This window comes from Nansenia antarctica (assembly GCF_963989245.1).
Source record: "Nansenia antarctica genome assembly, chromosome: 17".
Lineage (NCBI taxonomy): Eukaryota > Metazoa > Chordata > Actinopteri > Argentiniformes > Microstomatidae > Nansenia > Nansenia antarctica.
This window is the reverse complement of record NC_137687.1, coordinates 4,179,046-4,323,224: the sequence shown is the minus strand read 5'-3', so window position 1 is coordinate 4,323,224 and position 144,179 is coordinate 4,179,046. Positions and strand designations below refer to the sequence as shown.

Here is a 144,179-nt window from a genome sequence, read left to right as displayed (position 1 = left end):
TGACATCAGTTCATCTTGGAGCTCATAGACACGGGATAACACCTTGCCCCGCGACAGCCAGCGGACCTCTGTGTGTAATAAGAGCCCCTCATGCTCGGACCCCATCTCATTGCACAATGTGCTGAACAGCCGTGACTTCAGCGGGCGTGATTTTACATAATTAACAATTTTCACCGCTTGGTTCAAGACTTCAGTGAGGAGTAGTTAGTTAGTAACTAGTAGGCCTAGTTAGTAAATTAATATCTTTCAAATCTGAGAAATATATATTTTATTTGCTTATGAACTCCATTGCACATGTAATAAACAAACGTTTATTCATGTATTATTATTATAATTTTATATTATACTTTTTTTTTTTTTTTTTTTTTTACGAGCAGATTTGGCGGCACCCCCGGTGCGGTGGGCGGCACCCACTTTGGGAACCTCTGGACTAGACCACTATCATACAACAGAATGTCCGGTTCATCTTTGTTTTTTTAATAAAACGAATAAATTCACCAACTTTTACTAAAAGTTTTTAGGACTCAAACTCTTTGGACAGAGTCTAATTCAGAAAAATACCTACAAATTTCAAGACCTCATAAAATCGTGATAATACTTTTTAATACTTATTAAGGGTCTTGATTTTCCCAAAATTGATTTATCAACTTTTAATACTTTTCAAGACACCGCGGATACCCTGCTGTCACACAGAGACACAAACCACCAGGTGAGCTGCCACATACAGCACACAGTGTGGTGTGGTGGAGCGAAGTGTGGTGTTGTAGTATGGTGTATACTGTAGTTTAGTGTGGTGTTGTGCCGTGTACTGTCGAGTATAGCAGAGTAGAGAAGAGTAGTGTAATGTTGTGTATCAGCTTGGTGGTCATACACCAGGGTTCCTACAAGTTTCAACAAGTCACATTTAAGACCTTTTTGGACCTTTTTTTAGACCCCTTTGGATAGACTTTTAGCCCTATTCGCGACACCATATGATAGCTATTTGTCATCCTCAAGGTGATGAAATTAGGGATTTCACTGCCATACAGACAAAAAAGTCTGAAGGATAATTAATATAAAATAAATATTTGTTCCAGTTTGATTAATTTCCGCGTAAATAGATGTGGTCGGACTGATTTCCTTGCAGGGCAAGCTAATCAAATTTTTAAGATCTAGCACCTCATTTTTTAGACCTAATAACTGGAATGTAAGACCTTTTTCGGTCTTGTGAATCGGATTGCTGGACTTTTTAAGACCAGCGCGGGGAACCCTGATACACAAATCGAGACATAGTTAGGACCCAAATTGATCTAGCGGTCTCTCGTACCAGGTAGTAGTTTTTCATAATGAGTATAAGACGATGAAGATGAAGAAGTTGTAAATCAAGACTGACCAGTGGGTTGGGGTCAAGCAGCTGGCTGAAGACGTATCTCATGAACACAGTCATGTGGGCCGGTCGAGATTTAAGCAGCTCAATGTCCTGAAATGGACCGTCCATCTGAGGGAGGGAGGGGGGGAGGGAGAGAGGGAGAGAGAGGAGAGAAGGGAGAGGGGAGAGAAGGAGAGGGAGGAAGGGGAGATGGGAGAGAGGAGAGAAGGAGAAGGAGGGAGGGGAGAGAAGGAGAAGGAGGGAGGGGAGAGAGGAGAGAGGGAGGAGGAGAGAGGGGAGAGAGGAGAGGAGAGAAGGAGGAGGAGAGAGGGGAGAGAGGAGAGAAGGAGGAGGAGGGAGGGGAGAGGGGAGAGAGGAGAGAAGGAGGGAGGGGAGAGGGGAGAGAGGAGAGAAGGAGGAGGAGAGAGGGGAGAGAGGAGAGAGGAGAGAAGGAGGAGGAGAGAGGGGAGAGAGGAGAGAAGGAGGAGGAGGGAGGGGAGAGGGGAGAGAGGAGAGAAGGAGAAGGGGGGAGGGGAGAGAGGAGAAAAGGAGAAGGGGGGAGGGGAGAGAGGAGAGAGGAGAGAAGGAGGGCGGGGAGAGGGGAGAGAGGAGAAAAGGAGAAGGGGGGAGGGGAGAGGGGAGAGAGGAGAGAAGGAGGAGGAGGGAGGGAAGAGGGGAGAGAGGAGAGAAGGAGGGAGGGGAGAGGGGAGAGGGGAGAGAGGAGAAAATGAGAAGGGGGGAGGGGAGAGGGGAGAGAGGAGAGAAGGAGGAGGGAGGGGAGAGGGGAGAAGGAGGAGGAGAGAGTGGTGGTGTTAGTAGACGTATTTGTTTAAAGCTTTTATCTTTACCAGTATTGATACAGAATATACTAGAATATGCATGTGACGTAGGATGCGAGCTGATGAAAGCGATGTTCCCGTTTTACTGACGGAGGCTGTCGGTCTCTCACCTCGTTGAGCGTGTAGCTGTCCGCCTCTTCCTCCTCTTCCTCGGGGCCGATGATCTGAGCCTTCCCGCCCTTCCCAGAATAGACACAAAAATGATGTCATGAACAAGCTTGGGATGTGTCAAGGATTTGTAGGGAAAAATAGAACATAGGGATGTTCGTGGCCCTGTTTTAAAGGGTTGTGTTTTTGTAATGTATATGTTACGGTACATGTGGGAAAACGGTACATGTGGGAAAACTAGGGTTAGGGTTAGGTGCTAGGTGCTAGGGTGCTACGGTTAAGGTTAGGGTTAGGGTTAGGGTTAGGGTTAGGGTTAGACATGCCAGCATGTCGACGTAGCACCTAACCCTAGTTTTCCCACATGTACCGTATTCCCACATGTACCGTAACATAAATCATTCTAAGTAAATATTTGTGTGTGTGTGGTTGCCTCACCGAGTCGGGGAAAGTGTGTGTATCTGAGCCCTGTCTTCTGTGGTGGGGTATCCTGAAGGAGGAGGAGGAGGAGGAGGGGGAGGAGGAGTGGGGGCTCTCACAGGCCTAGGGAGGAGGAGGGGGGGGGGGGGGGTGGGGTGGGGTGGGGTGAGAAGGAGCATCTCTCACTCATTCTTTCATCAGTCTATTAAAAGATGAATGCCAGCATTCCTTACCTCAAAATCTCCTTCACTTGAGTCCACAGACAGTCGACCTGTCACGACATGAAGAGTAATTACAGCAATGTAATTGCAGTGTGCATGTACCACATCCAAGAAGTGGAACAAGCGTATTCACACGCAACTTGTAGAAAGACTACAGATGGACATTATCCAATACCAACCTTCTCCTGCTGTAAGATAGTTGGTCACAGCTTCAGATCGAGTTCCATCCTTGAGAGAGAGAGAGAAACAACCAAAGAAAATGTCACAGTGATAATGACAGATCTAGTTCAATGATATTAGGGGTTTGTTGTCATGGCGACAGGCATCTCACCAGGTCTTGCTGAATCTTAACCCTGACTTGGTGGGCCCGCCTCTTGGCACTTTCGATTCGCTCCTCCAGGGACGAGGACGGGTTCCGTGACAGCTCCTCCTGCAAGTCCTGCAGGTTGGATAGGTTAAAGTTACTGTCAGAGATGCTGATTGGTCAGTGACAGAAAACAACTCTAACACTATTTGGTAAAGCTAATTGGTCAATTAGGTTATGTAAAAAAAGAAGCACATAAATGTAAGCAGGGTTCCCACACCTTCTGAAGCATCAAATTCAAGCACTTTTCAAGGACTTTCAAGACTCAATACCCTCAAATTCAAGGACCCCAACACGGCATAGTTTGAGACAGATCTAGATGAGAATTTATATAATACGAACTATCCGCTCACAGACGACAATTAAAAATAGAGGCTTTTGAATGTAGAGGCTTGAACACTAGACGGTCTCTTGCCTTCTCTACCACAGCACAGCAACACAATATATTGTGAAATATGTGTAAAGTTACTGAGTTAAGTTAAGCAATGTGACTTATCTACTATAATTACGTTTAAAAAAAAAAATTGAGAGAGAAAGGGGGGAATTCAAGCACTTTCAATGACCCTCTAACACTATTTGGTAAAGCTAATTGGTAAATTAGGTTATGTTAAAAAAAGAAGCACATAAATGTAAGGTGTCTCATCAGTGTCTCGTTTTTGGGACACAGTCAGTGTCCAGAGTATCGCAGATAGAAATGTGACGTCTAGAACATTCTGGTACCTGGAGTTCAGCCTCTCCCTGTTGCAACATCTTCCTGAGGATCTGAGTGGCGTGTTTCTGTACCTCTGGGTCCTGACACACACACACACACACACACACACACACACACACACAGTTTTAGTCAACGGATTGTAAGTTAATAATATAACTTGTATTAATTACATTACAGTAACCAGGTCACCGGTGTAAAATATGATGTTGTTCTCAAGGACTTGACTGACCTGGCTAGATAAAGGTTAAAGGTTAAAGGTTAAATACAGGGCTCTGTGTAAGTAATAGGACAGTGAAGCATCTTCTTTTGGCTCTACACACTAAAACATTACTATTAGGTTAATGTAGAGATTCTCAGATTTTGTTTGACAGTATATGTACATATTGGTTTCACCATTCCGAAATTACGACAAAATGCTTCACTGTCCATTACTTCGCAGGGCACTGTAAATACATTGGTCATCATAGATTACCAGTTAGTGTTTATAATGTTACGGTATGGTATTGTATGGTATTCAGTGTTTCCTCCAGGAATTTTTACAACGGTGGCGGGTAGCGATTTTTTCGCGTGCACGCGCATGAAACGCGCACGCGCGCTCAAAACAACGACGTAATTTCAGCCAAAACTCGAGGATGGCCCAAAAAAATAAAATGTTTTCCTGTACTTCTCCCGTGTGTCTCTTATTGTCTGTGTCTGCATGTTTTTCCAGCATGTAATTCCGTTGTCAATAAAAAAATCGTCTCCCACGACTCTTTCCGGACACGTTGGAATTTTTACGTAACCCCCGGAGAACCAAAGTTATTAAGCCGCAAAGGGTGCCTCATTTACCGCTGCTGGAGGAAAGTACCGCTTACCGCTGACAGCGGGGAGAGGAAATATTTCTACCCGGGAATTCGCTCCTTGCTGTGTCCACGGTGATAGGAGTGGAGGATCGACTCCATTCAAAAACGTTTCGATTCCATGGCTTGTCCTCTTTCCGGACACATTGGAATTTTTACCGTAACCCCCGGAGAACCAAAGTTATTAAGCCGCAAAGGGTGCCTCATTTACCGCTGCTGGAGGAAAGTACCGCTTACCGCTGACAGCGGGGAGAGGAAATATTTCTACCCGGGAATTCGCTCCTTGCTGTGTCCACGGTGATAGGAGTGGAGGATCGTAGTTTGTAGACTAGACGCAGCCTAGATGTATTCGACCAATCACAAAACAGTTTTGCAAGCGCGTCGCTTCGCGCTTGTGGGTGTGTCTAGCGCTGTGAAGGTCTGAAAAGCGGCCTAAATCTTAAATTTTTTTTTGGGTTGAGAAATCTGAATGGTGGCGGAGGAAATTCCATCGTGGCGGCCCGCCACGATGAAATGCATGTAGAGGAAACACTGGTATTGTATGGTATTGTATGGTATTGTATGGCCCCGGTGTGTGGTGTGTAAGTGTGCTAGTTCACCTGTAGTGGTTTGGGCCCAGTGATTCTTTGGGAGGGGGTGCTGCTCAGACCAGGGGGCAGGGGTGGCGGTGGAGGAGGCGGGGCTTCACCACCCAGCGACGTCCTCTGATTGGGCAGGAGGTCCGTGGGGAGTGGCTGTAGGGGGAGGGCGACTGCTGAGGGAGGTGGTCCTTGAAGGGTCAGGGCGACATACGTCCCAGCTAGAGGGAGGAGGAGATAGACAGAGAGAGAGAGAGAGAGGAGGAAGAGATAGACAGAGAGAGAGAGGAAGAAGAGATAGATAGTTAGAGAGAGAGGAGGAAGAGATAGATAGAGAGAGAGAGGAAGAAGAGATAGATAGAGAGAGAGAGGAGGAAGAGATAGTTAGAGAGAGAGAGGAGGAAGAGATAGATAGATAGAGAGAGAGGAGGAAGAGATAGATAGAGAGAGAGAGGAGGAAGAGATAGAGAGAGAGAGAGGAGGAAGAGATAGATAGAGAGAGAGAGGAGGAAGAGATAGAGAGAGAGAGAGGAGGAAGAGATAGATAGATAGAGAGAGAGGAGGAAGAGATAGATAGAGAGAGAGAGGAGGAAGAGATAGAGAGAGAGAGAGGAGGAAGAGATAGATAGAGAGAGAGAGGAGGAAGAGATAGAGAGAGAGAGAGGAGGAAGAGATAGAGAGAGAGAGAGAGGAGGAAGAGATAGATGATTCGACAAATGGAAACAAAGGAATGGAAACGACTGTCAAGTAGAGTACCTCCATAAACAGAAGCAGTAGCAACACATCGAAGGATGGTAATCATCATCGTCATCATCATCATCATCATCATATGAATTAATACAATTATATAAAACAAAAGAAAAAGAAAAACATCATCATATCAGTCAACGTAACTCACACTTGATGAGCTTCACCACCTCCTGATGGGACATAGACGACACCAGTGAGCCGTTGACCTGAGAGAGAGAGACGGGGAGAGAAGGATTAGACAAAAGAAAGAAGCAACAGAGAGAGAAGCGGTACACATTCCGCAAACTCTGTCGTCTTATCTCAAGGGGGGGGGGGTTTAAAGTAAGAGCAAACAGGTAATAATAATAACCTTTATGATTCGATCCCCCTCGTGGACTCCTGCCTTAACCGCTGCTCCACCTGCATGAAGCATAGGACAGACAGATATCATGGAGTGTCCAACACACGGACAGACAGATATCATGGAGTGTCCAACACACGGACAGACAGATATCATGGAGTGTCCAACACACGGACAGACAGATATCATGGAGTGTCCAACACACGGACAGACAGATATCATGGAGTGTCCAACACACGGACAGACAGATATCATGGAGTGTCCACACACGGACAGACAGATATCATGGAGTGTCCAACACACGGACAGACAGATATACATGGAGTGTCCAAGCATAGGACAGACAGATATCATGGAGTGTCCAAGCATAGGACAGACAGATATCATGGAGTGTCCACACACGGACAGACAGATATCATGGAGTGTCCAACACACGGACAGACAGATATCATGGAGTGTCCAACACACGGACAGACAGATATCATGGAGTGTCCAAGCATAGGACAGACAGATATCATGGAGTGTCCAACACACGGACAGACAGATATCATGGAGTGTCCAACACACGGACAGACAGATATCATGGAGTGTCCACACACGGACAGACAGATATCATGGAGTGTCCAACACACGGACAGACAGATATCATGGAGTGTCCAAGCATAGGACAGACAGATATCATGGAGTGTCCAACACACGGACAGACAGATATCATGGAGTGTCCAAGCATAGGACAGACAGATATCATGGAGTGTGTCCACACACGGACAGACAGATATCATGGAGTGTCCACACACGGACAGACAGATATCATGGAGTGTGTCCACACACAACCATCGCAGAGGGTCATGTGTAGAAGGGTGTGTATGTATGTGTCTGACCTGGTCGAACGTTCTGCACAAGCTTGATCCTCTCTCCACACACAGTGAAGCCGAAGCCCAGTTGGTCCTTCTGCACGACCACACATCTCTGAACCAGCCCTGTATGGAGAGAGGAGGATAGAGAGAAAGAGAGGATGTGGGAGGGGGGGTGAGGGGGAGAGAGATAAGGGGAGAGGGGGGGGAGAGAGCAGAGAGAGAGAGAGAGAGAGTGAACAGAGCAATGGAGGTGAAGACAGAGGAAGTCAGAGACCCTGCTAACAGTACATTTTTGAATATATATATATATATATATATATATATATATATATATATATATATATATTATTAAAGAAATTGAGAGAGAGGGGGGAATTCAAGCACTTTCAATGACCCATGTATATTTTCTAAAACTTTTAAGACCTTGATTTTTTTTCTGTTGCTCAAATTCACAAACTTTCAAGGATTTCAAGGAACCCGTGGGAACCCTGTTTACCTGTACTCTCAGTGGGGACTTCAGCCACAGACTCCCTCTGCTGGCCGGCTGAGGCCTTCCGCTCAGAGTCTCCTATCGTCAGGCTGCTTAACCTGCGGGAGAAGGCCAACACTAGCGTGAGACACCGAAATAGCACTGTGGAGGAGGATTAAGGAGAATGACTGTGGAGCAGCTGGTTATAATGGGAGGGATACCCGCAGGGGTCAGGACAGGGAGTGAGGAGGAGGAGCGGAGGGATAGAGAGAGTGAGGAGGAGAAGAAGAAGATAGAGAGAAGGGGACAACAAGAGACAATGGAGCAGGAAAGGGAGGGTAGGAGGAGTGGAGGAGAGGTATGGGACAGAGCTGTCGGGATAGAGAGGAAGAAAGGAGACAGGTGGAAGAGATAGAGAGTGCTGGAGGTTGGAGGAGAGAGAGAGAGAGAGAGAGAGAGAGAGAGAGAGAGAGAGAGAGAGAGAGAGAGTGGGAAGTGAAGGGCAATAATCTCGTCATCATTGGGTGCAGCTCATCAATCAACTCAAGGAGCAGAAGTGTGAAAACTCACCAAGCAGCGAAAGGGCTGAAAGGGAGGCATGAGAGAGAGAGAGAAGTATAACAGAGGGGGAAACACGGACAGAGAAAGACAGAAAGAAGACATTAAGAGCAACAAATTAAAAAAGGGGAGAAAAGTAGAAGTAGAAAAGCACTGAAAGAGTAAGACAAGATAGTGGTTTCAAGAAGATCACAACAGCAAGGCTTCTTCAAATGATCCCGAAACTTGCTCTGTTAGCATCAAGGGCCTACAGTCATATTTATCTGTGCAAACTTCCGTAGGTGACACAAACATGTCTACAGTTAACAGATGTGGTAACCACTGACAACGGCTCTGACTCACTGGACAGCCATCCTACCTGGACAGGTGGGAGGGTTTCTTACTGGGTGGCCCACTGTCACATGACAAAGACATAGGAAGTAGACGCACAAGACAAGAAAAGTGAAAGGAGGAAAGAGGGGGAGACAGAGGAGAGGAATATGATCAAGACAAACAGACAAACATAGGCTACATATAGACAAACACACAAACACACTGAACAGGCACAGTTGACAACGAGCCACAGGGATGTATAGATAGTACTGTGCGACAAAAAATATTGATCTACATAAAGCAAAAACAAAACTAAATCTATGAATCAATGGTGATAACGAGGCCGACAATATAAATGAACCTCAATGTGTTTTCGAAAACCCTGAAGAAGGCAGCTTGCTGCTGAAACGTTGGTTAAATAAATAATTAGCATCACAACAACTTATCGCTCTCTGTGTTTATCTTTCAAATTCACCCACCGGCCTGCAGCTGAGCTTACCAAACTATGGTGTGTGTGTTTTCTTGCCTTTTTGAGAGATAATAAGCACAACACTCAACAGAGATGCACATCAAACAAGTAATGACAGATAGAAGCAACAGGTAACATAATAAACATTCTCAGAAAAAGGTTCCAACTGGATCCCAAAACGTAAGTGTTCTTCTTCAGCTCCCCTAGGTAGGAGCTCTTCTTTTTTGTTGCCATGTAAAACACTCTCCATCCCTACCTGTCCAGTGTAGATGTGGGCTGGCGGAGACTCATGGCTGCAGACTGTTGGAGGGTGGTGTCCCTAGTCTGGGGAGATCTTGTGGGGTCGAATTCTGTCACAGGGTAGAGACCATATTCTTTTTGCTCCTCAAGTTTCTCTGCAGTTCCACAGTGTTTCTACTCACTGTAGGTCCAAAAAAACGTTAAGAGGTCCTCTGCGTCAGCTGGTTGGGCGCTGCTTACTCAGTTCAGAGAGGTCTCTGATGATGGTCCTGCTCATGTTGTCATTTGCAATGTTAGGTAAAGTGTAGGCAGTTCAAACAAGGGACTCTGTGACTGTGATATGATGTGATACAGTGTTAAAACTACAAGGTAAACGGTGAGATGCATGAAATCCACCTTCCTCTGCTCTGACTTCCTTCAAAGCTGTAAGACACAGCTGTTAAATTAAAGACGCATACATAACAAAAGTAAAGATGATTAAAAATAAATATTAAAGGCGTAATGCTGTGGTTTAGTTCCAGTTAGAACAGGAGCAGTATTCGCATGCACAGTTGTCACAGATTACAGACTGATGCTTACTACACTGTATGTCAACAACCCTCTATGTTATTGTTTTTACAGTAAAACACCCCATACATAGTACACATTAAACATAACAAATGAACATGCATTTCATCATTAACCACCTAAGTATCAACACAGAGTCCGATCTAGTTTAGAAGGTATCTAGACCCCTGAAGCCAGGAGGACAACTTAGTGCCAACAACACTAATGACTTATCCTCAGTCAATTGCTTTGCATCCATCCCATGTGAGTCCCTCAATGTAAGTTACTGGATCACTGGGGACAGCTGGTTTGGATGGGAAGCCCTTTGCTCTGTCTAAAAGCAGCAATACATGATCCTAAAACCTAGTGTAATGGTACTCCATATGACTTCCCTTTGTTGGGGAACAGCTATAGCTACTGTCCCTGTCCCCTGGGATGTCCCAAGCTACTGTAAGTTAGACATTGTTGCACAATTCAAACTTGTACAATTCAATATACACAGAATGTCTGCTGACCTGAGACTGTGGACGTCCACTTGCACAACTTGCAACAACTTTGCACATTAGCCACCTTAGCTTGCTAGCTGGCAGCTACAAGCCTGTTTACTTGCTAGGTGATGCTAATGCTGCATAGCTTGCATGCTAACTAGCTAGCTAGCTCAGGACAAGTCATGCAACATTACTCAGGTTTGCTCAACTAACTTCAACAAAGGCATGAAAGACTGAGCTACAAATCTACAAGAAGTGATAGCTTAGCTACACTATTCAAAGGCAGTTAGTTAGTGTATTAGCCAAGCTAAGCTGTTAGCTGCCCTTAGTTCTTCTCTGCTGCTTCAAGGCCAGAGGCTCATCCGCGGCGTCACGTGAACACGGTGACCGGGGCTCGAGCGCTGTCCGGTGGGCTGTGACATCCACGCTACTGACAGACAGACAGGGTCAACCCCGGGGGTGCTGGTGGCTACTGCAAGCTACCTAAGCTAAATGCATTAGCATTTTTTTTACTAGGCCAGTTGTCTCTCCTCTGAATGCAATGTGATGATATGTCCACAGTGTTTGTTTGTTTGTTATTCGTGCAATATCGTGATCTTCCAATCCAATGCATGCATTAATTAGATACAGCAATTTTGCTAATTCATCAGACAGTCCATGTTGATTCTGAGTGTCTTGTTGTTGATAGAAGACCCCAGAAGCGACGTCTCTCTCCTCCCAAACAACTCCTCGCCTCATATGACCGAACTGGAGCTGGTACATTCCATGGGTTTAGATTCCATTGTGTCCAGTCCCCCCGAATTATTCCTTCTTGATTTAATGCAATTGCATTGCTTATTGCATTGATTTGTTGTCGTTTTTCAGCTTGCAAGCTTGCAAAGCCAATGTATGATCACAATTGTGTTGTTAGCAATTCACCCGAGCTAGTCAGCTAATGCAAGCAGCAACCCCAGTCGTTCTCACTGATGCCTTGGTTGTACAGTATCAATCACACACACCGATGTCCCGAACGAGACTGAATTTTAGACGCGCACTCACGCCCCCTGCTGGTGGGATTCCAGTACTACATACATACATCCACGCCCCCTGCTGGTTGGATTTCAGTACTACATACACACATTCAGTACCGATTTAATAGTTCATTTGAACACTATCGAAGGGATCACAATAATAATAATAATAATAATAATAATAATAATAATAATAATAACTTTATTTGTAGCCTATAGCGCTTTTCCTGCAAACGTTGCAGCTCAAAAGTGCTTTAATCATTATATAATCCTAATTTAATTATTTTGTAATTTAAATGCAATATTAAAAGGATGGGGTTTTATCATAATTTAATTATGTTTGTTGTCATTTAAAGAGGATCATCATGCAGCTTGTATTAACGATTTATTACAACTTATCAACTTTGCACTTCTAGTTCTAGGCGACTTCGTATGCCTACATTTAAAAAATCAAGTATTTTTCGGAATTTATATAGTAGATTCCAGTCCAATGTGCTCCTAATTATGTTATTGAATAGTATAGCAAAAATAAAATCCTCTTTCATATCTCTTTTCATCTTTAGGTCCTGAAGCTGTTGCTTATTCCCTTGTGTTCCAGTCTCCCAGATGAATACTGTACCTAAGGGGGCGCAAATCAGTCACCGACGACGAGTAGGCCTACGTACGTCAAGGGAAGACACGAATTCAACACTATAATACCAAATTTGGTTATGGGCGTGCAGATGTGAGAATGTTCTCCTCGGTGGACGCGTTGGCCACGCTGCGTAAAAGTTTGCGCACCGGCTCTTTAAACAAACCAGAAAGCAGGAAAACCATGAAAGATAAGGATAGGTAAGAAGAAACTTGTTATTTATTTTTCGGTGTAGTATTAGACACGAAGCTGAAGAAGACCGTTATCTTTCTCACGGTCTATTTATAGTGCGATGATGAGAATGGTCTGGTATTATAAGGGCGTAACCCGTTGTTGGTTCTGTACAAAAGTGATCTAAATTTGTTTAGAACATCATAGGCAAACAAGTTAACACGCTCTTAAATTGACTTTGAACATCAAAGCACATCATATCGTACACATAATGGCTCGAGACATAAGTCTAGACATAAGACATAAGTACGTTCTAGGATGAATTAGGCTATATATTCTAAATCAAATATAAAAGTAGTCACTAATGGAGTTTCTCTGTGAAGATATTCATACAACCATCAGTAGCCTATGTCTCACTGCAAACTATCATGTTCAAGAGTGCAACATTCTGAACACTGCACTATGGGTAACCACATCCTCCTCCACCCTCTGCTCTGTTTGTTTTCTCATTGCTCTAACTTAGTGACATCATGCATGTAGCCTAGTAGTTGTATCTTGTAGAGGAACCGTCATTAGTGCAACATCCTGTGTGTGTTTCCTCCCCCCTCTCAGAGAGGAAGCGTGGCTCTTAAAGGTTCTCCTCTGGCCAGATAAACTCGATAATAATGAAGCACTTAACGAAGAAAGCCTTGTAGATGTAGGCACTGTAGGCCTGGAGCTAGGAGCAGGTGGAGGAAGTAACTAAAGTGGTGTTGAACAGTATGTTGTTAACCCAACCCAATGTTAACCACAATTCATGAATAGTTCTGTCCAGGCACTGATTGAGCTAAGGCCCAATTAGGCCGAGGTAGCCTATGTTGAGCCACTGATTAATAACGGGACAGTACACATTGCAGGCACTAGAGGGCATCACTGGTAAAGTGCCTTTTCTATTAAAACCAGGGACTGTCCATTTCCTCTTTTGCTGTTTGTGCACAGTGTGCACAGCATGGCCTGGTACAAGTCACAGCTAGAATAGCTTAATCTGCCCTACATGTTCTAATGTGAGCGTCCGCATACTGGTGAAGAGCATGTGGGTGCGTTGCTCATTGGGGAGGGAGGGGGATGTGTGAATACGTGTCTGAACCACAGAGAGCTTTGCTCTGTGAGCCACAGTTAATGGTTTCACATCCACTATTAATTCTCTGTAATTCCCCTTGTAAGTCCTGAATCCTGATTTATTGTTTTCTTCTTTGACCTTCTCTACAGAAACCTGGTTGAGGACAGGACAAGCACTGAATCGCACCTTAAATAAACACCTAACACCGTAAAGATTTGAGAAAGTGCAACATTATTTTAATATCTCACATATCTCTGTATTGTCTGGAGGACTATAACTATCCCAGCATGCCGTTGGTTTGGCTGCCCACCTCCCAGCTGCTGTGGATGCGTGTGGCCAGCCTGGTGTTCACATGTGTGGCCTTCAGCGTGGCGGCCCACGGAGCTTACCTCACACACGGCATGGGCGACTGGTGTGTGTTCTGCTGGGCGTTCAGTTTCGCCGGGACCCTGCTGGTTCTGTTGGTGGAGCAGTTCGGCCTGCAGGCGCGTGCCCCCGTCTCCTGGACCAACTTCCCCATCACCCTGGCCTGCTACGGCGCCTTGCTCTGCCTCTCCGCCTCCATCATCTTCCCCCTCTACTTCCTCAAAGGCCTGCAGGGCCAAAGCGAGGTACGGGACTGCCGCATCGCCTCTACCGTCTTCTCCTGCCTGGCCACGGTGGCCTACCTGGGGGAGGTGAGCCTGTCTCGCGCCCGGCCGGGTGAGGTGGCGGGCTACATGGCCACGGCTCCGGGCCTACTCAAGGTGTGCCAGACTTTCGTGGCCTGCGTCATCTTCATGTTGGTCAGCGACCCCGTCTCGTACGACCAGCACGCGGCGCTCAAGTGGTGCATGGCCGTGTACTGCATCTGTTTCATCCTCTCGGCGGCCGTGGTGGTGATGTGCGTCGGCGAGTGTACCGGCTGCCTCCCGTTCCCCTTCGCACGGTTCCTGTCGGCCTACGGCATGCTGGCTGCCATCATGTACCTGACGGCGACCATCATCTGGCCGGTGTTTCAGTTTGACAAGCGTTACCACAACAGGGGGCAGCCGCCCCCCAGATTGGTAGCTGTGGCCGTGCTCACCGCCGTCAACTTCCTGCTGTATCTGGCTGACCTGGCCTACTCAGCCCGACTGGTGTTTGTCAGTGTGTGAGGGAAATCGAGGGAGACCTATGTTCCAGTGTTCTAAGTTCTAAGTTCTAAGTTCTATGTTCTATATGTCCTATGTTCTAAGTTCCAGTGCTTGACTGACATTTAGCATCGGGGGGTGAGATAAAGAAGCACATCATATTCAGGATTGCAGTGGAAAGGTTCAGGACAGAAAAACAGAAACTCATACAGTAAGTCTGTCCCAGGATTCCTAAGTATCCACAAGATCCTGAGAAAAATCCATCCTGGCAATTTGCAGCATCCACTCTCAAATAGCCTGTTGGGATTCAGGATCCTATTGAAATAATCGATTACTGTATTGCATTACTAAATGCCAAATTGCTGCACAAAGTTCATGCTGTTTTGTAAAAGCTTACACAAATGTCACACCAGGGGGGTATTCCATCAATGTTGCTAAAGGAAAAGCCAGGCTTATTTTTGATACCTCTTGCGAGAATTCTTTTTTTTTATCAGAATAAGCCTGGATTTTCCTTTAGCGAAATTGATGGAATACCCCCCAGTACCTGTTTTTTTTGGGTTTGTTTGTTTTTTAAACCAAGGAGATATAAAAAAGACACTGATGATTTCTTCTGAGTGATGGTGAAATATCTGAGTGTATACTTTTAATCTGTGAAAATAAACCTTTTGGATTGTGTGATTACCAAATTTTTAATGAGAACTTTCATTGTGATTAACGGCCTCTTCCCCATTTTGTTCAACTAATCGCAACTCTTTCTTTCAATTACATTTTATTTCACTTCAACATACTGTAGGTTACATACAGGCATCAACATTTATATAACTTAATAGGGTGGCGGGGCGGCTGTGGCGCAAGAGGTAGAGCCGCCGTCTAATGATCGCAAGGTTGGCAGATCGGCGGTTCAAGTCCCGGCTGGCCACATGTCGAAGGGTCCTTGGGCAAGACACTGAACCCCAAATTGCTCCCAGTGAGCGGGCTAGCGCCTTGCATGGTAGCTTGCCTCCAATGGTGTGTGAATGGGTGTGTGAATGGGTGAATGAGAGGTCGTTGTAAAGCGCTTTGGATAAAGGCGCTATATAAGTGCAGAACATTTATAGGGAAATGCAGCACACAGGCTGCTAAATGAAGTCTAGTAAAGCTGCTCAGCTCACCAGCCCCCTCTGGTGGCCTGGGACAGTACTACTCTTCTTGTTCCTTTCCTCGTTACGGACTTAATGAGTATCACCTGTGTATGTTTGGTATGGAGGGTGTATCATGCCGTATTTAAATACAATACAAACATCGGAATGCAATACACACATCGGAATGGAATACACGTGTAACACCAAATACAATGCAAAAATACGGAATGTTTGTGCCAAAATAAAAGCAATGTGTATTACATTTGAGCGCAGCGTATTCCATTCTAGCATGTGTATTGTATTTGGTCACGAGTGTATTCCATTCTGCATGTGTATTACATTTGAGCGCAGCGTATTCCATTCGGTCATGAGTGTATTCCATTCTAGTGTCGGATACTAATTTGCATTGTATTTGCAAGTGCCATAATACCTACATCGGAATGGAATACAATGCAAATTACACCGGATATCGAAAAGCAATGCAAATGAGTATCCGCCCATATGCAAATTAGTATCCGCCCATAGGTTCTGCCCTTTCCGGCCATAGGATTCGCGATGCCAACGATGACGACAGTTTCTGTAATAGTGTAGTATATTTCTGTAGTATGTATGATCTATGTATGAATATGTGGTATGTTTTAGACACACACACATGCCAGGGCATGCAGGGACACAGATGACCAGCAGGGACCTTTGGGGGTTGGGAAGGGACATACATGCACGCTGGCCCCTCCCCTCTGAAAGGGAAGGGGGAGAGACAGAGGCAAAGCGCGCTCTTCTCACCCAGGATCCACGGGGAACAGATGTAATGTATAAACCTGCCTGTAACTAATTAAATTATCTTAAACTAACTGTTCTTTGATTCATAATCAATAAGAATACACTACAGTAAATGGCGAGCAAGCGACGGAGTTTAATGTAACTTAATTTGCAGTGTTTTGCGAACTTCAATCTAACAAAGAGGGCAGATTTTCTGCAGAAATCTCTCTCTAGTCGATTGGTGTGTTTAAAATAAACTGTGAATCTCAGATAAGTTATAGTCAAAAGAATCTGTGTAACGGTAATCTTGTTGGAACAGAAGCAAACTTTTCATAAATCTTTGATGGGTGGTGAGAGCCGGACTTGGTAGCCCGTTTTTTGTAAAATATAGTGTTTAATGGTAAGGTTTGTTTGTACGGTATTGGAATATCGTGTGTGTGTTTGTGTAAAATTCGGTGAGGTTGTGTTTATGTGTTGGAGGACTGGGTAGTCTGTTTTATATTGTAGAAGTGAAAAACATATGAGCAGAACTGTAGACGCCATTTCTCTTTGTCTGTGTGAGAGGACGCTATTGTGTGGGCGGCCATTTTTATGAGGGTGTTGCAGTGTACTGTCGGCGGAGTTTAGACGCCATCTTTGTGAGGGAAGCGTGAACGTAGAATATTTGAATGAGATAAATAGTGGGTTAACTGGATTGAAAGATATTGCGGTGTCGTGAAAAGTAATCGTTTATGAAAACAAATTGTGTTAAAGAGATAGAGATATAGTGAATTGATCTCGGGGTGTTTTAAATAGTTTAGAGTTACGGTTAAAACATTCATAGCCTTGGCTAAGAGTTGGCGCATGCGCAATCGATGCGCGTTAGCCGGAGCACAGCTCCATCTGCTGGTCGAAATACGACAATACATTTTAAAAACACTAAATCCTCAGGGAGATACAGCTGAGGTCGATGAAACAGTCCGATACATTAATAAATAGATGGTTAAATGATTGTTCTATATTAAATTACTATAATTAATTTAATTAATTACTTATCAGTTGAATTAATTATTCAGATCATTCATTTTCTGTTTCCCAAAACAATTGATTGATTCCATAAGTTTTAAATCAATGTATATGATGATATAGTGAATAATTCTAACTAATCATTTATTCCTTTCAAATAACAAGTCGATTTCCTTACAGATTGTAATGAATAATTAATCATTTTATTCCTTCCAAATGACAAGTCGATTTCTTTAAGTGTGTAATTAATAATTAATCATTCATTCTTTTCCAAATAACAAGTCGATTTCTCTACAGGTTATAATTAATATTTGTAATTTACATCTTTTATTTTAGTTAGGTCATTTCCACAGTGTTTGATTAAGGAATAGCAGAATAGTACATATTTGATAATTAAGCAGTAAAAGGGTTTTTGTAAATCAGTGAATACTTAGGTGTTGACCAATCTTTGTGATTTAATAATTGTGTTGACCAGAACTGTAATTAGTATTGAATGAGTAATTAAGTGACACATTCATAAACAATTAGGAAACACATTTAAGTATAAAGTACTTACACAGCTATTAGATTTAAGTTAATACTGCACTGACATACACAAGAGGCAAGTCTGTTATTCTGAAGTTGCAGGGTTTTTGTGGGGATGGTCAATACAGTTATATTGGACTAGCATTTGTTTAGCAAACAAGACAACATAAGGTGGGTTGTAAGAAGCGTACACCTTATCTAATATAGAATATTGTCAGCATATTGAGCCAAGTAGAATGGGGTCGAATTCCACGAAGCTGTTAAAAGATATTAGTGAACATCGTGGAATGTTGGCTACGTTATCCCCTATGGCTATAGTGGAAAAAATGAATCCTCTTGTTAGGGAAATTAGCAAAATGTCAACGAAATGGAATAGCCGTTGGGCATACATTGAACAGCCGTGGCCGAAAGAGGGCAGCATTAATTTACAATTAATTGCAACATTGGAAATACTTATCAATGGGCACAAAGCACATCAAAGAGGAAAGATTAGATCAGAGAAACGCAAGTTAGAGTTAGCTATTTTAGATCTATTTAAGGTAGAGGGACAGAAAATAGCTCAGTGTCCTGCCCCCAGTCCCCCTCCCTATGCTAAGGCACTGGAGGATCATTCCCAGAAGAAGAAGAAGGAGCCAAGGGGAAAAGGGGACGACAGGAGTGACGAGGAAGATGACAGCGAAGATGGCAGTGCAGACTCAAGTGATGACGACAATGCAGATGGAGGCTACAACGCGCAGGGCAGGAAGATGATAGCCACAGCCGAAAGGAAAGGTGGGAGAAGACGCCCGGAGAAAGAGGGAGATTGTCACCGAATGTCATCAAATACATTAAAGAACTGTCCAGTGCTGATTCGGGGTAACAAGATGGAATATCATCCGTGGCATCATACAGATTTGTCTGAAGTGATCGAGAAACTCCCAGTTCTTCAAGAGGGAGGACATTCTTGGACGGCGCAAGTCGACGTGATACTGATAGGAACGCAGGCCGCGATGGGAGACCTGAAAAGACTCTTAGCTTTTATTGCAGGATTGGATACAATGCAGGAAATATTGATGAAGGCAGGACTTCATAGATATATCAATACATCAGTTTATGATCCAGAGCTCTTCGCAGCAAACAGAGGCAGGCTGTGGAAAGCAATCAGAGAGACCTACCCTACTCACATTCACCCAGACAATATCATTGTGAAGCCACTGGGGGGGGATGAGAATCCCAGGGGTTATATTGCCCGTATGCACTCTCAATGGAGAAGTGTGACAGGGAAAGACGCTGAAGATAACCCCTTAGAAAAATCCATAATCAGGGAAAAAATACAAGAAGGGCTTCCTACCCCAGTTAAGGATAAGCTAGCAGAAGTGGTGGGGCTACGACACATGAACAAAGCTGTTTATATAGACCACGTAGCTCATCACGTGGAGTTATATCGAAAGAACATTCAGATACAGAAGGCACGAGACGAAGAATCCCTCAGAATATTGACTCATTTGCAATTGACTGAAAGCGAGAGGAACATAGAGGGAGTGCAGGCTTTAGCCCCACAGCAACAGCCACCTGGAGTGCAGACTGCTACTTACCAGTCCTACTCACAGGGGTCACAAGGGGGGTATCCTGCTACTTACCAGTCCTACCCACCGGGGCCACAAGGGGGGTATCCATACCCACAAGGGCCACCAGGGGTGCAAGCGGTTCCATACCAGAGGTACACACAGCCTGGCCAAGGACCACCACCAGGGGGATGGACAGCAGCAGGGAAGGAGATGCTAGAACCATGCCAATGTGACCAGAATGGACATCTAGCCTGTGCCTGCTGCAACAGGCCCCAGGGGGGCGCAGGGGGGAGCCAAGGAGGAGGATATTGGCCCCCTACTACACCTGCTCCAGGAGTGATGAACCCTTACGGAGGCCCAGCAGCTGGCCTATAGGGGTGCCCGGAAGATCCGAGTGGGAGGTGCCAGCTGGTGGTGACACAGAAGCCTGAAGGCGCCACGCACCTCCCTATGTCTAGAGAATATGTGAAGACAATCGGATTTGAGGGAATTAAACAGCTGATTCCTACAACTGAGCTTGTAGACTTAGAGTACAAGGGACAGAGAGCAACTCTGTCAACACTTGTGTCAGAACACACGCCAACAGGGCTGCTAGGGAGAGATGCTCTATGCCAATTGAACTGTACAGTAAAATGCACACCTGACGACTGTCAGGTGACGATGCCATCCGGTGTTCAGATTCCATCGACAGCCAGAGTGATTAAGCATAGAACAGACCTACAAGCTTTGCCTTTAAAGGGAGCTGATATAGAATATTGGGTTGATGGGTCTTGTTACGGGGTAGGAGAAACGTTGTGCGCTGGGTATTCCTTAGTTAAAGCACAGAATTCAAAGTTTATTGTAGAACAGGCTGAGGCAGTTCCTCAGCCTTGCTCGGCTCAGTTGGCTGAATTGATTGCCCTCACAGAAGCATGCAACTTGGGAACCGGACGGAGAGTGACAGTGTACACCGACTCTGCCTATGCACATAATGTTTGTCATTTTAATGGAGCTGTATGGAGGGGGCGGGGTTTTAAGAGAACTGATGGTACGCCTATACAGCATCACGCACAGATCATGAAGCTGTTACAAGCCATGATGAAGCCAAAGGAATTAGCTATAGTGAAGTGTGCCACACACAGGTCTGACTCATCACATGTCACACAAGGTAACAGGGCTGCAGAGGATGCAGCCAAAGCCATTACAGGAGCAGACAAGGCAGGTAAAGGTCTTCTGGTCACACATGAAAAGCAATTACAGGGCATGGTCACACTTGAGGATTTATTGATGTTACAGAGTAGAGTAACTACGTTAGACAAGAGCGTTTGGCTAGCAAGGGGGGCAAGTCAGGATGACACAGGTCTATGGAGGAATCATGAGGGGTTGGTTGTAGCACCCTCAGATTTATTAGGCATGTTAATACAGGAAGCTCATGGATTAGCACATGTGGCTAGGGGGGAGGTAAGACGCAAGATCACCAAGAAATATGGGTTTTGGAGTCCATATTTGATGGAACAGATTGACCATGCTTTAGGTCAATGTGGGGTCTGTTGGAGAAACAACATCAGAGTGGGTACACCAGTGGTGTTTGGGCATATCCCTACCCCAATAGGGCCACGGGTGGTGGACAGGGGGGTGGATGTACAGAGTAGGCAGGATGTTGTGCCAACAGGTGCCGAGGTCCCCAGAGAACCTGAGAAGGAGGAGCTACGAGGAGATGCTGTGGTGTTGCCAGAGCCAGTGGCAATGCCAGTGTTGCAGCCAGTGACATTACCGGCAGTGCCTGAAACCGAGGGGACAGCGGAAAGCTGTCCAGATGCCAATGAACCAGAAACCAACGAAGCAGAGAGTGCTGACAGTCTGGAGGTCCAGCCTGGGAGTGTCCAAAGCCTGGACACCTGTGCTACTGGGGATGCTGGCGAGTGCCTGCACCATGCTTCAGATGATGCTGAGGGCGACTCCCCAGACCTTGATCAGCGTGGGAGGGGACCAGGCGGTAGCCTGAACCTCAATGACACTGACGGACGACGACCAGTTAGGAAAAGATTAAAGACTATGAATAGGGTAGTGAAGCAGAAGATCAAAGGGAACGACGGGAATGGACAGCAGATGATAGCATGGCTGGAAACGGTCTTAGGGGCATGGGAAACTTATTTTGCCAAGATAGGAGCACCTATTATAGCAGACATGATTTTTGACTTTCTTAGAAGGCAGGGCCTCATTGACTGTTTTTGGAAAATCAGTCACTCAGTCCACGTTAATGAACTTTTCAGAAGACTAGTCCTCACCTGAGGTGAAGATCTATGCATTAATGCATTCCCTTTGTCCTATGCTTACTGTTGGAGAATTATGTGTTATGATAACTGAATGTCATTATTTGTGTATTGTTTGTTTGTTTCTATATCGTGTGATTGAGGTCAGTTGAGAAGTGATGTGGTGGTTATACAAAGCTAGGAGAGAGGTTCTGTTCCTAGCGCAACGAAAATGGAAAGCTCCTGACTATGGAAGTGTTATCAATCTGAGACAGCGGTAAAGGCTGTTCTCCAACTGGGTACAAGTGCTAGTAACCTCTGACCCCGACGCTTCAAGGACAAAGAAAACATCGGTCGTTGGAAGTTTCTGTATTGATTTGTGCATGATAAACTGTGTTTAGTTTAATTGTGATTGTTATTTTCAAAATTCTTTTTATTATTGGTTGTTTTCTATTTTTTGTTTATGATATCTTTGGTTCCTGATACTGGTCCTGGGTTGGTCTGTGTTATTGTGCTTCTTGTGTTGTGTGTTGGTGTAGTTTTTCTGTCTGTTGTTGTTTATTTTTTAATTTTTAATTTTATTTGAAATTTTTTTTTTTTTTTTTTGGGAATGTTTTGTGGGGTTTTGTGTTTTTGTTTTTGTTTTATGGTAGTTTAGTTTCGGAACACCCTCTGGGTGGTCCGAGGGGGGATGTGTAGTATATTTCTGTAGTATGTATGATCTATGTATGAATATGTGGTATGTTTTAGACACACACACATGCCAGGGCATGCAGGGACACAGATGACCAGCAGGGACCTTTGGGGGTTGGGAAGGGACATACATGCACGCTGGCCCCTCCCCTCTGAAAGGGAAGGGGGAGAGACAGAGGCAAAGCGCGCTCTTCTCACCCAGGATCCACGGGGAACAGATGTAATGTATAAACCTGCCTGTAACTAATTAAATTATCTTAAACTAACTGTTCTTTGATTCATAATCAATAAGAATACACTACATGCTATAGTGCTTATTATTATTTATAGTGCTTGCAATCAACTCAGAATCATGAAAAATGCCTAGTTTGACCCCTCAAAAGTTACTCAAGTCCAATTTAAGCATTTTCGAATTTTCGAAAATCGGTTATCGGTACCCCAACTTTGAGCAGTTTTTTATGAGGTTTCCCACAGGAGTTGAATTTCAACCTTTTAGGACATGTTATTACACACCTTTAGAAACACATTGGTGAAGACATTTATTGGTAACGATTTACTTCGCAGATTGGTCAAATATCTGGTAAAATGCCCTTACTATTAAAACATGTAACGTTAGATATATATCGTTATACAGGGAGCGATGTATTTCTACGGAAAGGCTGATAGATTGTAGAATCTTCTTGTCGGTAAAACGATGGAATCAATTTATTGAGGATTGTGATCTTAAATGCGTTGTCATCTCATGGTGCACAGCAATGACAGCATACACGATTTGACAAGGAAATAGAATGTTCAACACGGGTTGGAATCTCTGTACTTGATTTATTAAGACAGTCAGCGAATGGTTCATTCAGCACAGTACCACAGCATCGGCATTCAAGATAGATACGAGTGCAGCGCTGTCTGGGGCTCCAATCTCCGCGTTTATAGATCGATATAAATAGATCAACATAATGCAGCACTATCATGCACAGATCAGCCTTAAAACATGTAACGTTAGATATATAACGGAGCGATGTATTTCTACGGAAAAGGCTGACTGACGCGGGCATTTGAATGGAATTCCGGGGTAGAATTATTCTCTTCCCCTGCTGTCAACTGGACAACTCCCGGTTCATCGAGTTTACGGTTAAAAGCATAACTTCTCGGGGTGTCAGCGCGGTGGTTAAGGGCTCAAAATGACCGTAGACAGATGGTGAAGTTAGCAAAGTGTGTACCACCTCCACAGCCGGTGTTATTCGCGGACAAAGACGGTGCATAATAGCGATTTTTGTGTTGTGCTTGTTGTAAATAAAAGTTATATGATTCATTGAAATGACATTAAACTAAGATAATACGATGGTCAGCATAATTTTTCGAATCTTTATTAATAAGCTATTACAGAAACTGTCGTCATCGTTGGCATCGCGAATCCTATGGCCGGAAAGGGCAGAACCTATGGGCGGATACTAATTTGCATATGGGCGGATACTCATTTGCATTGCTTTTCGATATCCGGTGTAATTTGCATTGTATTCCATTCCGATGTAGGTATTATGGCACTTGCAAATACAATGCAAATTAGTATCCGACACTAGAATGGAATACACTCATGACCGAATGGAATACGCTGCGCTCAAATGTAATACACATGCAGAATGGAATACACTCGTGACCAAATACAATACACATGCTAGAATGGAATACGCTGCGCTCAAATGTAATACACATTGCTTTTATTTTGGCACAAACATTCCGTATTTTTGCATTGTATTTGGTGTTACACGTGTATTCCATTCCGATGTGTGTATTGCATTCCGATGTTTGTATTGTATTTAAATACGGCATGATACACCCTCCATAGTTTGGCACCTGTGTATCTCTGTCCTCACTTCCCAGCACTCCCTGCCGGTTGATCTCTCTGGCTGTGTTCGGAATGGCATACTAGCATACTGCATACTAGCATACTCAATGAGTATATACTGCATACTGCATACTAGCATACTCAATGAGTATATACTGCATACGGCCTACTAAATTCATAATAAGTATGCCAAACCCAGCCGACCGTTTACTTTACACAGTATGCATACTGCCTCCCTGAATGCATTTCGCACTGGCCGGCAGCAGGGAATTTAAATCCTCAATTTTAAACCTCCATTGGCTAAAAGCTGTAATTTTGGCTCTACAAGTGTTAACATGTCATTTGTTTTCACAAGGCATAAGTAAGTTATATTCCTTAGGAATCAATGGATATTTAATCTAAAAGTAAAAAAACGGATGTACCATCCACTTTAAACGTAATTACAATTAACATGCATTTCAGTCAGACATATTAGTTTCCTGAAATGTGTACTGTACGTGTATGTACATGTATCAGACCTGGTTATTTCAAATACATACAGTAGGCTGTGTTGGATTGAGTTTACCTACATTAACATTTTACATGTTGGGCATTTAGCAGACGCCTTATTCCAAAGCGACTTACAATCAATACATTTGAATACTAAGCATGTGAATCATCAATCCACCAGTCGTAGCAGGAAGAGTAATCCAGCTCAGGCCCGGGGCCCTTGATAGAAGGAAAAACCTTCTTCTATGACCTTCTTCTAAACCATTTTTTTTTACACTGGAGAAACAGAGAAACAGTACAAGGGGGGCAATAGACGTTTTTAGGGACACAGTAGAGGGGAAGAGCGGGTGTCTTCAGGAGACGTAGTGCTGAGGGGCAGAAGATGTCTCAGGAGGAGCAGTTAAGGTGTAACCTGAAGAGATGGGTAGTGACTCTGCAGTTCTGACAGTCGTGGGAAGCTCATTCCACCAGCGGGGAGCCAGTGTTGTGAAGAGACGTGATCGGGCAGCACAACTACCTGGTGCAATCGAACCAATGGAATAGTCCCAAAAGTGCAGACCACAGCCACCTAGCCCTGTTGGCAAACTCCAACGCTGTATTTTGAAAATGTTAAAATGTTATTTGACCCAGGGCTGATACGTAGACATATAATTTAAATAAAATAATTTATTTAAAAATAATTTCTACCGTCTGATATCTGTCAACTATCAACATAAACCTGTCCAGCAGATAGTACTAGTGGACCACAAAAAAAAAAAGCATTTCTGACTTGGCCTTTTTATAACTCAGTAAATCAGTTAGTGAAACAAAACATTTTCTTTTAATTAAATCTTTGGATTTGTGTGGTGTTTTACATCCACTACACACTATCCACTCCACTCCACTATGGTGAATGATTTAACACTAGAACAGCCATGGGTGTGGTCATTTGACCAAGTGAGTAAAAAAATAAAAAGTACCCTCCTTTCATGACTTTTCCTAGATACTATGTGCGTTCTACCACACAGTATCATTTTCAAAATCACATCAGGATAAGCTAGTATGAAGCTATTTATACCGTTTTTAATTAAAGCTTTCCAGGACGCACCAATTAGTGGTCTTTGTGTGTAAGTAGGAACTTCCCATTTTGAAGACAATCAGTCAAATCTGTCATTTGACCCCTGAGGCTAAGAGTAGGTTACATAGACACGGCTGTTCTAATGTTAAATGTCTTTTAGCTTGCTTTTATAGTTGTTTTTATTTTCTTAAGATTGTTGTCTTTATTTGCACTTGACACCACAGACCTCATTGTCTCTTAGCTTGTTTTATAGCATTTTCGCTTTTTAATTTGTCTAGTGTGTAATATTTGTGATATGTTATATGTGTATATGTTTGTGAATATGTGAATATGTTTTTCTGTTTTTGCACCTTCAGAAGAACCACTACAATGTCATTGTATAGGCAACTGTACAAGGAGAATAAAGTCTATTCTATTCTATTCTATTCTATTCTAAATGATTTATCTGTCTCTCTCTCTGTATCTCTCTCTGAAAAGCTTGATCTGATGATATATTCTGAAACAGCAGGAGGGCTGGACAAGACGTATTCATATGTGTGTGGGAGTGTGTGTGTGGGAGTGTGTTTGCATGCGCGTGCATGCATGCGCCAGCTCGTGTGTGCCACACTTCTCTTCAAGAGAGGGAAGGGTCATTAACCTGTAATGGCTTAGGTATGTTAAGGTGTGGTGGAGACGTTAGAAAGACAGCAGAGGACCGCCTGGCAGAGCAGACACACCCCCTTCTCTTTACACGCCACTGCATGCCACAGCAAGCATGTCAGCTCAGTGGGAGAGAGAGAGAGGGAGAGAGAGGGGGAATACAAACACGTGGAGAGAAGGAAGAGGAGGAAGATATACATCATATATCAAATATAATATCAAATATATTATCTTGGGTCTATTGTTGTCCTGTCTCTTCCCCTTGCTCTTTCTCCTTCCCCCAGGATCTGGATAATTGGTGAGTAAATATCCCTCTCTTTTTCCCTCCTAAAAGCATCCTCCTCTTCATGTATCTCTGGGAATGGTAGAAGCTGGTAGTACCGTCTCCAACATACAGTACATTCGATAACAAAATATGTAAATTGACCTTAGTAGAAATATTTGTATTTGATTGTTAGTTAGTTTCTGTTCTAAACTTAGATCAAATAATGCTGATTGCTGGCTGATAGTCTTGAATTAGCTAGTTCTTCTTTGACAGTATGGGAACAGGTGAGTTTGTTGGGAAGATACTTGAGTCAAACAGACAGACCAACTTCTAGTTGGGGGGTGACGACAATGATGACATTAAGTGTGGGTTTTACTCTTTCGTCTTAGAGAAGAGTCCTAACTTGTTCCCCCTACTGTGAGTGTTGTTCTTTGTTTATCAGAGATAAAAGCTCAAAGAGCTCAAGAGAAGATGCAGTGTTCTACTAACTACACTATCCATTTGACACTGTCATAGCTGTCAACTCTCTTTGCTCAACAGAACCATACACAGGTGTCCAGCTGAGCTCTGTTTGTGCTCTATACTTTCTGAACATGTTCTCTGATGTCCTAGCCTTCACCCTGCTACTGAACCACGCCAACTATACAAACTGGCCATTGTGACAATCAATCAGCATTGAAATTAATTGACTCCCACACACCTGTTTATGCACTCACGACTTATAGCACCGGTACAAGTTTCTCTGTGGAAGGTTAAACAGGTTTGGTTAGCGTGTGTGTTTGTGTGTGTGTGTGTGTGTGTGTGTGTGTGTGTGTGAGAGTGAGAATACTAGATTATAAGGTGCGTTCTTTAACAGAGTAAGTTCAAATATGTTCGACATGTATTGACATGCTGTGTTCCATTTCTTTGTATCAAGTATAATTATTGACAAGAACATTTGAACTAGTATTTACATACAGAACATGTGCAATATTGGGATATGTGGATACAGAATGCATGACTGCTTTCACAATATTTTGATGTGTGTGTGTGTGTGCATGCGTGTGTGTGTGTACATGCATGCCTGTGTGTGCATGAACGTACGCACGTACATGTGTGTTTCTTCGCAAGTGCTAATCCGCTATTACAAGAAAAAACCAAGGCACATCACCTTTTTAATTTGTAATGTTACACTGCTGCACACACTATGTAAGAATACTTCATAATAATAATAATTGTTTAGACAAAGAGATAGGCCTACAGAGAGAGCTTTAACAGCTCTCAGAGTGAGATAGAATGATTTCTCCATAAAGCTCGCCGACTGTTTTCTTAACCACTCAAGTCTGGTCACGCAAGTCACAGTTAAAACCTGTTACTCCCACACACTTATGGGCAATCCTCCTATTGTTACAGAATAGCCTCTGCCGAATAAGAGGACATACCGTAGGATTAGGAAACAGCATGTTCAGCATGATCCCTTCAAGACCAAGTTGAAAGGTTTGGGGTATAAATGTAGGCCTACAGATAAACAATGGACAGGGTCATTGACGCAAATGTACTGTAACAGGGATTATGATGCTGGGGCCTAAATAGGGTACTTAGTTTAGTTTAGTTTTAGTTTAGGGTAGCTTAGTTTAGCTTAGTTTATTAGAAAGGCGTAAGTTGGTAAACAGTAAAGAAACCACCACACATCTATGATCTATCACCTCAAGGCTGTGATTTATCGCCAATATTATTGTCACAGGTAGGGCGCGCTGTTGGCCATGACGTACAGTGCCGTGCCGAGAAACCCTACTGGTACAAACTTGGCTACTTGGTACAAACCCCTACCAAGCACTGGCGGACTCAGAGGGGCGCCACAATTAGAGAAAAATACTTTGAGGGACTGAATAATCAATTATGACTTTTCTGTCTTCCAGGTTCCCTAACAATGGCCCAGAACACCAGCAACTCCATATTCTCCCTCCTTCCCAAAACCCCTCCATCCCTCTCAAACCACTCCTCGCTCTCTCCATTCCCCTCCCCACCCCCCTCCTTCTCCCTCTCTAACAGTCACTTACTCAACACCACCCAGGTGTTTGTCCCTGACGAGAGCATCGTAGGAAACAGCGTCTCCACCATGGTCGGGGCGCTCATCCTGGGCATGGTCTTCCTCGTCGGGGTCCCCGGCAACCTCTTCATCATCTGGAGCATCCTGGCGCGCGCCCGCAAGCGGTCCGTCACCACCCTACTCATCCTCAACCTGGCGATCGCCGACGGCTCCTTGATGGCGCTCACCCCCTTCTTTGTGGTTTACCTGGTGCAGAAGACCTGGGTGTTTGGGAACGTCATGTGCAAGGTGCTCTTCTACCTGTGCCTGGCTAATATGTACGCCTCCATCCACCTGATCATGCTCATGAGCCTGCACAGGCTGGTGGCGGTGGTGTGGCCCCAGCGCGTGGGGGCCCTCGCTAGCCGGAAGACTGTGCTGCGTGTGCTGCTGGGACTCTGGGTCCTAGTGCTCGCCTCCTCCGTCCCGGCCTTGCTGTTCAGGCAACAGAAGGCCACGCATACGAGTAGAACTACAGGGAAGAGTCGCCTGGTGTGTGAGTCGTTTCACTCCCGACAGAGTCATGTGAGTAACACTGAGAAAGGGAGGGGGGGGGGGGACGGACGGACATGTGACATGTTCAAATGTCACAACAGTGTTCAAACACATGTGAGGATCAGTGCTTGTATGTATACGATGTTGTTGTGTCAAGATAGTGTCAAGTACATTGTGTCTGTCAAGGTGATACTTCGTGAGCTTAGAATGATAAGGTTCTATCTCCGTTTAGGGCAGTTCAGAGATATTGAGCGTCAAAGCTTTTACATTCCATTATGTTTTCTGAGATGGAACCTTTGTATTTCATGAATTACTAACTCAAAAATGTCAACATTTGAAAAACAACACCACACAGGCATTAATAAACACCTAATGGATCAGATTATGTAAAAAACTCAATTTTGACCAAAAATGGAGATAGAACCTTATAATTCTGACGTCACGACTTGTCCTGATACACATCCTTTTTACCTTTGCACAGGTCGTTCTCCAGTACACGTTGGAGCTGGTGCTGGGGTTCGTAATTCCCTACGGGTTGATCGTAGGCAGCTACATCTGCATTCTGCGGAGGATCCGACAGACAAAGTTCAGGCGTCGTATTCGCAGTGAGAAACTGATCCTGGCCATAGTCGTGACCTTCTGTGTCTTCTGGCTTCCCTACCACGCCGTCAATATGGTTCAGGTACTGTGTGTTTGTGTGTTTGTGTGTGTGTGTGTAGAAGCGTGTGAGTTTGTGTTTGTTTTAAGCTATTTAGGTGTGTCTGACCTGTATGGTCAGGATACCTTCTTTGGTCGTTTTTTTTCTTGGTCAGGTCACATGGTCAGAAAGTGATAATACTAATAAAGCTCTAGTAATAAGCAGTCTTGGGGAGGACTCTGTGTCTCTCCTGCTTATGTCTTTGCACTTGTTTCATTACAATGATGTATTTGCCCAAGGACAGATGAGATGTTTGTTTGAATACATTGATTCTGTCTTTGCAGGTCGCTGCAGCACTGTCTCCAAAGGATTCAGCCCTAAAAGCAAGGTACTGTAAGAGTGATGTTACTTGATGAAAAATGGTGCCTTAAAGCAATTTCATCCTCTAAACTGCAACCACCATTTGTATGTATGGTTCATTATCAGCACAGTATCATCATAACGCCTCCTCAAATCTAGAATAAAAAACATTACAGCCCCTTTCTGTATTTTATAACCATTTGATTGAACCTCTTCATCCTTCCTCCATCCCTCTTTCCACAAGCTGGATAGTATCTGGCAGTCATGATAGCTACAGTAACATCATAACACCCTTGTTATCAATGGATTACAATCATACGTTCCGTCCCGTCTTTTGATGAGAAAACGACCATCCTTCTCTGGTTTTCATATTAACATCCCTCCGTCTCTCCTCTACATCCTTCCCTCTGTCTCTTTTCTACATCCTTCCCTCTCTCTCTCCGTAGGCTGTCTCATACTGACATCCCTCCCTCTCTCTCTCCTCTCCATCCTTCCCCCCGTCTCTCCGTAGGCTAGACCATATCTGGCAGACCTGTCGTGCCATCACCTCCGCCCTGGCCTTCATCAGCAGCTGTGCCAACCCCGTCCTCTACACCTTCGCCGGGAAGTCCTACATCAAGCGGGACGGCTTGGCCTTCATGGCCCGCCTGTTCGAGGGAACAGCCCTGGACTCCACTAGCAGGAAGAGCCGTCAGAACAGCCAGAACAGCCGCGATAAAGACCGGGACGCCGACGGGGTCATGCTGAAGGAGAAAGACCCAGAGTCCACGACCAGCGCCAACAATGCAAACGCCAATGTGAAAACGGTAAAGAATGGCAAATAAGGACAAGGCACAAAGTCGGAAGCCATTTTTTCAAGCTGTTTTGGAGGGAGAAGTGTCCATGACCATGTGCTGGAATTAACTCCCATGCTAATCTCTTGGTGCCCAATAGAGGGCGGTATAGACCATGTGCTACTGTTCACTGCCTAAACCGGCAGGGGTTGAGACAGTTTTCCGTTATTTCCGTTATTTTCTTTCTTTCTTTCTTTTTTTTACAGTGAACTGCATGTTTTATTCAGCATATGAATGACAATTTATCAAGTGGTTATAATATCATATAAGCACTGTTGATGGAGCACTGTTGATAGCCTGTCCCACTGACTACTCTAGAATGCCTCCAAAATATTGTCATTGTATGTTTTAGGAGTATAGTATATATATATATTTCAGCAAAACTGTAAGCCTATAATATGAATCTATATTGATGTCATTGTAGGCCTACCTAATCCACGTGTCCCAGGGGCAGCCTATGGTTTAACTTACAGAGACAAATGCATATTTAAAAAAAAAAACATAAGGTGTGCTTGATTCACTTGTCAGGCACAGTAGAAGTACTGGAATAGTCTGAGAAATGCAATCGCTGCTGGCAAGGCAAACTACATCTAAAGTTTCTCAAATATTGTTGCCTAGGTCTGGTATAGAAATGTGCAGGTTTTGTTGGGGGGGGGGGGGGGGTTCAACAAGAGCACTTGACTTACAGTATGTATGTACAGTATATAGTATATTTACAATGGGTATGTTTTGTCTGTCTTTGTCTGAACCTCTCTCTCTCTCTCTCTCTCTCTGTCTCTCTCTCTCTCTCTCTCTCTCTCTTCCTCTCTCTCTCTCTCTTCCTCTCTCTCTCTCTCTCTCTCTCTCTCTCTCTCTCTCTCTCTCTCTCTCTATCTCAACAAGTGTGAGTGTGTCTGATACAGTATTTGTATGTTTGTACTTTATGTGAAGCAGAGATGGAAAGAAATATGTTTAATTGCAATTGTACAAATGGTGGATTTCAAAAACACAGTATTTTTCAAAACCTAAAGAATCACAATGTTGTGCAAGTGAATGTTTTTTTGTTTTTTTTTACAATATGGAAATGTCAAACACAAGTGATGTACAACTTCCGCTGATCTGGGTGAGTGATTTCTTTTTCTTTTTGCTGATGCAATCTGCCATCTAGAAACACTGTTTCCTTCAGAAGGAGGGGACTGACTCTCCATGTGTCAACAAGTTTTTCACCATCACTGTGCAGAAAGACATTGGCTAGCCATTGGAAACTCAAGACAGCTTGCCAAACAATTATGACTGGCCAGTCATGTAACGACTTGCAGGTCCTTCAGTTCCGTAATTCATGTCTCTCACTCATTCACCCTCGAGCCACTCTCCCTATCATCCCCCTCTCCCTCTCTCCTCCCTGGAACTCGTGTCATCTCCACCCCTGCGGCAGAACGTCTGCTGCCTCCACCAGCGTCCTGCTCTCCTCCAATCCCATCATGCTCAGCTCTCCTGCTGGACCTCCTGTCCACGTTAGAGGCGGTGCCCTCCAGGAGGCGAGTCAGACAGCCCCACCCAGGGGTGGAGCCAGTGAAGGTGGAGCCTGCTAGGAAATAGAGCAGTGGGTTCGTAGCATTACTAAGGTAGGCTAAGGTTATCCCCACATACCGGGCTTTCAGACAGAACCTCAGCAACCCCGGGGATGACCCGGATGAAATAGCCGCTACGTGCAGGATGTTGACCAGCTGGTATGGTGTCCACAGGAGGGCAAAGGTCACGACGATCAGGGAGATGAGGTAATTGGTCTTCTTGTATGGGCGGTGGCGCCAACGGGCCCGGCCTGATGCCAGCTTGCAGGCGATTCGTATGTAGCTGACCGCCATGATGCAAAAGGGAACCAAGAACCCAGCCACTGCCTCCAGAGAGTACTGGAACATCTGGTGGAGAGGTTCCAAGCATTGGACAAACAGGACAAACGTTACAATAAGAGCATTTTACTTTACATGAATGTGGTTACACATATGATGTCTATTAAGTACTGTACTCCATACTAATCTGTTTCAATCATTTGTATGAAAAACTTGATTTGATTACACAGTCTACTAGATTACACAGCATTAGGTATCCATATTTACTCAGAATCAATATTGATAATGTTATACTTTACAATGTTATCCTACTAGAATCGCAAGACGTTTGAACACAAAACTAATCGTTATGGTTACCTGGTGGGCGGAGCTGGGGTGGTACAGGATACACACCCTTTTTTTGACCTGCCGGTAGTAGGGCTGCGGGATGCCGAACACCAACGCAAGTACCCACACGGCGGCCATGGTGGGGCGGAGCCTGGACTTGGTACGGACACGTTGAGACAACAAGGGGCACGCCACGCCCATGTGGCGGTCGAGGCTCATCAGGGTGACCAGGTAGATGCTGGCGAACATGTTGACCACAGAGATGTAGTGTAGCAGTTTACACGCCACCTGCCCAAACTCCCAGACTCCGCCCAAGAAAAGCTGTCGCAGGTAGAAGGGTGCACTCAGAAGGACTAGAATGTCGGCGCCCGCCAATTGGAGGATGAGGAGGGCTGTGACGGAGCGATGACGGAGCCGGAATAGGATGGTCCAGACTACTAAGATGTTTCCAGGCAAACCCATGAACATAGCCCCCCACAGCATGGAGCTACTGAACGAGGAGGAAAGGCGGGTGAAGTTAGGAGAGGATGCGTTGAAGAAGAAGGTTGTAATGTTCCATGCTGAGACTTCCATCTAATCGAGTGTTAGAGAGACAGAGAGATATATCAGTTCATTAAAGGGATAATCTGGGATTCCAACAATAACAACGTGGTCAAACCACCAATTTTGTTTGGTCAACAGCTGATGGATGGATCTGGAGAAATGTAAATACTCTCAAATTCATAGATGGGGGTGATTGCATGCAAGGACTGACTATCTATGATAACTATATAGAATTACAGTTTTCATCATATGTTTTTGGCAAAAAAAAAGTGTTTGTTTACAATTTCATTGTTTACAAAGAAACAATTAAAACAAGCTTATATTTTGTGTTTGATGGTATAAGACATTAAACTAAGCTCGTGAGGCATTTCGAGTTATTTTTCAGTCAAAGCCCCTTTGAAAGTATTATGAATCAAACATACATTTTGTGATGCAAATGGTAACTCGACTAGGGTACCAATCCATACAAGGGAGACTGGTGAGGGTGCAAGGTTCGGAGAACAGGCTCATTCAGAGCTCTCAGGTCTTCTGGCGCTGGTTTTCTCTGCGTACCACCATGTACAAAAGAAGAAGAGATTTGGTGAGGCTGCATTCTCATGTTATGCATCCAAATTGTGGAATGCACTGCCAGTTTACATTAGGGATGCAACCTCAGCAAATATGTTCAAGTCAAGACTAAAAACCCATCTTTTTAATATTGCCTTTAAATGACAAAATAATTTAATTAAGATTATAAAAACCCATCCTTTTAATATTGCATTTAAATGACAAAATAATTAAATTAAGATTATATAATGATTAAAGCACTTTGAGCTGCAACGTTTGCAGGAAAAGCGCTATACAAATGAAGTTATTATTATTATTATTATTATTATTATTGTAATGCATGGAATGGAATAAGTAAGTAACGGTATCAAATATATTTGTTTGATACTGTTTGATACCATTTCTTATTCCATTCTATTCATTACATTGAGCCTGTCCTCCGATTTCTACCTCCACCAGCCTTCCCTGGTATACTCATTCATCCTGTTAAATACTTTGAAACCCACAACTTTAATGTGTCAATCTATAATAATGATAATCCAAATACACACGCAGGCACGAAGACACACACACACACACACACACACACACGCCCTCTGTATTATAGTACTCACAGCTGGCTGGTCACAGGATGGTGGTGATCACTGACAGTAGGACCCTCCTCTGGACAGACTGGCCTCATGTCACCTCCCTGCAGGACCCCATGGTGGCCAGAGCTACAGGGAGAGAGGTGGGACAATATTGACGTCAGAGTCCTCTTCAGTTTGTCTGCAGATATACTTATATAATATCAACATCCGTTATTGGGTTGAATAAACAATCTCACGCTGTGGAATTTCCACATTAGCTTTACAGAATAGACAACATATAATGTCATACTTAGATTTTTACATTTTACATTTACATTTTGGGCATTTAGCAGACGCCTTATTCCAAAGCGACTTCAATACATTTGACACTAAGCAAGTGAATCATCAATCCACCAGTCGTAGCAGGAAGAGTAATCTAGCTCAGGCCCGGGGCCATTGGCAGTCTCAGTGATAGAAGGAAAAGGTTATTATTATTATTATTAATATTATTAATATTATTATTATTTTATATATATATATATATATATATATATAGACACTGGAGAACAGAGAAACAGTACAAGGGGGGCAGTAGAAGTCTTGGGGGACACAGTAAAGGGGAAAAGCGGGTGTCTCAGGAGACGCAGTGCTGGGGGGGTAGTAGATGTCTCAGGAGGAGCAGTTAAGGTGTAACCTGAAGAGATGGAGGTCTTCAGTCTCCGACGGAAGATGGGTAGTGACTCTGCAGTTCTGACAATTAGTGGGTGAACAATCCAACGCTTGGTGAATTCATGACTACACATATCCTAGGCAGTAATACATGGTTTATTACAGTAGTTATTCATGTTAATAAAGGGGTGAAATCTCAAGTCCTCATTAATGACCATTGTGCCATTGGGTAGCCTATGTGGAAATTCTGCAATTAATTAATAATTCAATACACACAGAAGATTCTCAGTATTGCACATTTTTTTATTTTTTTTTACTCACGATTTGGTGGTTAGATTTGACAGTAAAGTTACACTTGAGGTATTCAAGATTGACGTTAGATTACTTGTTTATGAGGGGAGTAAGTAACTGTTACCATTAAGACATAAGACTTAAGAGTTAAGATCATTTAAGATCTTATGTAACCTGATCACACACCACTATCCCATTATTGTTCTGAAGACAGTTTTGTTGTATAGTGAAGAACGGACATACACGCGTGGTCAGTTGCAAAAACCCACTGAGCTTTAATTAACTTCCCACCCTCCAAAACCAAACCTCAAACCGCTTGAGTCACGTAATGAATATAGCGCCCCCTACTGGCGATGTGTAATAAACTAAGCATAGCATAACCTATGTTATCAAACATAACATCTCCCCCCCCCATCCGAGAAAGAAAGAACCTGGCAAGATAAGCCCTAATACCCCACTTGAACAAACCCATTATAACCAAGTCTATGAACTGCCACGCCTGAGACTAGGTGACCACTGAACATGTTGATGAACTGCTGCTTGTTTGTGTTGTTTGAAAGGAACAGGTCTTTTATTCATTTATTCAATGCCTAATGAGCTCAGTACATTATCTAGACCCAACATATGAGGTTGTTTCACTGTATTGTTTGTAAGCATGTTTGTCAAACACTGTATAGCTATGACATGTTTAAAAATATAATTTTAATATCATGGATTGTTAGTCCTTGTATTTAAAACTCTGACAATGGTCACGACTAGTCACAATTCCCGAACCTCACTTTATAAAACGTACCAAAACAAGTGAGGGACCAAATCTAGGGCTGGGTTAAAAAACGATCTTAATTTGAATGAGCAATTATCGATTCATAAATCCAGAGATTTATCTTTTATGCCTTTTCCTGCTTGCAGCTTCAACGTGCAACGATGCACGATCTCATGGCAAGATCTTGCGCAATGACCTTTACTGGTTTCAACTGCCCTAGTCTGTAGAACATGAGACAAGAGACTCCAGTCGTCGTTGATATAGTCAGAACTCAAGTTGTAAAAACAAAACAAAAAAACAATGTCACTGGAAGTGCTTTGCCATAATGCAGGGTCAGTGACCTCTTAGCACCAGGAATGGCTTGGTTCCTGATTTGATTCTTGTGAACTGCCCAACTGCTCATGAGGTGGAAATGATGGTTCTTGTATACCATTTAGCTGTTGAGGGTTCGCCATTAAGTTTGGAGTCTGTGTATGGAATATGTACATAGAGGGCATCTACATGGATGGTACATTGTGGAATAACTGTCACAACATTGTTCTATTAATGTCACGTCTCGTTCTGTTCCTTAGTTTTTGTTTGTCTTTGTTTTATGTTTCCTGTTTATTTTTGTGTTACTCACCTTGTCTCCCGTTTCAGTTTCAACACACGTGTGTGTTTCCCGCCTGTTGTGATTCTACCCCACCCTGATTGGCTTCACCTGTTCCTCATCATCCTTCCCTGTGTATTTCAGTGTGTCTGTGTTTACCCGTGTGTCTGTGTTTACCCCTGTCTGTGCCAGTTCATCTTCATCCCTGCTGGTGCCAAATTTACCAGCAATATTTACTAGTGTTTTTTTAATTCCCTGTTTTTGATCTTCGCTTGTTGTCCTGACGTTCCCTGTTGCCTTCTCCCTGACGGTTTATGACTGCATCCTTATTGCATTCTGTGTACACATTCCAATAATACATATTTTGGATTTAAGTTTGTGTGCTATTGAGTCCTCTGCCTAAGTAGTACACGCATTCCCATAGAAACACCGCGTCAGCTGCTGCAGGAAACATTGAGTAATCATTTACCACCATTACACCATTTCCTCATCATGCAAAGGGGCCATTCTGAAACTGCAGCAACATCATTTGTGACACAATCTAATGCTTTGGTCTTCATGTCAGGATCCGATTTAATGATCAGACTTCTTTAGAAAAGTGTGAATACATTTCCGTGTTGTTGAAAATCAATGACACATCGCTAATCAACAAACACAGCTTGTTTTGTGAGCCTGTTAACATTGTAAAGTAGTGTCATAGTTAACTAGGTAGCAGTGGGGATTACTCACCGAATCCATTGCATTACAGTATTTTGGCTTGACTAGCGAGTTTGTGTTGTGATTCACAACAACGTTGAAACGTCGTTCCGTGTTTCATGAGAAGTCCGAACATTTTGATTGGTTGCCGACATGCGGACCAAGTGATCAGACTGTGTCACATTTGCTCTCATGTGTGAGGTGAACAGTCCTTTCCTCCTCCGATCCTTCCTTCCTTCCTTGACATAATTATTGATCTAACATACTTTATAGGGGAGGACAAAGTTACATGAGATCAGTGATTGTGCCAATGAAGGTGCATTGTGAAATATCCATGCAGGGCCTGTGTTTATGTTGTGACTGTTGTTGTCTTAGTATTCTCTAACTATTCTCTAACTCTCTCTAACTCTAAAAATCTGTAAAGCACATAGACCAATGGCATAATGCATTTAAACATCATTTATTCAGTCAAATTAAAACTTCTAGATAAAACATAATACATATTGTAAAATAACTGTGAAAAGACAACATCACAATTGTAATGTCTATTACTTTAAAGCAAGAATTACAACACATAGTATACGTATTTCCTCTTAAATAATGCACATTTATCAAAAAGCTAATCATGTCAAGGAGATATCATGTCAAGCTAATCAATCAAGGAGATACATTAAATAAAATAAATCTATTGCAATTTTTTATTCTTTATTCAAATATCCATTAGCTGCTGCCTTAGCGACCGCTAATCCTCCTGGGTTCCACATTACGTAGTAAGTAAGTAAGTAAGTAAGTAAAGCTTTATTTAAATAGCGCCTTTCGTACATGAAATGCAACTCAAAGCGCTTTACAATAGAACATATACAACCAAAGATTACAAGGAAAGGAAGAAAAGGGGGGGGGGGGAAACAATACACAACAGCAGGGGAGGGGTGGGGGAAGGGAGGGGAGGGAAGGGTTACATCACCCTCTGTAGAACATCTTCTATCTGATCGGCGCACTGTGCCAACACTGTGGGGGGGGGGCGGCGAAGGCGGGGGGATGGGGTGTGTGGGGGGGTGCATGTCCATGTATGTGTGAGTCCTTGAAGGAAGTCCGTGTTTGATGCTGTGGCTCCCTCCTGGCTGGTCCACAATCTCGGTGACTCTGCAGAGTGTCATCGCGATAACACCTCGATCGGGCCAGTCAAAAGTCAACAACAGGTGTCCATGAGGGATGGGAGAGGGGGGGGGTGTAGAAGGCATCTTTGCATGTGAATCTTCTGGGGGACTTTTCTGCAGACGGCCTTTCGGGCCGAGCAGGGGGGGGGGCCGGAATGGAGATTAGTTGTTTGGGTTAGCAATGTTCGCGATAGCTCACTGCTCTGCCCATCTCGTTTAACATGACGGCCAGCTTAAGGGATGCAGCTGCCGTCTCCAATTTTCCGATAGACCAGGACAATGCTCACCAGGACAATGCTCAGGCCAAATAGCAGATGTTCTGCTATCGTTAATCCAAATAGGTAGACGTCTTCGACGTCCTCTAGGGAGAGAATCGCCAGGCACACAACCCTCCACTTCTCTCACGAGTCCATGATGTAGCCCGCGGAGAAAAGTGCCATTCCGGAGGCAAAAAGCAGACAAGACAAAGGTGGTGGGAGGGTAGAGAGGAAGCGAAAATGCGACCGCCTACCTCGTGAGATAGAGAGACATTAACAAACATTAATTACTAACCTTAAGAGGCCAATGTCTTAAGCTCCGGCCTGTCCTTGACCTCCATCTCAACTTCCTGATTTACCACTCCAGGACCCCCTCCATTTTTCCCTCCCTTCAATCGTCCCATTTTGACTGACAGCTTGCGCAGGGTGGCGCTCTCGTCGTGGACAGAGCAGCTGCGGCTGAACCGTGTGCTGCGGGAGAAGGAGGCGGAGCCTCCGTCAGAATGGGTGCCCTCCAAGAGCCTGGCCATGAAGCTGAGGCCGGCCTTGCGGATGTGGGAGGAGCCAGCGAAGACGTAGAGAATGGGATTCACGCTGCTGCTCAGGAAGGCGAAGGCTGTCACGTTGGGGCGAGCTGTGTCGGCTGCTTTGGTCACCGGACCGTTCCCCAGCAGCATGCCAAACACCTGGAAGGGGGTGAAGAGAAGAGGAGGAGGAAGAGGGGGGAGGAGGCAGAGAAAGGAACAGAGGGTGATGAAAAGGTTAAAATACAGGGGCAAATCATCTGTATGGGACAATGTAATCATAGAGAGTGAATGAATAACCATTGGGTAAATGATAATGGGGAATTGCACCTGTACAAAATACAGTAGATGAACTAGTAAACAAATACTACACCTGTAAGACATTGATGATATTGTAGGGCAGCCAGAAGAGAGCAAAGGCACTGATGATGAGGAGAATCAGGCGACTCCCTTGTCCTTTCTTTTGGAACATGGCGCTGCGTAAGCGGCATATGACGGAGGTGTAGCAGACGGTGATGAAGGTGAAGGGTATCAGGAAACCCAGTAGCGTCTCAGATATGTACTGGAACACCTCGTGACCCACACTCTGCCAGTGGTACGGCACACAGATGCTCACAGAGTTGCTAATTGGTATGTTACTGGAGACGGATGGGCAGAGAGAGAGATAAAGAGAGGGAGAGAGAGAAAGAGAGAGAGAGAGAGAGAGAGAGCACACACAGAGAGGGAAATAATAATTGGTAAAGTGCACTCACTATAAAAGACAGAGAAGATTAGCTTCAAAGCATACATTGACTTTGATGTGTAAATATTGATGTGAATAGATTTCTGTCCTGTGTAACAAAATGCCAAATTCAGTATTCAGTAAAGATTGGTCTGTAATCAAAAAAGCTGTCAATTCAGGTCCATCTTTTAGAAAGTATTAATTGTTTCATATTCTTTCACTCCCTCAAACTCATATGACATATGAACACAAATATCCATGTAGACTCAACCCTACACAATCCATCTCCCGTACCTGCGGTAGAAGGGCATAGGCAGGGCCAAGAGGAACGCCATCACCCAGATCCCCAGCAGGACGGCTGTGAGAAACTTCTTGGTACGCATGCTCTGAGACAGGAAGGGTCGTGCCACCGCCAGCCAGCGGTCCGCACTCATCAGGCAGATCAGATAGATGGACACATACATATTCACACCGCACAAGTAGTGCACTATCTTACAGGCCGGTGCCCCAAACTCCCAGCCCCGTCCCCCAGCCAAGAAACGTATGAAGAGCGGAGCACTGAGCAGCACCAAGGCGTCCGCCACGGCCAGGTTCAACACCAGGAGACAGGTTACCGAGCGCTTCTTCACCCTGCACACCACCGACCACACCACAAACAGGTTACCAGGGAAACCGAGCAGAAACGCTAGGGCCAGGATGGAGATGCCTATCTGGTGTGATAGGGGGAGGGTAGATGGGGAGGAGGGAGGGAGGGGTGGGGAGGAGGAGTTAGAGGTGTTGGGGAGCTGGGGGAAGGTCATAGACAAGGTGGATGATGCCATTTAGAGAGAACTGAGGAGTCTGGAGTGTCTGGAACGTTGAAGAGTCTCAGTGTTCTGGAACTTTGCAAGAGTCTCAGGGTTCTGGAATGCTGTAATTAGATGTCCTCACACCTGTTGGAAGGAGGATATAGAGAGAAGACAGAGAAGTTAGGAGGAGGATGTCAAAGGGAAAATAGAGAATAGCCGTGGTATGTGACGGCAGCTGGCGAAACCAGGAGCAAGTCGGAAACCAATCAAATTGTTCAGACTTTTATTCCGAAAAATGTAAATAAATGTCAACGTTATTGAACATCAATGACACACTCGCTAGTCAAGCCAAAATATTGCAATGCAATGGATTCTCATGTCACCCCCCTCTTTCGCACCCTGCACTGGCTCCCTCCCGATAGCAGCTCGCATCAGATTCAAGACCGTGGTGCTTGCCTACCAGGCGGCAAAAGGGACAGCCCCTGCTACAGGCAATGGTCACCTCCCAAACTTCAGCCCGTTCACTCCCAATCTTCCGTCAGAGACTGAAGACCCATTTCTTTAAGCCCGGTACACACATAAAGATAATCTGGCCGATTTTCCCCCGATTTTCCCCCTTCCGACCAAGGACAGCAAACGCCCGATTATCGGATGGCTCTAAAGACGATCCTACAGTGTGAGGTGTCTTAATGCCTGGTACACATATAAGGATTATAAGATATAAGAGACCCCAGACATGAAGATAAAAAATCATGGATTGAACAGCTTTGATCATATTGTGTGTGGTCAGCCAATCACCATTCATCTTATTGATCTATTGCAACTCATGACATCACAGATTTGACACCTCAAGACATTCCCCTCCGGGGGGGATGGTGAATTTGACTTCAGGGAATTTACCCCCCTAAAAACGTCTCAGCTAACAGCTAATATCACCTTACCTCACAAACTGAACGTGTAGAGCTTCTCTTGTAGAATAAAATGTAATTTACCGTTGATTTTGAGACTTAAAATCCACAGGAACAAATTGCACTTGTTTGCTGTCAACGCCTCTGGCTCCAATCTCTAGCAGCATTGGCTTTCTGGCTTTCGTCATCGTTTAAGGATGTAAGAGAGGAAACATAAAGAACACCCAATGACCACAAAATGGAAACACGTCTGTGCCAATCTGAACATGTTGTTGTAACCATGTACAACATGTTCTCACCCTCCACCGCCAGAGCATCACACCACACAGACCAAACTGTCCTCAGGACAAAAATGGGATGGTGGCGTGTGATCAGGCCACATAAGATCTCATAACTAATCTTATCCTGTAGACCTCCGGGAGTTGACGTCACGCAACCCGGAAATCTGAGTTCAAGATTCAAGATTCAAGATTCAAGATTGCTTTATTGTCTGTCACAGAGTGACAGAAATTCTCCTTTGACAGGCTTTGTGCAGTTCATGAATACATTATCCACATTAAAAACACACATAGGTCACATACAGTACATACAATAAAAACAGACAGATATAACAGTGTTTATAAAGTGTAGTGCCTATTAAAAAAGTCTAGTCATTTAAAAATAATAGTAAGAAAAACAGTGTGCTTCCTATTTTAAAATGTTCAGGGCGGTGGTTGCAGTGGGAATGAATGATTTTTTATATGTGTTTTTCCGGGCCAGTGGAGTTCTATAACGACGGCCTGATGGAAGTGGCTGAAATGATTGGTGGAGGGGGTGAGAGGGGTCCTGTGTGATTTGTGTGGCTTTTCTGATTAGTGACCGGTTGTAGATTTCAGACAGGGGAGTTTGAGGTGAGCCGATGATTTTACTTGCCTGATTGACTATACGGGACAGTTTGGTTTTGTGTTTGACAGTGAGGGAGTTGTACCAGGATGTGTTATTGAAGGTGAGAATGGATTCAATGAGTGATTAGTAAACTAGGGTTAAAATGTCCTTGCTGACGTTAAAAGCCCTGAGCTTCCTCAGCAGGTGGAGGCGCTGCTGGGCCTCAATGGTACCATTTCGTTGGGTTAGGGTTAGGCTAATGTTGTCCAGCCTGTATACAGTATGCTGTACTCTTACAAATGCTTGTGAGTCTGTTGTACCCTTCCAGTGAATTCCTTGTTTTTGATCTTCGCTTCGTTCTCCTGACGTTCCCTGTTGCCTTCTCCCTGACGGTTTATGACTGCATTCTGATTGATTACCTGTCTATCGAACCCTGATTTACCAACGCCTTACTGGATTAGTTTGGATTTAACTTTGTGTGCTATTGAGTCTTCTGCCTAAGTAGTACACGCATTCCAATGAAAACACTGCGTCAACTGCTGCAGGAAACATTGAGTAATCATTTACCGCCATTATACCATTTCCTCATCATGCAAAGGGGCGATTCTGAAACTGGAGCAGCATCATTTGCTCTCATGTGTGAGGTGAACAGTCCTTTCCTCCTCCGATTCCTTCCTTCCTTCCTTGACATAATTATTGATCTAACATACTTTATAGGGGAGGACAAAGTTACATGAGATCAGTGATTGTGCCAATGAAGGTGCATTGTGAAATATCCATGCAGGGCCTGTGTTTATGTTGTGACTGTTGTTGTCTTAGTATTCTCTAACTCTCTCTAACTCTAGAAATCTGTAAAGCACATAGACCAATGGCATAATGCATTTAAACATAATTTATTCAGTCAAATTAAAACTTCTAGATAAAACATAATACATATTGTAAAATAACTGTGAAAAAACAACATCACAATTGTAATGTCTATTACGGTACTTTAAAGCAAGAATTACAACACATAGTATACGTATTTCCTCTTAAATAATGCACATTTATCAAAAAGCTAATCATGTCAAGGAGATGCATTAAATAAAATAAATCTATTGCAATTCTTTATTCTTTATTCAAATATCCATTAGCTGCTGCCTTAGCGACCGCTAATCCTCCGGGGTTCCACATATAAAGACATTAACAAACATTAATTACTAACCTCATTACTAACATTCAAAAGGACGTAACAAATAACATTATTCTGACTGATCAAAAGAGGCCAATGTCTTAAGCTCCGGCCGGTCCTTGACCTCCATCTCAACTTCCTGATTTACCGCTCCACGACCCCCTCCATTTTTCCCTCCCTTCAACTGCCCTTCAACCATTTTGACTGACAGCTTGCGCAGGGTGGCGCTCTCGTCGTGGACAGAGCAGCTGCGGCTGGACCGTGTGCTGCGGGAGAAAGAGGCGGAGCCTCCGTCAGAATGGGTGCCCTCCAAGAGCCTGGCCATGAAGCTGAGGCCGGCCTTGCGGATGTGGGAGGAGCCGGCGAAGACGTAGAGAATGGGATTCACGCTGCTGCTCAGGAAGGCGAAGGCTGTCACGTTGGGGCGAGCTGTGCTGGCTGCTTTGGTCACTGGACCGTTGCCCAGCAGCATGCCAAACACCTGGAAGGGGGTGAAGAAGAGACATAGAGAAGAGGAGGGGGAAGAGGGGGAAGAGGGGCAGAGAAAGGAACAGAGGGTGATGAAAAGGTTAAAATACAGGGGGAATGAGCCCCGCGGTGGCGCAGCGGTCTAAGCATCAGTCTCTGGTGCAAGCTGCCCACCGGGGACTGGGATCGAATCCCGGTCTCGCCAGACCCGGATATGGCCGGGGCCCACAGGGAGCGGCATATTGAGCGGCCGCTCCCAAGGGGGGTATAGGACTATTTCCGGACGTGGAAATTTCCGTCGCGCAACAACGCCCCCGGGGTGCCGGAATAACGGTGTCGGGCTCGAGGAGCCAGACAGCTAGTCTGCCTGGCTATCTCCTCTGGGGCTGCCGGCCACGGGGTCGTGCGGCGGATCCTACGCAATGTGATGCATTATGACCTTATAGAGTGAATGATTAACCATTGGGGAAATAATAATGGGGAATTGCACCTGTACAAAATACAGTAGATGAACTAATAAACAAATACTACACCTGTAAGACATTGATGATATGGTAGGGCAGCCAGAAGAGAGCAAAGGCACTGATGATGAGCAGAATCAGGCGACTCCCTTGTCCTTTCTTTTGGAACATGGCGCTGCGTAAGCGGCATATGACGGAGGTGTAGCAGACAGTGATGAAGGTGAAGGGTATCAGGAAACCCAGTAGCGTCTCAGATATGTACTGGAACACCTGGTGACGAACACTCTGCCAGTGGTACGGCACACAGATGCTCACAGATTTGCTAATTGGTATGTTACTGGAGACGGATGGGCAGAGAGAGAGATAAAGAGAGGGAGAGAGAGATTAAAGATATCGGTTCTCTAATCAATCAGTCAATTCAGGTCCATCTTTTAGAAAGCATTACATTTTTCACATTCTTTCAATCCCTCAAGCTCATGAACACAAATATCCATGTAGACTCAAACCCTACACAATCCATCTCCCAACTGTACCTGCGGTAGAAGGGCATAGGCAGGGCCAGGAGGAACGCCATCACCCAGATCCCCAGCAGGACACCCGTGAGAAACTTCTTGGTACGCATCCTCTGAGACAGGAAGGGTCGCGCCACCGCCAGCCAGCGGTCCGCACTCATCAGGCAGATCAGATAGATGGACACATACATATTCACACTGCACAAGTAGTGCACTATCTTACAGGCTGGTGCCCCAAACTCCCAGCCCCGTCCGCCAGCCAAGAAACGCATGAAGAGCGGAGCACTGAGCAGCACCAAGGCGTCCGCCACGGCCAGGTTCAACACCAGGAGACAGGTTACCGAGCGCTTCTTCACCCTGCACACCACCGACCACACCACAAACAGGTTACCAGGGAAACCGAGCAGAAACGCTAGGGCCAGGATGGAGATGCCTATCTGGTGTGATAGGGGGAGGGTAGATGGGGAGGAGGGAGGGAGGGGTGGGGAGGAGGAGTTAGAGGTGTTGGGTAGCTGGGGGAAGGTCATAGACAAGGTGGATGATGCCATTTAGAGAGAACTGAGGAGTCTGGAGTGTCTGGAACTGGAAGTCTCGGGGTTCTGGAATGCTGGAATTAGATGTCCTCAGACCTGTTGGAAGGAGGATATAGAGAGATGAGACAGAAACAAGACGAGGAGAACATGTCAAAGGCAGAATAGAGGATAGCCGTGGTATGTGTGTCACGGCTTGGTGAAAAGGTCTGCATGTCGGGGGATTGTGAAACCTCGCAATCGAGCCAATTGTTTTCCGTTTTTTGACAAAGGACGAAAATGTAAGCAGTGAAAAACCCACGCAATATCATAACCACCAGTTTTACATTCACTGAATACCTATAGTTTGTCAGCAAAGCATTCGTATTTGTCTGGTGGGCGTTTCCCCTTCCATACTCACAGCCCACATCCTCATAAATAGCCATGTGTGCATGTTTGTTGACAAGACGGAAGCTGCCATCAAGGACTTTATCCACAGAGAAAGTTTTGTCGATCAACCTACTTTTCACGAGACTGTGGTCTGTCGATACATCTTTTGCTTTCTTTTTGGGTAACTTACCCAAAAACAAGATGGTTTTGTTTGTTGTGTACGAATGTCCATTGTTATTGTGTGTGTGTGTGTGTGTGTGTGTTTTATTTGTTTCTTTTTTATTTAACCTTTATTTAAATAAAGGTAAGACAATTAAGAACATATTCTTATTTACAATTCCGACCTGGCAAAAGGCATAGCCTTTTCAAACTATCTATCAAATTATCTATCTATCTCGTAAAAAGGTGGGACCTAATATTTCCAAAAAGACACTTGACGGAACTGTCGTTCGGGATTTTGTTTCCGCCTGTGAGACATTTTTTGTCACGCATCTAACTTAAACCAGACCGTAAACCTTATAACTACCAGGTTTGTTCTGGAGGATTGGTTGCATAGCAACGTAACAGCGAATTGTTTCAGCCACCTTCAGGGAATGGAACTTATCGCGAATTATGAAAACAAGCCTGAATTACCTGTAATCGAGTTTCATGGAATACCCCCTAGGAATGTGTCATTGATTTTCAACAACATCAAAATGTATTAACATTTTTCAGAATAAAAGTCAGAACATTTGATCGGCTGCGGACTTGTTCCCGGTTTCACCAGCGGCTGTCACATATGTAGTTCTGTATCACTGCTCATATTGACCATGAATAACCGGTGTCACAACTTCTATCATGATGAAACAGCAACGGATAAACCCTGTCGCGTCCCCTTTCCCTTACCTACATTACCTCCATGTTAGCATTTTTAGACTATACTATACTATTATTCTACCAATTATCTCATTTCAATTATGTAACTAATTCTGATGTACATGCTTTTAGATAATGACAGAGGGTTCCAAACAAGGAGGGTTCAAAGGGAGACAGTCTTGTTTACACTTGAGTTCCTCTGTGTGTCTATTAAACACTGCACGAACAAAACATTAAAGGAACTTATCTAGAACAAACATGGTCACAACCAGATAAACAAACAAACTACATGTGTTGACAGATGAAAAATTAAACTCTCCTCAGAGTTTCCATTACAGCACCATATTAACTGGAACGGATACCTCAAATAGAGCCTTACCTTATAAACTTCACTTGTAGAATAAAATGTAATTTATCATTGATTTTGAGAGATCAAATCCACAGGAACAGATTGCAATTGTTTGCCGTCAACGCCTCTGGTTCGGATCTCGACAGTTCACATTCTAGCAGATGTCTGTCTTTCTTCATCTTTTAAGGATGTAAGAAAGGAAACACAAAGATGACACCCAATGACCACAAAATGGAAACAAGTCTGTGCTAATCTACCGGTAATCATGTTGTTGTAACCATGTAGAACATGTGCTCACCCTCCACTATTATTACTATTTCAAAGGCTGTTCCACTTAATCTTGTGGATGTGATGTCATATTGCACATTGTCTACCTCTTACTCCCGATGACCCTTTTCATCACAGTCATAAAGTAATTGTGAAAGTCCCCACGGTCATTTTTATTTTATTTCCAGATTATGAAAGGGAAGGTTAAGCTTTCAAATGATGAGTCATTGCATTGAAATATACCACATACATCAAAACGCGCAGGGCAAGGGCACCATCCATCCCAGTGATTCCCCTAGGTTTGCTGCCTTGGGGGGGTGGCATGGACCCCCCCCCACTGACCCTGGCAAGGGCACCATCCATCCCAGTGTTTCCCCTAGGTTTGCTGCCTTGGGGGGGTGGCATGGACCGTGGCATGGACCCCCCCCCCCACTGACCCTGGCTGGCCCACCTCCTCATCCAGTACCGGATGCGGCACCAGCATCAAGAGCCTATGGGGTTGGAGCCCAGGCCAGTGCGGCTTCGAACCCGACCTGTTCCCTTGCAGGACTATGCCACATACCTACCATACTTAGTTAGAGAAGAACTGTCCGAACTGTCAGACGTACCATGCTTCAGAATAAAAGTCCGAAAAAGAATATTTCAGAATGAAAGTCCGAAAAAATAAAATTTCAGAATAAAAGTCCGAAAAATAAAATTTCTGAATAAAAGTCCGAAAAATAAAATTTCTGAATAAAAGTCCGAAAAATAAATTTTTTGAATAAAAGTCCGAAAAAAAATATTTCCGAATAAAAGTCCGCAAAAACATATTTCAGAATAAAAGTTCGAAAATTTTAATTTCAGAATAAAAGTCTGCCAAAAAATATTTCTGAAGAAAAGTCAGAAGAAAAAAAATCTGATTTTTAAAAAAAATCACAATGTTCAAGGATCAATGGGTATGTATCATGAATATAGATGACTATTAAACAGGAGAACAAATGACAGATTGTGGTTTTAAAGGTCCAATATAAAGATTCGAGATTTGAAATAGTGTGTAGTGCCTATTTGAAGATGTGTCATAGCACATTGTTAGTGTGGTCAGTCACAGAGGGCAGCACCATGCACAAGTATGTGCTTCGCCTTTACGAAACAATTCACATTCCACATCCACTAGGTATCACTAAAATGCCTTTTAAACGTATTTCAACAGATTCAAATGAAAGGGGAACAAATGTTCAATTACAAAGAGACAGTCAGAACTAATTTCTCTTCTTGATCTTCATTGTTGTCTTTCTATTTCTTGTGGAAGATCTTCCCGTCTGCTTGACGTCTCCATGTCAAGTTGATGTTCTCTAACACCCCCTGCTCCTTCAGCTGCTCAGTAATCTATAACACAAAACAATTACATTACTTTATACTGTTAAATATGCTATATAATGCAATGTTACATTACTCTATACTGTTAAATATGCTAATAAAAGAGAGTCTGTGGGGGTTTGCACATGAACCTAATCTGATTTTATTTTTGTCTTTCAACTTTTGCACTTCTGCATTGACCGTTTGAATGTTTTGAGTTATATTTTGTGTCTTGTACGGCCTGTAACTTCTGGTCATACTGCTGTGTGAGACCCTGAACAGGTCTCTCTTGTAAATGAGACCCTGGGTCTCAATTAGATTGTTTTACCTGTATAAATAAAGGTTAATGAAAAAAATCAAGAAATCGGTACTTCATACTGAAATGAATCACACCTTTTCGATAATGTTCGATTCATCAAGGTCATTGAGATCCAGTTGTGCTTCCAGCTTCAGTTCCACTCTCACAACCTGTCTCTTCAAGGCCACAGGTGGGGGAGATGTGGGCTTGACTATGGAACAGAGACTATTATGAGGTCTTCATCAGGGATGTAGTGAGAGGTACACACACTTCGGGTCCTATTTTCCTTGTGCAAAACAGTCCCAAGCATTGAGCAAAGTTGCCTATAAATCACCATACTATTTTAAATAGACGGGATGGGTTTTGCATACTGAAGCTAAGCTAATGGATCATGGTAGTGTTGACAGCAGTGTGTGGTCGCTCTTGTTTATTGACCACTCTGTTGCACAGGCACAGTGCCAAGAGGAAAACGTATCTCAAGCTATTGATAGTATAATACAGCTCGTGAGCTTAGAATTCTAAGGTTCTATCTCCGTTTAGTGGCGGGCGGTGCATTTCACACCTAGGCCTTCAGTGATGTCCGACACATTCCTACCTGAATTATTCTACCTCTTAATACCATCGTTATGACGCCATGGCTCTAGAAACTAGACAGAAACACAGTATAACCGGGTGTTGCATCACCTTAACCTAGTCAGACAAGTACAACAGAGTTATATTAATATTTCCGAAGCATTTTTAATCAATAAATCCGCATTTACAATGAAGAGTGTTAAACTAACATATTTAAGATTGCTACATTACCCACGTCTGTCGTCTCGTCCACCATAATAGCGACAAAGGGTGCCTTTTTAATCTCCATTTTGATCTCTTCTCCCATCACTTCAGCAATAGCAAAAATCAGGTCGTTTTGTATTTTGCCTGACGTCCCAGTAAACACTTTGTTTGTGGACAGGTGGTAATGTAAATCTGGGTTGTTTTCAGCAAGAAAAGCTCAACGTAGTTTCCTCTGTTTGTGGACTCTGCGCTTTCATCCTGTCCCCTAAATGAAAGTTATTGTTTACCCAAAAACAGGACACAATCGATCAGTATTATCGATCAGTCAACGAAAGGGTGACACTTGTTCGTTGAGCTGTAAATCCACTCGCGTGTCCCCAAAGGTGTTCAAAAATCCCACATCTACCGGCATAGTTACGCATCTCAATAGTGAATATCAATAGTGCGTATCCAATCAAAAGACGTGCTGGGTGCTGACATCATTGAGCCTTACAGCAGGCGCCGTTGTTGCTATTGCTCACCAACTCGAAATCTACGTAGGTTTCCACTAGGAACGCCACAGGTGTTCTCGTTCAACGTTAAGTTACAGGTCGTATCCGCGGCACGGTTTAATGTGCAGGCGGGCAGATTTTGGAGCCCCCTGGCAACACATTTTGATTGGATAAAAGCTCTAACATAAAGGCCAGCCCTCCAAATCTCAATCGGAGACTGGAAGCAGCGCAACCAAGAGGAAAGCTATGAAATGAAGAGAATAGACTATGGGGAATCATTAATACATATTTGTGGAAAAAATATATTAAAATAAAATGTATATTCTGATTATGTTTAGGCCAGCAGAGAAGGCCTTGCTGGCCCTGACGGCACACCACTGCAGGGTAGTTCAGAGATATTGAGCGTCAACGTTTTTACATTCCATTATGTTTTGTGAGATGGAACCTTTGTATTTTATGAATTACTAACTCAAAAATGTCAATATTTTAAAAACAACACCACACAGGCATTAATAAACACCTAATGGTGCCCCACGGTGGTGTAGCGGTCTAAGCACTAGCCACTAGTGCAAGCTGCCCACCGGGGACTGGGTTCGAATCCCAGCTCGCCAGATCCGGATATGGCTGGGGCACACACAGAGAGCGGCATATTGGGCGGCCGCTCTCGAGGGCGGTATAGGAATAGTTCCGGACAAGGATCCGTCGCGCAACAGTGCCCCCGGGGTGCCGGAATAACGGTGCTGGGCTCGAGGAGCCAGTCAGCTAGTCTGCCTGGCGATCTCCTCTGGGGCTGCCGGCCACGGGGGTCGTGCGGGGGATCCTACGCAATAGGCAGGGGATAATTGGATGCTAGGTTGGGTTCAATTGGCTACCAAATTGGGTGAAAAAGGGGATAAAATTATTTTTATTTTTATTTTTTATAAAAAAATAAAATAAACACCTAATGGATCAGATTATGTAAAAAACTCAATTTTGACAAAAATGGAGATAGTTATAATTATAATTCTAACGTTACGAAAAGTGACACAGAGAAGGATCTCAAGTCTTAATATGGAGCTCGCACAGCAAAATGCAAAATAGAGATCATCCTATAATCACACAATAATCTTACCTGTCTGGTTGGGTTGAGAACATAACTCCAAAACTTCCTGTGAATATGTCAAACTGGTCATCTTCATTCATCAGGTGTATGACACTATTGTACAATGGCAGTACAGAGGCATGTTAATGGCAGGAATTTCAGGAACAATAAATCCACTATCAGCCAGATTTTACTATTTTTTTAACTGGTCTGTTTGCACTGTTTTATTATATAAAGGGGCAATATGTGGCTTTATCTTTGTCCCCTTGAAAATATAACAAAATAACCATGCTGAAACATTAGTTATGACACATAGCTGTAAGGTTTGGGAGGTCGCTCTAATTGTTGAGGGACCCTTTGGCGTCCTCTGGTGTTTATGTATTTTTGTCTGTCCTAATTACTGTGATTATTACCTGGTGTGTTTGTTTTGGCTTAGGCTATTTATATCCCTCTGCGTCTTCCCTCTTTGTCGGTTGTTCACTATACGTTGCGTTAGTTGTGTGTGTGTGTGTGTGTGTGTGTGTGTGTGTGTGTGTGTGTGTGTGTGTGTGTGTGTGTGTGTGTGTGTGTGTGCGTGTGTGTGTCTTTCGTAGCCTTATCGTTCCTCGCCTGCTTAGGAAATAAGTATCGAATGACTATTGTAAGTACCTTGCCTTGCCCTGTTCTATTGACGGCGTTTTTGGGAGACTAAAGCCATCTCCCCTGTTGTTTTGTTGTTTATGGTTTTCTTTTATTATTTAAGCATTCATCGGATACTTGCTTTCTCCTCTTTTGTTTCATTACTGTGCGGTTATTATTATTCCCGTTTGCTCAAATAAAGAGTGCCTTTATTTTTGAATAATACTCCTGCATCTGTCTACTCTGTTCTGCTCTGCACCTGACCTGGGTCCAAATACATTAGCTCCGCGTAACACATAGCAGTCTGTGACTGACATGCTCTACAAACAAGAAATGGGTAAATATCATGAATTAAGAGGATTCTTTAACAGCCAAATATATCCCAGATTGTGCCTAGCATACTACTACTATCTTCTTGAGAACACAACATAAAAAAAAAAAACTAAAAAAAACATTACAATGAACTGCAATGAAATGATAAATTACAAGGAGACAGTCAAAACTCATCTCTCTTCTTCCTCGTCTTCGTAGTTCTCCATGTCAGTCTGATGTCCTCTGGTGCCCCCTGCTTCACTTCTTCAGCTGCTCACAAATCTATTATAAAACAAGTCTAAAAATAAAAATAAACTCTAAATAATGAAAATGTCAGATAAAAATGACATGCATTGAAAATTAAAATACATGTTCTTTCTAGGACATGAGACTAGTTGCCTGTGTGCACTATTCAAATCAGACCTTTTTGTAGCCTCTCTCACCTGGCAAGGAACATTCCTTGCCGGTGATGACAGTATGCAGACATGTATGCTGCCAGCGTGTTTGTTTGTTAGTTAGTTTGTTTGTTTGTCTTGTGTATAAAACTGAAAAACTGGAGAAATGTAATTAACCATGTAATATCACTGTACAAATGGCATAATTTTGCATTTCACTGTGACTCGTTTTGTTGTCTGATTGCAATACATATTTAAATGTTATGACGGAATTCTGAATTCTATGTTAAGAAAGTACCTTTCTACTTTGTCCTTATATAATTACCTTTCTATTGGCCTTATCTCTTCAATCATCTTTGACCAAGACATTGTGTCGAAAGGCAATTATTAACCTTCTTTTGAATAGGTATCGATCAGCATAGCATACTTAGTTGTGAAGAGGACATGGAGATTGAGGGTATAAATGACAGGACAGGACCGTCTATGACACAGAAATAATCAGAGACTGAAGCTGAATGCATCCAAGTCGCACTTACTGAAGACCAGAGTATCGCTGTAAGATGACATTTCGTTTGAATAACTTGTTGTGTTGGATGCTTAGAGAGATGATGAAATAAATAAGCAATTATCATAGTCATAATGTTTAATTTGTATTTATTTATTTAGACTTATTTCTGTTTACGTACAAATTATGTTAAGCCTAATATAGCCTACGATATATCATCAAATCGCTGTATCATTTTGGTTTGATTGAAAATATTTATTCACACGACAACGTTATTGTTTTCGTATGATCAAAATGGTTGCATAATAACAATAGACATATTAGCAGTTAATTTGATCCATTAACTGTTTATATTAAGTTCAATGACATTCGTAGGCTATAATTGTAGGATGTCGATCTCAATGCTGACACTGCTGTTAACCATTTAATTGTTCATAATGTCAATAGGGTCGTAATTAACAGACGAAAACATGACTAATGAACTCTAGAGAGGGACTCCATGAACGACACGTACACTACTCGTGACGTTAGAATTATAAGGTTCTATCTCCATTTTTGGTCAAAATTGAGTTTTTTACATAATCTGACCCATTAGGTGTTTATTAATGCCTGTGTGGTGTTCTTTTTAAAATGTTGACATTTTTTTGTTAGTAATTAATAAAATACAAAGGTTCCATCTCACAAAACATAATGGAATGTAAAAACGTTGACGCTCAATATCTCTGAACTACCCTAAACTGAGATAGAACCATCTCATTCTAAACTCACGAGCTATCGAGTCTCTGTGAGCCTAACGCATTTATTGAAGTCTGTGCAGAACTGTCGGAGAGTAGAAACGTCTCTTTAATCTTCCTGTCGAGGGAAGCTTCCTCGTGCAAGTAGGCCAGTACAGTCCATCATAGAGCACATATAGAACACTCTTTCGTATTCCCCACGACAATAAACTTCGGCAAGGTGGGCTCATTTAAAAAAAATAAAAAATAAAAAAATAAAAATATCCATATCTTTATAAATGCTGATTTACAAATGAATCTTGCATATAAAAGAAGGACAATTAACAGTTGCAGTGTGACATTTCCTCAGTGACTGCCTCTCTCTCTTCCCTATTTCATGTGCACAGACAGATGCATACCCGGCAGCCATCACCTTGTCTTGAGATGTCTTAAGATGTCTTAATTAACCAAAATAAATGTTGTCTGTCAAGATGTCTTAAGTCGTCTTAAGACCTAACCTGAAGACATGCACTCATTCACTCACTTAAGACATGGAGCATAAGAGCCATATTATTTTCTGTGTCTTGAAGTAGTACTGTGTGGATATGGGCCAAGGCACGTCTAGGCGCAGCTCAGCGGACCCGGAGGCACCGCACAACTCCTCACAGCAGCAGTCTAAAAACGTGGGTCCCCCTGAACCCCCTGAGCCCAATGGTCGACATAGGCCTACTCCTACCACGGACAGGGTGAGGCCAACAGCAAACAGGGACGAGAGACGCCCCTCCATCTACAGCACCATAGACGCCGTGCCCCGTCTGGACTTTTACGCAAACGCCTCGCTGACCGGCCGCCAAGTGCGCAGCAGACCCTCCCTGGAGATTCTCCGTAAAACGTTTGAGGTAAGAGATTTGACGAGAGCTTTTTTATCAGCCCTGTGTAGCTGCTATAGGCCTCAGTGGCGTACCGCAAAATCCCGAGGCCCACCAGCAAGGTGGCGGCGGGGGCCCTTTCGCAACGGAGGTTAACTCAAACGGATGTAGCGGTACATTTATTTTAAGGCTGCATAAAGCCTACAGCATAGACCCTATGGTTGGCCTGGACAGCTATCAGCTACAGCGCGCTGGCCGTTTGCTCAGAATCATTCTGACACCGTATGTGTGACTGTGTGTGTGACATGTCCATACACAAACGGCAACAAGAACAGACCGACAGGCTACCCACCACCCGAGTTAATTTGATTCATAGATTAATATATATATCTATCTAATAATATCAAATAATAATAGACCATTCTTACCTTTAACAATGACCAACACGTCCTCTCCTCCTGGCATTCGTCTGTGCGAAGTCCTTCACTATGTAACATAGTATGTTTGTTAAATCCATTTGACGTGTGCACTGGCTTTCAATGCTGAGAATCGCTAGTCTGGAGAGTCTGTCCTGGGACATGGTGCTTCTCAGATAGCTTTTGATAATTTTGAGTTTTGAAAACGATCTCTCGGCCGGGTCAGCCTGCCAGCTGCAGTAACACTGTCCTCCACAGCGGTGCCACAGGTGCATCCACGACGTTCGTCCCTGACCCAGTGCTAATTGCATCCCTACCCACGTCAGTTGCAGAAGCTGCTTTGGGTCGGTTTGTGAGAAAATATGACATTTTGGGAAGTTTCGCTGCATTTTGTTACATTTTATATTGCTCTTGCCGTTTTTGCGCACCACTGAGGTACTTTCGCTTGCTCATTTTTCTGCAGGGTCTTGTGTCTCGCTGCCTAAACATTTTTTAAATAAAAAAGTTTGTATCTAGTGCCGAGAGACGGGAGTCGTAGGCGGCGTATCAAATGACAAAGCTAAACGTTTAATGAAGGACATGAACGATTGTCAACAACACACTCAAGCAGTAACTGAATAAACAACTCGGGTACCACGCACTTAACTGTCCGTGCGGAACAATACTCCCAACCCACCGTGGGTGAATTATGTCAACCCACCACAGTATCCAATGTTAGGGGGCCCCCTAGAGGCTGGGGGCCCCCCCCCGCGGTGCGTCGCTTGCGGGCCCGTCCCCTACGCCACTGATAGGCCTGTTTATAGTATCGTGACGTTAGAATTATAAGGTTTTGTCAAAATTTAGTTTTTTACATAATCTGATTCATTAGGTGTTTATTAATGCCTGTGTGGTGTTATTTTTAAAATGTTGACATTTTTTAGTTAGTAATTAATAAAATACAAAGGTTCATCTCACAAAACATAATGGAATGTAAAAACTTTGACGCTCAATATCTCTGAACTGCCCTAAACGGAGATAGAACCGTATACTTCTAAGATCACGTGTACTGTACTATCTCTGCTCCATGCCACTATGTCAGGATGGAGAGTCGGACCCTCACACAGAAGATTCTAGAGTTGCTAGTGTGCCAGTGAACTTTGGCCACGAGGAGACAGGCCCGGACGAGAAACCTCCAACCGCCAAATCTCCTGTGCGCTTCGGATGGGTGACTGGAGTTATGGTGAGACACACACACACACACACACACACACACAGAGACACACACACACACACACACACACACACACACACAATGACTGTAATTCGATGACGTGTTTCAGATTCGATGTATGCTGAATATCTGGGGCGTCATTCTTTTCCTTCGTTTGTCCTGGATCACTGCTCAGGCCGGTCTCAGTGAGTTATCACCTCCTTCCTCTCTCCTTTCCTGACAGCATTTGCCACATCATTTTCACTACCTCTCTCAAACTTGACTTATGGTGTACTGTGTATTTCTGTCACACTGAAGCATTCAATGAATGAATGGATGAATGAATGAATGAAAATATTAATTCATTCATCCATCCATTCATTCATTCAAACCTTTCAACCCTGTTGTTAACCTCACATTAGTCGAATAGGTACTGTGACTACTACTGTTACTCACACAAGCACAAAATCTTCATTTTATTTATGTTTTTTGTTGTTCATTAGTATTTGTTAGTGTTAGACTGAAAACAAATGTGAGGTTATGATGATTAATTTAACTATATTTGTTTATTTTGTTTTCTTTTTTAATTGTTTTATTGCCATGCTATCAACTTGTCAGTCAATTGTTGGAATTTGGTATTTTATGCTCTAGGCAAGGAGTCTGCCCTAGATGGTGACCCTGGAGCAATTAGGGGCTCAGTGCCTTGCTCAAGGACACCTCGACACGTGGTCAGCCACGGTTCAAACCACCGAGCTGCAGACCTTCGTGAGCTTAGAATGATAAGGTTCTATCTCCGTTTAGGGTAGTTCAGAGATATTGAGCGTCAAAGTTTTTACATTCCATTATGTTTTGTGAGATGGAACCTTTGTATTTTATGAATTACTAACTCAAAAATGTCAACATTAAAAAAATGTTTTGGACAAAAATGGAGATAGAACCTTCTAATTCTAACGTCACGTCTTGAGCCACAGCCCATGATGATCTCATAATGACTTTCCCTCTGCCCAGTTCTCACCTGGGTGATCATCTTCATATCCGTCATTGTCACCTCCGTAACAGCGCTCTCTGTCTCTGCAATCTCCACCAATGGGAGAGTTGTGTCAGGTCGGTGACATCATTACAGTATCTCTGCACTATAACTTGGGCCAAGGTTTTTTCCTGACCATTAGACCAGGAAAAAGTAACTGTTTGATTTTTGGTAGGTATTTGATTAACCGTTTAAAAAAAATATGATTTAACACATTCACATTCCTTTTTACAAAATACAAGAGTGTAAATTTTAACATTTCCTTTAGAAGTTGGAAAACTCGAATAGAACTGGTAATTCTAAAGGGCATGAATGGAAGCATACTAGACCTGCCTGTAAATTGTCAACCCTAAATACTACATGCCTCTTCATAGAGTATGCCATCCTAACAATATCTCTAATATATTATTAAAGAAAACAGACCTCTCGCTCACTTAAAATGGTCTCTGTCTCTCTCTCTCTCTGTCTCTCTCTCTCCCTCTCTCTCCCTCTCTCTCTCTCTCTCTGTCTCTGCTTGTTTTCCTCCACCAGGGGGCGCCTACTTCATAATCTCTCGCACCCTGGGGCCGGAGATGGGAGGGCCCATTGGTGTGGTCTTCTTCTGTGCCAACGCCCTGGCCTGTGCCCTCAACACGGTGGGCTTTGCAGAGGCTGTCCGCGACCTCCTCATTGTAAGATATTATTCACAGGGTATCCGCGATATCTTGAAAAGTATTTAAAGTAGATAAATACATTTTGGGAAAATCAAGACCCTTACTAAGTATTAAAAAGTCTTATCACGATTTTATGAGGTCTTGAATTTTGTAGGTATTTTTCTGAATTAGACTCTGTCCAAAGAGTTTGAATCCTAAAAACTTTTAGTAAAAGTTGATGAACCGGTAGATGAAAGGTATTGAAATTAACCTCAAGATTCCTGTATATACCCTGATTCATGTGTTTGTTATTATTCATAATTATTACAATATTATTCATTATTCATAAATATACAATATGATTCATTATTCATAAATATACCGTATTATTCATTATTCATAAATATACAATATTATTCATGCGTATCATCGTTTGTATCGACCACTTACACTTGTGATAATGATGGATTGATTGTTCACTATTTTGTTTGATGTATGTAGGACTTTGATGCGCTCATGGTGGACCCGGTCAATGACGTCCGTATATTGGGTGTGATCACAATCACTCTTCTTCTGCTCATCTCATTGGCTGGAATGGAGTGGGAGGCAAAGGTTAGGCCCAGCTCGATCCTTCTGACATATGTATTACTCTTCAATATAATTACAGCTCCCATCTCCTCAGTAAAACCTCTCTCTCTCTCCTGTATCCCCCTCTCTCTTCCTCACCCCTCTCTCATTGTTACTCTCTCTCCCTCTCTCTCGCTTTCACTCTTTTTTTTTCTCTCTCTCTCTCTCTCTCTCTCTCTCCCTCTCTCTCTCTCCCTCCCTCTCTCTCTTTCTTCCTCCTGTATAAACAGGGGTAGGACAGTATAAACAGGGGTAGGACAGGATAAGTCTAGGCTTCTTCCTACTCCTTTTCGAACAATTGATAGGACTGTACTCTATTTTGTACTATAACAAATAGTTATTTGTTATTTATTATTTTAAATCATGTTCCAAATAAAGATTAATTAATTCATTCATTCATTCATTCCCTCCCCTCCTCTCAGGCCCAGATTCTGTTCTTCATAGTGTTGATGGTGTCCTTTGCCAACTATGTTGTGGGCACGGCGATCCCTGCCACCCCAGAGAAGAAAGCCATGGGTTTCTTCAGCTACCGCAGTGAGTATCAGAGTGTTTACAAATGTGTATGTTTGGCATTATTAAACATAGAGGCACTACTGCACTACTGAAAGTGATTGATGGTTACCTGTTTACCAGGTGAGATCTTCATGGCCAACCTGCTGCCAGACTGGAGAGGTCCTGACGGAAGCTTCTTCCAGATGTTCGCCATCTTCTTCCCCTCTGCCATCGGGATCCTGTCAGGAGTCAACATCTCTGGAGACCTGAAGGTAAAGAGACGTAAGGAGAGGAAGTAGACACTAAGGGTCAGTGGTGTAGTCTACGTGATCCGCAGGACTACGCCGTATACCCACTAGGAAAGGCCAAGGATTTCCATATACCCACTTAAAAATGTGTGAGGATACGTAACAGCGTTTTGTGACAGAACTTTCACTTTCATTCATACAATTCACCCCCGTCTGTGTTACGAAGCACTTGACTTTTGGACCATTGGGACTGACTATAGCGTCATATACCATCAACGGGGGGAGATGCGACATGAAATATGTCAAAATGCAGCACTATCATGCACAGATCAGCCTTATATCATGTAATGTTAGATATACAGTAACGTTAGACAGGGAGCGCAGACTTATTTTTATGGCGTTCCGAAATGAACAATATGAGGCTGGGAGGGAAAAATCACAGTATACCCACTAGAAAAAACTAGACTACACCACTGCTTAGGGTGGAATCCTAACTCGCACACGTAAGTCGAATCATTGTGGACATTTCCCATTGACAGGAATGCAATGGCAATATTAGCGCTTTATTTATTTATGCTACATTTTAATAGCGAAAAATATGTGCATCTCTTTGTAAACACACCACAAAGCTGGACATTTTACCTCTGGGTTGACTTCTGTGTTATGCTGTTGTGGTTCTGTGTGTGTGTTTTGGTGTGATATAGGATCCAGGGACTGCTATCCCCAAAGGAACTCTGATGGCTATTTTCTGGACTACTCTCAGCTATTTAGGTGTCTCTGGAACTCTTGGTAATTATACCTGCCCTCAGGGTTCGAGTTATAAGCTGATCTCTGTGGGGGTCTCCAAAATAACAGTGCGAAATGTTCTCATGCACGCGCGAATCATGCCCACACAGCGATGGGACTTACAAGTTTTAATTAGCTATAGGCAGTAGCGGATTAAGGTGGTCAGTGGCCCTAGGCTACTCCTTTGTGTGAGGACCCCCCGCCCCCATACACAAGCCTCCCCCCTCCCCAAAATATACAACTCACGAGCACCCTGCACACACACCACTCATAATGCTTTACCATAAAACACTTAAACACTTTAATAACACAATAACACAACAGTGTTAATAATGCAAAGAATAAAAAAAAAAGTTCAGTGCATTCAGTTCTGTCTCTATTGCTCTCCTCTCCCGTTGTCTCTCTGTTACTGTCCTGTTGTCCGTCTCTCTGTTGCTCCCCTCAGCTCTAAATGACAGAAATGAATTAGCTAATTAGTTGGCATGTAAACATATAGTTAGGGTTGGGTACAGTTTGGGTTTTATTCGATACCGGTGACAAGTCGATACTTTAAAAACGGTACTGGTACCGAAACATCATCCTCATCCTCATCCTCCTCCTCAAATACCAACATATCCTGACGCTACAGCTGCAGGCTACTCATTTCACCACATCAACAGCCCCACATGAAACAACAGCTATAAAAGCGATAGTCACACATGTATCTCGGCCAATAATTGTGTTATTTTTGCTATACAGAAGGAGCGAAAAATACATGTACACTAGGTTAGTAAAAAGTAAAAGCCACCTTACCTTTACGGAGACAAGATAGACCTGTTTGGTCTGTTTTCAGTAGGCTGCGGTCGCGGTCCTGGAACCCATGATGCTGACGTCCGATGTCTTTTCTTTATCCAAGATTGGATGAACGGGAGAGGGTCAAAAAATGGCCTTTTTTTGGGCGGCATGGTAGCTACTGTATGTATATACTCCTGTATAGCTAATGAATGAATGTTTGCTTCTCAATAATAGGCTAGGTGCACGATCTCACTACTTCCTGAAAGGCAACTGGTATATGAACATATCCTGTCTCACTCTATTGGTTTAATTGATTAATCAGCTGTGCACTGTGTGTTCCAACGGTTTACCGCACAGCTGATTAATCAACCTTTTGCTGTTGCACAATATTCTACTGCGCCCCATGGTGTCTTGGTGGTGAAGTGCAGGCAGTCAAAGGCCTACTGTCATTCACAGGAGATTAATGGTGCGCGTAGCTCTTTTGGAAAACGTGTTTATTTTACAATATTTATAATATAAATTAAATAATATTCATTACATTGACATTTTGATCAAATAATAGTTGTGGTAATGTATTATTAGCGACCCCCACAGATTTTTGATTTTACTGCCTTCATGGGAGCTCAGAGAGTCTCAGACCATCTCTATGGGAGCTCAGCTCCCATTGGCTCCCACATAACTCGAACCCTGCCTGCCCTTGTTTTCACAATCTTCTCTCTCTCTCTCTCTCTCTCTCTCTCTCTCTCTCTCTCTCTCTCTCTCTCTCTCTCTCTCTCTCTCTCTCTCTCTCTCTCTCTTTCTCTCTTTACTATCATTTATCATTCATTCATCAGTGATTTGGCTTTACCACGGTTTATCTCTGTCTATCCTACCATCCTCCTCACTTTTAAATCCCACCTCAAAACCTACCTGTTCTCCCATGCTTACTGCCTCCCCTACCCCTAGCCATCTCCCCCAACCCTGCCACTCCCCCCCCCCCCCCTGGACACGCATACAACCTCCCCTACCCCTACCCATCTCCCCTAACCCTGCCACCCCCCCTCCCCCCCTGGACATGCATACAACCTCCCCTACCCCTAACCACCTCCCCTAACCCTGCCGCCCCCCTCCCCCCCTGGACATGCATACAACCTCCCCTACCCCTAACCATCTCCCCTAACCCTGCCACCCCCCCTCCCCCCTGGACATGCATACAACCCCCCCTACCCCTACCCATCTCCCCTAACCCTGCCACCCCCCCTCCCCCCTGACATACATACAGCCTCCCCTACCCCTAACCATCTCCCCCAACCCTGCCACCCCCCCTCCCCCCCTGGACACGCATACAACCTCCCCTACCCCTACCCATCTCCCCTAACCCTGCCACCCCCCCTCCCCCCCTGACATACTGTACATCAGGGTTTCCGTTAGAAAAATTTGCCGTCGGACATCGTGTCCGGGAAGAATTCGATTTACCGGACAAACGTGATATATTCCGGTCATCATATTAAAATATAATATTTTTTTTTTTTTCCAAAATCATATTTTTTTTTCCTCCAAATCTAATGTTTGTCGCGGTGATTACTGTTGTGTAGCGGCCTATATATGCCATTTAATGTCTATTTCTCATCCGATACGATTAGATGCGAGCTATATAATATATAATAATATAACATGATTTGACGCATGCGCGCTATGCCATGCGTCAAATCCAGCGCTGAACGGGTCCAGCGCTGAACGGGCGCCTCACTGGGAACTGAACAGACAGCATCGATCAATGAACGGACTCCACATTACGTTAACTGAAGTTTGTTAAATTGTTTGGGATTAATGTGAGTTTTCTATTTTCTCTTTACAGTTTTACCCTTTTTTTATTTAAAATCAATAAAACAACGTCATTTCTATAAGTCTCGCTGGTTGGGAAGGCATTTCGTTTAGCTCGGGAGTATGACAATGGGAAGAACATAACTGTTTATTGAGAAACAATTGATAGGCAGTCTGGGATACGTATATAAAGAAATACCACAATGTCTAGATGTATAACATTTTATTGAACAGTAACAGTGCAAGCATGTAGGCTACGGGGAACAGGGATTTTGGTCAGTAGGTCCTTTGTACAGAGGGCGTTTCTCTCCGACAACGCGTTCCCAGGTACCATGGAAGTCATAGGTAGTCCAGCACACAGACAGACAGACAGACAGACAGACAGACAGACAGGCAGACAGATAGACAGACAGACAGACAGACAGACAGTCAGCTTACTTCTACCCTTTTGAGTGGAATTACTCCTTTAATTAGCTGTTAGCCATCTCAAAGCCCCCTGAGTTGCTCGTCAACACTGAGAATAGACCACATTATAGAAACCAAAACACCGTTTTTTTAAATCCACAGGGAATAACCGAGAGTGTACGGAAAGGCACACCCAGCGCTGTCAGTGGTGGGGAGACTTGAAGTGGCTTTGCTTGATTTCCATCACAGATTCAAGGATTGAAACACTGATGAAAATAGGGAGTAATAGTGATGGGATTATTTTAGATTATTTTAGATTAGATTAGATTAGATTAGGTGAGATTCAACTTTATTGTCATTGCAGAGTACAAGTACCAGACAACAAAATGCAGTTTAGCATCTAACCAGAAGTGCAAATAGTGATATAAAAACAAACACTTAACTTTCGGGGAAACTGCTAAAATAAAATAAATTAAATAAATTAAAAAAGAAAGCGACTATTAGCACCGCCGAATGACAACAAACGTATGAGTAATGAGTAAAACAATGTCACTTTTATAGTATGTTGTTTAACTTGCCGTTCGGTCGCCATGGCTCTGGTGTGTGTAGCAGCTTCAGCTAGCTGGCTGGAAACTTCTAGGGGTGCGTTCGTAAACACGCTCTGAGAGCGCCGGAGCGCACGCTGGCTTCGATGTCACAGAGCGACCGAGTCGTTCGATTGGACGAGAGGCGTTCCGCGAGTGCTGATCGGATTTCCAGAGCGTGTTTACGAACGCACCCAGCCAGCTTTAGCGAATTGTATTCAAAGGGAATTATTTTCACCGGACAATATGTCCGACGACTTTTCAATTTGTCGGACTTCACCAAATTTTACCGGACAAAGACCGGCAATTGCCGGTTAACGGAAACCCAGCTGTACATACAGCCTCCCCTACCCCTAACCATCTCCCCCCCCCCTCCCCGTTCACTAACTCTGTGTTCCATGTGCCCATGTTATCTGTTATCTGCTTGTTGTTTCTGTGTTTTCCGTTTCTCCATTATTGTCAGCGTCTTTGAGTCTCGGAAAAGCGCTATATAAATGTAATGAATTATTAGTATTATTATCTCTCTGTTCTCTGGCCTCTCCAGCGGTATGTGTGGTGCGGGACGCCTCTGGGAACCTGAATGACAGTCTGGTGGTGTCTAACTCCTCTGAGGTGTGTGAGGGCCTGGGGTGCAGACTGGGCTGGAACTTCACACAGTGTGAGGAGAGCCACTCCTGCACCTTCGGATCAGCCAACAATTTCAAGGTGGGACTTCTTCTTCCATCACTGGAATGTTATTAGCGGCCAGAGTTTTTCCTGGTCAGATCAGGAAAAACTCTGGGCCCCCACCCAGATCAGGAAAAACTCTGGGTTTTTATTGGGATAGCCAACAATTTCAAGGTGGGACTTCTTCTTCTTCTTCTTCCATCACTGTTATTAGCGGCTGGGTTTTTATTGGGATACCTATTCCTAGAGACCGGTTTAGCCCATAGATGGTTTATAAAGGTTAACTACTACATGGTATAACACGTTTATATTCTATATGTTATATCCTATGCATACAGACTACCTACCCTAAAGCCCAATGCACACAGCGTGCGATTTTGTCGCACGACAACATTCGATTCTCAATTCTTTGAATTCTTTCAATTGGTGAATTGATTCTCAAAGACAAATTGAGCACAAATTGAGCGCAATGTCTTTGTGCTGACATTGCAGCACACAGACAAATAAGGCAATAAGGCCAGATAAATAATTCATTCTCAATTCACACCAATTGAAAGAATTCAAAGAATTAAGAATCGAATGTCAATATCGCATCGCACGCCATGTGCATTGTCTCAATCAAAACAATGGAATCGAATTCGACAAAATCGCACGCTGTGTGCAATGGCCTTTACACCCACTGCCACCGAGTGCAATACTCATGACATTTTGACTCTGTGCTATTTTATTTTTTTACTATTTGTACTACTAAATTGTGTCCTGTCCTATTTGTCTTATTTGTCTCCCACGACTTGTCACTTGACCGATTGTCTCACTTATGTCTTCTAACTATTGTGACTTTATTTATCTTATTGCCTCATTTGTCTTTGTGCTGCAATGTCAAGGAAAGGAAGTGTAAGAATGTTACTCTCTTAAGCCCAATGCACACGGCCCCGATTCTGTCGCACCACCGAATTCGATTCCATTGTTTTGAATGAGACAATGCACACTGCGTGCGATGCGATATTATCGCACGACAACATTCGATTCTCCATTCTCACCAATTGAAATAATTCAAAGAATTGAGAATCGAATGTTGTCGTGCAACAAAATCGCACGCCGTGTGCATTGGCCTTTATACTTGTGTAATGTGACGTAACAATACAACTTGAAACTTATAATATGTGACAGCAGCTGGTGAAAGCAGGAACAAGTCGCCAACTGACCGAATGTTCAGACTTTTATTCGAAATGTTTTAAAGAAATGTCAAAGTTGTTGAAAATCAATGACACACTCGCTAGTCAAAGCAATGCAAAGTATTCGGTGAGTAATCCCCACTACTACCTAGTTATTGTAGAGTAGTGGGGCTTACTATACTCACCGAATCCATTGCATTGCAGTGTTTTGGCTTGACTAGTGAGTGTGTCATTGATTTTCAACAAAGTTGACATTTATTTAAACATTTCAGAATAAAGGTCAGAACATTTTGATTGGTTGCTGACGTTCCCGCTTTCACCAGCTGCTGTCACATATCCTGCCCCACAGATACTTAATATGGTGTCAGGCTACGGTTACCTCATCACCGCTGGTTTATTTGCAGCCAGCCTATCCTCTGCCCTCGCCTTTCTAGTCTCCGCCCCTAAGATCTTCCAGGTGAGACCCCACACTCATTCATCGATTCACCTGTGTACCTGAGTTGTACAAGTCATCCTTAGAACCTATTGGCAACAAAACTTTGACAATGATTCCATGAAAATCCATACTAGGTTGAAGGCAATGTGAAATGTGAAATGCTTGACATTTTTGTCACATGAGATCATCAGATTGTTCTCCCCTCCTCTCTCTCTCTCTCTCTCTCTCTCTCTCTCTCTCTCTCTCTCTCTCTCTCTCTCTCTCTCTCTCTCTCTCTCTCTCTCTCTCTCCTTCAGTGTTTGTGCAGAGACAACATTTACCCATACATCGGATTCTTTGCAAAGGGTTACGGGAAAAATGACGAGCCATATCGGGCCTATATACTCACCTACCTCATCGCTGTGGCCTTCATTCTTGTTGGTGCGTCTGTACATCCTAGCAGATCTAATAGAACATACTAGAACTAGTACTATTTTTCAAATATTTTACTATTATACTGCTTTTATTGTAAAGTGAATTATATTGCAGTCAATTGTATGAAATATGTATGTTACGGTACATGTGGGAATACGGTACATGTGGGAAAACTAGGGTTAGGGTTAGGTGCTAGGGTGCTAGGGTTAAGGTTAGGGTTAGGGTTACGGTTAGGGTTAGGGTTAGGATTAGGGTTAGGGTCAGACATGCCAGCATGTACCAAGTCACCCTAGCACCTAACCCTAACCCTAGTTTTCCCACATGTACCGTATTCCCACATGTACCGTAACATGTATACAAATAAAGTTGATTGATCAATTGATGGATGGATGTTATGTTATTGATTGATACTGTATACAGGCTGGAGTTCCTCTCATTCCTCTGTCTCTCCTTGTGGTTCTTTCAGCTGAGTTGAACATCATCGCTGCCCTGATCTCCAACTTCTTCCTCTGCTCCTACGCCCTCATCAACGTCAGCTGCTTCCACGCCTCCATCACCAATGCCCCGGGTGAGTGACACACACACACACACTTTCACACACACTTTCACACACACACACACACACACACACACACACACACACAGAAACTCTCTCTCTCTCTCTCTCTCTCTCTCTCTCTCTCTCTCTCTCTCTCTCTCTTTTCTCTCTCACGTACGCACACACGCATACACTCTTCTATCACTTACTCCCCAAATGATTAGGAAAGGGTAGTACTATGACACAAAATCTGTCGTCTTCTACTCTACCTCAATCTGACATCTGACCTCTGCTGCCCCCCTCAGGCTGGAGGCCGTCGTTTCGGTACTACAGTAAGTGGACGGCTCTGTTCGGAGCGGTGGTCTCCGTGGTGCTCATGTTCCTGCTGACCTGGTGGGCGGCGCTCTTCACCTCCTGTATCATCTTCTTCCTGCTGGGATACGTCACCTACAATAAACCAAGTGAGGCGTTGTCCTGGCTCTGTAGTTGTGATGGAGAGAGAGAGGGAGAGGAAGAGGGAGAGGGAGGGAGAGGGAGAGGGAGAGGGAGAGGAAGAGGGAGAGGGAGAGGGAGAGAGAGAGAGAGGGAGAGAGAGGGAGAGGGAGAGAGAGAGAGGGAGAGGGAGAGAGAGAGAGGAGGGAGAGGGAGAGGGAGAGAGAGGGAGAGGGAGAGAGAGAGAGAGGGAGAGGGAGAGGGAGAGAGAGGAGGGAGAGGGAGAGGGAGAGGGAGAGGGAGAGGGAGAGGGAGAGGGAGGGAGAGGGAGAGAGAGAGAGGGAGGGAGAGGGAGAGGGAGAGAGAGGGAGAGGGAGAGGGGGAGAGAGGGAGAGGGGGAGAGGGAGATGGGGTTTTACGCAACAATCTTGATTTGATTATGATTTGCTTACATTACATGAAGAGGTTTAGTGATTGATGTGATATCCCTCTTTCTTCTACATGTCTGTCTGTCTGTCTGTCTGTCTGTCTAACTCTCTCTCCTTCTCTCTCTCTGCTACTATTACTCTATAGAGGTAAATTGGGGTTCCTCAGTCCAGGCTGGTACCTACAACATGGCTCTGTCCTACTCCGTCTCTCTAGCAGGCGTAGAGGATCACGTCAAGAACTTCAGGTCAGGATGAACATCTGCCTGTCACATGACCCCTGTCTCACTCCCAGAGGGAATCTACTACCGTATTTACTAGAGTATATGTGCACATTATAATGCATGGAATGGAATGGTCTGCTGTGCTGTCTCTTACCTTTCTATCTTTCGTCTCTTTCAGGCCTCAGTGTTTGGTCCTAACAGGTCCTCCCAACCTTCGACCAGCCCTGGTGGACTTTGTGGGTTCCTTCACGAAGAACATCAGCCTCATGATCTGTGGAGACATCCTCATGGTTAGTAAGAACCAACACTGTATCCTAGCAAAAACATGCATGCACTAACAATAGACAATAGTTATAGTTATATAGTTATCTGCATGTTTCCACAAAGCACAATTAGTCTATGATGTCTTAGGACTGTCTATGATGGATTGCTTATGTTGATTATATTGATTGACCCCTGTGTTGTGATGGCGTCTCTCCTCTCTATACATGTATGTAATATGTATGTATGTACATTGTCTTCGGATCCAATCACTCAAAGAACATGTTTCAACCCCACTGCTTGGTCTTTTCTGTCTTTCTCTATTTGTGAGCCTCTGATCTACAGGGTGATTTCTTCTGTTATGTTGCCTCTCCTCTCCATGTGCAAATATACACAAACATTTGTAAATAATGTCTTCCTCCTCCACTCTCTCTCTCACTCTCTCTCTCTCTCTCTCTCTCTCTCTCTCTCTCTCTCTCTCTCTCTCTCTCTCTCTCTCTCTCTCTCTCTCTCTCTCTCTCAGGAGGATGACAAAGTGCCTATGTTGCAGCGTGGAACAGATAGTTTGGTGAAGTGGTTGAACCGCAGGAAGGTGCGTTCCTTCTACATCCCCTTCAGCGGAGACTGCCTTAGAGCAGGAGCTCGACATCTGATGCAGGTAAGCCTCCTCATCAATCTGACCTCCCTCTATCTAGCCATTCATACTAACATCATGTACTACTCCCTTACTACATACTGCACAGTGGCCTGTAAATAGACAGTGAATCTTTTTTTGTGAACAGTGAAACCAATATACACAAATACCATCAAATAAAAGATGATCTCTCTACTTTCCCTCATAGTAATTGTTTGATTTCAAATCCAGTTACTTTTGGAGTGTAGAGCCGAAAGAAGAAAAAATACTTCACTGTCCCAATATCTAACGTTACATGTTTTAAGGCTGATCTGTGCATGATGGTGCTGCATTTTGACATGATTCTTATCGCATTTCCCCCTGTTGAGCTGTATAGCGGCACTTATTACAGTGAAGTGCTCTTATGACACGTTACTCCTCCTACAGTCTCCGTATAATGGAGAAGCGTTTCTGAAAGTACGGCATGGCTCGGATACAAATGCGGCCTGGTTCGGGTCGCGTCAGCTCGGTAGTGGAAAAGCGCCAATACAGTATTACCCTTATATTTCAGGGTGATATCTTGAAATACAGGATGTCTCTTTTTCTGTCCATCCTCCTCCCTTGCTTTTTTTCTTCATTCTTTTTTTGTGATAACTAATTGACTAATTTACCTTTTGTACCTCATGTTTCCATTTGATTTCACTAAATAACTGTTTTCAGATTACATTGATGTTCTTGCTCTCTTCTATAAGGCCTCAGGTCTGGGTAAACTGAAGCCCAACACTCTCATCATGGGGTTTAAAGCCAACTGGAAGGAGTGCGCCCCCTACAGCTTGGAGGACTACGTCAACACCATATAGTGAGTGCATTGGTCTAAAAGCAAATAAGAAAACTATTTAAAATTAATTTAATTTAATTGAAAGATGGAGGCTTGGGAACAGGCTTGGGTCTAAGACACTAATGCAGAATATTCAACAACAATAAGGATAAACTGCTTATAGCATGATATTTCCCATATTTTATCATTTCTGAAACCAGTTCCCTATTATATATGTATATGTATCACACATCTTTTATACGTTGCACTCTTGTCCGTCCCCTCCTTCTCTTCTCTCCAGCGACACGTTTGACTCCAACTATGGACTGTGTCTGCTCAGGATGATGGACGGCCTGGACATATCAGAGGAGATGGATTGTGAAGGTCAGATATCTAGGCTCCAGTGAACAGTTTGTATGGATATAATGCAAAACAAAACCTGGGGAAATACTGTGTATGGGACATGCGACTGAAGAAAATCGTGAGCTTAGAATAATAAGGTTCTATCTCCGTTTAGGGTAGTTCAGAGATATTGAGCGTCAACGTTTTTACATCCCATTATGTTTTGTGAGATGGAACCTTTGTATTTTATTAATTACTAACTCAAAAATGTCAACATTTTAAAAATAACACCACACAGGCATTAATAAACACCTAATGGATCAGATTATGTAGAAAACTCAATTTTGTCAAAAATGGAGATAGAACCTTATAATTCTAACGTCACGAAATGTCACTTTTATCGTCCAGTAAACCACGGATTTGAAGATGATGAGGCAATGGAGCCGGAGGAGAGTCACAATGCTGATAAAGACTCAGGTGAGAGAACACACACACACGCACACGCACACGCACACACACACACGCACACGCACACACGCACACGCACACACACACACACACGCACCCTGGGTTTTATGGCTGAGTTTGCTGGCTAACAGTGGTATGACACTAATTATATAATGTGTTACACAGTAGATATTTACCGTAGTTTCATCATCCTGTCTGCCAGCAGATGCAAAGTCTCCCAAGGGTCAGAAGGAGCAGAGCCGCACAGTCTTCCAGAACAAACAGGGGAAGAAGACCATAGATGTCTATTGGATATCAGATGATGGAGGTGAGGGGTGGGTGGCTAAGGTAAATGCTCAGTGGGATGGTTAGGACGGCCCATGAAATTTAAAATGGTACGTTTTAAAGGAAAGGGTTACGGTTACGGTAAGGGTTTGATATGATTGATACCATTCCTCCTCATTCCAGTCCATGTACTACAATGAGCCTGTCCTCTGATTACTCTCATCACTGGCCTCCCTTGTATCAAAACACCATCAAAGATCTGCTACATCCCATTGTCTCACAATGTATATCTATTGGGTGCATCTGTGTATGAAACATGCTTTATAATTACACATGTGATGGTAACCCCCCCCCCCCCCCCCTAGGTCTGACACTCCTGGTGCCCTACCTGTTGTCCAGGAGGAGGCGCTGGCGACAGAGCAAAGTTCGTGTCTTCATCTCGGGAGATCAGCGCAGCATGGAGGAGGATCGCAAGGAGTATGTTTCCATGATATAGTATATATAATATATAGGTTTAGAGAGAGAGAGTGAGAGAGTCAGTATGATTGTGGGAGGTTTAGAGAGAGAGAGAGAGAGAGAGAGTCAGTATGATTGTGGGAGGTTTAGAGAGAGAGAGAGAGAGAGAGAGAGAGTCAGTATGATTGTGGGAGGTTTAGAGAGAGAGAGAGAGAGAGAGAGAGAGAGAGAGAGAGTCAGTATGATTGTGGGAGGTTTAGAGAGAGAGAGAGAGAGAGAGAGAGAGAGAGAGAGAGAGAGTCAGTATGATTGTGGGAGGTTTAGAGAGAGAGAGAGAGAGAGAGAGACTCAGTATGATTGTGGGAGGTTTAGAGAGAGAGAGAGAGAGAGAGAGAGAGAGAGAGAGTTAGTATGATGCATAATGAGTGCTTGCAAAGGAGTCATCTATTACTAGAGAGTTGTAACAATATCAGGGAAATCGTGGCAGCTATGTTGCTTTTGTATTGCTGTTCTGTCTGGCATTCTATCCCTGACAGTATGTAAGTATTTACTAATGTGCTAATTTAGCAAAAACATACAGTGATGCTTGAAAGTATGTGAACCCCTTGTGTAATCATAGATTTGTTTTGTTGCTGATAAATAAACAATAATTGTTTTTGATCAGGATGATCTTACTACTTCAGAGGTTTCGACTTAACGTCCATGATGTTATCGTTATGACGGACAGTGAGAAACTCCCTCATTCTAAAAGGTGGGTTTCTGAAATGCAGTCTCTCTTTTACACACTATCATACATTCATAAAACACACACACACACACACGAGTACATCAGGGCCCTTTGACAACACACATCACACATTCCTCTGTGGTATATTGTTGTCCATAATTGTAAAATTAGAGGATGGAAACATCATTAATTGTGTGATGTGTTTTCCACGCTCAGCCTCACAAGGTTTGAAGATGCCATCGCCCCTTTCAGGCTGAGAGGTGCAGAGCAGGAGCTGAAAAGAGACTGCCCCTGGAAAATATCAAACAAAGAACTTGAAGCCCACAAACTGAAAGTGTGTGTGCGTGTGTGTGAATGTGTGTGTGTGTGTGTGTGTGTGTCTGTTGTCTGTGCTTTACTCTAATAGTTTTTATTCGTTTATTTAAAAGGGACAATGGACAGTCATTGACTCTCCCTGAATAAGCTGGGTAGCTAAGTTACATCAGCAGTCCCTGGCTATTTTGTCTACATTTTACATTAACATTTTTGGCATTTAGCAGACGCCTTATTCCAAAGCGATTTACAATCAATACATTTGGATACTAAGCAAGTGAATCATCAATCCACCAGTCGTAGCAGGAAGAGTAATCCAGCTCAGGCCCGGGGCCATTGATATCACCATCTTCTAAACCTAAACTTTTTTTTTTTACACTGGAGAAACAGAGAAACAGTACAAGGGGGGCAATAGAAGTTTTTAGGGACACAGTAGAGGGGAAAGTGGGTGTCTTTAGGAGGCGCAGTGCTGAGGGGCAGAAGATGTCTTCTGTCTATCATCCTTGTATTAACTTTTCTCCTCCCCTCCGCTCCTCTCCTCTCTTTCCTTCCCCAGTCAGAGAGGAAGGTGAGACTGAATGAAATCATTTGCAAGAATTCACAACACGCTGCCTTGGTTCTAGTGTGAGTATACATACATTAAAACTACTTTCATGTACATGCTTTTTCATTCACAATACTATGTAAATTATGTGTAAATAATGCAGTACCGCTGTGTAAATATAATAGGCCTACTGTATCTCATAGGGGTAGGCTTAGGGTCATGGTTTGGGTTAACCCTAACCCTAACCCTGGTCATATTATGGCAAGGTGCTGTATTGTAGCAGTAACGCATCGTGAGCTTAGAATTCTAAGGTTCTATCTCCGTCTAGGGTAGTTCAGAGATATTGAGCGTCAAAGTTTTTACATTCCATTATGTTTTGTGAGATGGAACCTTTGTATTTTATGAATTACTAACTAAAAAATGTCAACATTTAAAAAAATAACACCACACAGGCATTAATAAACACCTAATGGATCAGATTATGTAAAAAACTCAATTTTGACCAAAAATGGAGATAGAACCTTATAATTCTAACGACACGGCATTGTGATTACAGGAGCTTGCCTGTGCCCCAGAGAGGCTGTCCCAGTGCTCTCTACATGGCATGGCTCGACACCCTGACCTGTGACCTACCCTGTCCTACTGTACTAATACGAGGGAACCAGCAGAATGTCCTCACCTTCTACTGCCAGTAACCAATGATAGTCAAACCTTCTTCCAAGTCCAGCCCAAATTGCTCTTAATTAAGGAGCGGGCCAGCGCCTTGCATGGTAGCTTTTACGGCCATTGGTGTGTGAATGTGTGTGTGAATGGGTGAAGTAAAATGTGTCATTAATAACCCCAACTCCAACCTTAGGGTTGCTGCCGGTTGCTATTGCTTGATGCGTGTATATGTTACGGTACATGTGGGAAGACGGTACATGTGGGAAAACTAGGGTTAGGGTTAGGTGCTAGGGTGCTAGGGTTAAGGTTAGGTTTGGGGTTAGGGGTAGGGTTAGGGTTAGGGTTAAGGTTAGGGTTAGGGTTAGACATGCCAGCATGTACCAAGTCACCCTAGCACCTAACCCTAACCCTAGTTTTCCCACATGTACCGTATTCCCACATGTACCGTATTCCCACATGTACCGTAACATATACACACACTTAGCTGACAACTACGATGGTGTGAAGCCACAGTATCCTGGCCTGGTTACTGTATAAAGCCCAGTGCTGTCATGTTGATCCACATTATCAATGGCATCAACCAAGCCAGTCTCACTGTAACTTAGGGTAATACCTGAATTATTGCATCTTTATGATTTAAGAACAAAGAGGATGATGATGATGATGATGATGATGATGATGATGATGTGCATATTCCACCTTGCCATGCAGTGAATGTCCTCTGTGGTGACACTTCTATTGTTACTTGAGTCCCCAAAAAATATTTATCTTTTTATTTTGACTATTACGTACAGTACATGTAGGCCTATATGTTGTATTTTAATCAATGTACAATCATTATATTGTTTAGTTATGACAATATATTAAACATGATGACAATTAAAATAATATTTTATTATATTTACATTTCAAAATGAATAAAAGTGCCTTATTTCAAAAGAAATATAATTTCTTTCCCTTCCCTACACAATGAGATCATAAGCAGGGGTGCACATAACTTTTTGGGGCCAGTGCTCAGAGGAGCACCTAGGGATGCTGCTTGGTGCTCCCCGAGCTCGCGAGTCACGACCCGTCCCACAGGATGGATAACAAAGGGATACATGGATAACTTATATTAGCAAAACGACATTTATTCATAAATAAAGATGAACGAACAAATGATTGTGTGCAAAACAAAAGAAACAAATGCAAAATCAAATGACTGCTCTTTAAGCATGAAAGTCTGTCAGACTCCTTTAAACACAATGAAATCAACTGACATCTCTTTAAGCACTAACTGAATGTCTGTTCTTTAAACACACTGAAATAAACGGACATCTCTTTAAGCACTGCTCTGTTCTGTAAACACTGAAATCAACTTTTCAACAAAAAGTTACAGCCTAAGCATTTATTTATGCTACAAGCTTAATCATCATCATCATCACTGCTCTATTGACTGCTGTTAATACTGTCCTCAATTTCAACCATGGTAGAGGATGTTGTAGGCTATCGCTTTAAATAGCTCATTATTTTGATTGTGCAACAAAGTCTTTTTTTTCTTTTTTCTAATAGAATTCCCAACCATATTCCCTGGGTCAGGGGTCTAGGTGCGATAATGAAGCTGTAAAACAAACGTTTGAACGTTTGAAAGCTTCAGAGAAAAGAAACGTGAAGTCGCTTGGTGTTGTTTTTCCTTTTAGCGACGAGTCGTTCGGGACTGAATTTCCACGTGGCGGCGTGATAACCGTGCAATACGCGATACGCGGAATGAAAGTACGAGTTACGATACTTTCCGAATGTTTTCGTGAGGGGAGTCGCCGTGGTCGTCGTCGGTCGACTGTTGTGATGGATTACTCGTCGGGCCTTCGGCTGAGGGGACGGCAAATAGTTACTTAGTGGGGCTTGCTTCGTCGGGTGCCTCAGTGATGCAGCAGTCAGCAGTCAGCAGTTGGATTTTGAGGAAGTAAATTCCTCTCCCAGCGGTTCCAGCTGTTGGTGCGCAAGAGCGCCTTCATGCGTCTGACCTGCCGCGCAGCATGCATTTTGGCGACGCATGCGCACTGGCGCACCAGTTGTGTGCACCCCTGATCATAAGGCTTAAAGCCATGGAAGATTTATATGATGGATAATGATGGAATGATGGATAATGATGTTGATATAAAATAACATGGAACCGCTATTGTCTTGTCACTGCCTTGGAATCTTGCTAAGAGACGGCGTGCGAGTTTTGTCGCACTGTCAAATTTGTGCTTTTTCCCATTCAAAATGAATGGAATCGAATTTTCGCCGTGCGATTAAAATCGGGGCCGTGTGTGTTGAAATGCGATGTTCTCATAGACTTCCATTCAAACTTCAAAATGGAATGTTGACGCGCAACAGAAATCGCACGCTGTGTGCAGAGCCCTTAAGAGACAACATTCTTTGTCAACCGGCATCTCGACAGCCCTGTTACGCTTGAGGCGAATGTGGGCAAAGCCTTGATTATCGGCCACGAGAAGCGGGTAAACATCGGTTATCGGTAGGAAAAAATGCATATGGTGCATCCCTACTTGTAACCTCAGGTTTAATCCATGATGTCAGTTTCCCCAACGGTGAGAGAGGAGAACAGAAGGGAGGGAAACACAACAAGGACACAACAAGGACCAACTCTGTGTTAGTGGAGTAAAAGTGTTCTACATAAGTGGGTGTCCAGTTCAATGAGACAGGTTTTCATTATGGAACATGCTTTAGGTCCTTTCCTCAGAACCATGTCAATGATGGCACGAGCCTTCTCTGCGTTGACTGGCTTCACCTTCACCGACCCGACTTCAAGGTCATTAAGAACTCTCCGGTGCTGAAGTGTATCCAGTAGACTTTCCAGAACCGGTCCTGACACTCGGTTCACAATCTCTGTCCGGACAGAGCGGAGTTGCTCCTCAGCGGAACCACTCGGCCTCTCAGCCAGAGGCCCGCCCTCCGCACCACCCTCCGCACCAGCCTCCAACACAGCACCTGGGAGTCAGGGGACACCAAGAGAGAATGTTTAGCTTACAGTGCCCTCCATAAGTATTGGAAAGAGGAGGCATTTTGTCAACTCTTAGCTCTATACTCAAGCAGTTTGGATTTGAAATCAAACAATTACAATGGGGTTAAAGTAGAGATTGTCACTTCAATGCAATGTTTTATTTGGTTTGGTTTCACCATTTAGAAATTACAACCCTTGTTATACATTATCCTCCTATTTCAGGGGACCAACAGTATTGGAAAATTGGCTTGACAGATGTTCCTGGTTAGTCAGGTGTGTTCTGTCACATAATTTGTGCAGGCATAAGAAAGCTGTCAATATCTAGTATTGATTCTAGGTTTTGCATTTTGCCATTGGTGTCAGTCAACATGAGGACCAAAGAGACATCATTAAAGTCAAAGATGCCGTTATGAGGCTGAAATATCATAATTAATAGGCATGCTTCCTCTTTCCAATACTTATGGAGGGCAACGTGTGTACAGTAGAGTTGTGTTGGCTGACTGTGAGGGTTTACCTGGTACTAGGGGGATGAACCCCACCCACACCTGGTCCCCATCAACCTCTCCCTCCAAAAGCCTCAGCTCCACACGCTCTGTGTCCGCTTGCAGGAACACCTGGAAGGTGGGGTGGTAGTTTGGCCCGTAGTCCCAGTACACCTTCCCGTGCTGAAACACAAAGGGAGAGAAGACAGCTGAATCTTACCTCTCAAACAGGGAACAGTTTGTCATCATCGACGGTTCAATTTCCCCCCCAGGCAGCCCCAGTCAATCAAGGCATGCCTCAAGGCTCTGTGCTCGGACCCCTCCTCTTCACCATCTACATGCTTCCTCTCGGCCCGATCCTCCGTCATCACAGCCTCAACTTCCACTGCTACGCTGATGATACCCAAATCTATCTCAGCTCTACTCCGTCCTCTCCACTCCCCCCTCAGTCCCTTGTCAACGGCCTGCACGAAATAAAAACCTGATGACCTGATGACATTAAACCATCTCAAACTCAAAGGTAAGAACACAGAGCTCATGGCTGTGGCACCCAAGGCGCTGCTCTGGAAGATTGGTGACTTCATCCTTGAGGTTGACGGCTGCTCCATCGCAAGTTCGCAACCTGGGCGTCATCCTTGCCTCCACCCTCTCCTTCCAGTCACACATCAAATCTGTCACAAAATCTGCCTTCTTCCACCTCAAAAACATCGCCAGACTCCGATCATCCCTCTCTGACTCTGTGGCGTAACCCTCGTCCACGCCTTCGTCACCTCCCGCCTGGACTACTGCAATGGAGTCCTGTTTCGGGGGTTCCCAGCAAAGCCCTGGACAGGCTCCGGAATGTGCAGAACTCAGCTGCCAGGGTTCTCACCCACACCAAGCCCTGGCAGCACATCACCCCCACCCTCATTCACCTACACTGGCTTCCAGTGAAGTTCCATCTAGGTGTACTCTAAGCTCACGTTTAGCCTCCCTGTTGTTAAGGTGGAAGGCAGCCGACACCGTCTTTGCCTCGCTAAGCTTCAATCTCCATTTCCGGAAGTATGCCACTAGTGTCTGCATGTCCTGGCTCAGAATCCCCTCCACAGACTGCCAATTTCCAGCAGAGTACACCACTGCGAGGTCGTCTGCGTAGGCGTACTTCCGCGAGTGTGTTGGGCAGGTCATAGGTGTAGATATTATAAATTACTTAAGCAAATGGTTTATGATTACAGCAGCTGGCATCATGACATTGTCAGACTCATTACACACAGGTAGCTACTAGCCAACTCTTGTGCATGTGACCACTTATTACTACTGTTGTCATCACGTGAGTGACACGCCAGATCGCGAGCCACAGATCGCTGCCTTTTTTTTTTCTGGTGCAATCTGCGACCAGCATTCAGGACCAATATCGCAGCGATATCCGATATCAATATCGGAAGATCCCTAATTAAAAGGTGGTCTGCACCTATTTGCAGCCTATTATGATGTTTTATTGATAACTACCTCTCATTTAGCCAAACCTTCACAAGATGATTCGCCTCCGCCTCAACAATCTCTATAGTAAGACACATCATTCAAACCCAACGCAACAACCCACATCTGTCAAAATGATCCCAGTGGTGTCAGAGATCAAGTATGTGACATAGGAACAGACAGAAGCGTGTGACATAGGAACAGACAAGAGTCCGATCCATAACAACAACAATGGAGTTGTTTAACAATGCTACCATCATCAGTATGTGACATCATCATCAGTATGTGACATCAGACAGTCTACCTTAGGCTGTATCGTTGGCTTCTCCTTCAAATTGCAGTGGAGACTGTACGTTCCCCCCTGGGCCAGAGTGCAGTCAGGACAGACGTGTATGTAAGTCATATCTGTGTTTTGCTTCTTCACCTACGACAGAATAAGAGCCGGTTATCTACAGCAGCAAATGACATCGCTAACAGAATCATCTCTGTGCCTGAGCACACGTGCCTTTCACGTGATTTAGACTGTACCTCATTGAGTGGCACGTTGGACGGCTGTATAACCAGGTTCAGAACAGACCAGCGGCCCCGCGATTCGAGAAACGGCAGCACCTGCCCCCTGATGTTGAAGCAGCCGGGTGTGAACCATCTTAAAATGCCCCAAAAGGAGAGGTCTGTGATGTTTACCACAACGTGTGTGTCAGTCACCCTCAGCGGTTGCACAACCTCCATACTGTCACCAGTAACATGGGCCACAGACAGGGACCCAGGACCGTCTCCTGCAAAACACCAAGATATCACTCGCACACTCTGTGTTGTCTCTCTGTCCATCTCATCTGTGGTATTCTTATCAAAATGAACAATTTCCCAGAATATTAAAAACTCTTATAGGAAGGAAATGGCATGATCATGCTGATGTCAGTTGTGACTGATAGGGCTTTCACACCGCCAAGGAACCATTCCCGTTCCCATTCCGGAACCTCTGAACCTCGGTGCTGTCTGGCGAACCAGCCTGCGTTCATGCCAGTGTAACCAGGACCATCAGCGTCATCAACGCTGGGTGACGTAGGGGCGGGATAAACAAAAATGTCACAACAAGACACTTCACTGGAAATCAGGATAATATCTTCCACTACAGTATCTGAAATAAGCACTATTTTCAATGGAAAAAAAACAAACACTTTCGAAACACATTCTCTTACTAACCAGCTGCTCCGTTACTGGAGTAGAAACGTTTGATATTTTTTGAAATCACTAATGATTAGATTTAGATTACATTACATTTTGTCACCTTCCTTCTTGCTAGTCTTCACAGCCTAGAATATGACACACCCACTGACAACGTCACGTTTCTAGTTTTTGGTTCCCGCTGAGAACCAACTTTTCAGGCTCCGAACCAATCGGTCTGAATGCGCCGGCCGGTTCCAGACTACGTTCGAGAATGTGAACCGTAACGGTTCCTTGGTGGTGTGAAAGCCCTATGAGTGACGTGTAACTTACCAGAGAGAACCTCACAGTGTGGGAGGTGTAGCTGACGGACACGCCCCTGAGGGCAGTCGATGCTGAACAGGGGTCCTGCCGGAGACCGGCCTGTGGAGTGCAGGAGACCCTCATCCCATTGGACTGTGCTGTAGAGCACCTCCCCCTCCCCCTCCATCAGAAACACCAGACCTGTCAAACTGCACTGGAACAGACCTGCATGGGAGCACTGGAGCCTGGGGGCCACAGGACGACAATCACATTTACAATGGTAACAATAAGGTGAAAGAACTGTCAAACTAACAATTGTTATCAGCAATAAATGGTCACCTGTATTGGCCAAAGTCAGCGCATTCAGTGGAAGTTTCAGGTGTCACAATAGTTGTGGTCTGGAATGCAGAGAGAAACCAAAAAAAGTTCAAGGTTTGTCAGATAGCCTACGTAGTGATCTGCTATACAATGCTCAAACTTATTGAAACATGGTAACTGAGCTTTGCAAAGAATGCCACCGATGGTCCCGATCTGGCATCAGAAGTGGTAGTGGTGGTGGTGGCCTGGTGGTCAGAAGGTCATGAGTTCAAATCCCACATGGGAACACCACCACCACTAGTGTGGCCTTGAGCCACCGTTATTTCCTACATGGTCCATCAAGTAGGATACAACCATGGCAGCAGGCACATCACACACCTGTCACAAATGTTGACAGACAGCTCAATTAATTAATTAATAAGGGTAAGAGGATGGACATTAAAGCCGGGTACACACATAAAGATAATCTGGCCGATTTTGGGCCGATTGTCCCCCTTCCGACCAAAGACAGAAAACGCCCGATTATCGGATGGCTCTAAAGAGTATCCTCCAAGATTATCCTGTGGTGTGAGGTGTGTTAACAGTCCATTGCTTACCCTCTGCTCCTGGTCAAACACCGCCTTCATCTTTTCCTCCATCTGCCTCATCCTCTCTTCCTGACTCCGGCGGTCTTCCTCCATGGTGCGCTCCATCTCCGCCTTCTTCTCCTCCAACGCCTTCTTCTCCTGTTCCAGCACGGCCTCTCGCTTCATCCCCTCTGGTTGATCCCAAAGGGAGAGAATCACAACATTTGTGATCTGACAGAGTTTCTCTGGGCTTAAAACCTTGGAAGCCGCGCGGGTTCGGTCCCAGGCTGGCAATACTGATGACAACGGCAACGGCGGCACCGCGCTGTCGCTCTGGTCCACTGCCTGTCGTTTTGCCCTGGACTCCCGGCCATCTCACCTGCCCCCCACCTCCCCCTGCCCTTCTCTCGTCTCACCTATGCTGCCACTGACCTACACGCACTGAACCACAACCATCGCCTCACTGCTGCTGCTGCCACCGCCGCCACCAAGGCAGGCATTCTCCGCTGCCGCCGCTACATCCATCGAGGCTCCCAGCAACATCAACACCGGACTCTACACCACCCCTCCCCGTTCGCTGACTCTGTGTTCCATGTTACTTGTTGTTGTTACTTGTTGTTTTTGTGTTTCCCCATGTGTATCCTATATTGTCAGCGTCTTTGAGCCTCGGAAAAGCGCTATATAAATTGAATAAATTATTATTATTATTATTATTGGAATGAAACAGCCTAACCATAGTCTCAATAATCTATTTTTCCATTCTCGGTTTGGATATTTACGTAACATGGGTGGTCCAAGGAGAAGTTAGACTTGTTAAAGTAGTTAATGCATGGGTTTTAGTTCAGTGGGGTAAAACAGTCTCGCAACACACAAAACGCCGGGTTAGAACCCGGTCTGTCAAGTATCTATTCATAGCTTTCATGTGACGTCACAGCATAGTGGAAACGCCCACCTGACGGGCAAAAGGCACTTTTTGCGGGCAAAACCCACGGGCAAAACCCACTTTTTGCGGGTTAATAACTTTGATTTCCCGTGGGTTAGGAAAATAATTCCAACGTGTCCGGATAGAGTAGAAGACAGGGAATCCAACACTATTTGAATGGAGTCGATCCTCCACTCCTATCACCGTGGACACAGCAAGGAGCGAATTCCCGGATATAAATATTCCCTCGCCTCGCTGACAGCGGGAGTTGGGAGTTTCGTCCAGCAGCCGGTGAACGCCCGGTTGATCGAGTTTCATATTAAAAGTATATCTTCTCGGGGTGTCAGCGCGGTGGTTAAGTACTCAAAATTACCGTATACTGGTGGTGAATTTAGCAATAATAGTCTTATGTTTGTACCACCTCCATAACCGGTGTTATTCACGGGAAAAGCCGGTCAAGGAGGCACCCTTTGCAGGTCAATAACTTTGATTCTCCGGGGGTTAGGAAAATAATTCCAACGTGTCCGGATAGAGTAGAAGACGTGGAATCCAACACTATTTGAATGGAGTCGATCCTCCACTCCTATCACCGTGGACACAGCAAGGAGCGAATTCCCGTGTAGAAATATTCTCTCGCCTCGCTGACAGCGGGAGTTGGGAGTTTCGTCCAGCAGCCGGTGAACGCCCGGTTGATCGAGTTTCATATTAAAAGTATATCTTCTCGGGGTGTCAGCGCGGTGGTTAAGGGCTCAAAATGACCGTATACTGATGGTGAATTTAGCAATAATAGTCTTATGTTTGTACCACCTCCATAACCGGTGTTATTCACGGGAAAAGCCGGTCAAGGAGGCACCCTTTGCAGGTCAATAACTTTGATTCTCCGGGGGTTAGGAAAATAATTCCAACGTGTCCGGATAGAGTAGAAGACAGGGAATCCAACACTATTTGAATGGTGTCAATCCTCCACTCCTATCACCGTTGTGTATCTTGATAGTTCTTCATGAGTGAGGTGGTCTAAATAGTAGGCAGCCATGTTGAGCGATGTTGCTATGATACTTTTTGCCCGTCAGTTTGGTGGTTGCTAGGGAAGAAACCACGTGACTGAAAGCTATGAATACTGTACACAAATCTGGAGCAATTATATCATTTGATATGATCATATGAATGAAAGGGAAATAGCTTACCCTGTATCTTCTTCTCATATTCAGTCAGTTTCTTGTCAGCCTGTGGGATGAAGCTGGACCCTTTGAAGAACACATTCAGGGCCTACAGAACACAACACATATTAATCTTTATTGGTATCATTTCATATTACAAAAATAATAATATATTGGTAATGACATGGTATGTTAAACTAGGAGTGTGCTACTCTGTTAGGACTTCATATTTGTAACCGGAGTAGAATGCCATTAGAAGGCAAAGAGCCGCATGTGGCTACATCATCTAACCATTAGACACCAAACTACATTTCTAAGTACTTGTACTCAATGACAATAAAGTTTAATCTAAATCTCCCTTCTTTTGGTTCCTACCTGGAGTTTGGCCTGAAGCACTCTATCGCGTTCTGCCATGGCGTTTCTGAAGTCTTTCTCCGTCTTCTCTCTCAGTTGGTTTATGTTCTCCTCATTTTTCTTTTGCTGGTCAACCAACAGTCTCTGCAGGGCCGAGACCTTCTCCTCCAGAGCACGGACCTCACTCTCAGCCACCACGCGTCTGGCCTTCTCCTCTGCAGACAGAGAGATTTAAAAATTAGTCAATCTTTTAGCAGTTGATTGAGAACATGTTTTCTCTTGCAGCAACAACCTGGGGAAGAGTTACAGGGGTAAGGAGAAATTAGCTAATTGAAAGCCGGGGTTGATGATGAGGTGGCCATAGTATTATGAGGGCCGGATTGGGAGGTTAGTCAGGACGACAGCATTAACACACCTACTCTTAGGGTAAGTGCCATGGGGTCTTTAACAATTAGAGTTAGGAACTCGGTTTAACATCTCCAAAGGATGGCATTCCTCTGCTAGGCAGAGCCCCATTCGCTGCCCTGGGGCATTGAGGTCTCTTAGACCAGAAGAAAGAGCGCCACCTACTGGTCCTCCAACACCACTTCCAGCAGCCTATTTTGGTCCCCCCCCCATCCAAGGTTTGACATTGACCAAGTTATGCCTGCTTAGCTTCCCAGACAAGCAATGAATGAATGAATGGTCTTTATTGTCATTAATATAGTACAGGTACCAAACAACGACATTTGGGAGGGGGGGGCTCCCCTGGTGCTAGGAAAAAAAAAACTAAAAACAAGAAGGGAAAAGAGCTGGTTTACATAAATAAAGGCTATGTACACTATCCACTATACTATACTATACAAATAAAACACTGTGCTGTACTCTATGCTATGCTATACCTATTCTAACATTTCCTATCTCTGAACCTTATGTACCCGAGGGTTGTCATATTGCACATAGTGTTATTGCACATTCATTGCAACAGAGGGATGGATGCAGGGATGGTAGCCTTTGTCAACTCAAAATGTCGCCGTCAGACCGTGAGACTGTCCTCTTGGTCTGATGGTATATGTTTGGGTTCTGGGACACCTGGGTTCAATACCCCACTGGTTCTATCTGTCTGTACCTTCAGCCCGCCGCTCAGCTTCAGTGAGGGATTCATCTGCTGCCAGTATGGCCTGTCCAATACTGGCCTTCCCCTGCAGATACACCTTCAGTACCTCCTCAGCCTGTAACACACACACACACACACACACACACACACACACGCGCACACACACACACACACCTTATTTACTAAGCTTGAACCTGGAACGACCTAGCTTCACTGTTTCAATATACAGATTATAACTGCATTGAGCTCACAATTGCATTCATTCATCTGTACAATATTATATACCTCATTGAAACAAGTGAAACACCATCCACTCCCTTCTATTGCTGTAATACTTGTATATACAGTATAATGTATATTATGTTACATTGTTTTAATCATGTGTTTTTATATCACCCTCTATTTGTGTGCATTTTTCCTGTAAAGCACATTTTATTGCATTTGTGTATTCAATGTTTTTTTATTGATTGATTGATTGATTGATTGATCATACAGCACCTTGACCCCCATGCCTCCCTCAGATCTGTATTCACTGGTCATCGTCGTCAGGTCCCTGCAGTACTCGCGGTATCCACCAGGGGTCATGTAAGAGCCGGATCTCAGTTGTTCCTCCAGGTCGGCAAAGATGCGTCTGATCTTGTCCTCACACACCTTCTGGGACTCCTGGTAGTTCTTCTCACGGATCTTCTTGTATTCCTCCAGGAGCAGTGTCTAAAGAAGCGCCGTAGAGCGAGGGTTAAAAACAAGAGGTAAGACAACTCTTCTTTCCTCAGTCTCCTCTCGTCCTCTACTCTGATCTGCACCATGTTAAGAAGGTAACCAGTAACCCTAACCTCATGTAGATAGCAAGACCTATAGAGTAGCACTAGAACAGCCGTGCCTTTTTACCTACTAAAAGAGCCGCCTCTTTAGAATGTAAATCACCACTAGTTGGCCGCTTGTAAATGAGCCTGCTTCCTACACAGAAAAACTGCAAAATAACTTCATACTAGCTTATCCTGATGTGATTTTGAAAATGTAAGGATACTGGGTGGTAGAACACCACATATATAGGAAAAGTCATGAAAGAAGGGTCCTGAAATTTGATTGAGTGCAAAGATATAACATGTTTTTTTACTCACAAATGACCCTTCATGGCTGATTAAGTGCACTAGCTGTGTACACTCTGGGTTTCTGGTCTGTTTACGTAGCTACAGACAACGCATGGGAATTTGATATGGCTTACACATCTCACTGTAGGGGTAAGGGGTTGATTTGAGACAGGGCCAGGTGACAAATTGGCGCTTTTCCATTGACCAGACCGGTTCGGCTCGGCACGGCTCGGCACGGCTCGCCTCGGCACGCTTTTGAAAAGTTCCATATAGGAATCGTTCTCCACTATACAGGAACGACCCGGGACTGTAGGAGGAGTTACGTGTCATAAGATTCCCCCCGCTATACAGCTCAGAATTATGTCAAAATGCAGCACTATCGTGCACAGATCAGCATTACAACATGTAACGTTAAGTGCCTGTTACTTGCCGCTTTCAGTTCTAGTAGACTAGTTTAGATCTCGCAACCAGGGAAATGTGTTAAAGCCCCGATTCTATTTTTATTTCTCCTGACACGTTGAGCATTGTGCTTTTTTTGGTGAACTACCGTAATAAGCCTAAAAAAGTTCAACTGTTCAAAAAGTGCAACTTCTCTGCTTTCAGAAACTGTTTGAATTTTTTAGATTGGGCATATAGTTCATGAATTACGATAGTTTGAAGGAACTCTGTAAAATCCTGTCGGCGCCGACAGCTCCGGTTTCGGAGCAAGACGCGAATCTATCGGCATTAGTCAAATACATGCTCACATCCAGTCATCCGCTCACTGCTCTCCATCAAAAACGGCACATCCATCAATAACAACTGCTCTGATTAGATTGCTTAGATTGGTTGAACGGGGGGAAAAGCGAGATGAACTCGCGAGTATCATGCTTCCTCCATTGAACGGAAAGTCCTATCTATTCCATTCAAAGTGTTTTAGCCTTCCCCCTTTCCACTGGTAATAAGGAATTGGCAAGAATAGATAGATATAAATAGATCAACATAATGCAGCACTATCATGCACAGATCAGCCTTAAAACATGTAACGTTAGATATATAACGGAGCGATGTATTTCTACGGAAAGGCTGACTGACGCGGGGCTCATACAATCTCCGCGTTTGTTATAGATACGAGTGCTCCGGTGTCTAGTCAAATATATTTATTTATATATACAGCATATGGATGTTACGTGCCTGTTACCTGCCGCTTTCAGTTCTAGTAGTTTAGATCTCGCAACCAGGAAAACGCCGACATGTGTTAAAGGGAGCAAGACGCAAATCTACCGGCATTTGACTCATGATTGAACGGCGAAAATGGCTGGACGGCACAGCTTGGGATTCCATTGAAGTTACAGGGAACTATGTGTGAAAGTTGAAATAACAGTAATACAATGTTCATTGATAAAATGACATAAGGGATGGAAAGGGGAGATGGCAGTTTTAGAAGGGGGATGATGAAGCGCGCTGGACTGAGGAACAGCATAGGCACAGGGCATCGCCATAATAGCGATTTTTTGGTTATGCTTGTTGTAAATAAAAGTTCGATGATGCATTGAAATGACATTAAACTAAGATAATACGATGGTTATCATAATTTTTCTAATCTTTATTAATAAGTTATTACAGAAACAGTAAGTGACATTTTCCGAGAGTGAAATCAGTTGTGGTATTTAAAAATGGCGGTTAGCAAAGAAATCTATGAACATGGGATGACGATTTCCATTGACCAATCAACGGTGTGCAGCGTCACACGTCACACGCAGCCTGGCAAAAAATTACCTTTCCCCAACTTTCGCTACCCATCCCGAACAGGAACTAAAAATGGTACGGGTACGGTTGGCAGTGGAGAAAGGCTAAAGAACAGGGCCAGCCCAGGCGGCCCTGTAGTGGAAAAGCGCCAAAACGGTACCTCCGAATACTAACCGTAAGCCTGGCGTGGTACTCCTGATCATCGTCCTTGAAGGCACTCTGCATGAACACAGCCAGAGCCTCTTTCTCCACTGAGCCATGGATCTCAGACAGCTCTTCCTGGGTGTCAGTGGGGTAGGCCACAAACTCTGCCATCTTCTTCTCGTAGTGGACCCTGGCACGCTCCACAGCAGCAGAGTTCTCAATGCGGGACAGAGCCACCACAGCGTTTTCCAGACAGGGGATCTGTCCGCTGCGGATCGCTGCCACGTACGTCTCTGCCAGGTTCCCCAGCACTGCAGGACCGAGAAAGGGAGGGAGGGAGGGGGGAGAGGGATGGAAGGGGGAGATGTAGAGAGAGGGTGGGTGGGAGAGGGGGGAGAGAGAGTGGTGGTGGGAGAGATGGAGGGAGGGCAAAAGAGAGATTCTCATCATAACAGTATACAGAAGAGGAGAGAGAGAGAGAAATAAAGGAGATGAAGAAGTTGTTTCACTAGTAAAGATCAGACCCAGAAGACTGTCCTGAGGAGCTGATATCAGTGTTCTACTACTCATGTCTGATATATCAGTGTTCTACTACTCATGTCTGATATATCAATGTTCTAATACTCATGTCTGATATATCAGTGTTATAATACTCATGTCTGATATATCAGTGTTCTACTACTCATGTCTGATCTATCAGTGTTCTACTACTCATGTCTGATCTATCAGTGTTCTACTACTCATGTCTGATATATCAGTGTTCTACTACTCACGTCTGCCTGTGACTCGCACGCCCCCCATCAGGGCCTTGGTCTCGGCCTTGGTGAAGATGTGCTCACAGAAGCGTCTAGTCTGCTGAACGAAGCAGGGATTCAGGTCTGCATCAGTCAGATCTTGCAAATGCCTCATCATCCTTGAATTGGCTGGCCGCTCAAACACAAAGCAGGACCGAGAAGTGAAGTAGTTCCTCAGGCATGAACGTGGAAGGTTGTAGTCCTGGATTTTCCTACTGTGACCTTGGAAAAAAGCACACACGGTTGATGATCCGCACCAGAACCCAGCACCCCTAGCCCCAACCTCCTAGCCCCAACCTCTTACCCCCTAGCCCCAAACTCCTAGCCCCTAGCCCCAACCTCTTACCTCCTAGCCCCAACCTCTTACCCCCTAGCCCCAACCTCCTAGCCCCAACCTCCTAGCCCCAACCTCTTACCCCCTAGCCCCACCCTCTTACCGCCTAGCCCCACCCTCTTACCCCCGTTGATGACCCGCACCAGAACCCAGCACCCCTAGCCCCAACCTCCTAGCCCCTAGCCCCAACCTCTTACCCCCTAGCCCCAAACTCCTAGCCCCAACCTCTTACCTCCTAGCCCCAACCTCTTACCCCCTATCCCCAACCTCCTAGCCCCAACCTCCTAGCCCCAACCTCCTAGCCCCTAGCCCCAACCTCTTACCCCCTAGCCCCAACCCCTTACCGCCTAGCCCCCTTACCCGCTAGCCCCAACCCCCATTTATCCGTTGGTGTTCCTCTCACCAGATTTCAGTTGCAGGGCGTTCTCCAGGTACTGGTCAGAGGTGATTGGTTGCCCGTCAATCTCCAGTAACAGGTTGAAATCTCTGACTGCCCACACGAAGGAGGGAAAGAAAGTCTTGTATTTTGAGTCGTCCATGTCTGTCTGGTGTGACTTCACCTTGATGTGCTCTGTCAGTTCTGTCACATAGCTGTAGGGGGCGGTGTTAAGGGGGAAATTAACCAACAGCAGACTTGCCTTTCCTCCAATCAAATTACATAATTACAGGGCATGGTTATATATAATGCCCATACTGTTCCGCCCCTCCTATCTCTTCCGTCTCCCCTCTCCCCCCCCCACACACACACACACACTGTAGAAGGATACGAGAGTCTCTCCAGAGCGTGGTTATCGATGGTGCCCATGCTGTTGTACACCAACGTGCTGCTCAGCAGAACCGCCAGGGCGAAGATCCAGTTGTCGTTGCTCTCGTCACCCTGACAACACACGGAGGTCTTAGTCTGTTTACTTAAGCAGAAACACACGAGAGGCTGTGTGTTGTGACAGTTTAAATCATGTGACTTGAGTGTATTATTGATTTTATACAGAACAGATCGCCCGCATTAAAAAAAAGCAAGATTTATTCAAAGATTAATTCACAAACCATACATCTTTCAACAAAACGTGACGCTACATTCACTACCGTGCAATTTAAGGCGTTCTCTGGTTGTTAGTTCTGACTGCCATGTTAAATCAAAACTACCCAAGTGCTGGTTGATACCATCGTTCCAGTGGCTTCTGGGGACGCCGTCTATGATGACAACAGCTAGGTAACGACTGCATTTTATCAATGGATGACCCCTAACCATCTCCTCTAACCCTGCCACCCCCCTTCCCTCCTGGACATTGCTGTGTTAACTGTTCCCTGTGCCTGCTCGTTAACTCTGTGTTCTACGTGCTCATGTTATCTGTTGCTTGTTGTTTCTGTGTTTTCTGTTTTTCCCATATTGTCAGCGTCTTTGAGCCCCGGAAAAGCGCTAAATAAATACGCTAAATAAATACGCTAAATAAATACAATGAATTATTATTATTATTATACACACACCCACACACTCACACAGACACTGACACACTCACACACTGACACACTCACACACTGACACACTGACACATTCACACACTGACACACTGACACACTGACACACTGACACATTCACACACTGACACACTGACACACCTTCTCCACGTCCCCCAGCCCCTCTGTGTCCAGCAGCACCAGAGTGACGTCAGGATTACAGGGGTGAGGCACACACCACATCCAGATGCCCTTAGTCTTGGACTGGATGGTGGATCCCAGGGCAAACCCTGGAGGATGAAAGAAGAGGAAACAAACCATTCCTCCAATGTTCATACAGAGACTCTGTACAGAGTTGGCTGAATGGGAGATGTTGACACCAGGATGCAGCTGCATCCTATGATAGACAGTGTAAACCATGGAGCATAAACAGCACAGGGAGCTCTGTCTCTAACACGCTGAGAGCTGAGATACGGTCCAGATGGGTCCCAACAGCCTTATTATGGTTCAGATGGACCTCAGGTCTTCCTCCTCCTGATGGAAAGACTTCTGCTCTTTATTTTCAAAAGAGAATCATCTGTTGGACTTTGTCAATCATTTCAAACAGTTCAAACTAAATGTTTGTCTGAGAATTGAGGCTGAGAGAAGAGGAGCTGAGAGAAGAGGAGCTGAGAGACTGAAGGAGAAAGCAGAACGTCAGACAAGGAGCCCGTCCTCTGATTTCTACCTCCACCAGCCTCCACACATGTGTGCCTGAGTTAGAGTAGTCCGGGGGGGACATCAGTTGTCCCTATATGTGTTTTGTAATAAGAGAAAGTACAAACGTGGTCAGAGCATTTGAAGACTGTCTGTGTCCCGGGTCATATTCATGGCTGAATAGCAGTGGTCAGAAACGAAAACTGAAACTGAAACGTTTTGCACAGTGTTCTATTTGCTAAGGAGGCATCAGATGACAACATAGACGAAGGTTTGTCTAGTTCTTCACTGGCTTCACATTTCTTATCTAGTTTGTTGTGTTATCGTCATGAATGAATCACAACCATGGAGTGGTTTGGCTATGAATGAAGTGGCTATTGTTTGGATGTTGGTCCGTGACATAGAGGCTATTAAACCTCAGGATTCACCCACCTTTAGTCCTCCCCCCAGACAGCTTGTTCATGAGGTAGGACTTGCCGGTGCGGTACAGCCCAACCACAGACACCACCACCACATGCTGGTCGATCTGGTCCAGGATTTCCTGAGAGCTCGGGACCACGCGCAGCCTCCCGTCTTCATCGTTCTCGATCAGACACACCGGCTCCGTCATGAGCACTGTTCTTCTGCCTGCCATGACGGTTCTACACACACACACACACACACACACACACACACACACACAGTCACACACACACACACACACACACACACACACACACACACACACACACTACATTTAGACATGGCTATACACAGTCAATCCTAACATCACCACTAGGCAACCATAGGATACCCCTTACATTTAGACACGGCTATTTCTGCCATATTGCTTTTACCCGTCCATGCTACAAATAGGAACCAATTCTCATCTACAATTAAATATAATGATTGATGTAATATAGTGAATGAACACTTTTCTTTTTTTTCTTTTTTTAAGAAACACGTGTTCTGTAGTGTTTTACACACAACCAACAGGCAATAGATTAAGTTAGAAGTATGTTGTGAAAGAAATCTAGCTATGGCCGCACATCCGGCAACGTTAGGCAGGGAAATTAAAAATGTAGATGGGGCAAGTAAGTAGATTTGAGAAGTAAACCTTAACGTCGTTGAACCATCAATAATGTAATAATGTGCTATATCTGGAGGAAAACACTCTCCGGTACACACACACACACACACACACACACACACACACACACACACACACACACACACACACACACACACACACACACACACACACACACTACTGTGCCTTCGCACTGAAGATCCATTCAAACCTGTTAACGCTGAAATAAATAATACAACTAAATCATGTAAGTCTCCGGCCGCGTTTCCTATTCCGACATACAGACACCCCCACATATACAGGCTGGCTGTTGTGTTGTTTGACATATTATGTATTGTATCATTATTCTATTTGGACTTGTGTGACTCCTATATATTTGACTCACCACGACGAGAGAGGCTTTTAGAGACTTCTCAGGTTTGACGAGCGTCTATAGACAGGCGGGCTGTGGAAAGGTTCAAACCGAAACTGAAAGTATTGTTGAGCACAAACAGCCAACAGCCAGCCTGCCCTGCTGCAAGGTGTTGCCCCTATTCATCAGAGCAAGTGCGCGTCATCTACCTGTCATCAGATAGTCCACGCCCCTTTTTGGGTGAAAGAAGCGGAGAAGTTTGACTGGCGGTCAATGGGAATTTCTGGTCTTCGCTACTTTAATCCGATACAATAAGAAAACAGTATTGCTTTTTAGATATTAGGAGCCCAAATCCGATGGCCAGTTAGGCAAACTATTATATAGTGTCGTTGCCGATCAATGATCGACGTCGTTATATAGAGAAAATTAATGAAATAGGGGTGATTCACCAGAGCAGTGATACGTCATCTCCCTGTCATCAGGGATTTGTAGTTCTTCAGTTGAAAATAAAGAGCAGAAGTCTTTCCATCAGGAGGAGGAAGACCTGAGGTCCATCTGAACCATAATAAGGCTGTTGGGACCCATCTGGACCCATCTCTACCTCTCAAATGACCTCTCCCCTTATCCCTCTCTATAAATCATTTGTTAATGTTACGTGGGAGTTCTTGAGTCTTTGCTTTATACATTAACTGTGCCAATTTAAATTTGAATAAGTCCATGAGCTTTAAGGCATTTGGCATTAGGAACAAGTTATTAGTGTGATCACGATATCCGACCTTATGTACAATCCTCATAGCTTTTTTCTGTAGTGTAATCAAGGGGTTTAAAGTGCTTTTATATAACCAATAATTGGTTTCCTGTACCGCAACAAAGCCTCCTTCACCCACTCTGCAAAACACACTCTGGTAAAAATGACCATCCTGCCAATTCTGGACTATGGAGATATCATTGACAGGATTGCCCCCAAAAACCTTCTCAATAAACTGGACGTCATCCATCACACTGCCATCCGCTTTGTCACCGGTGCCCCTTCCAATACACATCACTGCGACCTGTACTCCCAAGTCAACTGGCCATCACTCCACACCAGGCGACTGACCCACTGGTATCAGTTCATCTATAAATCCATCATCGGCAAATCCCCCCCCCCTACCTCTGCTTACTGCTGAACGTCTCATCCAGGGGCGGCGCTAGGGGGTGGCTACTTGGGCTCAAGCCCCGGATGTTTTCTGAAAAGCCCCGAATGTTTTACTTTAAAAAATATATAAAAAAAACTCTCGTGAGAAACGTGCAGTACCGGAGTCCAACAGAGACTGCGCGACATTAGCCTGCGTACTGCGTAGCCTGACCTGCTCTGAAGAAGAAGTGATCTCAATCAGTGCCTGACATGCAAAATTGTAAGGATGGAGATCATGGATATCCCAAAGTTGTTTTCAACAAAACAAGCGCCAAGAACTGTTGCAGCAGCAGTTTCAGCAGCTGACAACAATGACATCACCAGCAGTGATGACATAGATGATGTTTCAGGTTTGTGAATCTTATTAGAAAGGTGACTGACTCACTGACACTACTTTTCCGGTTTGCTAATGCTAGCTGGCTATCATAACATAACGTTATGTTATAATGAAAATGAAACATAGCAAGGTACTGTTACGGTACATGGTAAGAAATCAAACAAAGGATAATACTTGTACAAATAAAGTGAATAACAGGCTGATAGTCTTTGATATCTGCACTCTGGTTGACTGAGTAACAAGTGAAAAAGAATGATGTAACGTTAATGTTACAGCTAGTAAACATGGAGTTTTCGGCAAAAAAAAGGACATTTTTCCGGCGCGCTCTGCGCGCACATTACATTCTCCCTCTGGGCTAAGCCCCGGATCTCCTACAATCCTAAATCCGCCTCTGGTCTCATCCAGCACACGCAATCTCCGCTCCAACAAATATATCACTCTGGTCCCCCCCAAAGTCCGCACCTCCTTTGGCCGTCATTCTTTTCAGTTTGCTGCCCCCACTGACTGGAATGCGTTGCAGTTGTCACTAAAACTCACCACTTTTATAGCATTACCCACTTTTAAACACTCACTTTTAGATGTTGTCTCGGATCACTGCACTTGCTTTTAAGATAACTTCCCCCTGCTGTAATGTATAGATATTTTTGATACTTGTGTATTGCACTCATGTTTTATATTGTATATCGTGTTTTGTATCGTACTGTGTTGTGTTCTGTGTACTGACTTGCCTCTGTTCTGCCAATTGGCCAGATCGTCGTTGCAAATGAGAATTGGTTCTCAACTGAGCTATCTGGTTAAATAAAGGTTAAATAAATAAAATAAAATAAAATATTCATTTCCCCATATCTCCACACGGTAACTCAAATAGGGTAAGACAAGACAACAATATAGAGTATACAACATCCTCTGTTCCAGAATATGTTTTGCCCTGCACAATACTGCAATACTCCTTGATACTTTGGATCTAACATATCTTATATGAGATTTCCAACAGAATTGACTGGGCTTAAAGTGCAGACTCTCAGCTTTAGGTTAAGGGTATTCACATCCAAATTGAAGGAAGGGTTTATGAATTATAGCTCTTTTATATATAATAACCAAAAGTAATTAGACAATTGACTCAAAAGCTGTTTCATGGGCCAGTGTGGGCTATTTATTCCTTCATTATTTCTTTATCAATTAAGCAGGTAAAAGGTCTGAGTTGATTCCAAGTGTGGCATTTGCATTTGGAGGCTGTTGCTGTATACGCACAACATGCAGTCAACAGAGCTCTCAATGCAAGTGAAACAGGCCATCCTTAGGCTGTAAAAACAAAAAAAATCCATCAGAGAGATAGTGGGAACATTAATAGTGGCCAAATTAACTGTTTGGTACATTCTGAGAAAAAAAGAATGCACTGGTGAGCTCGGCACCGCAAAAAGGTCTGGACGTCCATGGAAGACAAGAGTGGTGGATGATCACAGGATCCTTTACATGGTAAAGAAAAACCCCATCAAAACATCCAGCCAAGTGAAGAACAGTCTCCAGGAGGTAGGCATATCATTATCCATGTGTACCATAAAAGAAAGACTTCACACAAGCAAATACAGAGGGTTCACCACAAGGTGCAAGCCATTCATAAGCCTCAAGAATAGAAAGGCCAGATTAGACTTTGACAAAAAACATCTAAAAAAGCCAGCCCTGTTCTGGAACAGCATTCTTTGGACCGATGGAACTAAGATCAACCTGTACCAGAATGATGGGAAGAAAAAAGTATGTCTTGGAACGGCTCATGATCCGACGCATACCACATCATCTGTGAAAAAACGTGGAGGCAGTGTGATGACATGGACATGCATGGCTTCCAATGGCACTGGGTCACTAGTGTTTATTGATGATGTGAAGACAGAAGCAGACAGATGAATTCTGAAGTGTTTAGGGATATTCTGTCTGCTCAGATTCAGACAAATTCATCAAAGTTGATTGGATGGTGCTTCACAATACAGATGGACAATGACCCAAAATATAGTGTGTAAGCAACCCAGGACTTTTTCAAGGCAAAGAAGTGGAATATTCTGCAATGGCCAGAGTCAATCACCTGATCTCAACCCAATCAAGCATGCATTTCACTTGCTGAAGACAAAACTAAAGGCAGAAAGACCCACGAACAAACAACAACTGAAGACTGCTGCAGTAAAGGCCAGACAAAGCATCACAAAGGAGGAAACCCAGCATTTGGTGATGTCCATGTGTTCCAGACTTCAGGCAGTCATTGCCTGCAAAGGATTCTCGACAAAGTATTAAAAATGAACATTTTACTTACAGTACAGGCCAAAAGTTTGGACACACCTTCTCATTCAATGTGTTTCCTTTATTTTCATGACTATTTACATTGTAGATTCTCACTGAAGGCATCAAAACTATGAATGAACACATGTGGAATGATGTACTTAACAAAAAAGTGTGAAATAACTCTAAATATGTCTTATATTTTAGATTCCTCAAAGTAGCCACCCTTTGCTTTGTTGTTGTTAATAAAATATATATTGTTTGTTGTTAATAAAATATATTATAATAATATTATATATATATATAATAACATATTATTATTAACACACATTATATTAAATATTATATATTTTATTAACAACAACAAAGCAAAGGGTGGCTACTTTGAGGAATCTAAAATATGACATATTTAGAGTTATTTCACACTTTTTTGTTAAGTACATCATCTCAGCAACAGTTAAAAAATGTTCCCAGTGAACCATCCACAGTCAATCTTAATCAGGGGAGGCTGGCGGAGGTAGAAATTGGAGGACGGGCTCACTGTGATTAAATGTTTTAATTCATATAAATTAGAACTGTGTAAACATTATGTACAGAGATCAGCATGGTGCAAATAGTGCAGATACGGTCTTTATGGTGGTTGTGTTCTATTGGACGTCCTTTTACTATCACGACAGTTCTCCTCACCTTGTTTAGAAAGCCTGGGGAAATTGGAGGCAGAAATGCATTAGAGAGGGGGTGGAGACCTGGAACGTGCTTGCCACACTCCAAACCACTCAATAGGCAGCTCCAAATGGAACAGACAAGGTTTTCCACTGATCCCTATGTGGGTAGTGTTCCAACAACCGGGTTATAATTCCAGGAAAAAGAATGAAAATGGGGAGGGGGATGTTGTTATTCTCAAAGCATCACTTCTGCTCAAATGAGTTTATGAGTTAATTATATAATAATTTAATTTTTCAGCCTCCCCTTGTTTTAACACAGTAGAAACAGAGGTGGAGGAGGCTCCAAAACAACAAATAACAAGTGTTATAACAGTTACAACAGTGTTCAGTTCATACAGCTGCAGTACAGGTACACACTATGACAGTTCATAAATGACAAACTGCAGATGTAAATACAACTGGAGACAGGTGTCAGCGTGGGAGGTAATCAACTAACAGGAACATTGTCTAAATTAAATCAACTAACAGGAACATTGTACAAAGGTACAAAAAACTGAAGGCGGTATCTCTCTTCTTTTCTTCCGCCCCTCCCTACTTCCCTTCTCCTCCTCTTCTCTCTCAGACGGTGGTGATGGGACAGGCCAGACTGAATCTGAGGGTACGATCAATTATTAATGCTTTCACAGTATTATGAACGAGTTAATAGTGTTATCAATAAATGTGTAGTGTTATCAACACGTTCAGCGCAATCAATAAATGTAGTGTTATCAAAACGTTCACAGTGTTATCAATAAGTTTAGTGTTATCAATAGTGTTATGAACAAGTTAATAGTGTTATCAATAATTAAACAGTGCTATCAATAAGTTCACAGTGAAATATTCATGTTCATCAAATGCCTTTCCTCAGCTCTGTGAGGCCTCTTTCACACCGGCAGTTCCGAACGCCGGTTCGCGTTCGCGTGCCGAAACCTCCGAACGTTGGCGCTGTCTGGCGAACGAGCCCGCGTTCATACCCGTTCATACCAGTGTATCGTTCGCCAGACAGCCCAACGTTCGGAGGTTTCGGCATGCGAACGCGAACTGGCGTTCGGAACTGCCGGTGTGTAAGCCCTATCAGAGGATCTGGAATATTCCATACTTCAGATTTTCTTCTTTTCCAACAATGTGGAAGAGTGTGAGATCAGCAGCCCTACTCCCCACTGGGCATGAATAACCATCTGTCTTATTAAGCTGAATATGTGTGTGTGTGTGTGTGTGTGTGTGTGTGTGTGTGTGTGTGTGTGTGTGTGTGTGTGAGTGTGTGTTTAAAGAACTGAAGCTCAGCATGAAGTATCATGTTCTTGTATTAAGTCCTGGTGCTGAGGTTGCTCTAGTGGGACCAATCAGAGGAACTCTGTCTGGGTGAATAAAACCCATCTGATCTTGTGTGTGTGTGTGTGTGTGTGTGTCTAATCTGATTTTTTTTTATCTTAACTTCTAAGAAGTCAAGCTGAAGATCAAGAAAAGGCTGACTAGTGTTAACAGTGTTCAAGTACTATTCTCCTCTGTGTGTGTATGTGTGTGTGTGTGTGTGTGTGTGTGTGTGTGTATGTGTGTGTGTATGTGTGTATGTGTGTGTGTGTGTATGTGTGTGTGTGTATGTGTGTATGTGTGTGTGTGTGTGTGTGTGTGTGTGTGTGTGTGTGTTTGTGTGAGTGAGCGAGTGCAGTGTTCTCCCCAGAAATTGGAAAAGTAGCACTGTGCCACACTGTGAACATGGCGGCACCACTATGTCAACACAAGTTAAACTACGTTATCAAAGTTCCAAACGTAAAGTCTAACAAGCTTCAGCCATGTTTAAGATCCAAGGGGGTTTGGTGCTCAGCAGAGGACATAACAGCAAATATAACAGCAAAACTATTACCTGGGCACTTCCATTAGACTACCCAAAGCGAGACACCGGAGCACTCATACAATCTGCTGTTTATTGCAGAAGAAAAGGGTGACTAACAAAAAAAGGTTTTGACTTGCGTCTTCCTCAGAGTCAATAACAGAACAGAGATATGGCATGGCCATGGCAGAGCCTTGTGGTTGGATGTAGTAAGAACCTGCATATTGGTTAGAGTGAGTAGAAATGCATTAGGTGGAAGAAAACCTTCAGGGCGCTTCTCAAGAAGGTATTCTTCCACCTAATGAATGTCTACTCTCTCTAAAAGAGATGGCCCTCAAAATGAACTTCTTCCAATATGCAGGTTCTTACTACATCCAATCACAGAGCGCTGTCATGGGCGCAGGGTTTGCACCTAACTATACTAACCTCTTCATGGGTCATTGGGAAGAAAGGTTGATCAATTCCACCCATGTCATTTACATGCTGAAGTGCCCTTGTGATCGAGTCTACGTGGGTCAGACCAAGCGAGCACTCAAAGTGAGAATTGGAGAGGACGAAAACGCCATACGCAATAAAAATCTGGATTATGCTATGGCACGTCACTACGCTGAAGCAAACCACGGCTCGGTCTCCTCCCTCGAATTTATAGGCATAGAACAGGTTAAGCCATCCCCAAGGGGAGGCGACATGATCATTAACTACAACGCAGGGAAGCCTTTTGGATATACACTCAGCTGCAAGCTGCTTCTGGTGGAGTAAATGACCAACCAAGCCTCTCCTGTTTCCTATAATGATCCCTAGTCTACTCTGTACTGTACTGTGAGAATAAATATCCAGAACATGTCAATATTTGTAAATATTAATATATTGTTGTTGCTATAGACCTACATAATTTAAGACTGCTGTTTGAGATAATTGTGATGAGTCCCATTATTTATTCATATACATACATAATTATTTCTATCTTTGAAAATGGCTGACAATTATCCAATTATGTGGGTGGAGGATATACCCCCCCCCTTTCCTCTGTTGTTGACTCTGAGGAAGACGCAGGTCAAAATGTCAGTCACCCTGTTCCTCTGCAATAAACAAGCAGTGTGTGAGTGTATGAGTGCGCCGGTGTCTTGCTTTGCGTAGTGTAATGGAAGTGCCCAGGTAATAGTTTTGAAGTTTAACTACATATTTAGTAATGATAGAGTAACTATCTTTATTAAACTACATATTTAGTAATGACAGAGTAACTGTCTTCATTAAACTACATATTTAGTAATGACAGAGTAACTGTCTTTATTAAACTATATATTTAGTCACAACATTGTTGTTAAAAACAAAAGCTAAAGCGTTGTGATGTTCCTCAGTGAAGGCAGAGTTTTAGCTGGTATTTTTTGCACATGTTGACATGAATAAACGAGAGTCTGGTTTTGATGATGCAATCGAGCGCCACGCTGTTCAAACATCCTGGGTAGAACCCTGCTTGTGTGTGTGTGTGTGTGTGTGTGTGTGTGTGTGTGTGTGTGTGTGTGTGTACCTGTGGTGCGGGGTCAGAAGAACCCTGACTGGCTGGGGATGAAGAGCCTCTGGGGTGTCTGTGCGGTCAGGGGGAGAGGGGGGGAGAGGGGGGAGAGAGGGTAGGCGGGGTAGGTGTAGGCTCGAAAGCTAGAAGGCTCGTACGCTAGAGGGCCGGTGCTGGTCGGAGGGGGAGACAAGCTCCCAGGAGACCCCTCGTTCAGGAAGGAATCATCTGGAACGGAGAGAGAGAGAGAGAAGATAAAGAGAGAGAGAGAGATAAACTACTCGCGCCGTTGAGAGACAGGGTTGCCAGATGGGGCGGGTTACCGCCGAATGGGCCATTGGGTTTAGCGGACTAGTTAGGCTGTAAATTGTCAATCCCATCTGGCAACCCTGCCGCTGTTGTTCATGTTGTGTGTGTGTGTGTGTGTGTGTGTGTGTGTGTGTGTGTGTGTGTGTGTGTGTGCGTGTGTTAGTGGTGTACAGAGACATCATTATCTGTATCCGTATCTGTTCAACCTACAACATTATCTGTATCTGTATCTGTTCAACCTACAAAGTTATCTGTATCTGTATCTGTATTCGGATAGAAGACCAGAAGTGGGCGTGGTTTATACCGGAAGTCAGATTCAATCAGGCAAATGTTGTAGCTTCTAATCTAATATTCATTGGCAATGCAATGTTTGTGCCTTCAATCAATATTGGTTCAATTCATATTGGTTTATAATTAACATCATCACCACATCATCATACTGTATGTTTTATCGCTCTCTCTTTTTATATTTTTTAACTAAACTAAGCTTTGAATCCCACCACCACCCCTTTAACTGGGGGACGTTGAACAACCAGAAACTGATTTTTTTTTTTGGGGAAACTGAAAGATTCTGTTTTGCATTGGAAATAGAAATGATTTACATTAAAGATATATAGAAAAATATCCTTCAGTTGAAGGGAATCATCTTAAATTCCAATGATGCTGCATTCGCGTTTCTTGAAGTGTTAACATTACTGCAGTTCGCAAGGGAAATGTGAATTACTACTTCCAATGCGAGAGTTTCGCATCGAGGCAGCGCTGACTTGGTGGGGACGGCTACTGAATAGTGATCACTTTTCCAAAATGTGTAGTAAATGAAACGACTAGTTAGTGGAATCAAAGTCCTATGTTGCAAACAGAATGGGCATTTTTATCTTGTGACCATTCACAATGATATGAATGGATTTGAAGAAAAATAATGGCTGACGAACAGACATGTCAATGGCTTTTTTCAGAATAATAACAAGCAACTTCGGGTAGAATCTGTATGTGTTTCCATCGCATTATATGTGCTTTCCTGAATAACTTATTTGTATTCGGGTACATTCCTAGTGTGTGTGTGTGTGTGTGTGTGTGTGTGTGTGTGTGTGTGTGTGTACGTGTGTGTGTGTACCCAGGTTCCGGAAGGCGTTCTGAGCGGCCAGCTCCTTGGCATCGTCCTGGACGCTGCACACCTTGTCAGGCATGAAGATGCTCCTCGTTGGAGAGATCACCACCTAGTGGACAACACAGGCATCAACACACGGTGACCATCTCTCTCAGAGACACAGAGTCAGACAGACAGACAGACAGACACAGACAGAGACAGACATAGACAGAGACAGACACAGACATAGACAGAGACAGACAGAGACAGATAGACACAGATAGACACAGACAGACAGACAAAGACAGACACAGAGACAGACAGAGACAGACAGACATAGAGACAGACAGACAGACAGACAGACTGTCATGAATGTCTCCTGAATAATTAAATTAGGCTAACATAACAATAATGCACAACAGAAAAAGGCATGCCGCTATATCTATGTTTATAAAGCTCTCACTGGCACAGCACCAGAATATCTGAAAGACCTTCTGCTAGCATATCAGCCCAATAGAGCTCTCAGGTCTTCTGACGGTGGCTTTCTCTGTGTACCACATGTACAAAAGAAGAGATTTGGTGAGGCTGCATTCTCATTTTATGCACCCAGATTGTGGAATGCACTGCCAGTGTACATTAGGGATGCCAACCTCAGCAAATATCTTCAAGTCAAGACTAAAAACCCATCTTTTAAATATTGCTTTTAAATGACTAAATCATTAAATTATGATTATATAATGATTAAATCATTTTGAGCTGCAACGTTTGCAGGAAAATTGCTATACAAATAAAAGTTATTATTATTATTATTACTAAAACCCTGCGCACGCATTAGAGCGGCGCACGCATGTATAGCTGTTCAGTCCAATTACAATGTTTACCAATAGTCTAGTTAATAGCCTACCCGAAATAAAAACGGCCAAATACCGGTACACAAAAAATGTATGAAGGATTTGTTCGTTTGTTCTCTACTGTACTAATAGGCATCTTTAGCCACCGTGTCAATTAGAGCAGCAGCCTCGTTTTTTAGCTGCAGGTTCTGCCACACTTGCAAGTGTCGAGGCTGTCTTCCATAGGGAGAGGAGACCAGGTTTCCTTTACCAGTCAGTTAACTCTGCAAAAGTATGGCCCACACATCTTTTGCCCAGCGGCAATGCCTCAAACACACCCAAGTAAATCTCAACCTCAGACTCTTGGAAAACAGGGACCAATGAAATGTGTTAACTCACATCAAAACCTGAGGATCACTGCCCGCCAGCGTTAGATCCCATCGCTTATGGCTATTCCTACACTAGCAATGGAATGGAATGGACTTTATTTGTCATTGCTACAGTACAGGTACCAAACAACGAAATGTAGCCTTCAATGGCTAGGCTAGGCTAAAAACAAGTAGCCTAGTAGCCCAACTGTAAACACAAGTTGAATGACATCACTCCGCTCCACAGCAACCCCCCCCGCCCCCCCCCTCCAAATATATTCTCATCGGATCTACACGATTCAGGTAGGTCACCTATTTTGGATTCAAAACGGCGAATTTCGCCGAAAGGTGAGCGATTATCATGCCTGACAGACACAGAGACAGAGACAAACAGAGACAGAAAGACAGACAGACAGACACAAAGACAGACAGACAGACAGACACAGACACACATTCAGCCAGCCAGCCAGAGAGCCAGCCAGCCAGACAGACAGACAGAGAGCCAGCCAGCCAGCCTGACAGACAGAGAGCCAGCCAGCCAGACAGACAGAGAGCCAGCCAGCCAGACAGACAGACAGAGAGCCAGCCAGCCAGCCAGCCAGACAGCCAGACAGACAGACAGAGAGCCAGCCAGCCAGCCAGACAGACAGACAGACAGAGAGCCAGCCAGCCAGCCAGCCAGACAGACAGACAGAGAGCCAGCCAGCCAGACAGACAGAGAGCCAGCCAGCCAGACAGACAGAGAGACAGCCAGCCAGAGAGGCAGCCAGCCAGCCAGACAGACCTTGTATATGAGCAGCAGCTCGCCGTCCCGCCCGGGGGTGGAGTAGAGGTGGTACTCAGGCAGATCCCAGCTGTTCTTGTGGCAGCAGAAGTCCAGCAGGGAGACGGCAGAGCAGAACTGGCCTGGCTTCAGAGAGTGGAGGCTGGTGGGAGTCAGGCTGGCCCCGGGGAAGATGGGATACACACATCTCTCCAGGTCCACCCCTCCTCCTCCCTCTCTTCCTCCTCCTCCTCCGATGAAAGGACTGCCCTGGCGGTGAGGCATGCTGAAAGGCCGAAGTGGGGTCCCCCCCTCCATCCCCCCTCCTCCTCCTCCTCCTCCTCCCATCCCTCCATCCTCTCGATAGAGGAAGCCCACTCCTCGTCCTCCTCCTCCTCGTACTCCTCCTACTCCGTTCCCCACATCGCCGTACGGCCCCACGACTCCTCCTCCGACTCCTCCACCCCTTGCGACCCCCATGTAGCCGCGGTTACCGAAGCGCCGGGTGCCACCGGCGCCATCTCTGCAGACGGGCTTGGCCTTGACGGGCTTGGCCAGGGTGACCTCCACCACGGCTCCGTCGATGAGCGCCCCGTTCATGTGGTGCAGCGCGGCCAGGGCGTCCTCGCGGCTGTGGTAGTGGACGAAGGCGTAGTCCGTCAGCTTCTTGACGCGCTCCACGGCGCCCGGCTTGAAGCGGGAGAACTCCAGGCGCAGGGCGTCCTCCGACGTGGCCACCATCAGGTTGCGGACGTAGAGGACGCGCACGCGCACGTCCTTCTCCGGCTCCGCCCAGTCCACCTGGATGGTGTGGCCCCACAGCTGGAAGGTGCCTGGAGGGTGGGGGGACACACACAGGGAAACACACACATGAACACATGAACACATGAACACAGGGAAACACACACATGAACACACACACATGAACACAGGGAAACACACACATGAACACACACACATGAACACAGGGAAACACACACATGAACACAGGGAAACACACACATGAACACACACACATGAACACAGGGAAACACACACATGAACACAGGGAAATACGCACAGGGAAACCACACAAAGGGAAATACACACACAGGGAAACACACACACACACAGGGAAATACACACAGGAAAATACAGACACACTCGCGCGCACACACGCACACACACAGGGAAATACGCACACACGCACAGGGATGGACACAGGGATGGACACACAGGCACGCATGCACGCATGCACACACACACACACAGATAAATACACACAAACACAGACAAACAGACAGACAGACACAGACGGACGGACAGACACACACACACACACACAGGCATACACACATAAAGGTTTTAGGGAGGACAGTATTACAGGCATCTTGCCACAGTGATGCTTCATATGTGTAGCTGTAGTACCCCCTAAAGGAGAACTGAGGAAGTGTTGCTATCTGCTCAGGTGTCACTGACAGAGGTGTGTGTGTGTGTGTGTGTGTGTGTGTGTGTGTGTGTGTGTGTGTGTGTGTGTGTGTGTGTGTGTGTGAGTGTGAGTGAATGAGTGTATTTGTGTGTGTGTGTGTGTGTGTGTGTATGTATGTGTGTGTGTGTGTGTGTGTGTGTGTGTGTGTGTGTGTGTGTGTGTGTGTGTGTGTGTGAGTGTACCGTGTATGAGTTTCCTCCGGGCCATGGCGGCTGCCTTGTGGGAGTTGTACTCTACGAAGGCGAAGCCGCGGTTCATAGACTTGTCTGAAGCGTTGGGGCACACGATCACATCTACTACCCCATCTGTTACCTGGAGAGAACACACACACACACACACACGCACACACACACACGCACACACACACACACACACGCACGCACATACACACACACACACACACACACACACACACACACGCCGACACACACACACACACGCACACACACCGTCACTGACATCAACCTAAAGGTGTCTGATTCAGACTAGAATGGGGTGCAGCAGGAAGACTGGGTGGAGAGGCTCTGTACTAGATGGAACTGGACTACAGAATGAACCCATCCTGCACCAGGGCTGCAGATTGTGACCATGTGACGTAGTACCAGGTGGTCGCACCAGGGGGGTATTCCATCAACATCACTGAAGGAAATTCTGAGCTTATTTTAGTAATAAATGTAAATAATAAAATCCAAAAATCTAGCGACATTGATGGAATACCCCTCAGGTGAAACACTATCTGAGAGTGCTCATTGGCCTATAATGACCTAGAACATGTTTGATATTTATTCATTCAGAGTGTGTGTGTGTGTGTGTGTGTGTGTGTGTGTGTGTGTGTGTGTGTGTGTGTGTTTGTACCTTCTTCATCTCCTCCAGTATGTCCTCCTTCCTCTTCTCTTTGGGGATGGAGCCGATGAAGAGCCTGCAGTTGTCCTGACTCACACACACGCCGATGAACTTCCCTGGTCTAATCTGATGGCTGTCCAGCAGGTGGATGGCTCTCTGGGCTGCCTCTCTGGGGTGGGGAGGACGACAACGTTGTGTGTGAATGTGTGTGTGTGTGTGTGTGTGTGTGTGTGCACCTGGTGGTGTACATGATGAAGGCGTAGCCCCTGTTCTCTCCTCTGAACTCCACCATCAGTCTTAACTGTGTGTGTGTGTGTGTGTGTGTGTGTGTGTGTGTGTGTGTGTGTGCACCTGGTGGTGTACATGATGAAGGCGTAGCCCCTGTTCTCTCCTCTGAACTCCACCATCAGTCTTAACTGTGTGTGTGTGTGTGTGTGTGTGTGTGTGTGTGTGTGTGTGTGTGCACCTGGTGGTGTACATGATGAAGGCGTAGCCCCTGTTCTCTCCTCTGAACTCCACCATCAGTCTTAACTGTGTGTGTGTGTGTGTGTGTGTGTGTGTGTACCTGGTGGTGTACATGACGAAGGCGTAGCCCCTGTTCTCTCCGCTGAACTCCATCATCAGTCTGAGCTCGTAGATCCGTCCGAATCTCGCAAACACTGGCACCAGCTCATCCTCAAACATGTCCCTGGGGATCTTACCCACAAACACCTCACACCCCCGTGGAGGAGGGGGGCCCTCCCAACCTGGGGAGGTGGGGGGGGCAGGGAGGAGGAGGGAGGAGAGAGGATGGGGGAGGGAGGAGGGGGGAGGAGAGAGGAGGGGGAAGGAGAGGGGAGGGGGGAGGAGAGGAGAGGAGAGAGAATGACAAGGGATGAAGGGGGGAGTGTGAGAGAGCAGGGAGGAGAGAGAGAGAGAGAAGGGGGGATGAGGGCGACAGGGGGGAGGGGGAGGGAGGAAAGATGAAAGAGGGAGAGAATGAGATTAGGGTGTGAGGGTGAAAGAGAGGAGGGAGGAGAGAGAATGACAGAGAAAGGAGGAAGTGTGAGAGAGAGGATGAGAGAAAGAGAGAATGAGATGAGGGTGTGAGGGTGAGACAGAGGAGGGGAGGAGGGGAGAGGAAGCAGAGTAAATAAAAAGGGGGAAGGGGGAGAAGGGAGAAACAGGTGGGTGGAAGAGAAAGAGAGTGAGACAAGAAAAGACATCATGTTACAGAAGTGTGTGTCGGCCTAGGTGAATTTCACATAGTAATAACACTGTTATAACACATTTGATTAGATGTTCTTATTCAGCTATAATGGGAAGACTGATAAACACTGTATGTGAAGGATTTGAAACACACCCAACACAACAAGCATGCGCACGCACACACACACTCTCACTCTAAATGAATGTGCAATAACACTATGTGCAATATGACAATCCTAGGGTACATAAGGTTCAGAGAATAGGAAATGTTAGAATAGGTATAGCATAGCATAGAGAACAGCACAGTGTTTTATTTGTATAGTATAGTATAGTGGATAGTGTACATAGCCTTTATTTATGTAAACCAGCTCTTTTCCCTTCTTTTTTTTTTTTTTCCTAGCACCAGGGGAGCCCCCCCCCTCCCAAATTTCGTTGTTTGGTACCTGTACTATATCAATGACAATAAAGACCATTCATTCATTCATTCATTCATTCATTCACTCACTCTCACTCTCACTCTCTCACACACACACACACACACACACACACACTCTCCTCTCGCACACACACACACAGACACAGACAGACACACACACACACACACACACACACACACACACACAGACACACACACACACTCTCCTCTCGCACACGCACACACACACACGCACACACACACACACACACACACACACACACACACACACACACACACACACACACACACACACCTGGAGGAGGTCCACCGAACTTCCTCTGTCCGTTCTCCTGGACCATGTCGTAGCCGGTCTTGTCCATCAGGTCCAGCAGCGCGTCGTTGGTCGAGCATCTCTCCGTCATCTCATCACCGCTGTCCCCGTCCATCACTGCCTTTACTCCCTAACTACCGACGGGAATGACCGGAGGAATAGTTTTCAGCGGTGTGTTAAACATTCACGTTCATGTGGACGTTTAGGTATTAGCTAGGTAGCTACTACCGGCTACAGGCATGTAAACGGAGGTAGAACCTTATAGCATTCTAAGCTCACGATGTGGAATACAGTAGTTCAAAGATAGTAAAATAAACGTCATTATCAACGCATTGTCCACACAGTCGACTCACAAAGCGAACGGTTCATGTGGTTAGCTTAGCAATATCTGATTGACCTGCTTATCGACATGGTTTATACTACTAGTCACGTGATTACCTTGTTAAACTACAGTAGGTTAAAACTGTTTTTTCATTCAAACCTTTATTTAAACTCGTAAGTTACTGAGGTTGCCCTCATTTACAGTAGCAACGAGTGACACACAGACACAGACAGACACGGCTGGTTATGTGATTACGTACACTAGCCTTATAACAGTTATAACATAACTAGCTAGGCAGATGCTAGGGTTATGTGGTTACCTTGTTAACTACAGTAGCTTATTATAACTGTTAATAACTCGTCATTATAACACAACTAGCTAGCTAGGTAGCTAGCGTCATCTCCGGTGCTCCGGCGGGAATACGCGACACGACCTGGCTTTCTGACTAAAACTATCTCTGGATGAACCTCGTGAACAGCTATCTACTTACCACAGTTAGGTTAACTCTTATGTGATCTGTTATATATATTAACTCTATATAATACTTACTTTAAAAGACAACAGTTGTCTAATTTGAGCAGAAACTTACGTTGAGCAGAAGACAGACGTCAAACTCACGTCAGGATGTCGCCGAGTGCTCGAGACGTCCTGGACGCGATTCAGCCAATCAGCGTGTGTTTGGAGTCAAAAAGGCGGGACAATTACTTTCAAACTTTTTTATTTTTTATTTTAAATAATAATAACAATACGGTAATAACCTTTATTTGTCTAGCACTTTTCCTGCAAACGTTGCAGCTATGCAACGTATACAGTTATTCATTTATGAATAATGACCAACAATCAATCAATACATATCTATTCACACACAGAAAACCTTGACAAATGCTTTCTTTTATTCACATAAATCCACAATTTCATGCCAACATTATACATCTTAAACAGTACGTGGTAATTAATATGCCTATAATGTAGGCTTACACATTGCGTAGTAGCTTAGTTAAGTGAGATAAATTGAAGACATTACATTCTAAATCCAAATCATCCACCTGCCAGCTTGACCCCCTTCCTTCCTTCCTGCCCCCCTAGTTAAAGCATGTCTACCTTCCCTCTCCCCTTTAACTACCGACATCATTCATTCCTCCCTTACCTCTGGTCTCGTCCCCTCATCTCTCAAAACAGGCAATTGCAGGTAATAAGAAACTGTCCCTCACAGAGTCTGACATGTGATAAAATTATGATCATAATATCAGGTTCTAGGCTCTGGACAATCTAGACAATTTGATGGCAGCTACTAGATTGTAATCAAGTGCAATATTGAAATACAACTGTGAACATTTCAAACCTGCAAACTGCGACACTTTAAATGAATGTGCAATAATACTATGTGCAATATGACAACCCTCGTGTATAGAAGGTTCAGAGAGAGGAAATGTTAGGATATTTATAGCATAGCATAGAGTACAGCACAGTGTTTTATTTGTATAGTAGTATTGTATAGTGGATAGTGTACATAGCCTTTATTTATGTAAACCAGCTCTTTTTCCCTTCTTGTTTTTAGTATTTTTTTCCTAGCACCAGGGGAGCCCCCCCCCCCTCCTAAATGTCGTTGTATGGTACCTGTACTGTATTAATGACAATAAAGACCATTCATTCATTCATTCATATTATGTCATATTATGATCAGAGAGTGGTTTATGCGCATGCGCACGTGTGTCTCTGCTGGTGTTTGCGAGCGCCTGGACGTCAAAGCTTAATGCTGCGGTTACAGTTTGATCTGCCAATCAAATAAAAAGAAGAACATTTTGATCTCTTTCAGTAGAAAAGAAAAATACAATATGGAAAAGTATAGATACCCGGTTTACTTCGAGGTTGACAATCTGGACTCTGAGCAGAAGGAGAAGGTAACAAGGTATTTTCAGGTTCGCCGTAAATCAGGTGGCGGATATTGCAGACCGGTAGAGAAAGTTCATGACAATATATTCAAGATCGCATTTATTGAGCGAACAGGTAAGGAACATGCTCCTAGTTTTTATATCATCATGTTAAATATGATTCATTCTTAGGCTAAGAAAGCTGACTTTTCATTATTTTCATTTTTTTTTTCCTTCATATTCAGTTTTGCCGTATGGGGAATTCAAGGGTTGTGTGAAACAGTAGGCTACATTGACATACATGACAATACATATCGACATCGTGAGCTTAGAATTATATGGTTCTATCTCCGTTTAGGGTAGTTCAGAGATATTGAGCGTCAACGTTTTTACATTCCATTATGTTGCACCACAAACAAGGGGATAAACTCGTTTGCAAACTATGCAGTAAAAATGTGGAACGCCCTTCCTATAATCTTAAAGGAGTGCAAAACACTGCCCACCTTCAAAACCACTCTCAAAAAACATTTACAGGAGGCTGCAATCCGTAACTGGACCCTCTAAATCAAAAATCAGATTAAAAGACCCGAACTACCCACTGTACATACTTTGTGTTTTGTCCCCCGCCCCCACCTGTGGTGTATGTCCCCACCTGTCCTACCCGCTGTACATACCTTATGTTTTGTTGTATTGTTCTTCCCATGATGGATGTATGTTTATCTTGTAGATAGTAATAGTTATTTGTCTGTATTATCTTGTAGATAGTACTAGTTTTTTTTGTCTGTCTTACATGTAACGATGAATTGAGAATCAAGGACCCCAATTGAAATAAGCCAGTGGCTTTCTTGGGTTTTTATCCTGTTAGTTGACCTTGTATGTAATATGTACTTTCATGTACCTACTTCTGCAAATCTTCTAATAATGTTTTCAATCAATCAATCAATGTTTTTAAACATAATTTAACATTTAAAAAATAACACCACACAGGCATTAATAAACACCTAATGGATCAGATTATGTAAAAAACTCTATTTTGACAAAAATGGAGATAGAACCTTATAATTCTAACGTCACAATATATCATATAATACAATACTAGATTATAACAACTCCTCATTCCTCATGTCCCTCTCAGTCCAGGAGAGGGTACTTCAGAAACCTGAACATGTGCTGGACATGCCGGGTGGGCCTCTCACACTCACTCTACGAGGGGGCCTGGAGCCCTCACCCACGTCCACCACCTCACCCATCACCAGTCCAATGGTGAGGCAAGACCAGGGTTGTTCAACTCCTGGGGGATCTATAGGCCTACAGTTTAATGTGCTTTAGTATTTATCTTCATGTAATGCTGCGTGCACTTAAACTTACCAGTGCCATCTGTGAGTGAAAACAGTTGCTGTTTTGGCTTTTGGCAATTGAAAGCTGAGTGCAGCACCAAAAGACAAAACAAGAACAGGTCAAATACTAAATGGTAGTATTAGAGAGTAGACCAAACGTCTCACACTAGAGACTCTCACAGTTCTAAATCCATAAACTCCTTGTAGGCCTAAATAAAAAGAGACATTCAGCAATATCACGTTGTAATCAGAGAGTCACTGCACATTACATACCCTGCACATTACATACTCCTTGTCTCCAAATCTAGAGTCATCATCACTCCCTTCCTGCAGCAACATCTCCCTCTGGTGGTCAAGAGTGTATACTGCAGGTGGACTCCTATCTCCAACGCTATCTGAAGGAGAGTCCTAGAGCTGGGCGTGACCTAGAGGAAGAGCTCTCCTTCCTGGGATGTTCCCTTCAGCTCCGCCCAGAGGATGGGAGGGTGGTGGTGAGAGGCCCAGGTCAAGCTGTACCAGACGGGGCTGTGGATGGGGATGGGGATGGGGATGGGGCCGGGCAATGGAAGACACAGGTGGAGACACTGTTTGGGCTTCTCCAGGAGCGGTACCATTACCACTACGAGGTGGACCCACGCAAGCTCCAGGGTCTCCTCCAGAGCCCTAGCATGGCCACAGGGGGGGACGTGAGAGTGTACAGCGAGGCGGGACAGGGATTTGCTGTGGTGGTAGGGGAGAGGGCCGAGGTACAGGCCAGGTTGAGAGAACTGGAGGTTTTCTCGCCGGTTAAAGGACAGGAGGGGTCAGGGGTCATACAGGAGCAGGTCAATACCACCTGTCGCCTAGGCGAAGCCAAGCTGTGCCTTTTCGGCACGGAGCTAGAGAGGGGTCTGGGTGGGCTCGTCCCGGGGGTGAGAGTGACCCGTAAAGGCCTGGATCAGCTGGTTCTGGAAGGTTCCGCAGGGGAGATCCGGACGGCCAGAGAGTGGGTCGCTAAGAAGGCCTCTCTGGTGCAAGAGAGGGTCGTTCCTGGGGTGTCCCCCCACCTCCTGGCCTTCCTCAGGGATGTGTATGGTGACCCCGGGGCACTGAGGACCCTGCTGGGGCTGGGGGCCCAGGTTGAGGTGGATCTTGGGCACACAGAGCTCCGTCTGTTTACCCTGTCCTCTGGTCAGCTAGTGGAGGCTGAGAATGCTCTATTGAGGGAGTTCGGGGAGGAGACGATTGACGTGCCTAACTGTGCCGGCCTTCCGTCTGAGCTGAGGGACAAGCTGGAGATGAAGTCATCAGAGATGAACCAGGGGAGCCGCAGGGTGACGGTCAGGTTCAGCCCCGGTTGCAGGGTGCAGCTGCTGGGCCACAAGAGGCAGATCGAGGAGCTGAAGGAGGAGATAGGAGAGTTTCTGATAGACCAGTCTAGTGTGGAGGAGACAGTCCGTCTCCCGTACCCAGAGATAGTAGATTCGGTGCCAGAGCTGCTGGAGAGGATCGGCGTGGACCACTCAGGGGTGACCCTGTGCCCTGTAGTCTCGTCCACTCACCCCTCCGTGGTGCTCAGTGGCCCCTCCCACCAGGTGACCCAGGTCAAGAACATACTCGTTCCAGCTTTGGCCTCCCTGGTCCGGGATACGGTCACCATTGACCAGCCTGGGGCGCTACGCTACTTCCAGGGCCAGGGGAGGGACCACTTTAAGGTCGTCGGCTGTTCTCAACACTGCCTGATACAGCTTCAGGACCAGGTTGACACGGCGCCACGCGCCCGACCTCGGCAACGGCAAGTGACAGTCACAGCTGCCAGCTATCGTCTCCAGAGTGGGCTACAAGTCCAGGTGTGTCAGGGCGACATCACCAAGGAGCGCGCCGACGTGCTAGTGAACGCGGCCAACGAGGATCTGGATCACGCAGGGGGCGTGGCTGCCGCGCTGAGCCGGGCGGCGGGGCCAGAGGTGCAACAGGCCTGCAGGACTCTGGTAAAGCAAATAGGTAAAGTGGCCACAGGTAGCGTGGTAGAGACCGTCGGAGGGAACCTGCCGTGTAAGATGCTCTTCCATGCGGTAGGGCCTGTAGGGGGCAGTGTCGGCGGGAAGGAAATGGCTCTTCTCCAGACCACGGCGAAGGCGGCCCTCGATCTGGCCGAGACCTTACAGCTCCAAACCCTCGCCATGCCCTGCATCAGCTCAGGGATCTTTGGCGTTCCTCTCCAGGTATGCGCCGAGGCCGTGGTGTCTGCAGTGAGGGACTTCGGAAGGGTGCATCTGCGTCGCAGTCTGAATAAAGTCACTCTGATAGATGTCAACGGAGAAGCAGTGAGGGCCATGCAGGAGGCTTGTGACAGGCTTCTCGAGGGGAGGAGGGAGGCCTCTGGGCGGGAGGGGGCGTCCGATACGACTGCTGGTGGCGATGCCCTCCAGAGAGACGCCACCGCCGTTTCCTCAGCCAGGGGGGCAGTGGCTCCAGAGGTCGTCTGTGTACAGGTGGAGATCGTCCAGGGAAGCATAGAGAGACAGCAGGTGAGAAACATACTGTATAGACACAGTCCGTGAGTTTAGAATGAGAAGGTTCTATCTCCGTTTAGGGCAGTTCAGAGATAACGTTTTTACATTCCATTATGTTTTGTGAGATGGAACCTTTGTATTTTATTAATTACTAACTCAAAAATGTCAACATTTTAAAAATAACACCACACAGGCATTAATAAACACCTAATGGATCAGATTATGTAAAAAACTAAATTTTTACAAAAATGGAGATAGAACCTTATCATTCTAACGTCACAAGTCATAGAAGTGTCAATGTTTCTGTGTGATTATGTTCACTGCAAAAAGTAAATCTCAGAAGTCAGATGAAATATCTTTGATCAAAACAATATGTGATTGTTTTTTTGTCTTACTTCATTCATTTAAAGATAACTTTTTACTTGTTTTAAGAACAACTTGGTAAGTGAAATGTTCCTGTTGGCAGATAATATTATTTCCCCTGTTTTCTTGCTTTTGAGAGCTGACTTTCTAAACAGTTTAACCACACCACTGATGCAGTTTTCTCTTTATTTTCTATATGCATCCACTGTCAACTATTTTATTCTTTAAACTTTATTATATCTTATCTTCTCTCTCACTCTCACTCTCACTCTCCCCCCTCTCTCTGTCTTTCTCTCTCCCTTCCCCCTGCTCTCTGCAGGTGGATGCCCTGGTCTCTCCCATGCTTGGCCATGATCCTCTCTCCTCACGTGTAGGCAACGTCATATCAGATGCAGCAGGTCCGGGGCTGAAGGCCATGTTCGCCAGGGAGTCTGGAGGACTGACCAAGCCTGGTGACAAGGTCCTGGTGGAGGGTCTGTCTGGGCTGAGCAGTGGCCGTGTGTTCTTCCTCCACTGCGCTCGCTGGGACAATAACCCCCAGGGACCAGCAGTACAGGTGAAAAGGCTGCCTGCCTGTGTGTGTTTATGATGTTTTTTGCGAACATGCCATGTGACACGTTCTAGTCTTTTGGTCGGCATGAACCACCGACAACCAATCAAAATGTTCAGACTTTTCTTTTAAAACCACGGAACTACCGGTACGTTTCAATGTTGTTGAGAATCACAACAACACAAACTCGCTAGTCAAGCCCAAAATACTGCAATGAAATGGATTCTGTAGTAACCACTACTTAGGACCCGGGTATAACAAGCAAGGTAGGAACAGACACCGGCAACAGGGAGCAGTTCAGCCTCACCGGCGTATTTAATAAAGAATAATTGGTACAGGGGATAAAGTTAATTCAAATGGCCGTCTGGCGCCTAAAGTGTCCAGGGGGCGTTATGGCTCCACTAGAGGCTCCAGTGCTGGGGCAGCGTGCAGGGTGGGGGGTTGGGGGGTGGGAGGGGGCTCTGTCATAGGTTGGAGGGGCCTGCCGGCTCCCCTCATTGGCTGTCGGGATCTCTCCTCGGGTCTCGTCGGGCTATGCCCTTGATTGGACTGGCGGAAGACAAAACACATAAGTACTCTTGGCCAGAGAATTGCACTGCCGGAGAGACTGGCTCTCACCCTCTTGGTGCATCTGGTAAGTTTCACTGCTCTCTGGGCGTTCTTAATGAAGGTTTGAGTCCAACTTAGGCCCAGTCAGTCCTTTAAGGTCTCCCGGTCGGGACTATACACTCCGAGTGAGGGCTCTGGCTCGTCGTAGGCCGGGGGTAGGTAGGACGGCAGACAGGTTGGCTCCGTCGTAAGTTGGAGGAGCCTGGTGGAGGGGGGCCTGCCGGCTCACCTCAGTGGTTTTCGGGCTTTCATCTTTGACCTTTCAACCTGAGCTGACAGTGGGGGGGGCGGCTGTGGCTCAGGAGGTAGAGCCACCGTCTAATGATCGCAAGGTTGGCAGATCGGCGGTTCGAGCCCCGGCTGGCCACATGTCGAAGTGTTCTTGGGCAAGACACTGAACCCCAAATTGCTCCCAGTGAGCGGGCCGGCGCCTTGCATGGTAGCTTGGCCGCCATTGGTGTGTGAATGGGTGAATGAGAGGCCTTTGTAAAGCGCTTTGGATGAAGGCGCTATATAAGTGCAGTCCATTTACCATTTACCAGTTGATACCTAACTCCCTCCTAGGCTCTGAGGCAGGGTGTGAGGAGGGTCCTGGACTCTTGTGAGAACCGGGGCTTTGGTTCAGTCGCCTTTCCTGTGCTCGGAACCGGCGTTGTTCTGGGTTTTCCTCACGACGTGGCCGCGCAGGTTATGTTGGAGGAGATTCGCACACACGAGCAGAACCGAGCCGGCAGAACCCCCTTCCTCGTCCGTGTCGTCATCCATCCCAGTGACAGACAGTCTACCAAGGTGAGAAAAGAAGCCTCATCATAAAGGGTGCATGGAACTGTTCACTTAAACCTCCTTTTTATATTGACATCACTGCCATTTCTATGCATAATCGTGAGCTTAGAATGATAAGGTTCTATCTCCGTGTAGAATGATAAGGTTCTATCTCCGTTTAGAATGATAAGGTTCTATCTCCGTTTAGGGCAGTTCAGAGATATTGAGCGTCAAAGTTTTTACATTCCATTATGTTTTGTGAGATGGAACCTTTGTATTTTATGAGTTACTAACTAAAAAATGTCAACATTTTAAAAATAACACCACACAGGCATTAATAAACACCTAATGGATCAGATTATGTAAAAAACTAATGTTGACGTAATGTTGACTCCCTTTTGTGTATTTCCTTTTTTTTCGTTCTTCTAATGTACAGGCTTTCCAGGCATCCCAGCGTGCTTTGCATCTCAAGGGGTTCACAAATGACGCTCACCCAATGCAAGGTGAGTTAAGAGATCCTTTTTCATGCATCTAATCTCCATTTTTATTTTATAAGGCGCCTTTCATGGCACTCAAGGTCGCCGTACAACAAATGTAAAAACTGTTACAAAATTCAAAATACAAAATACATAGAAATATACAGTATAAACATAGCTAGCAGCAGAGCAGCACAGGAACAGTAAATCAACAGGGATACGCCTGCGTAAACAGGTGAGTTTTGAGGTGGGTTTTGAATGAGGAGATTGAATCAATGTTCCTGATGTCGGGGGGGAGGGAGTTCCAGAGGCGAGGGGCGGAGTGGCTGAAGGCTCTAAACCCCATGGTCTCCCCTTTTTTATCCCCTCTCCAGCTTCCTTCTATCGCTATGTCTCCTCCTCTCAGGATGAGGTCACAGCTATGTTGGGCGGAGTCAAGCTGCAGCTGGTGTTTGGTGACATCATCAGTGAAACCACTGACATCATCGTGAACACCACGACGTTCTCTGCCGACCCCTCAGGTAGGCTTTGACAATGATCACCCGTCAACCCATCAACTCACTGTCTACTCTCTGCCCTCTTAACTCCTTCTTCTCTCTGCTGCAGGTGTCTCTAAAGCCATTCTGACTGCTGCCGGGCCCAATGTGCAGGCGGCTTTAGCACAAGGTAATGTGTTATCTTATCAATGGGTGTTATAATGTTAAACGTTGGTTATTGCGTATTGGCTAAGACCATAACGATCGGACTACACACTGAACGGAGGAATCATACGCTGTCAGACAGGGTTCATGTTATCAAGGAAGCAACGTTTATTGTGGGAATGGTCACATATATAGGATCAGCTGGCTCAATCATTCATGTCACACAGCTGGTGTCAATCAACCAATTATGCCCCACTCACACTGGGATAGGGATGACTGGAGAGCACACTCATGTCAACACCCCCACTTGCTCTCACCTGACCAAGATGGAGAGAAAAATAAACAAATCAATAACAATCAGTAGCCTACAATTTCCATAACACTCTTTGGGGCTGTCATTCCATCAATCAAACAAACAAAAGCTGGCACTGATATTGTTCCTCTCCTGTGAAACAAGAATATACATCATCATCATCATTTACAAACAGTCTTCAGTTTTTCACTGGTATTCTCTTATAACACTTTGAAAAAATAAAGCAAGAAAACCAAAACAAAAATTGACCGCTTGGTCCTTACTCACACTGATGTGGTTTCTCTCCCAAACATAACCTTTGTGAACCTAACCAATTTGTCCTTAGTTACTGGTTTGGTAAACACATCAGCCACCATTTGATCTGTGGGACAATATTGCAAACAGATCTGTCCATTCTGTACTGTAGACCTGATGAAATGGTACTTTATATCTATGTGTTTGCATCTTTGTCTGCGGACTGGGTTCTTAGCTAATGCAATCGTTCCCTGATTGTCCTCATGGACAATGGGTGGTGCATACTTGCATGCATCCATATGTGTCAACAGTTGAGTCAGGTGTAAACACTCTTGGGTGGTTGCAGCTAATGCCATGTACTCCGCCTCACATGTGGACAACGCCACCGTTGGTTGCTTTTTGGTCTTCCATGGGACCAATGGACCATTCTCATGTAGACTAACACAGTAACCTGTTGTGCTACGACGGTCTGTGACATCTGCTGCCCAGTCAGCATCACTGAAAGCCTGTAATCTCAAATCAGAGTTACACCTTTTGTAACACAACATTTTATCACTGGTGCCCTTTAAGAACCTCAATACATGTTTGGCAGTGGCCCAATGCTCCTCGGTTGGTTTGGTAAAATACTGGGACAGTTTACTCACTATGAAACAAAGATCTGGCCTAGTACACATAGTCAGGTAGATGAGGCTACCGACGACCTCTCTGTACCGAGTGACATCACTCATTAATCCTGCTCCTTCAGTGTAATTGAGTGTCTGCTCACAAGGCGTCGATCTGGGTTTACAGTTCTGCATGTCAAACCTCTCTAGCATGTTCTTTACACACTGCTTTTGTGACATTGTTACACATCCATCACACTGTTCAAAATCGATTCCCAGGAAATGTGTCAATTTGCCCATATCTTTCATCTGAAATTTCTTTGAGAGCATCTCTTTTACAACATTCAGTGCATTCTCGTTACTGGCAGCAATAACCAAATCATCGACCCATATAATCATGATCACTTTCTCATGTTCCGTTTCTTTAGTATATACACAATGATCTGCAGGGTTTTGCACAAACTCATTCACCATTAGATAGTCGTGTAATAAATGGTTCCAATTTCGGCCAGACTGTTTTAGACCATACAGTGACTTCTCTAGTTTACACACCACTGTCTCTGTGCCAGATGTCTGCTCATAACCCTCTGGCTGTTCCATGTATATCTCACAATCTATCGGTGCATGAAGATAGGCAGTTTTGACATCCATTTGATGTAAAATCAAATTCTCCTGTGCTGCTTTTTGCATCAACACTCGAACACTGGTTAAATCGGCTGTGGGAGAAAAGGTCTCTTCATAGTCAACACCCCTTCTCTGACTGTAGCCTTTTGCAACATAGCGTGCTTTGTATTTTTCTGAACCATCTGCATTTTTCTTGATTGTATACACCCATCTACCCCCCACTGCAACTTTGCCCTGGGGTAAGTTAGTCAAAGTAAACGTACCATTCTCTCTCAATGATTGCATTTCGTCGTCCATAGCACTGACCCATTCTCTAGACTTGGGTGACTTCACTGCATCACTGTAGGTCAAAGGTACGTTACACAACATTTTGTAGCAGTAATCAATGTTTACCTGTGCCTGGTCCTGACTTCCTACTTCATAGACACGGTCCCCAAAATAATCAGGTCTCTTCCTCTCCCTGGGAGGATAGCGTGGAGACTCCTGTTTCTCCCTAGTCTGCACCTGTTCGGGCCTGGTCACAGGAATATGCTCTTCAGCTGTCTTTGGACTCGCGTCCCTTTGCTTAGTCGTGCTGGCCCTTTGTGGCACATCACAGTCCTCATCATCTATTGATATCTCAGTCTGTGTCTGCTGCTCACCCATCGTCTTTGGCATAAATCTGACCAGTCTGTGCTTCCTCACCTTTCCACTGTCAGGATAGAAAACCAGGTAAGCTGGGCTTTTCTTGTCATGCCCTACAAAGAAGCCCTTCTCACTCCTTGGGTCTAGCTTTTTCTTATCCTGTTTGTAGGCATAACACACCGTTCCAAACTTCTGCATCCTAGACATATTGGGACGTCTCCCTGTCAGCATCATGTAAGGTGTCTGTTTTGTGCGATTGTTAAAACACCTATTTCTCACTACAGATGCAGTCTGTACTGCATAAGGCCATAACACCTTGGGTAGCTTGCTCTCTAATAACATGCATCGAGCCATGTCAAAGAGAGTCCTAAACTGGCGTTCTGCAGTGCCATTCTGATGTGGCGAATATGGAGATGATGTCTCATGTCTGATACCATTTCTTCTCAGTAGCCCTTGGTACTCTTTCCCTGTGAATTCAGTACCATTATCTGACCTGATACGTCTGATCCTACCATACGGGGCGGTGTCAGCTATGAACTGCTCTGTCGCCTGTACAGTATCACTCTTGTGCTTAAGAAAGTAGAAAAACACAGTACTAGTATAGTCATCTGTGAACGAAAGTGCAAATCTATGTCCATCTATGGACACTGGGTCAATTGGACCCGCTAGGTCTGTGTGCACCAACTCTAGAGCATTTTTGGCCCTTCTATCAGGCTTCCTGTTGAAGCTCTGTACAAACTTTCCCCGAGTGCACACTTCACAGTTCAGGTTAGACTTATCAATTTTTCCCTTAATTGACATACCATCAACAACATTCTGGAGTTTCAGAACATCCTCAAAATTACAATGTCCTAGAATTTCATGCCATGTCTTTAGATCAAAACAGCTCTTACTTTGATCACATTGGTCATCCACTGTGGGCAAATAATATAGTCTATTATGCTCATGGATGTGAAATGCAGTACCGTCTCTGTGCTGTAGGATGTCTTCTCCTGTTCTGAAGATCACAGTTGCCCCAGTGTCTGTGGCTGCTTTTACAGAGAAGATGTCCTGGGGGAATGAGGGGATGTACAGCGCCCCTCGCAGCGTTGTAGTCAGTCGCCTCCCTCGGCTGTCCATCAAGCACACCTCCGCATCTCCTCTGCGCTCTGCGACCCCTTTGCTCCTCGTGCCGTCCGCCAGCTCCACGCAGTGCGTCTCGGCCTGGAAACCGTCATCGAACACCTTGAACCTGGCCAGGTCGGTGATAATATGCGCAGTCGCACCGGTGTCCACCATCAGGCCCCTCGTAACACTGCGTCCTGGCTTGTCTTGCTCGGACACCCCTCGCGCGTCGTCCTGGTCCGGTCTCCTTTTGCAGGCGGCTCCTTGATGTGTGGATCTCCTACAGTGGTTACACCACACCTTGCGTCGACAGGTCCTTTTGATATGTCCCTTTTGGCCACATTTGTAGCACACAATGTCTGTTCGCTGTGCGCTCTGGCTACGTGCGCTTTGGGCGTTCTGGGCACCCCGGTCAGACAGGGCTTGGGCTCGCATAACATTGTCCTCCGACGCCGTTATGCGCATTTTTCTCCGTGTCCTCAAAACTCCTGAGCTTTCCTCATCTCCGTCAAACGCTAGTCGAGACCAACGCGAACTTCTTTCCGATTGTCTCGCCATGGTAGCTCTCTGGGCCCATAACCTGTTAAACGTTGGTTATTGCGTATTGGCTAAGACCATAACGATCGGACTACACACTGAACGGAGGAATCATACTGTGACGATCCACACTGGTACCACCAGTGGGCGCCATACACCTGTTGACCTTCTCTTTTGGTTCCAGATGGGCACAGGTGGGGGTGATCATCCTGATTGTCCCAGGAACTTTAAGAGAGGGTCAAATTGATGGACTCGGTCTCTTCCTTGTCGACCAGCAGCCTTTTTGTTTGTTGTTACTATTTACTTTATCATTATTTCCATTTAACATATTATTCTTTAATAAATCTCCTATTATTGTTCTCCATGTGTCGTCTCCCTTTTTGTCACCTTGTCCTGAGCCAGGCAAGCGTAACAAATTGGGTGCTCGTCCGGGAGTGAATTTGGTGAGAGCAATATTCTCTCCCTTTTCATAGTTGATATTCGGGATTGGATTGTTGGATTTGTCCAACTCTATATTGGGAGACCCGCATGGTTATTGTTTATAGTTATTGGGTTTTGGTTGGATTGGATGTAATGTATTGTTTAGTATATTTGGTACGTTGGTTTGGGTGCTGGTGACGAGGGGGAGCTGGCCGTCCGACTGTGCTGACAAGGACGTAACTCTTGGTATTGGCTGTGATCTTCGGCTGGAGTTTGGTGAGTGCTGTGTTCTATGCAAAGCAGAGAAGGATAGGTAGGGCGGGTGGTTTAGATACCATCAGAGCTATACGTGAACCCCCGTGCTAGGAGTAGAAGCGCTTAACGCTTGTTTATTGTTTTCGTTTGTTATTTTTGGTGTGTTGAACGCGGGGGCGCCACCAGGCATTTGCTTGGTGGAAGAGTTGCATGTGAACGCACTGAAGACTAGCTGAGTGGTTAGTCAGTCATTACTGAGTTAGATGCGGGGCAGCTCTTACGAAGTATGTTAGTTACTTTTCTGTTTTGTATGTGTGCACAGTTACTCGCTTTAAATGGGCTGAAGATTATGGCTGATATGGGAGTAGTTTATAGGAGGAGTTTGTAATAGGAGGGGAGATTCCCGTTTGTTAGGGTTGGTTAATATTGGTTATTTGATTATATTGAGTTATGGATGTTTTTGAGGAGTTTGTGGCAGCTCCGTCGGTCGATGGATTGTTACAGTTAACGAAGGAACAACTGTGGAAGGTTGTGGAACATTATGAGGTTAAGCTTGAGGTGGTGAAAGGCCGAGCAAAGAAACAGGACGTAGTGGAGGCTTTACAGACTACGTTAATTAATAGGGGCATACTAAAGGGTAAATTGTCTGTCCCTAAAATATCCGTTGGGGTTGCATCTGGGTCCACTGAGTTAACATTTGATCAACAGAAGGAATTGTTAGCATTACAGATGGAATCACAGACGCGAGAGCGTGAATTTCAGATGCAAGAGCGTGAATTTCAGACGCGAGAGCAGACGCGAGAGCGTGAGTTTCAGGCACAAGAGCGTGCGAGGGACAGGGAATTGGAGTTGGATAAATTGGCTCATGAACGGGAGCGCCTTAGGTTGATTACTGAGGGAAAGTTATCTGACGGTGGAGGTGGCGATTCGAGTAATTCTAAGAGGGATAATATGTCTGTCATGGTTAGACTGTTGCCAAAGTTTAATGAAAAAGATCCTGATGTATTCTTTTCACTGTTTGAGAGTGTTGCCGACGATAGGGACTGGTCTACTTCAGACCGCACCGCATTACTACAGAGTGTGCTTATTGGCCGAGCTCAGGAAGCTTATATTGCTCTTAATGGTAGAGAGAGGAAAGATTATGATACAGTTAAGGCCGCTATCCTTAGGGCTTATGAACTTGTTCCTGAAGCTTACAGACAGCGGTTTAGAAAATGGAAGAAACATGACAAACAAACTCATGTTGAGGTTGTAAGAGAACTAACCAGCCATTTCAATCGTTGGTGCGTGGCGGTAGAGGTGAATACTCTGGAGGATCTGTCAAATTTGATTATTTTGGAACAGTTTAAAACAATTGTCCCTGATCGCATTGCCACTTATGTAAATGAACACAAGGTGAAAACAGCAGATCAAGCCGCGGTGTTGGCAGATGAATTTGTACTGACTAATAAGAGTCAGTTTGGTGAACATCATTTTCGTAGCGAGGGGAGCCGTAGACAAAATCCGACCGTGACTAACCTATTGGTAAATCGTGCTAAATTCCCAAACGGAGGTCCTGGCTATTCTGTCCCTTTTTCAAGGTCGGAGCATGGCGGTCAGAGTAGAGTAGATCCTAACTCGACATGCAATTATTGCCTTGGGAAGGGTCACTGGAAACAGGAGTGTCCTGTCCTAAAAGGAAAAAAAAACTACAGTGGGAAGGGGGGCTCTGTTAGACCGTCGGTTCTTGCAGCGCATGCTGGTGGAGTAGGAGGAAGAGTGTCTGGGGTTGCCGAGGGGTCTCCCTTTAAACCAGGGGTGATGGCATCCTCAGTATCCAGCCCACCTGCGGCTACTGAGTTGGCGGGGGCACTACAGGGCTCTGCCTCCATACAGATTAGCGAGGAGGATCCTGATTTTGGTCCGTTTATTACTACAGGTTTCGTTTCTCTGGTGGGTAGCCCACAGAAAGTGCCTGTCCAGATACTTCGTGATACGGGGGCTTCAGAATCTTTTATATTGGAATCGGTTTTAACATTCTCTCAGGAGTCAAGTGTGGGGACCAGCGTTTTGATTAGAGGGATGGGGATGCAGACTTTGTCTGTCCCCTTGCATGAAATTGAGCTTTACTCTGATCTGGTCCAGGGGGTAGTAACTATTGGTGTTCGACCCTCTCTGCCTGTGGTGGGTGTGGCCGTCATCTTGGGAAATAACCTGGCTGGAGGAAGAGTGTGGAGTGATGTGCCTCCACCTCTGGTAGTTAGTTCTGGGTTTACACGACCAACAGGACCCGACCTTAGTGTGAAGGAGTTTCCTGAGGTTTTTACTGCCTGCGCCATGACTCGTGCTATGAGTTGCATGGACCCTAAAATTGATGATGGTAAAGAGTCTGATAAGTTCACTCCTGACAATTCTGTTTTTCAGTTACCAGATCTGCCGCCGTCTTTGTCTCGGAGTGAGTTGATTTTAGCCCAACAGGAGGATCCTGAGCTGAAGCTGCTGCTCAGTGGGATTCAGCCTAAGGATGAGCTGGAGAGCTCTGCAAGTGGTTATTTTCTCTTGGAGGATGTGTTGGTTCGTAAATGGCTTCCTCATAATGATTGTTCTGTGAGTGACCCAGTTTTTCAAGTTGTGGTACCTACTAAGTTTAGGAATGTGGTGTTGGAGACAGCACATGATGACGTGGCTGGGCATATGGGGGTTAAGAAGACTTGTGATAGAGTACTACGGTATTTCTTTTGGCCTCGGTTGAAGAGGGATGTTTCTAAGTTTATTAAGACCTGTCATACCTGTCAACTGATGGGAAAACCTAATCAGACTATTAAACCTGTGCCTCTTTATCCTATTCCAGCTGTGAGTGAACCATTTGAGCACCTCATCATCGATTGTGTTGGACCACTTCCTCCTTCTAAGTCTGGGTGTATTTATCTATTAACGGTAATGTGTCAAACCACTCGCTATCCGTCTGCGTACCCTCTTCGTACGATTACGACAAGATCAATAGTAAAGGCACTGACTCAGTTCATATCCATTTTCGGTATTCCTCGGGTCATACAGAGTGACCAAGGGACAAACTTTACATCGAAAATGTTTGCTGAAGTTTTGCGTCACTTACGCGTTAAGCACAACACCGCCAGCGCGTATCATGCTCAGAGTCAGGGGGCCCTAGAGAGGTTTCATCAAACACTGAAGTCATTGTTGCGCTCTTATTGCATGGAGCTTAAGAGGGATTGGGAGGAGGGACTGCCTTGGCTCATGTTGGCAGCACGGGAGGTGGTGCAGGAGAGTACAGGGTTTAGTCCAAGTGATTTGGTGTTTGGGCACAAGGTGAGGGGCCCGCTGGCAGTGCTACAAGATGGTCTTAAGACCGCTGATCCACCTACCAACCTGATAGATTATGTGCATGGTTTTCACCTGAGGTTACATCTGGCGGGAAAAATGGCGAGTGAGTATTTGACTGTGGCACAAAGTAAAATGAAAAGACTGTTTGATCGCCGTACTGAACCACGAGTGTTCTGTCCTGGAGACCAAGTGTTGGCGTTATTGCCTATACCTGGTTCACCATTCCAGGCGAAATTTACGGGTCCCTACTCTGTTGTAAGACAGGTGTCCGAACAGAATTATTTGATCGATACTCCTAACCGTAGAAAGTCTACACAACTTTGTCACATAAATGTATTAAAATGTTATTATTCTCGTTCACCTAGGGCCGGAGAAGATGCGGTCTTGGAGGTGAAGCCGGTTGTGTTGTCCACAGTGAATGGGGTGTCTCCATCTCCATCCACTCCTGTGGTGGCAGCAGGGTGGGAGGAGGATGTGAGTGGGCCTGGAGATGGTGTTTTGCGTCCTCGGCTCAAAAATTCTGAGACGTTGGCTGAATTATCAGTTCTGTTTGGTCATTTGACTGAGGAAAACAGTAGAGAGTTAGAGGGGTTGCTTGTTGCTTTTCCCTCATTGTTTTCAGATACCCCTTCTTGTACCCACTTAGTGCAGCACGACATAGACGTTGGAGAGGCGAAGCCGATTCGTCAACGGTTCTATCGAGTCCCTCTGGAGAAACGCCGCCGCATGGATACTGAGGTTCAGTATTTAATAAATAACGGGCTGGCTGTTCCTTCAAACTCCAGTTGGGCATCACCGTGTTTGTTGGTAGGAAAGCCAGACACGACAGATAGGTTCTGTACAGACTACCGAAAGGTTAATAATGTGACTAAACCTGACTCATTTCCTTTGCCCAGGATGGAGGACTGTGTGGATGAGGTGGGGTCTGCCAAATTCGTTAGCAAATTTGATTTGCTTAAGGGGTATTGGCAGGTCCCACTGACCCCTCGCGCCCGAGAAATATCTGCCTTCATTACACCGTCTGGGTTGTATTCGTACAACGTCATGAGTTTTGGTCTCCGTAATGCGCCGGCGACTTTTCAACGCCTGATGAATCAGGTGGTTGCAGGGCTGGATGGCTGTGCGGTTTACCTTGATGACGTTGTGGTGTATAGCAACACGTGGGAGCAACATATAGAACGTATCCACTCACTGTTTGTACGACTCAGGGCTGCTAACCTTACTATCAACTTGGCAAAATGTGAGTTTGCAAGAGCTACTGTCACATATTTGGGTAAGGTAGTGGGGCAAGGGCAGGTCCGGCCAGTGAGGGCTAAGGTCCGTGCTATTGATCAGTTTCCACCCCCCACCTCGAAGACGGAGCTTAGACGTTTTTTAGGGATGGTGGGTTATTACCGCAACTTCTGTTTAAATTTCTCAACTGTGGTCGTCCCTTTGACGAACTTATTAAGGTTGAAGGCCAAGTTTGAATGGTCTCCAGGTTGCCAGAAGGCTTTTGAACAGGTAAAAATGCTGTTAAGTACGGCTCCTGTCCTGGCAGCACCTCGTTTGGATCACCCGTTCCAGTTGCAAGTGGATGCTAGTCATGTTGGGGCTGGAGGGGTTCTTTTGCAGACTGACGATCAGGGGGTAGATCGACCGGTCAGTTTCTTTTCTAGAAAGTTTAATTCGCACCAACTGAATTATTCTACGATAGAGAAAGAGGCATTGGCACTGGTTTGGGCTCTGCAGCATTTTGATGTTTATGTGGGAGGGGGGTCCCATCCAGTGGTCGTTTATTCAGATCATAACCCCCTGACCTTTTTGCATTCTTTGCAGAGTCCGAGCCAGCGCCTTATGAGGTGGACGTTGTTTCTACAGCCATATAACATCACTATTAGGCACATACGAGGCGTGGATAATGTTATCGCCGATGCGTTGTCACGTGCTCCGGAGGGTCTGGGTGAATCCATGCTGCCGGTCTGAGTGTCTTGTCTTTAATCTCTCTTTCTCTTGCTCCTCCCTCCTTAAATAGAGCTTTTCCCGGTACCAGGAATTGCTGGAGGGTGGGTAGGTTGTAGGGGAGGTTGGGATTTGACGATTAGGCTGTGTGGCAGAGATCACCGTTTTCTTTGCCATAAACTATTGTTATTATTTGTATTATTTGTAATCTGGGAAACAAATTTACAGAGACCTTTTTAGTAGGCCTCTGTTTTAAGGGGGGGGATGTGACGATCCACACTGGTACCACCAGTGGGCGCCATACACCTGTTGACCTTCTCTTTTGGTTCCAGATGGGCACAGGTGGGGGTGATCATCCTGATTGTCCCAGGAACTTTAAGAGAGGGTCAAATTGATGGACTCGGTCTCTTCCTTGTCGACCAGCAGCCTTTTTGTTTGTTGTTACTATTTACTTTATCATTATTTCCATTTAACATATTATTCTTTAATAAATCTCCTATTATTGTTCTCCATGTGTCGTCTCCCTTTTTGTCACCTTGTCCTGAGCCAGGCAAGCGTAACACATACGCTGTCAGACAGGGTTCATGTTATCAAGGAAGCAACGTTTATTGTGGGAATGGTCACATATATAGGATCAGCTGGCTCAATCATTCATGTCACACAGCTGGTGTCAATCAACCAATTATGCCCCACTCACACTGGGATAGGGATGACTGGAGAGCACACTCATGTCAACATATAATAACACATAACGAATGTTCTCAACTTTCATAGTCACACACATCTTTGACATTAAGGTACAGGTTGACCAATCCATTGATGTGGTACATAGTACAAGACATTCACTGTCACCTTCACCTTCTAACACCACTGACACCTTCAAACAAAGTTTGATTATATATCGTTGAGCACGTCTTTTCCCTATTTACAGTATATCCTCTTCCTCTCCACCTGTCTCTTCAGTGGGACCAGACCTGATGCTCACCACAGGGCCTGGCGCCCTGGGCTGCAAGGAAATCATCCATGCCGCCTTCAAATGCGACCCACAGAGGATCAGCAAGGTCTGTGGGAAGATCCTGAAACAGTGTGAGACCAAGGGCTACCGCTCAGCAGCCTTCCCTGCAATAAACACTGGTGTGTATATATGTCCTCCATTATGTGCACTGGTGAAATCCTTCCCCCATTCCTATAGAATAGAATAGAATAGACTTTATTGTCCTTGTACAGTTGCCTATACAATGAAATTGTAGTGGTTCTTCTGAAGGTGCAAAAACAGAAAACATATTCACATATTCACAAACATATACACATATAACATAACATATCACAAATATGACACACTAGACAAATTAAAAAGCGAAAATGCTATAAAACAAGCTAAGAGACAATGAGGTCCGTGGTGTCAAGTGCAAATAAAGACAACAATCTTAAGAAAATAAAAACAACTATAACAGACATGAGGTCAGTGGCGTTATAATACTATAATAATACTGTAAAAATATATAAATGTATAAATAGGCACTTAGAATAGAGTTATTGCACATTTCTATTGCCATATGACTCTTTTTAATTTGTTAGTGCGCAGTATTAGAAGATGAGATGAAGATATTATAGTATACACAATTTAGACACACGTCGATATCTGTGTAACTAACCAGAAATAAATTGTCACACTGGTGATTGGATACGTAATACTGGATAGATAAAAATGGCTGTAAAATATTGTTCCTATATTGTTGCTCTCTAGGTGCAGGTGGTATGGACTCTGGTTCTGCCTCTAAGGCGATGTTGGATGGCATGGCATCTGCTGTGAGGGATCTTATTCCAAATGTCCTCTGTCTCATCCGCATCGTCATCCTACAGAAACCCATCTTCCATATATTTAGGTCAGTGCTTAATGTATCCTCTCTAACAGGGGGGGGCCTTGGATTTTGCGCTTTACTTTGTAAATTTGTTTACAAAATGTGCTTGTTTTTTAACCAGTTTCAGTCATGGTATTTTGGTGTTTGACAGCAAAGTAGTTCATTTGTGAATAATTGTTTGTCGCTGTTTGCAGGTCAGAGCTTGAGAGTCGATTAGGAACAATAGCCCCAACTCTCACACTGACAGGTATGGTTGTGGTTATGGTTATGGTTGAGAGGTATGGCTTATTAAAAAGATATAGATGTTTTGCCTTGCTGTTCCCTACTCCCTCCTCTCTCATCCTCTCTTCCTTTCCTTTCATCAGAGAGAGCCCTACAGGTGCTCAAGAAGAGAAGAACCCTAGAAAAGGGTTCCAACACCTCCCCCCACTCCCCTGGGTCCCGCCTCCCCCCTACAGCCCCACCCGGCTGCACAGTCACCCCTGTGAGGCCGCCCCCAGCGGTGCTCTGTGTCGTGGGGCTCGGGACAGGTGCTGTGAGTGGGGCCAAGCGAGAGCTGCAGTCCATCCTGCAGAACCAGCTGACAGAGAGAAAAGTAGAAGCTAAGGATCTGTGGATGCTGGGGGTGACGGAGCTGAACGCTGTCCAGGAGAAAGCCAGAACCCTGGGAGTGAGCCTGGAGCCTGGGAGAGCTCGGGGGGCTCAGGGGGCAGGAGCGGCCAGCGGCGGAGTCGGACCGGGCGAGGAGGAGTTCTACGTGCTGAAAGGTCTGAAGGAGGACGTGCTGAGTGTTCGTGAGGTTCTAGACAGAGCGATCAGTGGCGCCCTCCGCAGGGACCTCCGGGAGGGGGACGAGGCTTTGTTGGCGGTCAGCGTCCAGTGGTCCATGCAGGGCCACAGTGGCGACTGGGGGGAGATGGGGCTCCATGCCAACTATCTCCTCGAGCAGGCTCATCTGAGGGGAGATGTGTCAGCAGATGTGGAGGGCCCGGATGGGAACAGGTTTACGGTGAACCTCAGGAACAACACGGCAACAGACTACGCGACGGGACGCACCTACAGGGTCAAGAGAGAGGAGGGTGGTGCAAGTATGTACTATTTCACAGGATAAGATACCTTTAGCAGCATTAATTATATTTTTTATAGATTTGTTTTGTCTTGAAGTAACCCACTTTTTACGTTGGAGATTTAATCTGATAAAATATAATGATCTCTTTTTTACAGTATCTTCAATCGTCAGAACATAATTTCTCTCTACAGTACCCACAGTTCAAAACATAACATTTTAGTTCTGTTCATGAACCTACTGTACAGTAACTCTGCAAGTATCGTGAGCTTAGAATTATAAGGTTCTGGCCGGGATCGAATCCCGGTCTCGCCAGACCCGGATATGGCCGGGGCTCACAGGGAGCGGCATATTGAGCGGCCGCTCCCAAGGGGCAGCTAGTCTGCCTGGCGATCTCCTCTGGGGCTGCCGTGCGGCGGATCCTACGCAATAGGCAGGGGATAATTGGATGCTAGGTTGGGTGCAATTGGATACCAAATTGGGTGAAAAAGGGATAAAATCAGAAAAAATAATAAATAAATAAAAAGATTTATAAGGGTCTATCTCCGTTTAGGGTAGTTCAGAGATATTGAGCGTCAGTTTTTACATTCCACTATGTTCTGTGAGATGGAACCTTTGTATTTTATTAATTACTAACTCAAAAATGTCAACATTTAAAAAAATAACACCACACAGGCATTAATAAACACCTAATGGATCAGATTATGTAAAAAACTCAATTTTGACCAAAATGGAGATAGAACCTTATAATTCTAACGTCATGAGGTTTCCTTGTCTTGGTTTCAGAGCTGCCATCCTACTGGGATCCTATGGCCCCAGGGGAAACACTGAAGAAAGTGCAGCTGGCAGCTGGCTCACAAGAGTACCAGACAGTGGCACAGGGATTCCAGAGCACCACAGGACAATTCACCATCCGCAAAGTACAAAACAGACATCCAAGACGTATTACAACCAGGGGAGGCTGGTGGAGGCAGAAAGCCTGTCCTCCGATTTCTACCTCCACCATCCTCCCCTGCATACAACAGACAACAGACATTATTGTCATTCACATTCGCATAATGTACAAATGCTTAGTAAATTGAACACCTCATTTTGTCTCTGGATACTAGTATATACAGGAGGTCAAGCTGATGACTATTGTTTAATTGTTTAGTGTCATTTACCCATTGTCTCTTTATCAGATTGAACGCCTGCAGAACATATACCTGTGGCAGGCGTACGCAGTGTTGGAGCGGCGCATGCTGACCAAGAACGGACCAGGAGAGGTGGGAGAGAAGAACCTCTACCACGGGACCGCAGTGACCAACTGTAACCCCATCGAAAACAATGGCTTCAACAGGTCCTATTCTCATAGTAAGGCTTGATTTATCACAATCAATTCTAATTATAGATCATTCCCTCTAGAGGTCACTCTCTCTCTCTCTCTCTCTCTCACACACTCTTTTTTCCTCTCTTTACAGCGGCAGCATATGGAGTAGGCGTGTATTTCGCAGTGAAGGCCAGCTATTCAGCCAATCACAGGTATTCTCCTCCTGACAGTTCAGGGCACCAGCGCATCTACGTGGCTCGTGTTTTGGTGGGGCGCTACACCCTGGGTAATCCCACCATGAGGTTCCCCCCCCCTCGATCCTCTAATGATAGCACCGACTGCTATGACAGCCTGGTGGACAACCAACAGACGCCCAGTATGTTTGTCGTCTTCCACGACGACCAGGCCTACCCAGAGTACCTCATCACCTTCAGCTAATAATGGGACATCTTCAATTATTTCACTCAAGTGAACAGTCTACATACAAATATTTATCATTGGGATTATTGTCACAATCCTTGGTTAACTGTATTGCTAACTGACACAATGATTATCAGAATATATGTGTTGAGCTGCACCCCCAAACCAGTGGCAAAAGCCAAATGAAAATCCTATTTCAACACAGACATTTTAAATGATAGAAATACTGTAAGAGAAAATCCTATTTCTTACCCTACACAGAACAGTTATCCATTGACTATGATTTAGTAGTTCCACTAACCAAAATTATCAGTTGAATAGTGCCATTTATACGGTACGTCATGTAATGATTTTTTTAATCCTTTCCTGAAGAGACTTTAAACCTCCCCCTCTTAAGCCGGATGGGCCCATAATTGAATATCAAGGCCTGCGGCCTCGTACCTACGACCGAATCACAGCCGTGCTGATATTCAGTATAACAGCACGACCTCGAGTGTGATATTGCTTTTATACAACAGTTCTACAGCGCCATTTATTAGGTAACAACAATAAATGGGACAACAGACAACAGATTATAATTTGTTTGTTTATTTAATCATTTATTTTGGTTCCGCCAACAAAAAATAGTTCCGCAACTGAACTTCAACTGGACTGTTGCCTAGTAACCTTAACACAAACATCCGCAGGCTAGCTACTTTGTATTGTGTACATTTAATCTGTACGTTTCCATTGTGCAACCAGTGAAATATGACTCGGTTGACAGTCGCTTTGGTGGTATGTGTGAATGCGATCAGATCAGATGCTCCATCGTTTCCTGTTCTCTGTGGATGGTCTCAAGTAACTTTTTTGCGAGCTTTCAGACCTGCAAAACACATACGTTTTGTTTAGATTGTTATGTTCACTCATTCATTATAAATCACAATTCAGATCGTAATCTCACCTATGCCCGCTCACTGCCATGATCTCCCTCGCCTCGAGTCCCGCATCGGACAGTTTCTGTACAAATGTTATATTTGGAAATATATCCATCTTTGTTTGAAACCAACACACTGATGGATAATCTGATAGATAACGACCGTTAATGTAGTCTAATTAATAGTCATTTAATAGAACACCTGTGTGGCGGAGTGATACATATAGTTAAAAGTCCCAGTGCTGTTATACTGTATATCGGCACTCATGGAATGCCTCTTGTCCAATCAAATTACTTGGTCGGAACTAACTGTTGTATAAAGCACTTTATGAAATGGAGGTTCCTACCCGACACTCGGTTTCAATACAAACATCTTGTTACTGTCAGGGATGTTCTTGCGAAGTGGACTCACAGATTTTTGCCTTTCTGTCTCTGGTAGCTGCCTCTTCGAATTGTGTGTGCATGCAGAATCACAGTTAATGTCAGACACTATGCAAGTCCATTTCAGGAGTTGTTTGTAACTTCAAACTGCATTTTCACAGCACTGGCCAGTGCTGCCACATTTCCAACTAACTTATGCCCTGATCTTTTAATATTAGCCGATATAATGATAATTATGTTCATATGTATGAGGATATAATAACCTTGATTGCTTTGGCTACTCTGCGGAGAGTTGATATTGTTTACTTAATTGCCTTAAACGTACATTATGCCTGTGTGTTGGTTTCTTGTTTGTTCAAATATGGGTAAGATTAGGATAAATTAAGTATGATTAATCATCATTTATTTGATAATACTTTACATAATATACAATAAGTCATATTCCTTGCTGTAATGACATGAGCAGATTATTGTCCAGAGAAGTGGTGGTTCTGTGAAAGTGTTCTTTCAATAAAGTAGAAAGAACTACTGCATACTTCTGTTGCCCACGTCATTCAAGTTCATGTGTGAATTGATAAAGATTCAAGATTCAAGATAGCTTTATTGTCTGTCACATACAGTAGTGACAGAAATACTCCTTCGACAGGCTCCATAAAGTGCAGCTCAAGAATACATTTCCACATTTAAAACACACATAGGTCACATACATTAATACATACAATAAAAACAGACAGACAAAGCAGTGTTTCTCAAATGTAGTGCCTATTTAAAAAGTCCAGTCATAACAATAATAATAATGAATTTATTTAATTCACATGACATGTTATTTGTTATTTGACCTCTGAATTGCTTGATGAACTGTAGTTTATAAAGCTAAAATAATAACACACAGTAGATTACAAAGTTAATGAAAAACACATTATACAATAATAATGCCGTAGGCTAGTCACAATAAAAGGCCACTCTAAAATGTGCAGTTTTATCTCACAGCACAATGCCACATGTCGCAAGTTTTGAGGGAGGGTGGCCTTATTGTGACCAGCCTAAGGCACACCTGTGCAATAATCATGCTGTCTAATCAGCATCTGGATATGCCACACCTGTCAGGTGGATGGATTATCTCGGCAAAGGAGAAGTGCTCACTAACACAGAGTTAAACAAATTGTGAGAAATAGGCCTTTTGTGTACATAGAAAAGGTCTTAGGTCTTTGATTTCAACTCGTGAAATTTAACTGAATTTTCACAGCACTGGCCAGTGCTGCCAGATTTCCAACTAACTTATGCCCTGACAGCGCAACATGTCAGGGCATACATGTCAAAATGATCTGTACTTCAAGGTGTTTTTTCCATGCTCTAGTGTGGAGGCTTTAAATGCCACAGTTGGCCTGGCGCTTGCGAAAATATAAATGCATCCAAAATGTTATTTGACCCATTGCAGTATATGTTGGCTGTGTAAGGCATTTAAACAAGAAAAAACATATTTTATGATTCCACGTACAGACAAGGTTATTGAGGAAGTAGAGCAGTAACATATACCGTCATCTACAGTGTTTTATTAGGTAAGGCAATCACTTCTCACATGCAACTCACTGATTAGGAGAGAGTGTAATTACTAACAGAAATTATTAATAAACCAAAGAGTAATTCAGTATTGTATTAATGGAGCCTAACTTACCTTGTCACCTGAACAAACATTTTTTTGCATTGTTATCGACCAACTGTTCAGTCTTTTCAAATTATCTTATGTTATCTTGTCTTTTTTGTGACCCACTAAATGTATAATGATTTCCTCTCTGGTCTATTATATGCAGTGATATGCAGGAGGACCCAGAGTGTATTGCAACTGAATCCTCCTGACCTAGTAGCTATGAATAGCAGCTTGTTTATGTTTGAAGCCTGCCTATAAAGGAGAGAGAGAGAGAGAGAGAGAGAGAGAGAGAGAGAGAGAGAGAGAGAGAGAGAGCTCTGAATTGAGTTGTTGTTGTTGTTGAGTAAGAACTGGACAAACCTAGAAAGACAGAAACTGTGGGTTGTTACTCTGTATTATGCTTTCAGACCAATGGTAAATAGAGTGTGATAGACAGACAGACACACACACTAGAGAGGCATAAAGAAGTGTTTGAGGTCTGAACAGCCATGGAGATGACTCCGCGATGTGTGCCCATGGAATGTGAGGAACGATGGAGGAGAGACAAAGAGAGGAGGAGAATAATGATCAAAGAGGGAGGGGAGAGGATAGAGGAAGACGACAGGAACTTAAAATGGATCATGGCCTACAACAACAGGAGAATGGGAGTGAGAGAGGACGAGGAGAAAGAGGGAGCAAAGGTAACGAGGAGGAATTACAGCGCGATAAGCCAGACGGAAGAGGAGGATGCCGAGATGGGTGAAGGTTTAGTTAAGGAAGAGAAGATCCTTACATACAACAGAGACACCTATCCTAGAGAGGTGTTCCAGGCCCTGGTGGAGCTCAGGGACTGCTCTCTCCTCACTGACCTGATTTTGACCACTGAAAATGGGCCGAGCATCAACGCACACTCCCCTGTCCTGGCTGCTGTTAGCTCCCTTATCCACCACAAACTGCAGGAGAGGGGTGGAGAGAGCGAAAGTGATAGCACAACCTCCCAGAGACAGATGTCCATTGGCCTGGGTCCTGAGGTGGGGTGTGTGGGTCTGACAGGGGTGCTGGAGTTTGCATATACTGGGGCCATAGGAGCTCTGAGCAGAGACACACTGGCCCAGATACAGGCTGCAGCTCACGCACTAGGGGTCGCCAGAGTTCTGGATCTCTGCAGTGAGGAGGAGGAGAGAATGAAGAATGGAGGAGGGGGAAAGAAAGAGAGGAAGATCTCTGTTGCGGAACAGATGAAGGTCAGCCTTCAGGCTATCAGACAGCTGTGGACAGAGAGAGTGGGCTGTGATGTGGAGCTGGAGGCTGATGGGACATCATTCCATGGTGGGTAGACTAAACAACGTTTACATTTATTTAATTTTTTCTAAATAAAAGTCTGAACATGATTGGTTGCCGAGTTGTTCTCGCTTTCACCAGCTGCTGTCACATATTCTAAAAGATCCTGCTTTCTCTTTCCAAGTCCACAGAGTTGTCCTGGCTGCCAGCAGTGACTACTTCCGGGGCATGTTCACCAGCGGGATGAGGGAATCCCAGCAGCCCTGTGTGGCCCTCCCCTTCCTGGCTGCCTCTGAGCTGGAGGCTCTGATTGGATGCTCCTACAGTGGGGCCCTCCACCTCAGCTGGGGGTGTGTCTTTGAGATCACCTGCACCGCCCTCCAGCTCCAGTTCCAGCCCGCCCTCTCGCTCTGCCTCAACGTCCTGCAACAGGAAATGGATGCCGAATCCTGCCTGGATGTGGCGTCTTTCGCCGAGGCTTACGGGTTGGCGGAGCTCCTCGAGTCGGCCGACGACTTTGTCTTGAGGCACTTCCAAGAGGTGGCAGCCACCGCTAAGTTCAAGGATATACCAGCAGAGAAACTGCTCGATATCCTCCGTTGTGACGCCCTCTGTGCTCCCTCCGAGTTGGCTGTGTTCCGAGCTGTGGTTGACTGGGTGGAGGCTGCCCCAGAGCAGAGGCTTAGCCAGGCAGGGGAGCTGATGAAGGGGGTCCGTTTCCCACTCATGACCTTCAGAGAGTTTAGGGAGGTCCGGGCCATTAACCTACGCATGGAGTGCAGCGGAGGAGACATGGAATTGGACCTGTATGGATCTGCCCTGAGAGAGTTTGGCTTCAGTCTGCCTGAGACCCAGGACCAGTGCCGGATCAGATTCCCCAAAGATGCCCTGGTTCTGGTTGGGGGGGACCAGCTCAACCCTGACGAGGGCTACCGTCTTCCCAGCAGGCAGCTGTGGTTTGCTAACGCTCTGCGCAGTAGCACAGGGCTGCTGAAGCAGATGGAGTGGAGGATGCTGGGAGAGATGCCGGAGAAACCAAGGTTTAGGCACGGCGTGGGGGTGATTGAGGGGAGGCTGTATATGGTCGGAGGATGTGACTTCTACGCCAATACTGACACAATGAAATCTGCCTACAGGTGAAGGAAGCGAAAGACCAGTCACAAATAAATATAAATAAATAAATGTTTTTTATTGAACTGAACTGAAACTGAACTATTTTTTCTCTCTTTTTTCCTCATTCTCTTTCTCTCTCTCTGTCTCTCTCTTTCTGTGTGTCAACCCCCACACCCACCACCTCTCCCCCCACCACACACACACACACACACACACACACACACACACACACACTAAACATACAATTAGATATGACCCCATGCAGGACAGCTGGCAGAGGCTGGCTGACATGCAGGAGAACAGAAGTAACTTAACGGTGGTAGTGCGGAGAGATCGCCTCTACGCAATCGGAGGAGACAAAGTCATCAACATCAACCTAGACAGTGTGGAGGTCTATGACCCTGACTCAGACTCCTGGAGGTAAGATAGAAGAGAATAACAGAGCTGAGAGATGGAATTAATTAAATGAAACGTGTAACACAAGTTCGTTCTCAATCAATAAATTAAGTGCTGTTTGACATGATGAAAAGTGCTGTTTTTTGTTTGAAATAAAAAAGCATTTTCGCTATTATTAAAAAGCTGAAAACTAAACATCAAGAGAAGGGTTTCTCAGTTCATGAATGTCTCTTTCTACCATCAGCTTATTACTCTCTTTTTTCAGCTTCGCCCATCCTCTGGACCAGGCATTGAGTGGCCACGCTGCTACAGTGTGGGACGGGGAGATCTTCATCTCAGGGGGGTTTAACTGTGAGTACCAGTGTCTGGTGTCCATGTTCCTGTACCACCCCGAGAGAGGAACCACCTACCTGTCTGACATGAACCAGGACAGGGCCCAGCACTGCATGGAAAATCTGGGCGGCCATCTCTGTGTGGTTGGAGGAATGTGCAACCTGCGCAAGTTCTACACAAACCAACTAGCTTGTGAGGTCTACGACCCTGTGGCTGACTCCTGGAGTGCCCTCACGTCCCTCTCCATCCCCCACGTTGGCGCAGCCTCTGTGGTCCTGGAGGATAAGCTCTATGTGCTGGGTGGATACTGCCAGGAGGCCTACAGTGAGTCCAGGCTGGTGCATCGCTATGATCCCACTAGCCAGCGCTGGATGAGCATGGGCAAGATTCCTGGACCTAACACTGATATACGTGCCTGTCTGTTACACCTGCCCGCCCACGTAAGACAGTGAGAACTCAATCCACCCCCTAACCCAATGCCAAGTTTTATCAGACGGTGACCTGAGAGCGAGTTTGCAGGGTGGGATAGAGAGCTATTACATTACGGTAACGTTGTTGTTTTATGAAGTGTGAAACAGTCAATTTCTCGGTAATGTCAGCTTTAAAGATTATTGTCGGGAATCAACTTGTCTTCCTGAAACCTTTTCAGCATTGTACTTTGTTATTTAATATCATTATCTTAAAGCTTTTGTTATATATGGGCCATTCTACTGAATCTGCTGTCCCACACAAAAAAAAACTATTTAGCAAAACAATTAAGAATTCAGACCTTAGATATTTACTAAGATTGTGTTATGATCTATTTAAACACAAGACAGCTCTATTTAAACACAAGACAGCTCACAGCTTAAAGATCTTGCTTGCAGCATAAACCTTTCACAATTGATTTTAGAACCAACTAGACCAAACCTCAACGATGACTCGAAATCTACATTATTAGACTTAATTTTAACAAATAAGGCCAGCAAATATACTAGTGGTGTCTTTGACCTGGGAGTCAGTGATCATTGTCCTGTTGCCTGTGTGAGAGATGTGAGGTTAAAGAAGACTACATCTCAGGTGATAACCAAGAGGAACTTCAAACGCTTTGATGCAGAGTTGTTCCTGAGGGAGCTGGATGGCTGCGACTAGGGTTGCGTGGGCTCTTTCGATGTCATTGAGGACGCTCTCGAATCCTTTATATGTACATTTAATTGCGTTGTGGATAGGCACGCCCCTTTTAAAACCACTAGGATAAAAAATAGAGTAGTGCCTTGGTTTACTCATGAGCTATCTACCCTCTTTAATAACAGAAATAGTGCCTGGTCCCGTGCCAGACGTACTGGTGTCCCCCAACACTGGCTGTACTTCAGGCAGCTCAGAAACAAGTGCACTTCAGCTGTAAGGAAGGCTAAATCCGAATATTTCCTGAATCTGATAACCACCTCATACTCTAACCCTGCCAAATTCTGGAATGCAATTAATTTGACTAAAAATCGTCCTTCCAGTGCTCTGCCCCTTAGTATTAATGTAAATGACTGTGATCTCTGATCCTAGCGACATTCGCCTTGCTTTTAATAAACACTTCTCTGAAGCTGGTCACCTATTTGATAGGTTGTACCCTGGACACCCCTCTATGGTGGTTTCTGATGATACTGCCCTTGTGGACCGTGTCCCCCTTTTCACCTTTCAACCATTCACTTCCGCGGAGGTCCTCAAGGTTTTTTAGAAACTATTGACCCCAAATCATCCTCTGGTGAGGATAAACTACTAATTTTTCAAAAACTTTCCATTTCCTCTGGTGTATTTCCGTTGGTCTGGAAGTCTGCGCGAGTCATTCTTTCACACAAAGGGGGTGATAGGGCTGATCCGGATAACTATCGACCGATCTCCACTCTCCCATGCCTGTCTAAAGTACTTGAGACCTTGGTCAATTCTCAATTGAAACGCTTTCTATCAAGCCACTCAATTCTTAGTCCCCATCAATCCGGTTTCAGACCTATCCATAGTACCATCTCTGCTATCACACTTGTAACTAACGACATAGTCTCGGCCATGGATAAGAGGAAACACTGCGTGGCCCTCTTTGTCGACCTCTCGAAGGCATTTGACACGGTCGATCACCACTTGCTTTTAGAACAGCTATCCGATATTGGATTGGATTTAGGAGCTTGTGCGTGGTTCCATGACTACCTTTCCCTCAGGCGTCAGTGTATAAAATCTTCACGTGGCAATTCAGATTTCATAACGGTTACAAAGGGTGTCCCTCAAGGTTCGGTGCTGGGCCCTGTACTTTTTACCATCTATATTAATGAACTGGTATCTTCGCTAACCGGTTGCCACGTTTATTTATATGCCGATGATACCATTCTTTATAGTACAGCAGATTCCCCACATGCTGCTACTATCAACTTGCAGCTAGCCTTTAACTCACTGCAAGACGCCCTCTCGAGGCATAAGCTAGTCCTCAACTCGAAGAAAACGAAATTCATGTTGTCCAAACTTCGGCAAAAGGTGGGCTTTCTTTACCGTAATCGGTCTACCGTAATCGGCAAAGCTACCTTGCTTTGTAGGAAGAGAGTTGTCGAGGCGGTATTCCTGTCCGTATTAGATTACGGTGATGTTATCTATAGGCATGCAGCTTCATCTACATTGAAACAATTGGACTCAGTTTATCACTCAGCTCTAAGGTTTATTACCGGGGACAGTTATGACACTCACCATTGCATACCAAAAGATACCAAATCAGTCTTCAATGAAGGAAACTCCAGACCTATAAGCATCTTGCCTGTATTATGCAAAATCATGGAGAGGTGTGTTTTTGTGCAGATTAAGGATTATTTTCAGGTCAACGGACTGGCAACTGAGTCACAACATGCATATAGAGATGGCTATTCTACATCCACTGCTCTGATACAGATGACGGATGCCTGGCTCGGAGCCATTGATAACACCATGTTGGTTGGAGCTGTATTTTTGGACTTCAGTGCTGCATTCGATGTGTTAGACCATTCTCTTCTGCTTGAGAAACTTATGGTTATGGTTTCAACCCTCTGGCTCTGATGTGGATGCGGAGCTATCTGTCCTCCAGGTCACAGCAGGTGTATTGGAATGGCAGTCTGTCCAAGAGCAGGAGTCTGGAGTGTGGGGTTCCACAGGGAAGTTCCCTGGGGCCTCTGCTCTACTCTGTCTTCACCAATGACCTGCCATGGGCCACTCAGCAGGCCAAATTGGTTCAATACGCAGACGATTCCACCTTACATTATGCTGCACAGTCATGCAAGCAGCTAAATTAGGTCCTGAGTAGTGAACTTAACATAGTAAATGACTGGATAGTATCGAACAGACTTGTCCTAAATATCTCTAAGACAAAAAGCATGGTGTTTGGGTCAAGGCTCAGGCTGGCTTGCAACCCAAAGCTCATCTTGGGTTTATGTAACTCAACCGTTGAACAAGCGGATAGTGCTAAGCTCCTGGGGGTGACGCTAGATGGTTCTCTAGCTTGGAAGAAGCACATCAATAACACTGTGTCAAAGATGGGTAGAGCTATCGGCATTTCCAGGAAATGTGCATCCCTTGTAGATCGTCCTCTTTTACGTCAGATTGTGCAGAGTTGAGTATTGTGTCATCTTGATTATTGCTCTCCAGTCTGGTCTTCGGCTGCCAGAGGTGAGATTAGGAGGCTCCAGGTGGCCCAGAATAGGGCGGCGCGGTTGGTTCTGGGTTGCTCAGTCCGAACTAATGTGAACAGCATGCATGTTGATCTCTCCTGGCTTACAGTGGAGAACAGGCTATCTTTGAACTCACTCGTGCTGTTGAAGACTGTTGAGTTGAGTAAAAATCCATCTTTTTTGTGTAAACAGCTAGTCCACAGAAAAAGTATACAGGACCACAACACAAGAGGTGCCAGAAATGGTCAGCTGGTACTTCCTCGGCCTAGAACAAATGCATTAAAACGGTCATTTATTTATAGGTCAATAGCTTTCTGGAACAACCTGCCTAGGAACCTGCGCACCACCCACAGTAAATTGTGTTTTAAAACCAAACTTAAATCTTATTTTCTAAAAGGAGGTTAGATGTATTTGTATATTTATGTATTTCGTTTTGATCATGTTTTTGTTGGCCCTGTTATGTCGGTTCTTTTTATACCTTACACTTGTGTATTTTCTTTTTCATCTATCACTTAGTTTGGTAGTTATATTCATTGCACAATGCTGAATTATGTATAATTTTTGTAGTACAGACTGATTGTTGTTGATGATTGTTACTTATGTGTTTTATGTGTGGACCCCAGGAAGACTAGCTAGTTGCTACGGCACTAGCTAATGGGGATCCTTAATAAAATATCAAAAATATCTGCTGCTGCTGCTGCTGCTTCTTCTGGTACTACCTACACATCACAGTGGATCAACCCACAGCCTCAGCCGCAGTGCACTGTGCTTCCCTTCTCTCCTCTGGTGAAATGTTCATGTCTTTGTCCACAGGGTGGTGGTGCTCAGCTACTGCTGGTTTCTGCAAAGTGCTGTAGACCGTATCTATCTGAGGCGGCGGTGACTGTGACTGTGACTGCGCTTCCGCCGTCTCCTCCTCTGGTGAATTGTCGACATTTTCCTCTGGGTGGTGATGCAGTGGTAACTGTACAGTGTGGGAGACAGTGTCGACCTGTGGGGGGCAGTGTGGAGCTGCCCTCTTCTCTGGTAAACCGCTCACTCTGTCTGCTGCTGCTGTTGCTGCTGCTGCTGCTGTTGGTAGGGGTCGGTTCACAGTGCTGTAGACAGAATCTTCCGGTGAAGATGGGTTTCCTGTGCCCATGCTGTGGTTCGGTGTTGCTGCTGCTGCTCCTGGTTGCTGCAGATCACTGTAAACAGTTTCAGCCTGCATAGAGTGTGTGGAGCTTGAATGAGAACATTGCACCAACAACATTTGAACAACCAATCTGTTAATTACTGTATGTTCTGCATGTTCAGAGCTGAGGGAATAATGCGGAATGTATATCGTACCTGTGGTGGATCATCCACTGCATAGATTTGTCGTTTCTTGTGACATATTACGATGACACAAACGACAAGTAAGAACAGCACAACACCGACACACCCAAGAGCAACCAGGATGACGCCCATTGATGTTTTGGCTGCGGCTTCGCTGTCCTTTTCACCAGCAACACCTGAGGAGTCACAGATAAGAGAGTCTGCACACAGAGACAGGAACAAAAACACCTTCCCCATTAAAAATTATCTAGTGTACAGGGGAGTATTGGAGGTAGAGGTCTGCGCGGGCCTGAAATCTCGGCCTGAGCCCAGCCCAAGCCCGTAGCATTTAGGCCCGGCCCGAGCCCTTACCCGGGCCCGAACCCTTTTGATTTTTTATTTCTTTTTATTTCTTTTGATTTTTATCAAGGTGTATACAGTAGTAAATTGCTAGCATGTTGCTATGATGTAGCCGACTTACAGTTATCCTCAGAGGGTAGAGAGGTCGCTGTGCTGACATGATTGCTGCCTGTACATCGGATGGCTCCAGCGTCATTGGAGATGGTGAGGTCGATCACATTGAGTGACAGTGACTGCTCCATCAGTGTACACTGACCCCCCCCGACACAGGAGGAGAGCGTCCAGCCGTCTTGGACTGAACAGTTCACTGTGACGACACAAGTGAGTCCCACACTTGAGTTAGAGTGACGCAGCAGTGATGTCTTCATGACGGGTCTGGGAAGAGCATCTATTATAGGAACCAATGGAGTTTTAAAAGAGATGTTATTGTACATGCATGACTGGCCAATCGTTTCTTTTTTGGACATAGCAGAAACGTGCTAGTCAGATTTGATCAGAACTGATCAAATAAAAAGTGCAAAACTCACCCTGTACTGTTAGTCTGTATGAAGTAGTTGACTCTGTCCAAATTTCTTTGTCTGCCCTTACAGTGTAAATCCCGCTGTCTGAGTCTACCAGATTCTTAATGCACAGAGAGTGATCTGCAGG

At 44.7% G+C, this 144,179-nt stretch overlaps 11 protein-coding genes across 11 annotated transcripts in view; 5 read left to right on the top strand and 6 right to left on the bottom strand.

The window, feature by feature from the left end:
• Positions 1-9,472, bottom strand: part of arhgef11 (Rho guanine nucleotide exchange factor (GEF) 11) — a gene marked incomplete at its 5' end in the record, with an annotated part of 34,421 nt that extends 24,949 nt beyond the window's left edge. Inside the window, 14 exons of the mRNA XM_080547455.1 lie at positions 1,373-1,477; positions 2,298-2,366; positions 2,731-2,835; positions 2,946-2,983; positions 3,113-3,161; positions 3,265-3,372; positions 4,018-4,089; positions 5,448-5,647; positions 6,325-6,382; positions 6,526-6,575; positions 7,398-7,496; positions 7,870-7,961; positions 8,413-8,427; positions 9,438-9,472. Of these exons, the coding sequence (XP_080403581.1) occupies positions 1,373-1,477; positions 2,298-2,366; positions 2,731-2,835; positions 2,946-2,983; positions 3,113-3,161; positions 3,265-3,372; positions 4,018-4,089; positions 5,448-5,647; positions 6,325-6,382; positions 6,526-6,575; positions 7,398-7,496; positions 7,870-7,961; positions 8,413-8,427; positions 9,438-9,472 (1,095 nt within the window). The remainder of the gene's footprint in view (positions 1-1,372; positions 1,478-2,297; positions 2,367-2,730; positions 2,836-2,945; positions 2,984-3,112; positions 3,162-3,264; positions 3,373-4,017; positions 4,090-5,447; positions 5,648-6,324; positions 6,383-6,525; positions 6,576-7,397; positions 7,497-7,869; positions 7,962-8,412; positions 8,428-9,437) is intronic.
• A 4,181-nt stretch (positions 9,473-13,653) lies between these two features.
• Positions 13,654-14,502, top strand: LOC308172556 (myeloid-associated differentiation marker homolog; the record flags this gene model as incomplete). The annotated part of the gene is made up of 1 exon (XM_080547459.1): positions 13,654-14,502. The coding sequence occupies one exon, from the start codon at positions 13,654-13,656 to the stop codon at positions 14,500-14,502; it is 849 nt and encodes a 282-aa protein (XP_080403585.1).
• A 13,892-nt stretch (positions 14,503-28,394) lies between these two features.
• On the top strand, positions 28,395-31,036 carry ltb4r2a (leukotriene B4 receptor 2a; the record flags this gene model as incomplete). Its single annotated transcript, XM_080547763.1, has 5 exons — positions 28,395-28,399; positions 28,684-29,245; positions 29,697-29,897; positions 30,197-30,240; positions 30,724-31,036. The coding sequence occupies 5 exons, from the start codon at positions 28,395-28,397 to the stop codon at positions 31,034-31,036; spliced, it is 1,125 nt and encodes a 374-aa protein (XP_080403889.1).
• A 1,334-nt stretch (positions 31,037-32,370) lies between these two features.
• On the bottom strand, positions 32,371-33,774 carry LOC308172813 (leukotriene B4 receptor 1-like; the record flags this gene model as incomplete). Its single annotated transcript, XM_080547762.1, has 2 exons — positions 32,371-32,943; positions 33,232-33,774. The coding sequence occupies 2 exons, from the start codon at positions 33,772-33,774 to the stop codon at positions 32,371-32,373; spliced, it is 1,116 nt and encodes a 371-aa protein (XP_080403888.1).
• Positions 33,775-39,577: 5,803 nt separating this feature from the next.
• On the bottom strand, positions 39,578-41,347 carry LOC308172812 (leukotriene B4 receptor 1-like; the record flags this gene model as incomplete). The annotated part of the gene is made up of 3 exons (XM_080547761.1): positions 39,578-39,967; positions 40,179-40,443; positions 40,821-41,347. 3 exons carry the CDS (start codon positions 41,345-41,347, stop codon positions 39,578-39,580), a joined length of 1,182 nt encoding a protein of 393 aa, XP_080403887.1.
• A 2,980-nt stretch (positions 41,348-44,327) lies between these two features.
• LOC308172811 (leukotriene B4 receptor 1-like) lies at positions 44,328-46,246 on the bottom strand (the record flags this gene model as incomplete). The annotated part of the gene is made up of 3 exons (XM_080547760.1): positions 44,328-44,738; positions 45,259-45,523; positions 45,720-46,246. The coding sequence occupies 3 exons, from the start codon at positions 46,244-46,246 to the stop codon at positions 44,328-44,330; spliced, it is 1,203 nt and encodes a 400-aa protein (XP_080403886.1).
• An 8,952-nt stretch (positions 46,247-55,198) lies between these two features.
• Positions 55,199-74,254, top strand: slc12a10.1 (solute carrier family 12 member 10, tandem duplicate 1; the record flags this gene model as incomplete). Its single annotated transcript, XM_080547759.1, has 26 exons — positions 55,199-55,492; positions 56,957-57,097; positions 57,198-57,273; positions 58,076-58,171; positions 58,626-58,765; positions 59,228-59,338; positions 59,776-59,887; positions 59,987-60,117; positions 60,798-60,882; positions 64,990-65,150; positions 66,636-66,743; positions 67,019-67,142; positions 67,603-67,704; positions 67,980-68,135; positions 68,680-68,779; positions 68,934-69,045; positions 69,540-69,674; positions 70,382-70,488; positions 70,748-70,830; positions 71,197-71,265; positions 71,459-71,563; positions 71,886-71,997; positions 72,641-72,727; positions 72,920-73,037; positions 73,572-73,639; positions 74,116-74,254. The coding sequence occupies 26 exons, from the start codon at positions 55,199-55,201 to the stop codon at positions 74,252-74,254; spliced, it is 3,072 nt and encodes a 1,023-aa protein (XP_080403885.1).
• A 2,600-nt stretch (positions 74,255-76,854) lies between these two features.
• Positions 76,855-91,901, bottom strand: LOC308172809 (guanylate-binding protein 1-like; the record flags this gene model as incomplete). The annotated part of the gene is made up of 15 exons (XM_080547758.1): positions 76,855-77,192; positions 77,720-77,870; positions 79,851-79,921; positions 80,643-80,850; positions 81,527-81,687; positions 83,603-83,684; positions 83,951-84,144; positions 85,038-85,140; positions 85,524-85,736; positions 88,019-88,299; positions 88,762-89,004; positions 89,520-89,707; positions 89,884-89,993; positions 90,734-90,861; positions 91,700-91,901. 15 exons carry the CDS (start codon positions 91,899-91,901, stop codon positions 76,855-76,857), a joined length of 2,673 nt encoding a protein of 890 aa, XP_080403884.1.
• Positions 91,902-100,546: 8,645 nt separating this feature from the next.
• On the bottom strand, positions 100,547-108,238 carry LOC308172808 (putative RNA-binding protein 46; the record flags this gene model as incomplete). The annotated part of the gene is made up of 8 exons (XM_080547757.1): positions 100,547-100,746; positions 101,942-102,044; positions 103,897-104,708; positions 105,526-105,655; positions 106,199-106,355; positions 106,423-106,452; positions 106,764-106,932; positions 108,106-108,238. 8 exons carry the CDS (start codon positions 108,236-108,238, stop codon positions 100,547-100,549), a joined length of 1,734 nt encoding a protein of 577 aa, XP_080403883.1.
• A 2,042-nt stretch (positions 108,239-110,280) lies between these two features.
• On the top strand, positions 110,281-132,199 carry LOC308172807 (protein mono-ADP-ribosyltransferase PARP14-like; the record flags this gene model as incomplete). The annotated part of the gene is made up of 15 exons (XM_080547756.1): positions 110,281-110,346; positions 111,457-111,579; positions 111,962-114,163; positions 114,831-115,067; positions 116,235-116,459; positions 116,869-116,935; positions 117,283-117,429; positions 117,515-117,574; positions 128,488-128,658; positions 129,272-129,410; positions 129,581-129,633; positions 129,752-130,474; positions 131,239-131,372; positions 131,634-131,805; positions 131,913-132,199. 15 exons carry the CDS (start codon positions 110,281-110,283, stop codon positions 132,197-132,199), a joined length of 4,806 nt encoding a protein of 1,601 aa, XP_080403882.1.
• A 3,412-nt stretch (positions 132,200-135,611) lies between these two features.
• Positions 135,612-138,677, top strand: LOC308172806 (kelch-like protein 33; the record flags this gene model as incomplete). Its single annotated transcript, XM_080547755.1, has 4 exons — positions 135,612-136,431; positions 136,568-137,519; positions 137,746-137,916; positions 138,158-138,677. 4 exons carry the CDS (start codon positions 135,612-135,614, stop codon positions 138,675-138,677), a joined length of 2,463 nt encoding a protein of 820 aa, XP_080403881.1.
• Positions 138,678-144,179: the final 5,502 nt, after the last annotated feature.